Raw genomic sequence first — 118377 nt, 5'->3', positions numbered from 1 at the left:
TTATTTTATTTTTTATACAGCAGGTTCTTATTAGTCATCAATTTTTTAAAAAATTTATTTATTTTTGACTGTGTTGGGTCTTCGTTTCTGTGCGAGGGCTTTCTCTAGTTGTGGCAAGCGGGGGCCGCTCTTTATCGTGGTGCGCGGGCCTCTCACTATCGCGGCCTCTCGTTGCGGAGCACAGGCTCCAGACGCACAGACTCAGTAGTTGTGGCTCACAGGCCTAGTTGCTCTGCGGCATGTGGGATCTTCCCAGACCAGGGCTCGAACCCGTGTCCCCTGCATTATCAGGCAGATTCTCAACCACAGTGCCACCAGGGAAGCCCAGTCATCAATTTTATACACATCAGTGTATACATGTCAATCCCAATCGCCCGATTCATCACACCACCATCCCCACCTGCCGCTGCTTTCCCCCCTTGGTGTCCATATGTTTGTTCTCTACATCTGTGTCTCAATTTCTGCCCTGCAAACCGGTTCATCTGTACCATTTTTCTCCAACCTCACTGATTATTAACTTGCTGTGACTCGTTTGGTGATTCACTCACCCAGCTCATGTTGAAATGTCACAGTTATGCTTCTTTTGCCATAATTTAGATGACCACCTCTTCCCAGCGCTAGCTAGTGCTTGTACATCCCCTTCCCCCAAGAGGACACTAAGACAGGGAACGATCTCTTCCATCACTTGAAATGGTGGATGACATACATGGATAAAAACATACGCTGTGCCGAAAGGGGACTGAAGTAGCTGCACCACCTCCAGTAGTTGAGAAACTTACTCAAAAGTGCATTTAGGATATCTGTGCAATTCCATATAACTTTTGGAACCACCTGCATCATTTCTGATAACTGCTCTCAAAGCATTTACTTGTGTTGTATCACTCAGGACCAACTGCATTCAACATACAGCATATTTATTTCATGTTACAGAAAGCAAGCATTAAATGTAAAAACAAGCTTGCCCAGAACATACATCTTATCAAATCGTTTCTGGTTACAGAATGTGCAGAAAATGTGGCAACATGACTTTACTGCATGTGATCGTTCTCTAAGTCACACCCACATAACCGTTTCCAGTACATATAGAAGCCCTGGTCAGGGGTGAGGGGAAAATTTGTGGTAGTGATTTATGTTTCAGTTGTGCTAATGATGAATAGAAATAAATAGTCTGTGAAACTCCCTACCCTAAGGCCACACACAGCTCTTTAGAGCTGCTTTTACAGCCTTTGAAGCAAATATGAAGCGAGCAACAGGGAAGGGAACAAATGCACAACTGAAACAAAACTGTTTTCAAATACAGATGAGTAAGTGAATAATGGAAGTAGCTGTTGGTTTCATGTAATGTATATTACATAAATTACATATAATCTATATAGTTCTGTTTTCTTTTTACAACAAACATGAATAACTTTTATAATTAAAAAAAGCTCTTCACTGTAGGGGAAACTCACTATTGATTTTTGAAAAGTATGATTTCCCTTTGTTGCTTACGATTAGTTCTGGCTTCTATTTTTGGCCAGATGAGCTCTTTCTGTCTCTAAGAAAACTGGAAGTGTCAGACTCTTAGGTAACGAGATCGTATTTAGGGTGACAGACACAATGATCAAGTCTTCTCTCCTTCCCTCTCCCATCAACAGGCGATAGCAATGAACTAAGGCAACAGGCAAAAGGTAGGCAGCTGCATGGAGGCCAAGGCACCAGAAATTCTTAATTTCAAAGCACCACAAATTGGCTAATCAGTGCCTTGATAATCAACAGCTGACAACATATAAAGTCCTTTGTAGGTTTCAAGATACTGGGCTATTTTGGATAAGAAATATCTTCAAGCCTGTTTTTTTTTCCTTGTAAAATAAAATTATACTGTGAAAAAGGTTTGAAATAGTTCCTTCAAAGAAGGGAACCCTCGCAATTACCTGGTATTATCCACATGATTATCCTGGTGGAAATGCTGTTGAGCAAATAGTCAACTTCTGAGAACGTCCTAAATGGCCTCTCAGCGGCCTGGGTTCTGGCACCCCTCGTGCCACCACAGTCCCAACCTGAGGAGTAGCCTCTGAGCTGGGAGAAAGGTAGCAGCCACCTCAAGGAAGGCTCGTGGAGGGGCAGGTGGCAGCCACACCCAGGTGTCACGGCAGGCAGTGGGGGAGCTCCCTTTAGTTTTAGGAATTTTTTAGTTCAAACTGCTGTTTTTAAGCAAGATAATAAAAATGAAGGCCCTTTCCTCTCCAACTCTTGTAAATAGCTGTTGGATAAGTTCCCTATCGCCACTGTTAGCAGAATTTGCAGAAACCTGGAGGCTTGAAACTACACAAATCTAATACCTTGCTTTCTGGTATGGGTCTCAGTGGGCTAAAATCAAAGCGGCAGCAGGGAAGCTCCAGTGAAGCATCTGTTTCTTTTACCTTTTCTAGCTTCTAGAGGTCTCCCTGCATTTCCTGGCTCGGGCCCGCTTCCATCTTCAAAGCCAGCCGCGGCCGGGCACGTCCTTCTCACACCCAATCACTCTGACACTGACTTTCCTTTCTCCCTCTCTCACTTATAAAACCTTGTGATTACATTGGGCTCACCTGGATAATCCAGGTTAATTTCCTTGTCTTAAAGTCCGTTGATTAGCAACGTTAATACCATCTGCAGCCTTTAATTCCCTCTTGCCACAGGACAGCTTCACAGGTTCCCGGATTAGGATGTGGATATCTTTGGGGGCGCCATTATTCTGCCTATCACAGTTATACAGCAGGTGATTTAGCAAAAAAATTCTGTGTATAAGAAGAGTGTGTGATAAGAGCAGTGATGGGAAGTAACTCTCAGAGGTTACATGACTTGCTGAAACAAAGATTTTGATATTTGGCAGAGCAGAAGGCACGAATAAACTGAAGATAAAGGAATCAGTTCAGAGAGAGAGAAAGCCCATGTGACTGTTTTGTCCTAATGTGGGCTTTTTAACATGTTATAATCAGAGTCACAGTTTTTAGATTTAAGCATTAACAAATGACGCAGAGACTTCTGTTTTGTGTCCAGTTCCTCGGCCTCTCCTGTCTGGGTGCTCCCCACATGAATAAATAATTAAACCCCCTGGTTTCTAGGTTTGCTAAGCTTTGAAATTACTCTTCCGTGAAAATATTTTCCCTCGCTTTTCAGGGAAAGAGGAGAAAAGGTCAGCGCATCGTTTTCTGGTCACCTCTGCTATCACAAAGTGGCAACCGCTGTTGTATTTTTAGCCTGATTTTCTACCTGCAGGAATCAGACACTAGACTCCGGTAAAGGAGTTTTCTTCTTGGGGTGCTGGCTGCAAACGTTTTTTGACGAGACTATTCTTAAGGAGTTGCCCATTTGAAATTAGAAAGAGCAGTAGGTGTAGAAAAGTGTGGGTTACCATACTAAGTGCTAGTTTTGTTATTAAAGTATTTTCTCTGAATTATTAGTGTAGAAGGAGAATAAGACATGAAAGTTTAATGAGTGGATGTGGAAGCAACGACGCCTTTCTTTTCTACTTTTGGTGCCCGTAGATCAGTGGGACACAAGAGAGAACTAGAAGGGGATCTAAGCAGACAGAGAGAAGGGAGGGGCAAAAATAGAAATCTGAATGGAAACCTGGCTTCCAGATTTTTGATAATTATGGACTATCCAGACATGTCTCAGATCACAGGAGCCAGTGCATTGAGCTCATTCATGGGAGATCAATTGTAAGCCCAAGAAAGAAGTTAGAGCAAAAATCAAAAGGGATTTTAACTGTAGAAGAAAGGTCAGGAAACTGAAGCTGGAATAGCCTCTTGGATCTTTATTCTCATGTCTAAATTCAGCTTTTTCTCAATGAAATTTTTTAACACCTCAGATAGAATTTAATTCACCAGTGGAGGTCTGCCTTTCTATACTAGCCTCTGCCTTTCTATACTAGCCACCATCAACCAAGGCATGAATGACGATCTCTGACCTCAGAGGAGCATAGGATCTCATGGGGAGAATGAGACTCATAGAACAGGTAATAGTGTGAAACACCTTTTGAAATTCTTATTCTGGAAACTTTCAAACATACACAATATAGAGAGAATGACATAATCAAGTTCCATGTACGCATCACTTGCTCCAATGATCATCAATATATGGCCGATCTCGTCTTATTCATCCCCCTCCCCACACCATTATCTGCTGGATTATTTAAACACCAATCCTACACATCACTGGTGTGTGGCGTTTAAATTAAGTAATGTAGATAGAGCTAAAGGAGTTCAGAGAAGATGGAGGATGTAGAGAAATGTTTATGGAGAAAGTATGACTTAGTTCTTGAGTGATGAGTTAAGCTGGATAAGCACAGAGGAGGCACGGGGAGAGTGCATTCAGGTAGGAGGGAGTAATGTGAATAGAAGAAGGAACATTTTTTTAAAAAAGGAATGAAGCACAGATGCGTGCTACAATGTGGATGAACCTGGAAAACAATAGGCTAAGTGAAAGAAACCAGACGAAAAAGGTCACATGTTGTATGATTCTATTATATGAAATATCCAGAATAGGCAAATGCATAGAAAGAAAACAGATTGGTGATTGCCAGGGGCTACAGGGAGGTGAGAATGGGGAATAACTGCTTAATGAGTATGGGTTTCATTTTGGCATGGTGAAAAAGTTTGGGACCTAAATAGAGGTGGTGGTTGGAAAACATGGTGAATGTACTAGATGCCACTGAATTGTTCACTTTAAAATGGTTCATATGAGTGGCATGGACATATATACACTACCAAATGTAAAATAGATAGCTAGTGGGAAGCAGCCGCATAGCACAGGGAGATCAGACCGGTGCTTTGTGACCACCTAGAGGGGTGGGATAGGGAGGGTGGGAGGGAGACAAAAGAGGGAGGAGATATGGGGATATATGTATATGTATAACTGATTCACTCTGTTATAAAGCAGAAACTAACACACCATTGTAAAACAATTATACTCCAATAAAAATGTTAAATAAATAAAGTATAAAATATTTACTATAAAAAATGGTTCATGTTATGTTATGTGAATTTCACCCTGATTACAAAAAAAAAAAAAAAGAATAGTAGTGATTAACTCCATGACACCCTTTGTTAGGTGTTGCAGGCACAATGCTAGAAACTGAGGATAAAAGGGCACCAAGCATTATGGCGCTGGCAGTCCAGTTGGAGTTAGCAGCCAGGTGAAGAAACTTGTGCAGGGGCTACGGTAGAAATATGTCAGGGTGCACACTTGAGGGCACGATGAAAGGGGCTGCTCAGTCCCAGCTGGGTAGCACTGTCCAGTACAAATATAATGTGAGCCACGTGTGTAACTTTAAATTTCCTGGCAGCCACATTTTAAAAAACTAAAGAGAAACAGTTGAAATTCTTCTCAGACTATGTTCCATTTAACTCGATATCTCTAAAACATCATTTCAGCATGTAATCAATGTGTAAAATTATTAATGAGATATTTTATTTTATTTTATTTTATTTTGCAGTACGCGGGCTTCTCACTGTTGTGGCCTCTCCCGTTGGGGAGCACAGGCTCCGGACGCGCAGGCTCAGCGGCCATGGCTCACGGGCCCAGCTGCTCCGCGGCATGTGGGATCTTCCCGGACCGGGGCATGAACCCGTGTCCGCTGCATCGACAGGCGGACTCCCAACCACTGCGCCACCAGGGAAGCCCAGATATTTTATATTTTTTTCATGCAAGGTCTTTGAAGTCCAGTGTGTATTTTAGACCAGCACATTGCAAGTGCTCAGTGGCCACATGTGCCAGTGGCTGTTGTGTCACACAGAGCAGCTCCACAGGGACAGGAAGAGCTTCCCCACGGGTTGAGCAGTGGCCTGGAGTTTGTGTTGCTCCAGGCAACCAAGTCAGGGGCTGGGGGCCACAGCTGGAGGGGAGCTATGAGGGTGACATGCTCACCCTACAGCCAGGGCAGAGGGTCAAGCCTGATTTCTACGGAGAGTGTAATAGGGACAATGTTTTAATGCACATCTGGTATTGTTTTCTCTGACCTATTTCCCAGGAGTGGAGACAAAGAAGGGGAAACACAGAGGTCGAGTTCCCATTGCACATAATTGATTTAATGCCCACTCCCTACACCCAACTGTCTGTCTCCAGCATTCTTTTCTTATTTTTTTTTTTCCAAAGGAAAATTTATTTATTTACTGGCTGTCTTGGGTCTTCGTTGCGGTGCGCATGCTTCTCATTGCGGTGGCTTCTCTTGTTGCGAAGCACGGTCTCTAGGCACGCGGGCTCCGTAGTTGTGGCTCATGGGCTCTAGAGCGCAGGCTCAGTAGTTGTGGCGCATGGGCTTAGTTGCTCTGTGGCATGTGGGATCTTCCCGGAATAGGGCTCAAACCCGTGTCCCCTGCATTGGCAGGCGGATTCTTAACCACTGCGCCACCAAGGAAGCCCTCTTTAGCCTTCTTGAATCTGGAACATTCCCTCAGCCTACTTTATCTTTCAAGACATTAATATTTTTGAAGAGTATTGGCCACTGTTTTACAGAATGCCCCTCATTTTAGGGTTGTCTTATGCTTCCTCATGCTTACATTCAGGTTCTGCATTTTGAGTACTGCATAAGTAATACTACTTCCTTTTTATTGCATCACATCTTCTAATAACTTTTGAACACTTTTCTAGTCACTAAATTGAAGAGACTATTACTTAAAAGTAAGTATATACAAACACTTAGCACAGGGCAAGGCATAGAGTAGGCTCTGGACAATTCTTATGGATTGAGGTTTGGAGGCCTTATGCCAATAAGGGAGGGCTATTGCAATTCTCACATGAAATTTATAAAACAAATAGAAGTTTCCTTCACATAAAAAGCAGCAAGCTTCTGATTTAAGTATATATGGGAAAATTCTGAAAATGTTTAGAATGTGATTTCATTGAAGACATACATAACTATAATGAAACAAACCTCAGCTCACACACATAATAACACAATCTCTCTCGTTACAGTAGATCAGTTTTTATAAAGAGGCTACATTCCATCTTGCTCTCTTTATCTTCAGCATTTTCTTAATTTGGTGGGTTTGGACAAAAACTTTCTTGCACATTTATTTATCTTTCTTTTATGAATCATGTGAATTCTAAAGCTTATGTAGTTTTAGAGCTAAATGGTATCTATTCACTAATCCTTTACATGAAATGACTGAAAATGAAACAGGGTTTTTCTCAATACCTTGAACTAAATACGGAAATGCAAAAGAACTCCAGTTCAGTGAAGAGTGTGCCCAGCTGCACACTCTGTTCCAGAGCCGAGACCTGTGAGTGGAGTAGGGTTTAGGGCCCAGCATCACAGCCCTCACCCCCTGCTTCTCCCAGGGACCCAGGAGAAGGGGATACAGTTGGAAGCTGACACCAATTCTCATGGATCCCTTTCTTTTCACCCGTTCGCCACAGAATGCAAATTCTATTACAATTTTTGAGTATGTGTGTGTGTGTGTGTGTGTGTGTGTGTGTGTGTGTGTGTGTGTATTGGGGGTGCCGATAATATTGACAACAGGTCATAAAAAGTGTAATGTTTGACTGAAGCAGAGAGAGCAACTCCATAGCCATATTTGAATTTCTGGGAGAAGTTTGGGTAGACTGTGGTTCATGGCAGGAGTCAATGCTTTAAAGTTTAAATTTTTAAATATGTTTTGTTGTTCTTTTGACCACTTCCTTACCTTCTTCTGGCATTAGGAAACATTGATCTACAAAGTTAAGGCTATGCACTGAAGTGGTCAAGGGAGTTGCCTTTGTGAAACAAAGTGTTTTACTCGCTACATATAAATTTGTAATTTCTACCCCTGCACCTATTTCCCCCAAGTTTTTGTGGGGCAGGACTGTGTGGATTATGTTCATGCCTGGGTCTTAAAGGCAGGGGGGACTGTCAGAATAGGACAAGAGTGTGGGGACAGATCCCACAAAGTCATAGACTGAAAAAAATTTGGGAAACACTGATATTGAGGAAGAAGAGCGGCCAAATCTTCTAAAAGTATATAAAACCCACCACATCATAATACTATCTTTACAGAGCTGGCATTTCGAGATTTCTAGGTTTAAAAATTATATTAGGGCTTCCCTGCTGGCGCAGTGGTTGAGAGTCCGCCTGCCGATGCAGGGGACATGGGTTCGTGCCCCCGTCTGGGAAGATCCCACGTGCCGCCGAGCGGCTGGGCCCGTGAGCCATGGCCGCTGAGCCTGCGCGTCCGGAGCCTGTGCTCCGCAACGGGAGAGGCCACAACGGTGAGAGGCCCGCGTACCGCTAAAAAAAAAAAAAAAAAAAAAAGGTATATTATTTTTCTTGCTATTACTTGTCCTTGTTTGATTGTGTCTTCATTTGCTCATCTGCTGAACTGAGTGTGCAGAGGTTCATAAACAGAATGTGAAACACATGAGTCGGGAGAATCAAAGGGGCCACCTGTTGGGGCAGGCTGCCAGAGCCCGCGGCTCTGAATCACAGGGGCCTGGATCACATGCTGGGCATTGGCTTCACATCTCTCTGGAACCTGTGTGTTCACATCCTGGCCTTTCTTTCCTACACGCAGCAGCATGCTTTGGTTGGAAGCCATTACTATCGTCCTGTTTGATTGCTTGTTTAACCATTGTGAAAGATCACTCCCGTGATCCTGATGGACCAGCCATTATGCATATAAGAGTTTTGACTATAAGAGGGCAGGCTGTGGGATGCTATTCAATTTATGGCCTCCCACCATGTGACTCTGTGCAGCTGAGGGGCCTGACTGTGGACCGTTAAATTTCATTAGAAAAGACCATGCAGAACTTGTAAAAGCTACTCAGTCAATTTTGGTGCTTCTACAGTTTGAAAACCATCTGAAACTATTTGAAAAGTTTATTCTCTTTTAAAATGAGTTATCAATCATAGGGAAGGTTGGAATCAAGCTATTGCTTGGTTCCACTCAGAAAAAAATAGCTCAAATTTTTAGGTTGCCTTTCCAAGTTCAAAAATCGGCCTCATCATTAGTTAATCCTTAGGCAGACGCTATTCTTTGCCTACTCCAAAGCCATGCCCTATTCCTCGTTCTCTGATGCCGTTTGAGTTTTGGGTGGAGATCTCTAGCTCTCAAGGAAGGGGGATCCAGCCCCTGGCCTAAGTGACCACATGATCCACTTCTGGCTAATACCAAGGGGGGAAGTCTGCTGGGATGGGGGTGTCTCAGGGAATATTTTCTTCTCCTATAAGAGAAGGGTATACCAGGTCATTTCTTTGCCCTTGTTGCTGCCAGTTTTCTGTCTTTGAACATGGTCACTTGAAGAAACTCTCTGAGGAGCTATCTCTATTCTCTTGCAACCCTGAGGGGACAGGGCAAGAGACCTTGAGCTGTTGAATCAGTGCCAGCCCTATCTCTGGATTCCTTGTCACGTTAGAGTTAAAAACCCTATCGGTAGGGTATTCTGTTACTTGAAGCCAAAAGTAGTCCTATGTGTTATAAATAGCACTGGTTACCTGCAAGGCCCTGTGCTAAGACATCAGGGAAATAAAAGACCTATTGGATACGACTCCCATCCTCAAGGGGCATGCAATCCAGGTGGCAGACCTTTTCCAGTCAAGGGCCAGAGAGTCAATACTTCAGGCTTTGGGAGTTGTACAGTCTCTGTCACGACTACTCAGCCCTGCAGCTGCGGTGAGAAAGCAGGTGTAGACAAGATGGAAATAAGTGATTTTGGCTGGGTTCCAACAGAACTTTATTTATGGACACTGACATTTCATAGGTTGTTCAAGTGTCACAAAATATTCTTCTTCTGTTTTTTCCTCAACCATCTGAAAATGTAAAAACCTTTTTTAGCACACTGTACCAAACTGTAAGGTAGGCTAGACTTGGCTCATGGGCCATAGATTACTGACCCTTGAGCTGGACGAAGGAAAACCCTAGAAAAAAGACTATCTCTTTGATTTACAGGAAGGACGAATTGAAAGTTTTGTTGTTCCACTTTTGTTTTTAAACAAAAGATAACCTCTCGGCAATTGAGAAGGGCTGACCAAGAGGTGAGGGAGGACTGGAAAACCAAGGTGAATGGAAGAAATGTTCAAGGACTTTCATGCTTTTGAGGTTTAGTTTAAGAAGTTCTCTACTCCGCCAGGTCACTTAGATAGTCACCCACACCTACTTCTATTAATCCCATTGTTTCAGCTTTCGGATACTGGTCTTTAATTGATCTAGAGTTCACTTCGTACGTAGTGGTAGGTGGGGATCCAATTTTATTTTCATCCACGTACTGGTTCTCATCTTCTGAGAACCCCTCTCTTCCCTGGTTTGTTGTAGAGGATGTTTGGGAGCAACTTGGGTGTCTGTCACCTGAGGACCAGGAGAATCAGATGTAAGAATGGGCGCTCTGGGGTACTAGGCAGCAGGGAGAAGAGAAGCCTAGAAGTCCTCACAGCCACATGGACCTTAAGACGGTAGGGGGAACATCACACACAATACATGTGTAACTTAAAGACATATGCATTCACCACTGCCACACCGCCTTTTCACAAAGCCCGAAACAGAGAGTCACCTTAAACATAGAATGCTGGGGTGGGGGAAGACGGGAGTGAGGAGAGTGAACAAGAGAACAGGTAAAATATAAAACAAGGGAACAGACTTATGTGCAGACTAATGAGAACGTGCTTCAAACAGAGGGATAAAGTTAACTCAACTTTCCATCTAAGTTAACATTTTTTTAAAGTTTTTTAAGTTAATGAGGACCTTGAAAAACCAGATCTGTTTCATGTTGTGACCTGGAGTTTCTTGATCATTTCTGCCTTCTGAGTGAAAGCCTGGTGATTTATCCTGCCACAGAAATGAAACTTCCCCCAAGGGGGAGTGGCAGATCACTTGATGAATGAAAAAATGCCAGAGGTTTTGTCAAGTGTGGGCTAGTGTGAGAAAAGAAGGTAGCAGTGCTGCAGGAAGAACATTCTGGCAGGGCTGTGAGGCTAGAGCAGAGAGAGTTAATGGTCATCCACCCAGTATAACAACAATGGCAATGACAATGATTGTTTTCCATATGTTGGACAATAATTTTTTTTTGCGGTACGCAGGCCTCTCACTGTTGTGGCCTCTTCCGCTGCGGAGCACAGGCTCCGGACGCGCAGGCCCAGCGGCCATGGCTCACGGGCCCAGCCACTCCGCGGCACATGGGATCTTCCTGGACTGGGGCACGAACCCGCGTCCCCTGCATTGGCAGGCGGACTCTCAACCACTCCGCCACCAGGGAAGCCCATGTTGGACAATAATTTAAGTGTTTTACATCCTCACAACAACCCGCCAAGGTGAGGAGAGGAGACAATAGGTACTCTAATTGTTCTGATTTTTCAGATGAGGGGACTAAGGCACTGAGAGGTGAAGCAATTTGCCCACGGTCACACAGTAAGTACTAGAACTGAGATTTGAACCCCTGCAGTCTGGTTCTGGACTCTGCCACTGAACCCTCTTGCTGGGCTGAGGGTTTCACTAGGTGTTATCAGTACCTGATGAAGCTATATCACTGGTACCACTTAACTTATGCTCGTGGTATTAGTGGTTTAACTATAAAAGATTTAACCTTTTAAAAATATGGGGGCATTCAGTATTACAGGGGACAATATATAGATTTTTTTGCCTTAAAATCTTCTTTCAGGAATATTTGTTCTGTGGTTTTATTTCTCAATAAATTCATATACCACCAATTATTTTTAAGTAAAAAATACTGAGGGTCATATTCTTTGCTGGTGCCACAATATACTGTGAAGTGTTCTTCCTGGGTTTGGATATTGAGAATGACACAGGTGAGAAGGGGCCGTTTTGATGGAGGTACAACTATGACAAATTAACAGGTTAACTGGACCTCTTAATCTCTAATTGTATTATTCATAACTGAATCAATGGAAAGGATCCTGGCATGTCTTCATTAGTCTCAAAAACAAATGGTTGCATTTTACACTACCAAACAGATAAAAATACTGTCAGTGAGCAGAATAAATGAAGAGGAAAGAAAACGATAGAATAATGTCAGTGAGCTGTAGAAAAGGGAAAGTTAAAGATTTTTGTATTCAGTGCTGTCCAGTGTTAAACTGATCTTTCAGGCCAGTGTTTTGGAGTGTGTTCAAACCACGAAAAAAGAGCAACATTCTTCATTAGCTGGAGATAATAAGAGGCATTTTCAGTGGGATTTAATGCTGGGTAGAGACTGCACCAAGCATGGAAATAACTGAGTCTGAACTCATTGAACTGATTTGTGCTGTTTACTGATGTTCAAAAATAAAAAGACCCCATTGATTCAAGTTTTCTGCCCCCAAATCCTTTCATCAAGTGTGCAAGGAATTGGCATGACACTCAAGGCCACAAAGAGCGACACCATGAAAAAGAGACTCGTAAAGGAAGTGGACTTTTCTGGCAGGAACACGCCATGGCCTGTGAAAGGGAACACTGAATGTCTGTAGGGCCAGGCCAGGGGCCACAGCTGTCAGATGGGGCCTGAGCGGACACATGGCTTCTGCCGAAGGAATCGGGTTTCTGAGAAAGAATTAAGGCTCGGCCGAGGTGCCGGAGGAGAGCTCAGAATGGTGAAAAAGACAGCTGGGGTTGGCACCAGGAGAGCACGCCAGGCCCCCTGAAAGGCAGCAAATAAGGGCCATTGTTCAAGGGCATTCCAGCCCCCAGGGGCTCAACCAGACCTGCTGAGAGGAGGTGGCTGTCCCCCTGTGGGGGCTCACACTGGGCTCCAGGACACACAGAGCTGGAGTTTGCAGGCTTAATCCAACTTTTAAGAGGAGAAGATTATAAAAGTATGCTTTAATAGGGACATCTTTTAGAAATACAGTCCACCCAAAGGGGATACCCTCGTGAGACAAATGAAAGCGACAATTAGGAAACATCAACATAAAGGAGGAAGAGGAGAAACGGGCTTTAAGACAGAATTCTCTCTCTATACACACCCATCTATATGTATTTACATTTTAATATGAAAAATTTCACACATATCTGAGAGCAGAATAGCACAATGATTCCATGTATATCCATCACCTGGATCGAGTAATTACTAACATTTTACCGTGTTTTCTTCATATATTTTTATCTATTTATTTCTTTACCATTATTCTAAAATAAATCCCAGACACTTCCTGCATATTTCTGTATGTATCACTAATAAAAAAATCACCTTTTTTTTTTAAAGTTGGAATTGCTTTCACTGGGGTGAGCACCGCTGACCCGCCGTGGTCAGGTTAGTGTTCTACCCCAGAAGGCAGTTGAAGCCTGGCGCATCCACCCACCAACTCCCTGGGTCAGTGGAACATGCAAAGCCCAGTCAGAAGGTAGAGGCAGCGGTGGAAGCCACCAGGACCTGGGGATGGATAAACAGGAGCGGGTGGCATCGGGCCGGGCTGCCTTGGTCAGCACATACTGTCCAGGCAGCGTCACTGGGCCCAGCACAGGGGTTGAGGCTCTCTGGGAGAGGCAGGCAGGCAGCACCCCAGGGTAAAAAGAACATGTTTTGTAACTCCAAATTGTAACAGTTCTAACTTAAAAATTCCTTAATATCACATCATACTTAGGCGACTGTATTGGTTATCTGTTGCTATGTAACAAAACAAATTTAGTGGCTTAAAATAGCACAAATTCATTATTTCCCAGAACCCATGATATGGAGGACCACCTGCATTATTAATTAAACAATAATTATTAATTAAGACAATAGTAATTATTACTAGAGCAAACACACTTCTTTTGTGACAGGTATTGTTTTAAACACTTTACAAAACTTAACTCATTTAAGTCTTCATAGCAACCTTACTTAGGCAAATGCTATTACTATTCCCATTTTATAGGTGATAAAATTTGAGGCACAGAGATGTTAAGTAACTTTTCCAATGTCACACAGCTAATAAATGATATAGGTATGATATGAACACCAGCAGACTGGGTTCAAGACCCAGACCCAACCCAAGACCCAGAATCTGTGCTTGTACCTCTATATTATGTTGCAGCATTTTATTCCCCTGCCTACTATACACCTCTACTATTATATCTAAAAGATACCTTAAAGCTACCGTGTTCAAAACTGAACTCCTGATTTTGTCCCCCAAACAAACTCTTTCCACAGTGTGATGGGTATTGTGGATTTGCTTGCTCTACATCTACCCCAAGCTCCTTCTAAAATACCTTCCAGGGCTTCCCTGGTGGCGCAGTGGTTAAGAATCTGCCTGCCAATGCAGGGGACATGGGTTCAATCCCTGCTCCGGGAAGATCCCACATACCGCGGAGCAACTAAGCCTGCGCGCCAAAACTACTGAGCCTGTGCTCTACAACTACTGAGCCTGCGCTCTAGAGCTCACGTGCCACAACTACTGAGCCCGTGCTCCACAACAAGAGAAGCCACTGCAGTGAGAAGCCCGCACACAGCAACAAAGACCCAACACAGCCAAAATAAATAAATAAAAATAAAATAAAGTGCCTTCCAATACTGCAGAGGCTGGAAAGCTAAAAACTACATTGCCCAGACTTTCTTGAAGCTAGAGTTCCAGATGTCAGTTAGGTTTCGACAATCAGTTGCAAGACCTGAATTTGGAACTGATTTTATGAGGAGAGGCAGGGCACATGCATCTCTTTATTAATGAGGAGCGCAGCAGAAGTGGTAGAGCTCTGAGGCCTGCAGAAGTCAGGGTGGCTTCCTAGCTTAGCAGAGGCAGCTTGCTGACTCTGGCTTGGTCATGAGACTGAGAGCTGTTCCTAGAAGCTCAGGGTAGAGCCTCTATTGTTACAACATTTTATACTCTGAAATGTCTTTTTCTGCTTCAACTAGAGTGGAATTTTCTGCTAGAGTGTATTCTGCTCTCTGCAGCTGAACCTTGACTGATGATGTAGTCTGCCTTCCCTCAGCAGCAATTCCATTCTTCCTGGATATGTATGTGTGTCAAAGTTATTTAACTGTACACGTTAAATATGCGCAATAATTTATTATTATTTATTACTATTTATTATGCCTCAGTACAGCTATTAAATTAAATGTGAAAATGAAAATATGGTCCATTTGAATTAATTTTTATGTATGATGTGAGGTATGGCTCAAAGTTCATCTTTTGCATGTGAATATCCAATTGTTCCAGCACCGTTTGTTGAAAGACTACCCTTTCTCCGCTGAATTGCCTTCAGATATTCGTCAAAAATCAGTTGTCCACCTCTGCTTAAGGACCTGGTATTAAACAGCCCTGTGAAGCCACCATGGTGCCTCCTAGGGACATTATTGAGGATGCTATTGAAGGCATCACATGTACACTAGAAACTCCTCTGGTCTCAGCACATGGAATGGTTAGCCTTGTCCTGAGCAGCTGTTTGTTTGTGTTCTCTTTTTAGGAAAAAAGTCAGGGTCACTATGGGTTCATCACTCATTGTTGCCTTCACGCTGTGAAGAAGCCTAGAGGCCCCTGTGCCACCACCGCTAGAAAGCGCAGAGCCCGTACTGCAAGCATGTTGGTGACAGCCCTCATTCTTGGCTCCATTTTATCTTTCCTGCTCTCACTTTCCCTTTTTTTTTGCGGTACGTGGGCCTCTCACCGTTGTGGCCTCTCCCGTTGCGGAGCACAGGCTCCGGACTCGCAGGCCCAGCGGCCATGGCTCACGGGCTCAGCCGCTCCGCGGCATGGGGGATCTTCCCGGACCGGGGCACGAACCTGTGTCCCTGCATCGGAAGGCGGACTCTCAACCACTGCGCCAACAGGGAAGCCCACTCACTTTCCTTTTGCCCTAGTTTCCTCATCTACTTGTTTAAAGTTTTATCTTACTGTGAATATTTTTGTAATTCATCTCATATCCTTTCTAGAATAAAGTTATACCTGAATAAATAAATAACAATTGTTAAAATAAATTAAGTCCTACAAGATCAAGCACCTTCTTCCCATAAAATTCTTATAACATAAGAAGATTTTTCCAGGACCTACTCACTTGAGCAGTATCATTCACAGGGGCATTCTGGCACAACAGTGAGTGGGGGCAGTCCCTTGGAGTCATGGGATTTGCTCTGCAAGGGCCCCGAGCCTGGTGTTGAAATGCCTCCAGGCCAGCAAGTCCTGTGACTCTGAGTCAGCTGCCCAGGGCTCCTGGAGAGAAGATCATTACCTCCCTCTTCATCTTTCTCAAAAGTAAAACAAATGCCAAAGAGCTCACTAGCCACTGAGCAGATAAATGACCGGCATCTTCTCTGATGCCCAAATTCAGCACAATTAGTTCAGCAGGTGGGTTCTGCTTTGCTGCACCAGCTACGCAGGAAACAGGGAGCACAGAAAGCCAGCCACTAAGTTAACTCACCTTGCCTGTGGCAGACTATTTGAAATATTGCAGGAAAAAGGATGCGTAAGGGTCAGGTATCACATTATTGAACTCTGATGAAGCACCATAATGTTTCAGTCAGCATGAGAGAGAGAGCAGGGTCTTCTCAACCTCAGTCACCCTTGTACCACCTTCCTGATTTTTGTCATATCTGTGTACTTTTTATTGTAGTTTTTACTTAATATTTATCTTTGGATCTACTAGTGATACTTTAATCTCACCCTAAGCAATAGTACTCATGAATTCAGGAGTTTGATACGCTAGCTACGTTTTTTTCTATCTGTAGAAAAATAATCTACTGTAGCTATAGAAAAGTAATCTATTGTAAAATAAATATTGGAAACCGGTTGAAATTTAAAAATGTGTTCACATACCTCCAAAAGTCATCTCAGGTACCTCCAGAGGTAGACATGCCACACTCTGGGACAAACCAGAGGAAAACAATCCTGGATCTCATAGGACTGCAGAAAAGTGTTGGCTCCAGTGGGACTTGGGGGATCAGAGAATCTGTTCTTTAAAAGAGTCATATGTGGCACTTCCCTGGTGGTCCCGTGGTTAGGAATCCCCTTTCCAATGCAGAGGACGTGGGTTTGATCCCTGGTATGGGAACAAGATCCCACATGCCTCGGGGCAACTAAGCCCGTGTTCCTCAACTACAGAGCCCACGTGCTCTGGAGCCCACGCCATAACTAGAGAGAAGCCCACGCGCCGCAACAAAGAGCCCGCGTGCCACAAGTAAGACCCGACACAGCCAAAATAAATAAATAAATAAATTTTTAAAAAGGAAGGAAATTTAAAAAAAGAGTCATATGTACATATGTGCATTATTATAGACTGAGACATTGAATACCATAAACGTAATTCACGACCCCCCAAATTAATCAAATCAGCAAACATTCGTATATTGACTCACCTTCTTTTTTGTTTGGCCACGCTGCATAGCATGTAGGACTTAGTTCCCCGACCAGGGATCAAACCTGTGCCCCCTACATTAGAAGTGTGGAGTCTTAACCACTGGACTGCCACGGCAGTCCCTTGATTTACCTTCTTAATTAGGTAATGGAAATAGGCCAGCTGGGGTTTCTTCTGCTTCAAGCCTTAGTTATTTTCTTCTTTTCTTTTTTTTTTTTTTAATTTAGTTTCGGCTGCGTTGGGTCTTCGTTGCTGCGCATGGGCTTTCTCTAGTTGCTATGAGCAGGGTTACTCTTCGTTGCGGTACGCAGGCTTCTCATTGTGCTGGCTTCTCTTGTTTCAGAGCACGGGATCTAGGCATGAGGGCATCAGTAGTTGTGGTACGAGGGCTCAGTAGTTGTGGCTCGCAGGCTCTAGAGCACAGGCTCAGGAGTTGTGGTGCACGGGCTTAGTTGCTCCGCAGCACGTGGTATCTTCCCGATCCAGGGCTCGAACCCATGTCCCCTGCATTGGCAGGCGGATTCTTAAGCACTGCGCCACCAGGGAAGCCCGCTTAGTTATTTTCTTACTAGAAATTTTGTTTCAAGTTGAATAACTTTCCTTTTGAGCTCCTCTCTTCTAAATCTTGTGAGTAAATGGGAATTAGGGAGCTATGCAGTGATAAAGTGCTACTTTCACAGGATAAAGAATCACTCATGTATGCAGATCTAGAAAAAAAATTACGCTTTGGAAAACCAAAATAATCACAAGGCAGGGACTATAACTTGCACACCATTCCTGATTCTGTTTTGAAGCTTCTGATAAAACTGAGTCTTTAAAACAAATGTGTTAACTAATGTCAATAGTGCAGCGTTTGTAACACCCTTTAGAAACAATGCTGGCAGTTGTAAGTTCTCTCTATATTTTATGAGTAGTACTTAAAAAAAAAATATTTATTTGGTTGTGCCGGGTCTTTAGTCGTGGCGTGTGAACTGTTAGTTGCGGCATATGGGATCTAGTTCCCTGACCAGGGATTGAACCCGGGCCCCCTGCCTTGGGAGCACGGAGTCTTAGCCACTGGACCACGAGCGAAGCCCCTATGAGTAGTACTGATACTCGTTCATTCAGTTTACTAAGCGCCAGTAAAAGAAAGTTTCATTTACAAAATATCAGCAAATGTGACCCGAGGGAAGACCGTATTCCAAAGGGGGCTGGGATTTTCCCTGGGAGCCCCTGTGGAGTTGCAAATGCTGAGGGAGAGGGGCAGGGATCCCATCAGAAAGGGCTAGGAGAGGGAATATTTTCAGCCTGTGTTTTCACTCTTTGCTGGGCATGGGGGGAGAAGGAGGACAAAGAGGACTTTTGTTGTAAGGGCGGGAGAATGGGGTTGGTGGTGGTTGGTCACGGCACTGAGCATGTACAGGCACAAGAGAAAAAAATGCAAAAACAATTTTCCGCAAGTCAAGGAAGAGAAAGCTTATTTATCAACAATAAAAGGACAGGAAGGGGCTTCCCTGGTAGCGCAGTGGTTGAGGGTCCGCCTGCCGATGCAGGGGACACGGGTGCGTGCCCCGGTCCGGGAAGATCCCACATGCCACGGAGCGGCTGGGCCCGTGAGCCGTGGCCACTGAGCCTGCGCGTCCGGAGCCTGTGCTCCGCAACGGGAGAAGCCACAACAGTGAGAGGCCCGCATATCGCAAAAGAAGAAAAAAAAAAAAAAAAGGACATGAAGTGTAACCAAGTATTAACTGCAGACAGATCTGGATAGTGTTAGAGCTGAGTTCTAGGACTTCTAAACTGAAGCTAGCCCAGAGAGGTTTGTAAAGATATTATTTTTTAAAAAATCAGGCATCAGAAGCAGAAAGAACACATGACATTCTGAGAGATGCGGCATTTAGTTAACCGGAAGTGCTGATTTATAGCTTCAGAGTGATGGGTTGGCAGGATAAGGGCATTGTGGGACAGGCAAGGCCAGTACCACAAAGCAGGGGATCAAGACAAGGGCTAAGACATCAGGCATTGATCTGGGGGTGCTGTCACCTCCTTGAGGATGGAGGTTGGAGGGATGTGGTAGAGGCTCTCTCTGCAGCTTGGGTCATAGCAGCTCTTAGACAATGGCAAAAGAAGGGAAATGGGAAATTTCAAGGCTTTTAACAGTTCCTGCGAACTGTTATGGTGGAAACAGAGGCTACAGGGCAGAACAGATTAGGAGAAAGTTGCCTCCCCCTGCACCCCCAGGTCACCCAGAGAAATGAGAAGGCAACTGAGACTTCCATAGAAATTTGAAGCTTTTTTTTCTTCTAATTTTAGGTTAAACTTCATAGAGCTCCTTTCCTGACAGCTGGACTACATTTAGTGAACTGAAGGCAGTGAAGACAAAGTCTAGACATTGCAGCCTCCAGTGTCCCCTCCCCCCTTCTCTTCCACATAGTGGTCACAGGAACATACAATGTGACATGTTGGTGGTGTGATGGAAAGATCCTCAAAAACACAAAAAGCACAATTCAGCAGTCATGAGCTCTATGAGTTTGGTGAAGAAAGAACTGTGTGAGTATGAGTGTGTATGTAGGTGGGCAAGGCCTAAGAAAGTGCCTCCTGGCATTACTTATGTTAGTAAATTGCTAGAAAAACCCAAATGTCCATTAGCAAAGGAGAGGTTAAATGAATAATGATACATTCATGCAATGGAATACTATGCAGCCATTAAAAAGGAGACCTTTGTATCAGAGTTTGGTCAGGACATCAGAAGAGGCTCTGTGTATTCCATGACTGATCCAGGATGGGCACATAGCCCTGAGCAGAGCCAGAGAGGCTGTGAGAATTTTGCTTGGAATCTTTTTTTCTTCACTGACTTTCAGAGAAGATGTAGAGTCTGGAGCTGTGGCAGGAATGTTGTCAGATGAAAAGGGAGCCTGAAAAGAAGCCTAACTGGTAGTGAGACCTTACCAAGGACAGTTTCAGGCGAATGGCGGGTGGGAGACAAATGGGTTGAAGAGTGAGAGGAGACTGGGCAGAGGAGGGGAGCCATCAAGTGAAGCTAACATTTAAAGACACATGGCTGTTACAGGGAGTAGAGAGCTAGAGTGGTGGCGAGAAGATGAGATGGAGAGCATTTTGCATTTGTTTCTCCACCCTCCAAGCAGGGAGGAGATGCTACAGCATGTGTGACATTTATGGGAGACTCGGTGAAGGGGGAGTGGATAACTGGTGGTGTCAGATAGCATGTGTGAAGGGCTGGACTTGGAGTGCAGAAGAGAATGACCAATGTCTTCTTGGATGGCTTCGAATTCTCTGTGAAGTATGAGGAGGGGTCATTCTTTCAGAGAGAAGGTAGATTAGGCGACAGTGGAGAACGGTTTAGTTGGGAACAGTGTAATCAAGTATTAACTGCAATCAAGTATTAACATTTCGGTACTGGCCGAGCCCCCTGGAGGAACTGTGTGGATTTCTGGGCAGTGTCACCGAGATCGTAGATCGTGACTCACAGCGCAGATGTCTGTAGCACCACTCTGCCCTGCAGGTGTGTTGGTCACAGGAGACAGCCTCTCTGGGTTTCAGGTTGGCCAGGCAAGTACCTGGAGGAAGGGGGTGCAGAAGAGTTGCAGTTACGTATCTTTAAGAGTGATTGACTGATGGGCCATGGGCTCTAAGCTAGATAAGGAAGCATGTGAGGTCAGGAGGTGCCTCAGTCACTTGGGGATAGTTCTCTCTCCCTTAGAGTTTCATTTTCCTCTTCCTTTAGCAGCTTGTTAGAAGCTGCTTGGCCAGTTAGAAGGCTAGGGTTGTTTCTTAAAGCCATCCCTGTCCAATTCTGCCCCCACCAGTGAGCTGCCTAAGGTGGTACTTTCTGCCAATAAATTTTGTTTTTTCCTTTCTGTTTTGATGAGATTCCGCTGTTTGGTCAAGCACAAAAACTGGTCTGCAGGGCAGATGGTATCTTCAGAGCAGTTGGGAGTCCTGTCTCTCTGGGTCTCTGGATTGTTCTTTTTGTTTTTTTGAAGGTAAAAGAAAAGTTTTATTTTTCTTACTGTTAATTGATCTAACAAATATCAGTCTGCTCAAAATAATAATAGCAACAATGTATCTGATTATGTATGCATATGGATGTATTATACATATATATACGAATCTCTGGTTTTGATGAAAAAAAGCACATAAGACCTGAGGCAATGTCCATAGAGGACTGGTCCAGGGGCTCACTGGAAGGGACTTACGGCAACGCTGCTGATCAATCTCCCAGTCTTCATGGCTATTATTGCTGTATATTTTCAATGACAAAAAATTCATCATGTATTATCCTTTGAAATGCGAATAGGTTATGTCTTCTGTTTTCAGCACCTACATGGTGGGGAGGAACGTGGAGAGGGATAAATCAATAAGACTTTTCAAAGAACAACTTAACAAACTCTATTAAAATGAAAAATTTTCAACTCAGCACTTTTGCTTCTTACAAAACACTACCACAATGCCAAGATATATGTTCTAGAATGTCCTAGTGAAGGACTGTTGGCCCATAAATAGGGGCCTGGTTAAGTAAATTAAGCAATGGACACACAGTGGAATACTATATGGACTTTGAAAACAGTGAGGTCAGCCGCTCTCGCCTTTTGAGATGGCTCGCACCCTGTATGTGGAGCATGTTTCTGCTGGGGCCACTCTCACCTTTTGGGACAGACCGCATTCTGCCCATGGAATGTGTATCTCTGCTTTCAGTTTATTATGGCTCACTCTTGAATTCTTTCCTGTGCGAAGGAAAGAATTGGTGGCCCATCCCAGGGACTCACCTGGGACATGACCAACCTCTTGTGTCCAAGTTTCCTGCAATAACTTTACAAAGGAAGAGGAAGAAGGTGGTCTTTTCTCCCTCCCCACTTTTCCTTTGATTATAAAAATGTAGCCCACTTAGTTCTCGGGGCAGAGCTCTCTTGCTTGCCTGCTTCTATCCTTCATAAGCATCCTATATTAATAGATCTACTTATCTAAAAAAACAAAAACCAGTGAGGTAAATCTATATGTACTGACATGGAAGGTTCTTCAAGACGTTCTGTTCAGTGACAAGATGCAAACTAGTATGATAGCATCGATAATGATAATAGCTATCAGAATGTGTACAAGGAATAAAAATGGAAGAAGTGCACACAAAAATGTTAAAGACAATGTTATTGGGAACATGGAGTATAATTTTCATTTTATGTATTTCTATGTGGTCTGAATTCTCTATAGTGAACAAGCATAATTTTAGTGAATAATGGAATTATTGAACATAATTTCTCTCCTAAGCATGTTACATTCATTACTGACCACACAATCACTGGGTGGTGAACATTACCTATTCTACAGATAAGAGGACTAGAAAAGTTAACCTGCCCAAGCTCACATTTAGATCATCTAAAGAGATAATCTTTTCAAACTCTATATCATAAAGTGAATATAGTCTTCCCAGGCTCCGCTTATTTCGCTTTAGAAGCTTACTTCTGGCCCTTTGAGCTATTTCTCCTTCCCATTATGATTTCACTTCCCTCTCAAAACTATTAAAATTCATTTCCTCTGGGAAGTTACCACAGGCTCATGGCTCCTCGTGACTCCATTAACCTTACTCTGTAGCATTTTGATATACTCACTGCAGTGCTTTTGTATATATGTTACCGTTTGAATTTGATTCTATTCTCCTTCATCTTCATCTTTGATGATGAGCTCCTTGATAGACTTGACACTTTGTTTAGAACTTCCCATAATCCTTCAGAGCCTGTTTCCAAACCTCAATAGGTCTTAGGACTGAATCCTTAGTGTAACATTTGCATTTGGTGGGTCCTTAATATTGATGATCAACAATTCCTATAAATCAGGCAAACTTTTTCTTACACAGCACTGTATGTTTTCTCTACTGAATTATGTAAATGTCCCTCAGTTGAATAGCTTCTAAATTAATAGATAATTCCAGTAAAGTCATGTCCTCTTTTGAATTTTTTTTTCTTGGTGTAGGGGAGATGTGAATCATATAGAGTCAATAGAAGGTTTCCAAATGGAAAAGCTTGACAACCATTGTGATAAAAAAATATCAGTGGCAGAGAATTCCTCTATTTCTCCACTTCAATGCTTACAGGAATAAATGCTGTTTACGTTATAAATCACCAAGGAAATAAGACTAGACTTCCAGTTGGTTGATAACATATGGCTGAGAAAAGAGCCTCAAGGTTATCATATTGATTCTAGATTATCTTCCTTGTCTGGTGTAAGTAGAGAGACAAACACATATTCTTACCCAAATAAGTGAATCAAATGTAGTTTCCATTTTGCTCCACAAATATTTGAATGTGTACCTTTAACATTTCATTAGCAGCAAAAATAACATGGTCTACATCCACAGTCAGTTGTTCTTTAGAGTAGTCTTACTCCTTGTACTTCAGTACTTGAATGAATGGAATCTTCAGAGTGGAATATTTAATTCAAGACTTGGAAACAATTTGACAAACTAGTTGATTCATAGTGATCACTTCAGAAACCTAAAAGCTACTCGATAATACAAAATTTAGGGTGGGAAAGAAGGCATTCCTTTTTTTGTTTTTCTAAATTAAACCTTAAAAAATTTGTAAACTTATTTCAAGTACATGGAAAAGTACAGAAAAAATATAATGAATAATTATGTACTCATCACCCACTCTATAAAATTTTACTATTGTCATATTAAGTTTAAATTTTTAAAAAGTCACAGATATAAAGCCCCCTGTATATGCCTCCTAAATCTCATTCTTTTTTTTCCCCACCCTGAACAAGCTCTATTCTGAATTTGGTGCTTATTATTCTCATGCTGTTATTCCTTTACTATGTTTATAAATTCATAAGCAATATATAATATTGTTTTGTACTTTCAGTGGTATATTATACATATCATTCTGCACCTGTGCTTTCTTGGCTGTTTATACATGTAACTCAAGTTGTTGTACAGATGTATCCTATTATACCAAAGTGTATCTGTTATCATGGGCATGGACTTCTGGTTTTTTCCAATGTTTTGCTACTACAAGCAATTCTATTTAAAGTTTTATACATGTCTCCTTTTCCCACATGCAGTAGTTTCTCATATATTCATGTGCATATAATCATCTGGTGAGTCTTGTTAAAATGCAGACTCTGATTTGGTAGGTTTGGGATGGGGCCTGAGATTCTGCACAGTTTCCAGATGGTGTTGATGTTGCTGGTCCTAGGACCACGCTTTGAGGAGCAAGGGCCTTGCAGAGGAGTAAAACTTCTAGGTTGTAGAGGATGATCATCTTCAAAGTTACGATATTGCCAAATGGCTCTCTGGAGTGCTTGCACCAATCCACACTCCTATCAGCAGCTCGCCAGAGTCTCCACAATGTTACATCTTCATTAACACTGTTATTGTAAGACTTTGATTTTTGCCAATTTGATGGGCATGAAGTGGTATTTTGTTATATTAATTTACCTTTGATGAGTATTATTGAAGTCAGACCCCATTGAGTTTCTTCTTCTGCAATAATTTTTTTTTTGTGGTATGCGGGCCTCTCACTGTTGTGGCCTCTCCCGTTGCGGAGCACAGGCTCCGGATGCGCAGGCTCAGCGGCCATGGCTCACGGGCCTAGCCGCTTCGCGGCATGTGGGATATTCCTGGACCGGGGCATGAACCCGTGTCCCCTGCATCGGCAGGCGGACTCTCAACCACTGCGCCATCAGGGAAGCCCTGCAATAATTTTTAACATAAACGAATGTTTTGGGTAAAGAAGATGTCTTCATTCATCTGTTTCATACTTTAAAGCATCCTTGTGCAGCCATGGCCAACATTAAGTCTTGAGACTTTCAGGCTAGAAGAAGGAGGAGCTGCTGAAACAGATGGATGACCTGAAAGTGGAGCTGTCCCAGCTGCATGTCTCCAAAGTGACAGGCAGTGCAGCTTCCAAACTCTATAAGATTCGAGTTGTTTGCAAATCTATTGCCTGTGTTCTCACTGCCATTAACCAGACTCAGAAAGAGAACCTCAGGAAATTCTACAAGGGCAAGAAGTACAAACCCCTGGAACTGCAGCCCAGGAAAATATGTACTATGCACTGCCAGCTCAACAAGCGTGAGGAGAACCTGAAGACCAAGCAGCAGCAATGGAAGTAATGGTTGTGACCACCATCGAAGTACACGGTCAAGACCTGAGCATTGTGGTGTCAATAGAAAACAAACTGGCTAGGAAGAAAAAAAGGAAATACTGAAGGGAGTCCTTCAAGTTAAAGCAGAAGGATGATAAAGAGCAACAAAAACCATACAAAAATATAAAACTCCTTGGTAAAGGTAAACATATAGATAAATTTAGAATTATGTAGTATTGTAATGTAAGTGCATAAATCACTTTTAAATCTGGTACAGATTTAAGAAAACAAAAGCAAGCATAAAAAGTAATTATAAATTTATGTTAATAAATATGCAATGTTACAAGAGATAATTTATGTCTCAATAACATAAAGTGGGTGAGGCAGAACTGTAAAGGAGCAGAGTTTTTATATGTGATTAAAGTTGTTTTCAGTTTAAAACATATTATTATAACTTTAAAATATTTTATGTAATTACAGTGATAACCACAGAGAAATTATAGAATATACACAAAGGGGAATGAGAAGGGAATCAAAATATGTCACTACCAAAAAAATCAGCAAAACGCAAAATAAGGCAGCAGGATGGAGAGAGCGACAAAAAGTTTATAAGATACAGAAAACAAAATGGCAATATAAGTCCTTTCCTGCCTATAATTAATTTATATGTAAATCGATTAAATGTACCAATTAAAAGACACATTGGTTGAATGGATAAAAAACAAGAACCAACTAATGTGCTGTCTACAGAGACATGCTATAGGTCTAAAGACACACATAGGCTAAAAGCGAAAGGATGGAAAAAATATTCCATGCAAACAGGAACCTAAAGAGAGCAGAGGTGGCCATACTTAGATAAAATAGACTTTAATACCAAAACTATCATATGAGATAAAGAAGGACATTGCATGATGATAACAGGGTCAATTCACCAGGAAGATATAACAGTTATAATATACATGCACCTAACATTAGAACTCCCTAATATATGAAGCAAACATTGACAGAACTGAAGGGAGAAAAAGACAGCAACACAATGATAGTAGGATACTTCAATATTCCACTTTCAGTTATGGATAGAACAGCCAAACAGAAGATCAATAAGAAAACAGAGGACTTAACACTATAGAATAACTGAACGAAACATATACAGAACACTTCACCCAACAATAGCAGAATACACATTCTTCTCAAGTGCACATGGACATTCTCCAAGGTAGTCCATATGTTAGGTCACAAAACAAGTCTTAGCAAATTTAAGAAGACTGAAATCATATAAAGTATCTCTGACCACAATGGAATGAAATTAGAAATCCACAGCAGAAGGAAAAAACATAAGTATGTGGAAATTAAACAACATAATCTTAAACAACAAATGGATCAAAGAATAAATCACAAGTGAATTTAGAAAACACTTAGAGACAAATGATAAATACAACATACCAAAACTTACGGGATGCAGCAAAAGCAGTGATAACAGGGAACTTTATAAACACTTGCATTAAAAAGAAGAAAGATCTCAAATCAATAATCTAATTTTATACCTTGAAGAAATAGGAAAAGAACAAACTAAACATAAATTTAGTAGAAGGAAAGAAACAATAAAGATTAAAGGAGAGGTAAATGAAATAAAGAATAGAAAAACAATAGAAAAAATCAATAAATCCAAGAGTTAGTATTATCAATAAAACCAATAAAACCAACTGAATGTTTGTGTCCCCTCACCTAAATTCATATGTTGAAGCCCTGACCACCAAAGTGATGGTATTTGGAGGTGGGGCCTTTGAGAGATAATTAGGTTTAAATTAGGTCATGAGGGTGGGAACCTCATGATGGGACTAGTGCCCTCGTAAGAAGAGGGAGAGAGAAATCTATTTCTTCATGCACATGCATGACAAAAGGCCACCTTAGCACCCAAGAAGAAGGCAGCTATCTGCAAGCTAGGAAAAGGGTTCTCACCGGAACCTGACTATGCTGGCACCCTGACATGGACTTTCAGGCTCCAAAACTGTGAGAAATAAAGATCTGTTTTTTAAGCTATCCATTCTATGATGTTTTATTTTGGCAGCCCAAGCAGACTAAGACATGGTCTTTTAAAAAGATCATCAAAATCGACAAACCCTTATCTAGATTAGCTAAGAAAAAGAGCTAGAAGATTCAAATAACTAAAATTAGAATTGAAAGAGTAGATAGTGGGCTTCCCTGATGGCGCAGTGGTTGGGAGTCCGCCTGCTGATGCAGGGGACGCACGTTCGTGCCCCGGTCCAGGAAGATCCCACATGCCGCGGAGCGGCTGTGCCAGTGAGCCACGGCCGCTGAGCCTGTGCTCTGCAACGGGAGAGGCCACAACAGTGAGAGGCCCGCGTACCGCAAAAAAAAAAAAAAAAAACACTCAACAAACTGGGGAAAGAAGGAAACTACCTCAACATGATAAAAGCCATATACGAAAAGGCCACAACTAACATCATATTCAACCACGAAAGACTGAGTTTTTCCTTTAAGGTCAGAAACAAGGCAAAGTGGAGCGACTAAGCCCGTGTGCCACAATTACTGAGCCTGTGCTTTACAGCCTGCGAACCACAACTACTGAGCTGACGTGCCACAACTACTGAAGTCTGCATGCCTAGAGCCTGTGCTCCGCAACAAGAGAAGCCACCACAATGAGAAGCCTGCGCACTGCAACGAAGAGTAGCCCCCACTCACCGCAACTAGAGAAAGCCCGTGCGCAGCAATGAAGACACAATGCAGCCAAAAATTAAAATTAAATAAATGAATTTTAAGAAAAGCAATTAGGATTAAAAGTGTCCATTAAAAAAAAATAAGAAACAAGGTAAAGATGCCCCCTCTCACCACTTGTATTCAACTTAGTACCGAGTGTCCTAGCCAGAGCAATTAGAAAAGAAAAAGAAATAAAAGGCACCCAATTCCGAAAGGAAGAAGTAAAATGATCTCTGTTCACAGATTCCATGATCGTATATGTAGAAAACCCTAAAGACTTCATGCACACACACAAAAGAACCCTGTTACAATTAATAAGTAATTTCAGCAAAGTAGCAGGATACAAAATCAACATACAAAAATCAGGTGTATTTCTATACACTAATAATGGCTAATGTGAAAAGAAAATTAAGAAAACAATCACATTTACTGTGGCATCAAAATGGATAAAATACATAGGAATAAGCTTAACCAAGGAGGTGAAAGACTTGTACACTGAAAACTATAAAACATTGCTAAAAGAAATCAAAGAAGACACAAATAAATGGAGACATCCTGTGCTTATGGTTTGGGAGACTTAATATTGGTAAAATGTGCATATTACATAAAGCGATGTTAAGATTCAATGCAATTCACATAAAAAACCCAATGTCATTTTTTTGCAGAAGTAGAAAAAAAATCCTAAAACTCATACGAAATTTCAAGGTACCCTGAATAGCCAAAATAATCTTGAAAAAGATCAAAGTTGGAGGCCTCACATTTCTTTATTCCAAAACCAGCTACAGTGCAACACCAACTGAGACAGTCTGGTACTGGCATAAAGGCAGATATACAGACCAATGAAACAGAGACTAGAGCCTAGAAATAAACCCTTGCCTATATAGCCAAATAATTTTTGGCAAAGATGTCAAAACTACAAAATAGGGAAAGATAGTCTTTTCAACAAATGGTACTAGGAAACCTGTATATTTACATGCAAAAGAATGAAGTTGGACACTTACCTTATACCATGGACCAAAATTAAAATAGGTTAAAGACCTAAATGTATAAAACTACTAGGGGAAAACATAGGAGAAAAGCTTCAGGACATTGGATTTGGCAACGATTTCTTGATTGTGATACCAAAAACACAGACAATAGAAGCAAAAATAGACAAGTGGGACTATATCAAACTTCAAAACTTATGTGTGTCAAAGGAAACAATCCACAGAGTGAAAAGGCAATCTGTGGAATGGGTGAAAATATTTGCAAATCATATATATGATAAAGGGTTAACATTCAGAATACATAGAGAATTTCTAAAACTCAACAAGAAAACAAATAACCCTATTAAAAATGGGCAAAGGAGTTCAATAGATAGATAGTGCTCCAAAGAAGATATACAAATGGCCAACAAGCATATGAAAAGATACTCAACAGCACTAATCATAAGAGAAATGCAAATCAAAATCACGAGATATCACCTCACACCTATTAGGAAGGCCACTGTCAAAACAAGGAACTAAGTGTTGGGGTGGATGTGGAGAAACTGAAACCCTGCTGCTGGGAATGTAAAATGGTGTAACTCCTATGAAGGGCAGTGTAAAGGTTTCTCAAAAAACTAAACACGGAGCTGCATATGATCCAGCAAACCCATTTCTGGGTATATATCCAAAAGAATTCAAAGCAGGATCTTTAAGAGATGTTCATTAAAACATTATTTACAGTAGCCAAGAGGTAGAAGCAACCCAAATTCCATTAACAGCTGAATGGATAATCGAAATGTGGTTCATACAATACATACAATGGAATATTATGCAAACTTAAAAAAAGAAGAAAATTCGATCACAGTCTACAAGGATGAGCCTGAAGGACGTTATGCTAAGTGAAATAAGCCAGCATAAAAGGACAATTACTGTACGATTCTACTCATATGAAGTATCTAAAGTAGTCAAATCATAGAAACAGAAAGTAGAAATGTGATTGCCAAGTACTGGAGAAAGGAGGGAGGGAGAATTAATGTTTAGTGGGTAAACAGTTTCAGTTTGGCAAGATGAAATAGTTCCAGAGATCTGTTGTACAACAATGTGAATGTAACTTAATGCCGCTGAACTTGAAAATGTTTAAGATGGTAAATTTAATGTTTTTTTTTAACCACAATGAAAAAACCAAACAAATCTGAGCTATTATTAATTTTAGGCTTTTTCCTCCCATGAATATACACTTTCCCCCCAAACTGGACCACACTGTACATGCTGTTTTATAACAGGTTTTGCCCATTGACTACAGAGTGAAAACTTTCCAAGTTTATTCCCTATTCTTCTAGGTCATTTAGAAAGGCTGTTTAGTACTCCAATATGTGAACCTACCACATTAACCAATTTCCTGTTGTTGGACACTGGATTGAATTATTTTACTCGTATGAACAATACTATGTAGCTAAATCATGTTATGCCTTTTAAATAGTTTTAATATCAGCTTCTCTCTCTCCTTCTAGTCAGCTCTCGGCTGTTACACTTCTCCCCTTCTAATCTGTGATCAGATAATCAACCGAGTTAAATCAGTTTACTTGTAATAAAACCTTATATACAATTCTGTCCCTTGCTCTGAGTCCTAGGTAAAAGGGACAGCTGTTGTAGAAGCTGTGAAGGGAGGCTGTTTGTGCTTATTTTGGGTCTACTTTCAGTTCGACCAGCTCTGCTAGAATCGGTTCTTACCTTACTGAATAAATCCAGATGGTGAAAAAAAAAAAAAAAAATTCCAGATGGTGGCACTTGCTCTTGTGCCTTGCGGTTGCCTTTTCCCTTCCACTCTCTCTCAGGGTCTTGAAACTCAATCTACCTTTATGCCTGGCCACCACCACCTCAGTGTTACCTGCTTCTGATTTTCTGAAGCCCTGCTGCCCCTTAGGGCCTGTCTAGGAGTTCCTGGCCTCCTTGGACTCCTGATACCAGTATGCATGCATACTGCTGACTTCTACTTTGTGGACTTCTTTGCTTCAGTTTCTCACACTTTTAAGGAACTCACAGCACCTATTTGTACTTTTTGACAAGTGCACTATCTGACAACTTTGGATCTCATTTTTTTGTGTGTGTGAGAGCACAGAAAATAGACTTCCAACAATTACAGCTCCCAAATTGCATATTACTAAGTAGCCTAAATGTAGTTGGATAGGCTAGTTTCCCAAACTTGCCTGAAGGATCTCATGGGTCACTTGGTAAAAAAAAACCACATTCCCAGGCCTAGCCCAATGGATATATTATTTAATCAGTACCCCAGGTGATCCTTACAGTCAGGCAGATTTAGAAACACTGGGCCCTTAATCTGCATCCTCAGAGCTTTCAGGACATTGGGAAGTTCAATTGGGACCCAAGGGAGCCTGGTAAGCCTGTAACCAACCTAATGGTAGCACAGGGTTCATTCCATCAGGGTAGGACAACTCTAGGAGTCAACTGTGTTGAAAAAAACATTGGAAAGTCTTTAGAGCTTACGACCAAAGCAGGAACTTAGGGTCTATTTATCACCTCTATACCAAGGATGGTTTCAAACATACACCCCCTTGAGTAGGTTTTATTCTAAATGCTGGGGTTCCACAACTGTTAGTTTGAGTCATACAGTTCTTCAAAACGTGTAACAGAGAACCTGGATCCCATGAGGATTAAACCCTTTGCATATATGCTAAAATCACGTGGAGTGCATATCTTTTAATAGTTTTTATTTTCACTTAAAAAAATGACTTCAATGCCAGATCTGTGTCAGGAAACTGTTCTCGCAGTGCTAGCTGTGTAATTTTTGAGGCTTGAGAAAGGAACACAGAACTCTGACACATATGCTTCAACTCATGACAGGTCTCTGGGTATTTGGATCAACCATATGTAAGATATACAAGATATTACTCCCTCAATCTGAGGACACAGGGAGACCCAAACATGTCTGAGAATTCTAATAGAAACTCTAGAAACAGCTGGTGAATCCTCACCTCTACATAAACTATTTGGGGGAAGCAGGGAGAAGATTACTGAAAATTTTAATTTCCTTGTTGGAAATTTCCAAATTTATTATAATAAACATATTTTATAAAAAAGTGTTTTAAGAAATATACCATAAAGGAATAAGAGCATACCGTAATAATGTAAATGGAGGCGGAAGAAAGCAGCCTAGATTTGTTCAAAAACTTTTTTCCAGTTATAAGTCCCTTCTCTGTTACTTAAAAAAGAAGTCTAGAGAAGATGCATCTTGAATAAAGAGTTATTTGTTAGTTTAAAAAAAATGCTTTTCGGGCTTCCCTGGTGGCACAATGGTTAAGAATCTGCCTGCCAATGCAAGGGACACAGGTTCGAGTCCTGGTCTAGGAGGATCCTGCATGCCGCGGAGCAACTCAGCCCGTGTGCCACAACTACTGAGCCTGAGCTCTAGAGCCCACAAGTCACAACTACTGAGCCCCCATGCCAGAACTACTGAAGCTTGCACGCCTAGATCCCGTGCTCTGCAACAAGAGAAGCCACGGCAATGAGAAGCCCGTGCACCACAACTAAGATCCAACACAGCCAAAAACAAATAAATAAATAAGTAAATAAATTTATATAAAAAAAATGCTTTTCAAAAATGCAGCTAGAAAAACTAGCTTGATCTTAAGTATCATTAAACTTGCCAATAATGTTGCTGTTTATAGTTGAGAAAAGCTTCCTAATCCTTTTTTAATTTTCCTGATTTTCTTTCAATTAGAAAAACAAAGTAATGCATGTACATGGTAAAATATTCAAACAGTTCAAAATGGTATATAAAGTATTTCTCCTAACTCAGACACCAATTCTTTTCCCAGAGGTAATCATTGTTAGCAAGTTTCTTAAATATTCTTCCAGAAATGTTTTATGCAACTACAAAGGATATTTATATACTATTTATTCACAAAAGATCATAATTTCTACTCCTCTTACAATCCATCCACTTGATGGGATAATGTGAGGAAAAAATAGAATTACATAAAAATTAGGCCAAGATAAAAATTAGCCCAGAGTTGTTGAAGAAAACTCAAATGGTCCATGAGAGAGCCAAAACTGAGGAGGAAAAAATATGAGGGGAAAATGCTTCTTAGGTCCTAAAAAGTTTTCACCCTTTAAAAATTGTTATTTCTCTCTTTAAGAGAATCTTCTTTAACATGAAGTTTAAAGTCATGCTACTGATGTTTATTTGGTAAGTAGGCTAAACATTTAAGCATTTTTTCTCTGCTGGTTCTAGAAATTATCTCCTTCCTTTTAAAAAAAATGTTTAAATGTAAAAGTTTAAATGGTAAGAGAGTAAAGTGATGTAGAAAAAGAAAAGTACTTTATTCACTGCACCCTGACAGTTTTTTCAGTTCCATTCATAATTATAGCAAAAAAAAAAAAAAAAAATCCGTTGCTGAGTTTTTGTTGTTTTACTTAAATAGTTACACTCAAGAAAATGCTAAATATAAAAACTCCTATTATTGAAAGTTTATACTTCTTATAAATATATATGTATATATATAATATATATGTATGTGTATATATATATCTGCCCTTTTATATGAACCACTCAAAACAATTTTAAAAGCTGTTCTTTTCTGTATTTAAAATTACTCGTTTAAATATTTAGAAGTTCCACAGGAGGTGGCTTTAATGGAATTTTTCCCAGAGTAAATTTCTTGGATTGAAATTGTTCCTGTTCTTCTGCTGTTAGTTGATCCCTGGGTGTGAATAATACATTATCTGTTGTGGTGCTGCCATTTGAGAATGAGAGAGAGGTGGATATGCTGCTGTTTCCAAAGGTGCCACTGGATGACTTGGAAAAAGCAGTGTGAGACTGTGAGCCTGGACTACCAAAACCAGCTGAAGAACTGCCGCTTCCAAAGGCTGGGGCCTCTGGAGCTCCAACAGGTCCTGCTGCCATAGAAGCTGGAAATCCTGAAAATCCGGATGATCCAAAACCAGAAGCTGCAGGGCTTTTAAATGAAAATGAAGCAGCAGATGTGATTTGGGGTTTCCCAAGTCCAAAAGCTGGAGTAGAAGCAGTGATGGCAGAATTGGCGGAGGGTACAGCTCCAAATGCTGGAGTACTCCCAAACACAGAAGGGCTTCCAGAAGGGGCAGTAGCAAATCCAGCGCTTGGTTTAAAACTAAAATTCTGAGCATTAATGCTGCTGTTGTTATTCACTGGAAAACCTACAAAAACCAGAAAAAGAAAAAAAGAAGCTATTAATCAGAAAATGTAGCTATATTACTACTCCCCACCCGCCCTTTTTTTCTTATTTCTGCCATATTTAGATGATAATTAACTTATTGGAAGGAAGAAGAGAAAAGTGAAAATGAGAAACTAGGATAAACCCACTAAACCCTGTTGTGCTGTCTTTCTGCTACATCGATCTCATTTGCACCATAATTTACACTCAAGGAGGCAGCTCTTGAGAAACCTCAGGGATTAGGGAGTAAACCTTCACTTCACCTGTCCCCTCATCTCACCGGAACTGTCATTTGAGGACAATACTATGCTGTTATATACAGGGACAACAAAGTCCTCAAAGGTGCTGCTACCCTAACTATGTATTCCTATGGAAGTCTTGAAAAACCATTCCTAAAATATACTTCTAAAGCCTGAGCCATAGGGTCTTTCAAAGACCATGCCCATTCTGAATCCCATTTCGCAAATGCTTGATGAGCCAAATTCTTTGAAGCTCTATTATGGAAGGTGGTAAAATTTGCAAGAGTGACTTAAAATGGCACTAAACAAAACTTCAGGCTTTATATTTGAAACCTATAAAATCCTATTTTTTTGAATCAGTGAAGTCCTTCATTACTTTGTCACTTACCTGGTGACCCAAATGTTACTGATGGCCTACTGCCAAATCCAAATGCAGGTGCTGCTTGATTTACTCCACCCTTTATATCAGAGAGCTATTAAAAAAAAGGTAGGCAAGTGAATGATTCTCAAGTACCTTTTCTATACACTTTATAGCCAAATTCAATTTTTTAAATGTGCACTTAAAAACGTCTTCATTTTGTTTAATATAGAAAAATGCCTACAAGTGAATGTTCATAGGAAAACATGGGCCAACCTCAATGAGTTCGAAGTGATTGTGTGGCTGATGAATTATGAATGATTTTAATTTTACTTATGCTTTTAAAACACTTTCTAAATTTCTTCAATGAACACATATTAAAATCAGGAAAATACTTTTTAATTCTAGATTTTAGTTTCTACTGGTTGATCTGCATTTATCAAAAAACCTAGATATTAGGTAAAGGACCTTTAGAGGCTACTCAGTCCACTTACTCAAATGCTTGAACTGAAGTTAATTCGCAATTACATTATTAAAAGCTTACCACTAAAATCTATTAAACATTTCCTTTTCCCTGAAAATATTTTATGCTCTTGCTATTTTCTGCTCTAGAAATGTCTTTCGTCTCTGCTTACTGAAATCTTAATCTCCTTTTCAAGGCACTGTTCACTTAATCCTTGCCTCTAAGAAGTCTTCCCTCATCAACCTAAGTACATAAGATTTCCCTCATTTTAAAACCCTATTGGCATTTTTTCTTTAAAAACAAAATCAACTTTACTGAGGTACAGTTTACATAAAATAAAATGTGTCCATTAAAACAATCTATCTATATTTTGATGAGTTCTGACAAACTTATAACCACCACTACAATCAAGATTTAGAATATTTCCATCACCCATAAAAGTTCCCTTGTGTCCCCTTCCAGTCAACACTCTCCCAAGCTCTGGCCCCAGGGAACCATTCACCTACTTTCTATTACTAGAGATGAGGTTTGTCTTTTCTAGAGTGTCATATAAATGGAATCATATAGTATGTACTTCTTCTTTTTTTCGTCTAGCTTCTCTCCCTCAATCATTAACAGGTATGTGGATAAACAAATTATATCCATATAATAGATTAAAGGAATAAAGAATAAACCACTTGGCAGGGACTTCCCTGGTGGTCCAGTGGTTATGAATCACCTTCCAATGCAGGGGACGTGGGTTTGATCCCTGGTTGGGGAACTAAGATCCCACATGCCGCGAGGCAGCTAACCCTGCACGCCACAACTACTGAGCACGCGGGCAACAACTAGAGAGAAGCCCGCGCCTTGCAATGAAGAGCCTGCACAATGATGAGCCTGGGTGCCGCAGTGGAGGATCCCGCATGCCGCGATGAAGACCCCGCTAACCGCAACTAAGACCCGACACAGCCAAAAATAAAATAAATAAATAAATATAAAAAAAACCCCAATCACTTGGCATGAAGAATTGACACATGGTAAGCCAGTTGTAGGTAGGCTGTCCAAGATTCTCACCTACAGAAGGGCCCCTAGGAAGGTGGCAAAGAACATGGAACTTCCAACCTTGAAGGAAGCTCTGTAGTTCTCTGGACTCAGTTATCCCTTCTACATCAGCAATGGTGATGGCGGGCCATCTCTCATCTAGAGAAAAAATACTTCCGAGGAGTCCTACTGAATTCAAATGGCATTACAACAACTGAAAGGTAGAAGAAATTAGCTACAAGAGTCTAGTCATTTGGGGGGGTGTGAGGAATTGGGACATTGGGGTTGACACATATACACTATTGATACTATGCATAAAATAGACAACTAATGAGAACCTACTGTATAGCACAGAAAACTCTACTTAATGCACTGTGGTGACCTAAATGGTAAGGAAATCCAAAAAACAGGGGATATATGTATATGTACAGCTGATTCATTTTGCTGTACAGTAGAAACTAACATATAACATTGTAAAGCAACTATACTCCAATAAAAATTAATTAAACAAAAATAAAATGCAATGCCCCCCCAAAAAAGACTCTAGTCATTTAGAAGCATATACTTAAGAAAAGAGTAGGGGGACTTCTCTGGTGGTGCAGTGGCTGAGAATCCGCCTGCCAATGCAGGGGACATGGGTTCGACCGCTGGTCCGGGAAGATCCCACATGCCGCAGAGCAACTAAGCCTGTGTGCCACAACTACTAAGCCTGTGCTCTAGAACCCGTGAGCCACAACTACTGAGCCCGCACGCCACAACTACTAAAGCCCACGTGCCTAGAGCCCGTGCTCCACAACAAGAGAAGCCACCGCAATGAGACGTCCGCGCACTGCAACGAAGAGTACCCCCTCTCGCCACAACTAGAGAAAGCCCACGCGCAGCAACAAAGACCCAACACAACCATAAATAAATAAATAAATAAATTAATTAATTAATTAAAAAAAAAAGAAAGGAGTAGGGTGTCGGGACTTTCAAACAGTCATTCACTAACTTTAGACAGCTACTACTCTCATAGCCTTTTTCAGAAAGTACAAAGAAAAACCACCTCGTAGACTGGAAATACCAAATTCTAAATGTAAATATCTTATTTAAAAATAATATTCTTAAGAACTTCTTATGGGGGTAGCAAAATAAACTATTGACAGAGATAATGAATATGCTGCAGTAGGATCATGTATCTTTGGGGACAAGTGGGCATGTATCTCCTAAAGGCATTTCTGTATAAGACAAGGAACATATGGTCCTTCAGTCACAAAAGTATACATTAGTCTAAATATGCATTCATATTTTTCAAAGCAATTTCTTTTTAAACGCTGATAACCTGGCATACTTGAATTTATGTAATATTTTCCAATTTTAAAAACTAGTACCACCAAAGTTAAACATCTTATCCTAAAAATAGTTTTAGAAAAGCATAATTATCTGTGCTTTTCTGACTAAGGAACAGAGAGAAAACAATTCCAGGACCGTGACTCTAAATGATAATACAGTTCTTGAGAATGTGTGTATCACAATTCTTGACAGAGAATTTTAGCTTTGCTTTCCAAATCCAAAGTGAAATTCTGCAAAATAGCAATAGATAAGACGTTTCCCTGTAGAAAATTCTCCAATACTCACCAAAGCTATTGTAGTTGATGTATTTAGACTTTTCAGTTCATTTACCCTGTTCCTCCACTGATTTATTAACTGTTGGATGGAATGTAGCTGGAGAGAAGACAGAAAAATGATGAGTCAATATTGAGTGTTTAAGATAATCTCTCCAATAACTTCATGTTTGTATTTCCAAAGTCACAATAAATTTATAAAACATTTTTACAACCCATAACTTGTAAAATTTGCATTGACCTACCCCTACTTGCTAAAGATACTCCAGCTGTAGACCCCCTTCCCTGTTCTCCAACTCCTTGTATCACCTAGTTAAAATCACAAGTACCTGGCAGTACAGAGACAAACATGTGCACTAGTTGAAACACATGATATTGACTGTAGACAATAGAAAAATACATGATTTATGTCATTTCCTTTAGGCACTGAACTTATTCAAGCCCAGCTTTTCAATTTTTTGATATTTGATATATGAGAATGTTAATCTATATACAACACTGCATTTTATTTAAGTTTGTTTTTCTAGCATTCATTGTGGTGTCTGCACCTAAGACATACTCCATAGATGTTTGCCAAATAATGAAAGGTATGATTTCTGGGACTGATTGCTGGATAACCCGTAATAAAAATAATGACATTCCTAGTTACTACAGTCAAACTATATTATCACCGTTTTAGATAACCAACCAATTTCAAAGAAATTCTAAATTTTAATTTAGAATATAAAAATAGCCTTGTTCTGAAAAAAAATTATAGACCTCATCCACTTTGCCAACACACAAGCAAGCCACTACAGAGAAGACAATAATTAACAGCTAATCGGTTAGGTAGATGAATAGGAAACAAACTTACATAACTCTGTAAGTTACTGCTGGTTAAGAAGTTATGGTATTCAAGTCTCAACTCCTCTGGTGAAATATCTGTAAAACCTGAAGTGAGGAATCAATTGGAACCTTTAAATACCAATACTTTTGATAGTAGAGTAAAATAAGAGGTACTAGACAGGAAAATATGCTAATCTTGATCATTAGAAAAATTTCATAATCATAAGGAAAAAATACAAAGCCTATACTCTATTTAATAAAGTATAAAATTAGAATATAGTTGTTATCTGATCTTTGAAGGGGAAAAATTTTCTAAAGATAAATGGAGTGGAAGGAATAATAAACAAAAGAAACAAGAAAGAGTTGACTACATATACATTCATACTTCTAAAAAAAAATATTCTGTAAGTCAGAAACTACAATAGCAAAACTGAAAGGCAAACAGTAAACTGGGAAAACCATAATTGCAACATATATGACAGGAGAAGAGCTAACATCAATGTATAAATAGCTATTACAAATCAGTAAGAAAAATAAGTTAGTATGGGCAAAGATAATGAACGGGCAATTCACAAAACAATTCAAATAGCCAGTAAATAAATGAAATTAAAAAGTTCACGCAAAAAAAAAAAAGTTCAATTTAAAAATACAACTTAAATAGAGATACAATGCTTTATTTACCAGACTGACAAAAATTAATAATGAATAATTGTTATTAAGGATGTGGTGAAATGGACATTCTCCTAAGTTGCCATTATGGAAATCAAAAAGGTAAACTTTTCTGGGAGGAAAATTGTCAATAAATGTCAAATGCCTTAAAAATGCTCATACCTTTTGATCTTAGAATTTCTAGGATTTAACCTCAGGAAATAATTAAATGTATAAACAAAGGGTGTTACATAAAAATATGTTCATTCTAGTATTTTTAGTAATGGAGACACTGAAAACAAAGCAGAATACAACACTAGGTTATGATTCCTAATTATATATATAAATAAGAAATATGTGTGCGCATGTTTTGAAAGAAATACACTAAAATGTTACAGTTGTTATTTCTGAGATTAGTTGATCTTTATTCACATATTTCTGTATTTTCCAAGTTTTCTATGGCAACAGCTGTAACTTTCATAATTAGGAAAACTTTTTAAGAAAGGGAAAAAAAGTTCAGGATATTTTTCTACAGAGAATTATTTATAACCAGACACCATTAACTCCAAAGACCCTTACCTCAGAATAAAGAAAAGACTAAACATTCAAATCAGAATCCCGGAGCTCTCTAACAACTTGTCTTTACCACCTTTATTAACTGCTCAGGCCACAAAACCTAGAATCACTTTGCATTTCTCTCTTTCCCCATATCTAATTAATAAGCCTCTTGCCAGTACTAGCTCCAAAACAGAACACGAATTTTGACCTATTCTGTCTCCACTGCTAGTAACTCTCGGTCATCAGCAGTTGTCTCCTAACTCATTGCCCTGCCGCTATTTTGCCCCCCAACAGACCATTTCTTTTCATACAACAGTCTAAGTGAGCTTTTTAAAAATTAATTAATTAATTAATTTTAATTATTTTTTGCTGCATTGAGTCTTTGCTGCTTGTGCGCGGGCTTTCTCAAGTTGCAGTGAGCAGGGGTTACTCTTTGCTGCTGTGCGCAGGCTTCTCAGTGCGGTGGCTTCTCTTGTTGCGGAGCACGGGCTCTAGGCACACGGGCTTCATTAGCTGTGGCACGTGGGCTCAGCAGTTGTGGCTCGCGGGCTCTAGACCGCTGGCTCAGTAGTTGTGGCACATGGGCTTAGTTGCTCCGCGGCATGTGGGATCTTCCCGGACCAGGGCTCAAACCTATGTCCCCTGTGTTGGCACGTGGAGTCTTAACCACTGTGCCACCAGGGAAGTCCCTAAGTGAGCTTTTTCTAATCAGATCATATCCCTCCTCCTGCTCAAAGCTCTTTCTGGCTTCCTAGTGCAATTAGGCCCAACATAATCTGGCCCCTGGCTGTCTCTCTCTGGCCTTATGTCATATTACTCTTTCTCTTATTTACTCTCCTCTGGCAAATTTAGGCCTTGCTAGACGAAATACAGGGCAACCTTGTTTCCACAAGGGCCTCTGCACTAGCTATTGTACTGTAAGGAACATTTTCCCCCAAATCTTCCCATAAGTGACATCTTCTCATTCAGGACTCAGCTCCAATACTGCTTCCTAAGAATAGATAACCACTCTCTGTGAAGAAACACTATCCCTCTGGCTACTTTCTCCTCCTTCCATCTGTTACTCATCTGAACCATGAAGACAGAAAATGATTTGAGTGACTATTTCCTCAATTCTTTCAAGGGTGGTACAAATGTAGTATCATTCTAGCTGCACAGGAAAAATTAATTCATTATAATGGATGCCTACAGACAGTGATTCTCCAACTTTCTGGTTTCAGGACCCATCTACATTCTTAAAAATAAATAAGAAAAATAAATAAATAAATAAGGATGGCAGACCTTTTGCTCGCATGGGTTACATAAATCAATATTTACCATATCTGAAATGAAAACTGAAAAATTGTAGAAAATATTAATTCACTTAAAAATAAGACATATATCAACATAAATGAAAAAACTATTTTCCAAAACAAAAAATAAAAATTTAGTGATATAAGTGGCATTGTCTTATGTTTGTAAATCTCTTTAATGTTTGGCTTCATAGAAGACTGTTGGATTATTATATCTGCTTCTGCTGTTCAATCTGCTTCAACCTGTTTCAGTATATTGCCTGGTTCAAGTGTATGAAGAAAAACTGTTCTCACACAGATGTGTAGCTGGAAAAGGATGGCTTTAATGGCCTTTTCAGATAATTGTGGATATCCTTCTTGATACTATACCAAAACTTGACAGACAGTAGTTTCTTAAAGGTTAGCTATAATGTGGACTCAAATCATATTAATGAAATCATATTAATAAACCAAAACTATTAATTGTTTTATCTTGCACTTAGAAAGGATTTTTCAAACATGCATAATTTTGTAACGTCACACATTGGTCATCTGGAAAATATTGGTTCACTGAGTTATCCAGAACCTCCAAATGTTGGCACATGTCATCTTACAATATCAAAAAATTTGTTAATGTTACTTTGTGTGTGCTTCCCATTTTGTCACACAGAATATTTAAAAGGTGTACACTTAAGGGTCAATATTTAATAAACTTAATAATTTTTACCTCTTCATCAAGGACATTCTTTTTTTTTTTTTAAGCCTAAATCCCCTGTCCCAGTCACGGGCCCAGCCACTCCGCGGCATGTGGGATCCTCCCAGACCAGGGCACGAACCCGTGTCCCCTGCATCGGCAGGCAGACTCCCAACCACTGCACTACCAGGGAAGCCCCCATCAAGGACATTCTTAAGTGAAAATGGCGTTAAAATTTTTTTTATTGACTATTATAATCTGCTAGTACAGTTTGTTGCCTGTGCCTCATCAAAGCTTTTGTAAGAACAGTGCAAATGTCAACACAGTGAAAATGGCAATTAATGTCTTAGTATTATTATGAAAATATTTCTAAACTTGTACAGCCCCTAAAAGGATTTTAGCAATAGGGTTGCCAGATTTAAGCAAAAAAAAAGAGGATGCCCAGTTAAATTTGAATATTTGACAAACAACAAATACTTTGATAAAAGTACAAGTATGTCCCGGGAATTCCCTGGTGATCCAGTGGTTAGGACTTGGCGCTTTCACTGCCGTGGGCCCGGGTTCAATCCCTGGTCTGGGAGCTAAGATCCCACAAGCTTAACGGCGCAGCCAAAAAAAAAGTATAAGTATGTTCTAAATACTATATGGGATATTCATATACTAAAAATACCGTTTATCTGAAATTTAAATTTAACTGGATGTCCCATATTTTATCTTACAACCCTGCTTATGGATCTACATTTCACACTGAGAACCACTGCTCTAGGGCATTAGGCATTATGTTCAATTCTGAACTTTTAAAAAAAGGCTTAACACTTATTTTCTTTACAGAAAAATCACTATCTAAAATTATCTTATTTATTTGTATTACTTATTGCCTCCATCCCTCATGAACATAAACTTCATAAGGGATGGATCCTATCTATCTTACTCATTGCTATATCTCTAGCACCTAGAATGAGGCCTGGCACAAAAGAAATTCAATAAGTATTTGTTGAATGTTAAGTAAATAAACAACTAAGGAGTGGTGTGACACAAATGCTCACAGAGAATGAGCAGGTAGAGCAGAGACAGACAGAAATCCCAGAGTTCTGAGAGACTGAAAGGGCTCTCATCTTCTAGGCACTTGCTGTTCAACTTAATAGGGCCCAGGACCACCCAGAGTAGGCTTATAAAACTGTGGTGGTCTAACGCAAGAGGGAGGGGATATGGGGATATATGTATGCATACAGCTGATTCACTTTGTTATGCAGCAGAAACTAACACACCATTGTAAAGCAATTATACTCCAATAAAGATGTCAAAAAAACAAAACAAAACAAAAACAACTGTGGTGGTCTAGCTTTCAGCCCAAAAAGGGCTATGGACAAATGGGAAGGAAAGGAGTATTCTAAAGAAATGCTATCTCTGTAGCCCAGCTAAGGCTCCTTACCTTCAAATATTACCCCCAGGATAGATCTCAACATGCTTTATGAAAAGTAACTATCCTTAGAAAAAAAGATAGGGGAGAAAGAGAACAGAATCAGGCAGCCAAAGCCTTGGCATAACGGGACTCTTCTATTCACTGCAGGCAGCTAAAGGGTTCTGAAGTTGTATCTACAGGAAACCAAGGAAGCAGAGCCTCTTCTTGGGCTTACAGAATTGGAAAGGTGGTGGTTCCTGATTCTACTATTTTTCCCAAGGGATCTATATATCTTGAACTATATCTTCCAACCTCAATCTCTGAATTATGAAGTTCTGCTAGAATACTTGGATACTTTAAACAATGTCCAAACTCTCCTAACTGTAGGAGATTTCTTTATTTGACATAGTCTTGGTTTTAGAAAATAATAGTTGTAAAACACATTTTAAAAACACATAATCTCTAGTTACCTGAAATATTAGGTTTCTTTTTCACTGGTGAATAAACAGAAAACATCCACTGCCCTGATGATTCCCAAACCTCCATATCTTTTACAATTCCTTCCCTGAAAAAAAAAAAGGGCAAAAGATCTTTTTCTACTGATTGTTAAAATTTACCATTTATAATTTTCAATGATTGAAATTTTAAATTGTAGTAAATATATAATTTTAGGTTTTTCCGTTTTATTTTCTGAGGAGTGTTCTTTAAAGCAGAAGCTTATAGAAATATGAGCTACCTTTCATGATTATAAATAATATCAAAGAAGTTCATAATTTTGGTTTTCCAATACACTGAACCATTAACTGATACATTTACTGAGAACTCAACTATCATACCATACATATCTTAAAGAACTGAAATATAATAAAATACACAATACTAAGTTTAATCTTTCTTTGTTCATTATTAACATCAATGATCATTTAACTGGGAAAGAAAGAACCAGTAAGTAATAAAGAACCATAAAATATTTAAGTGGTTAGGACTTCAGAGATCATTTTGTCTAATTCTCACATTTTGCAAAAAGGGAACAGACCCATGTCCATGGTTAACTTGTTGGCAAAGTCATGGATATATCTGGGTCTAAATTAAATATTTTCCCCTTATCCAGAATAGCAGAATTAATCAAATAAGAATAACTGATAATAAAATAATAATAAAATTTAGGATTTTTATGATGACAACATCAAATATAGGAAGGAGGGTTTCTTTTTCCTTTTTTAATTTTTTTAATTTGGTTTTTTACTTTATTTATTTTAATTTATTATATATGGTACATGGTTCAAAATGTTTACAACTAGTCTAATTTAGTTACGGGATGTAAAAGACTAATGAGTATATTTAAGTTCTGTCCTAATTGCTGGGGGCTGACGGAACAGTTATACACAGCCAGGCACTGTTTCGGCACCAATCATAAATTCTACTATGAATATTCTCAATAAATGGTAAGAAATCTACTCCACAATAATGAAGGAAATCAAATGAAATGTTTACATGGGCTTACTGAAGTAAAAGTTTTAGAAAGAAGAATACGAGATGCTATAAGTGACCTCCAAGATCACAAGTTGCTTTAAATCACCTCATACTTTGTAAAGAACTCATAATTTAATATAAGCAGGACTATATTAGAAAGATATTCACAGTACGGTGTTATCAATAGAAAAGTGGAAAAAGCATAATTATCCCCAAGAACTCATTGTATCGATAAAGAAGAATGACATTTTTAAGTGAAATAAAGTCTAGTATGATACCTGCAAAATAGTAGTTATCTCTGATCATGGATGTTTTTTCTGCTTTTTGCTTATTCTGATTTTTTAATAACTTAATAAAGTAATAATAACATTACCTCTTTTTTAAGGAAAGTACTGTAGGTACTTTTGAAAAAAATAAGCAAATGGGAAGGAATTTTTCTGAAGGCTTTCACTTACAGAAGTTTCTTTTCATCTTTCTGCCCATCAGAGCTAGGTGAAGCAAATGGGTTCTGAGACAATCCAAACCCCCTGTTCCTGCTAGCTGACGCTCCAGAATCAAAAGAAGCAAAAGATGGCTTTTCTTGATCTTTGCTGCCCCCCCATGGTGTGGATTTGGAGAAACTGGATGGCTGGATAACACTAGAATATCTCTGGCTGGTGGTATTCCATCCTCGTCTGTTACTACCTGAAATAAACAACAAAATAAACAATTTTACTAGCAACTCATTTTTAGAATCTCTTAAAATTTCATTGTAGTTTGTTTTATTATATGTGCAGACCTTATGTAAAGATTCAACAAGCACTACATTTCCACTCATTTTTTTTTTGCGCTACGCGGGCCTGTCACTGCTGCGGCCTCTCCCGTTGTGGAGCACAGGCTCTGGACGTGCAGGCTCAGCGGCCATGGCTCACGGGCCTAGCCGCTCCGCGGCATATGGGATCTTCCCGGACCGGGGCACGAACCCGTGTCCCCTGCATCGGCAGGCGGATTCTCAACCACTGCGCCACCAGGGAAGCCCTCCACTCATTTTAAATTACAAAACTCTTCACTTTCAATTTATATAGGTAAGTATAGTATCAACAAATCACATAATGGTCTAAGTTAACAAGATTGAGAAGACTGTAAATCCACAGAAAAATAATGATATATTACTAAATTCAGCTGACCTAAGTTTATTAGGTAAACAACTGTTCGATAATGGAGTGGATAGAAGGCATGTACCGAAATCATAAGCTCCTTCATGATAAAAAGATGTGTCTGTATCATTCTTTGCTCCCCAACTGGGCCCTATATATTAGTAAAATCTGAAAAACAGACAATGTATTGAGAAGTGTATTGAATATAAAAGATTAGAGTCTACCTTCTGTCCTTGAATAGATGGGTTAATCTATTTGACTCAGTATTCTCTCTGAGAAAACAACACCAACCCACCTACCTTCCACAGGGAGATTATAGAGGTAATTTACATATGAATAAAGTGTACTGAGTTCCTCTATTATAAGCAGATTTCTAGTATTCTATAATTATCAAAATGAGCCAACATTTTTATCCTCTCTGTCTCTATATTTTACAAAATTTTTTCACTTCTACTGTCTCAATTATTCATCACTTCTTAGTTGGGGTCAAGATAATTCACCTTGTTTCTGACTGAATTAGGAGATATGCCATTAAATATGTATATTAAAAACTCGAGTGATGGGAGATACACTCCTTTATAAAAATTCACCTCCCAATTCTAAAACTGCTTAACGAAACCTAAGAGGAAAGGGGACAGATTGCTAGACCAGATCCCTCAAGTATGGGTTAATGATATTTTATTTTCCTAGAGTTTCAAATCCTTTGCGGGGATGACACAACTGAAGAAATTCATTCCATCTTTTGTATACAGCTTTTGGTCTTCATACTTACTAATTCCATAAGCATTTATCTGTTTCTGGGCATTAAATACACTGTTTACTTGACTAGTTTTATCTCCACTTTTAAAATCCATTAACATTTATCCATTCAACATTTATTCTCTAATTACTGCATTTAGAGTGAGTCTCAACAGAATGTCATATTACGTTTTGTTGTTCCTGGAAATACTCGCACATTTATCAGATCCTGAGTCTTAATTTTTGGTTTGGAATATTTCACTAGACCAATTGTGGGTGATGCAAAAAGATGGCCCCCAAGAAGAGGAATCAGACGTGAAACCACAATGTAACACAAGGTTTAAGGGTCAGATGAATAGCCCTAAAGGAGGAAAGAGAAGGGAGAGGTGGTCAGCATCTTGCGGTAACTTTAAGGACTAAGTTTCAGTCCTAAGGAAACCTAACGATTCATCTGACCTCTAAAACCTTGCATTGTACTATGATTTCATTTCGGACCCCTCCTCTCCTCGAAGACAGTCAATCCTTTTGCATCATCCACAATTGGTTTAGTGAAATATTCCAAAAGCTTCGACAATGACTTAGGCCAGGAAGCAGGTCAACGTAGTCCTGCACCTCCTTCCCTCATAGCCCAGAGTTCTTAACTGAGCATCCCACTCTCGATTTTACCCCAAATTTTATGAGCATGTGCATTTATCTGAGGTTAATGGCTCTGTAGCTTTTATTAGATCTTGAAAGGAGTTTCCCAAAGTTAAGAATCCTGACTTTGACCCCAGTTGCTAGCCTCTCCCTAGAAAAAAAGTTTAGAAAAAATTATATTCAAGGCATCAAGGGGAAAAAGCAAGTACGCAGAAAGGTAGTAAAGTAGTAAAGAAAGGAGGCGTCTGGGTCGACCTATGCCAATTCTGCGAACCACTGCCGCCCAAAGACAAGGTTAAGTTCTGACACGTATTCCTGTTTTTCATTAGTAAACAGGACCAAGCCCATGCCTCCAACCGCTCAACAAAAGCCAACCGAGCTCCTAATAAATGAATAAAAAAGCCGGTGGGCGGGGCGGGCGAGGGGACGACGCGGGCACGTCCGCGTCACCTGACTGGTGCGCCACGGCGCTGTGCCCAACGGCTGGGCCCACGAGGAACGGCCGTTCGTCGCCGGCTCGGCCCCACGCCAGGCCTTCCCCAGCTCGGCTACGGGCGAAGGACGGAGGAGAACGTCACCTGAGAGCTGCTGCTGCCGTCCTTCGCCCGCACCCCCGGCGCCGGGATGTTCGTTCCAGCACCGATCTCCGAAGCGACACCGGCCTTGAAGGAAGAACTGACAAATGGTCATGGCGACTGCATCGCGGACGGAACTGTTTTCAGTCGACACCCTCAGCTAGCAGAGCCCAAAACAGCCGGAGGTCGCGGCTCCGCTACTGTGACGTCATCTTCTCGCGCCTGGGAAAGGCCCTTTATCTCTTGTCCCCTCCCCACTGCGAAGAGAGGCGTGGATTTTACCCAATAGGATTTGAGAAGAGTGGGACCGCCCCCCACGCACTGAGCGTGGCCTGGGAAGGCAGGATGATTGAAAGGTTACGTGGAGAAAGGCGTCGAAGACCGTGGTGCAGCGTCTCGTTCATCAGGGGAGGCTTGAGGTACAAAATGAGAGGAAGGAAAGTTGGTCGGACAAACCCATAACTTCAGCAAGGCCCTGAGAGGAGGATCAGCTGTCGTTTGAGAGGCCAAGTCGTATTTTTCATTTGTAACTGCTGAGAAAGTAAAAATCTGCCCAGCCATTCATCAGGATGGGTAACAGTATAAGATAAAGCCAGTTGTAACGTTTACAGGAAAGTTTCTTTTAAGGACAAACTGCAACTAAAAAGTATCATAACAACCCGCGTCTTTGGATACATTCTTACACGGAGAAACCTTGTTCTTTAAAGTCCATGTAAACGTTGCTATTTGAAATTTTATCAGTAAGAATGAAACATTCCACTTTTGCCTGGAGGATCTAAGACACTTTGACACAGAGAAGCAGCTTCTATTTCTAATCAGGTGCAGAGCTGCAGACAAGGGGTTCCTGAAAAGAATATTACTTATTCTCTTAACTTTGTGGTTTCCAAGGGAACATGATCCTACACCCACTTCTCACTCCAGATGTGATGTTGATGCCTCTTTACACCGCTCTGCTTTGCTTTGAGGCTATCAAAACTGTTTCATTTAGATTTTATCTTAACTCCACCTTTCCCACAAATCCTACATCTACCTTTTCCATTGTGTGGTGAGACACCCTACAGTTCCTCTAGTGTGCAGTCTCCTTGGTTGCAATGCGTCAGTAAATCTGACTTTGTTGGCTTACAGGTTCGTCCCCGGTGGTTTAAGATGACTAGCCATTGTTCTTGCTCATATACTTTGTTTGGATTTTGATGACAGCAGAATCTACAGGAGCACTGGGAATAACTGCTGCAGCCTAGTTTATTATTTTTTTAAATCAGTTTAATTCATTTATTTTGAAAAAAATTTATGGAGGAGTTACATGTATATATAGTACAAAGATCTTTTTCCTGAACCATCTGAGACTATATTGCAGACCTCATGCCCCAACACCCAATTATTTATTGTATTTCCTACAGACAAGGACATTCTACTTAACCACAATATATCACCAAAATCAGGACATTAATATTGCTGCATACTACTATCTAATCCTTAGATTCTATTCATATTTTGCCTAACGTCCGAGTAATGTCCTTTAAAGGACAAGGATGCAGTTCAGAATCATTGTTGCCTTACTCATATTTCTTCAGGCTTCATTCTGGAACATTTTCTCAGTCTCTCCTTGACTTTCATGACCTTGACACAAACATTACAGCTAGTTATTTTGTAGAATTTCCTTAATGCAGACTTATCAGTTTTCTAGTAATTAGATTTAGATTATGCATCTTTGGCATCCATGGTCTTCACGATGTACCTGTCAAGTTGTGCACAATTTCTGTTTGTCACATTGTCATGTTCACTTTGATCACTTCAGGTGTTGTCTGGCAAGCTGCTCCACTGTAAAATTACTCTTTTCCTCTTCGTTAGTAATAAGGATTTTGTAGGGAGAGACTGTGAAAGCATATAAAAACCTCATTCCTCACCAAACTTTTAGTTCACTCATTTATTTATTCCTATCAGTATGACTTATGGTTTCCAATTTTATTCATTGGGTTATAATTTGTTACTATAATTTATTGTGATGCTCAAATCATTTCCAGTTGACACATCCCATGATTCTTTGAGCACTTCACTTCCTGACCTAAAATATGCTCCAGGGTCATCTGACACTTTCCCTGCTTCAGTCCTGGAATCAGCCTGTTCTCCAAGGAGCCCTGAGTCTTTTTTGGTGGCACTCAGAAGCCAAGATCTGAGCTCTAAATTTGCTCATTGCTATTGTGGTATCTTTGTTCCCAAATCCTTTCATGGGCATTGCTAGAGAATACATACTATAGACAGACACATTTACATTAATACATATTCCTATATCTATATGTCTATTAAAAACTATGACTGCACACTGATAACCTCCAATTTCAACCCAAGATCACAGAATTCATTTTTATTTCCCCTTTGTATTTCTTTCATAGTGAGAAACTTGGCTCCCATCATTCTTAACATATCTATTTTGAGCAGTCCCCTTGTAGTAATGAATCTCTCACTGTGTTCACTGACTTTTCATCCATGTAAATGCCAGCATGTGTAAGAACTTTGCTGGCATCAAAGACCTAAAATAATACCAGTTAGGCTGAAGCTTAAACAAGGGTGTGTATGGTGCTCCGTGAAGGTGGAGAGGTGGGCAAAGCCAGAATCCTGACTGAAATCATCTGGATAAAGTGCTGTGTGAGATGATGACAGCCTAGGGCTGAGGCATGTAGAACTCAGTAGTGATAGGGGAGGGGTAGATAGAAATCAGGAGAGTGAGGTCATGGGAAGGAAACGTCTGGTTTCAAGGTGGCAGAGTAAAAATGCCTCTGCCACCCTTTCCTCTTGAAAATATCTCAGAATGAGGGGGAAAACAAGCAAAAACATCATCTTTGATTATACTAGGAGATAACTGTAATTTCAAACCACAATTTATGAAGACTGAATGCACATAGAAGAGTACATAGTAAATTACTTAGAGGAAGAATCACATTCCTGTAAGATGGACAACTGATGTCCCCAGAGAAGCCTGAAAAGCCACAAGAATTAAGAACCACTAGGTACCACAGAACAGTGGACTGTTTGAAAATCTGTATGAGGTTCAGTTAGAAATCCATTAGGTGACTATCCTTACCTGTTGGGAGATAGGTTCTTTTCTTGAAAAAAGGGAACAAGAGAGGCTTTAGGGTCCAGGATGTAAATATAGAGGGTCAAGTTATGGTACTGACAAAAGAGGAACCGAACTCTGCCTGTTGAATGGCGCTTTGCCTGAGCTCCAGAAATCCTGCAGCCAGGCTTATTGTCAGTCTCTTCCCAGCTTGCTCTCCCACACCCAAGGGGCAGGAGTTTGTAAGTTTATATTCTGGAGAATCAAACATCCCAGAAAAAGATCTGTGGATCTCTTACGGATCTCCAACAAAAACAGGCAGCCAGGGGCTTCCCTGGTGGCACAGTGGTTAAGAATCTGCCTGCCAATGCAAGGGACACAGGTTTGAGCCCTGGCCTGGGAAGATCCCACATGCCGCGGAGCAACTAAGCCCGTGCGCCACAACTACTGAGCCTGAGCTCTAGAGCCCGCGAGCCACAACTACTGAGCTCATGTGCCACAACTACTGAAGGCTGCGCGCCTAGAGCCCGTGCTCTGCAACGAGAAGCCACGACAATGAGAAGCCCGTGCACCGCAACGAAGAGTAGTCCCCACTCACCACAACTAGAGACAGCCTGCGCACAGCAACCAAGACCCAACACAGCCATAAATAAATAAATAAATAAATAAATAAATTTATTAAAAAACAGGCAGCCATTTCCTTAACATATGATGAGATTCACTGACAATTCAGCTCATGTTTGTAAACAAAAGTTCACAACTTTTTAATGTCTAATTTTAAATATAAAATGCACAGCCAGGCACCAGATATTTGAGGAAAGACTCCAACAGGAAAGAGCAAAGCAATCTAAAAAGAAGTCAGAGGAAAGAGAAACACACCAAAAATATAAGTAATGTTAAGGAAACTAAAATATCCTCAGACAGGGCAACATGAAACAAGACCAGCATGCTATATAAAAGGACAATCCTAAAAAGAAAATGCTCTTAGAAATTAAACATGGATAGTGGAAACAAATTCAATGGATGGCTGGATGATAAAGTCAGGGAAATCCCCTACAAGAACTGAATAAATTATACTCCAATGAAGATGTTAAAAAAAAAAAAGAACTGAATGAACCAGACCTTGAACCCCATTTTACAGCTTTGTTATCAGAATAGGTTTAAAGCTCTGGAAAGTAAAAAAGCTTTCTAGTTAGTAAGGATGACATTTCAGACAATTTCCCAGTACAGATTTTCTCCTCAAGTAGTTTGAATTACCTTGGGAAGGAGGAAAGTTAGGAAGATGAAAGTAGATTCAAGCTTTTAAAAGTCTTTTGAGGCAACTGTAAGGAGAAAGGGGGTTATTTAAAGGAATGATTTATCAAGTGCTGAATGATGTAACCTGTAAAATATTCTTTCATGTTAACAAATTACGGGGACTTAGTGAGAGCTGTTTTGGTGCCATGTTTGAGTGGATTGAATTTTTGAAGTTGTTGATGTGTGTTAACACTACCACCCTTAAAAAGTTTCTTCAAATATCACCTTCAAATATCTCCTTTACCCTGGCCTCTGCAGCAAATCCAAAATATTTGCCGTTAACAGTGTATGAGGCAAAAGGAAAACAGACTGCTGGTTTTAAAAAATGGCTCTTTTCATGACTCTAAATTTTCCATGACACTATATGTCACATTTTTGAACGCTAGGTCACAATTGTAATTAATGACTGTTTTTGACAGCAACAGTTTTTTTCAAGACATTAAAATTTCATGTTCACACTGTGATTTTCAAAAGTAAAAGCTAAACTGCTATGTCATCAAAGTCATGTCACTGTAAAAAATATAACATTAACAATCACATATCTACTAAAAAGAAAGTAGAGCACTATACAGGATAGGAATTTTGGGTGGGGGAGTAACAGAAAATATACTCGCCAATATATTGTATTTTTACTCATTATCATGATATTGACAATATCATAGACTATTTCCAGGACAGAAAACAGACACTAATTAGAATTACTAAGATTACTAAGGAAAAAAACCACACACACTTCATTATAACCTACATCAAAGCTGTCTACATACTTATCGTAGTGTGCTCTAGTCAGCAGATACAGCCTAAAGAAAAGGGTAGTTATTTAAAATACCTTAAACAGCTGCATATTCCCATATGGGAAATTATTGTATCAAATTAAGTAATATAACCATTATAATATGATAAATGGATATTCTACCCTCAAAAAACATTGCCACATTTTTTTCAACGGAGAGGAAAATTCAAAATTCAACATAAAAATGTTCAGAATGGGCAAATCTAGAGACAGAAAGATTAATGGTTACCTAGGGATGGGGTGTTTGGGAGATGCAACTGGGTTGAATAATGTCTCCTCAAAACTCCAAAATGTGACCTTATTTGGAGACAGTGTCTTTGCAGATGTCATTGGTTAAGATATGGTCACAATGGATTATGAGGAGGGTAAGCTAAATCCAATGACTGTTGTTCTTATAACACCACATGAAGATGCAGAGAGACGAGACACACAGGGAAGAAGGCCCTGTGAAGACTGGGGCAGTGACTGAAGAGATGTAGTTATAAGCCAAGAAACACCAACATTTGCTGGCAGCCATCAGAAGCTACAGGAGAGGCATGGCAAGTTTTCGCCTCAGAGCCTCCAGAAGGACTCAACCCTAACAGCACCTTGATTTAGGATTTCTGGTCTCCCAAACTGTGAAAGAATAAATTTCTGTTGCTTTAAGCAACAAAGTTTATGGTAATTTGTCACAGGAGCCATAAGAAGGTAATGCAGGGAAAATGGGGAGTGACTGCTAATGCGGGTAGGGTTTCTTTTTGCGGTGAAGAAAGTGTTCCAAAATTATGGTGATGGTTGCATAACTCTGTGAATATATTAAAGACCATTGAATAGTACACTTTAAATCAGTGAACTGTATGACGTGTAAATTATATCTTAATAAAGCTGTCATGTACATAAAACCTTACATAAATAGAAATATATCTACCATAATCTTTTTATAATTCCTTTTTCATATAAACATTTTTAGGTTTTAAGCTTATAACCCCCATTATAAAGAAAACAATAAAAATTTAAAGAGAAACACTGTTTCACAAGTTCAAAAAACAACCATTACCTATTTAAAATGAAGAATGAACTTAGCGGTCTACTCGAAGTTTAAAAATATTTAATATTACCAGGTAAAAACATGGATGGTGACAGCTTTACATGGCTCACTCCATACATTTCATAATGTAAAAGGGCAAAACATTACTAGGAAAGAAATGAAGAGTTGGTTTTGTAAAAGATTTACTGACCACATATAAGCAATTAATACAAGATGACAGATATTTAACTCAACTAAAAAACTTTTAGAGACAACTGGGTCAAATATCAATGATGTGCTCTGCTAAGGAAGAGAAATCATGTACCTTTCTAATCTGTAAGAAGTTCAAAATTTATAACTATCAGTGCTATTCTAGTGACCTAGAAATTTGCTATAAGTAGCTTTCTTTTGCTAGGTAATAATTCTTATAATGATTGGATTTTATTTAACAGAGTGAGCACTGAAGAGGTATAATCCTTTTTTAACCCCTGGGAAAAAAAGTGATATAAATTAGTGATGGGTACTAGGCTTGACATTTTGTGTTAAAAAGACGGAATTATTTAATTGGACAGAATATATTTCATGAGGAGTTAGGTACATTTTTAACTCTCAAAATGTGTTTATGAAGTTTTGTGAGATATAAGTGTATGCTTTGACTCACTCTGGCTTGCTTTTAAAATGCAATACATTTGGCACTAAATGGAACAAATGAAGACAAGCAAAATTACGTGAGACTAAGCTGCTCCAACAGAACTGCCTATCTTTGACTTACAATTCATACTATTTCTTAGTTCTTGACTGAACAGAAACAAACAGTCCTAACTACATAGCACTTCTATGATGTATGAAAATAGAATCTAGAGCTAAGATGAGGTTGCTTCTATGGTGAGTCAATCCCCCATTCTGCCATAATCATAGTTACAAATGTGAAGTTCATTTAAGAATTCATACTTTCACCAAGTGCTTATAACTTTACAAGTTTTCTTGCTAGATATGTTCTTGGTTATGTGGCCAGCTGAAATATGGTCTTTGAATGAAGTAAGAAATCCCATATAAAAGAAAATCTATTTTATAGGAATCTTACTTTACTTGAAACTTCCTTGAAAAGAACAAAACACCAAACTAACACTTTGTAACCAAACTCTTGGAACAAAGCACTGGTGGCCATACTTTTGAGTCTCCAGTGAGTCTTGAAGTTCACTCATTTTTCATGTTTCAAGGGTTTCTTCATTTGCTCCACAAGTATCAACAACACAAATTAAACAACTTGTTACTGGAAAAGCTCGGACTTTGGAGTTGGCGATCCATTTGTCTGTTTCAGTGTTATATTCAAGGATGTGTCCTAATCGCCCCACACCCTGAAAACCAGCCAAGACATAAACTACAGAGCCGACTGCTGCACACTTGACTGTTACACCCTTCCATGGCATTGGTGAGACCATCTTCCATTCGTTTAATTTAATATCGTAATATTCCACATTGTCCAGACCACCTTCAAAAGAATAAAACGTGAACAGCTATATGAACAATTCTAAGATCTCTTAAAGTAATAATTCTTTGTATTTTTTCCAAACCTCTCATTATGAAAAACTTCAAACATGCAGAAGAGTTGTAAGAATTTTACAATGAATCCTCACATATCTACCATTTAAATTCCTATTCCTACTTGAACACAACAGAAATTTAACTTAATTTTCCTTTGTCATTTTAGAATCATAAATACTTATATTTATTCTATAAAATTAAAGATGTTCTATCTGCTCTGGAAAAATTAAAAAGTAGACCAGTGAAGTTTCCTTCTGATTAAGTTTGATTATAATCATTCAAATGTCCTTCTTTTTCCTTCTACCATTTATCTGTCAGCAGCTTATGAAAAACAGCAATGGATAGAGACAGAAGAAAGAAATAAAGCTATTTCTTTGTTATACTTAAGTAGTGATTAAAGGTACTGACTAAAATAAGCTTTGTGGAATCTTATCTATAGATTCAGTCCAAATTCTACATTATTAAAAGCAATTATTTAAGATTCTTTAGTACATTATTTAAGAAAATAAAAAGATCAAATTTACTCATTTAAAAAAGTAGTACCGATATTTTCATGCAACGTTTAAAAATGTTTAGGAAACACTGCCATTCAGAGCCTGGATACAAGTCCTAAAAGTTAAAAAGTTATATTAAAGTTCAAATGTTTCTGTCACTCAACAGTTTTGTTCTGTTTTGTTTTTAAATATTTATTTATTTGGCTGTGTCAGGTCTTAGTTGTGGCATGTGGGATCTTTAGTTGTGGTATGTGAACTCTTAGTTGCAGCATGTGGGATCTAGTTCCCAGACCAGGAATCGAACCCGGGCCCCCTGCATTGGGAGCATGGAGTCTTAGCCACTGGACCACCAGGGAAGTCCCCACTCAATAGCTCTTAAGCTAATGTGATACCATTCCCCAGAGGGTATTTGGAAATGTGCTAAAGCCACCTGAGACTGTCACAATGACTGGTGGCTATTACCTACATTCATAGACAGAAATGTTAAATGTATTACAATGTTTCATAAACCGTTAGTTCACAGAAACTATAAAAAGTCTAATGAGATATGTGATCAAGAAACATTTTCATAACTTAAGATAAGGAAATATCAGCAAATTCATTGTGAAAGTTGAAAAAGTGAACTAATTTCACATACCTAAGCCATTCTGACCACCCACAGCAAATATCTTGTCTTTTACAAATACCAGTCCATGATTCTTCCTGGCTTCAATCATTGGACACAGCTCAGTCCATCTGAAAAAACAAAGGAAAGTTTTTAGTATACAGGTTCACAAGAAGTAAAAGGACTCATACAAATTTATAAGAAAGGTTTGTTATCCCAAGTAAGCGCTCATTTACCACTCACATATGTGTACACATGCACACACACACACACACAAATGTGCGCCTGCATGTCTGGAAAGCTAGAAAACAAAAGTTTAACAGTGGTTTTCAGTAATTTATAGGTGGGGTAAATAGGGATTTTATTCCTTTCAACTCCAATAGGATATGGGAAACAGAGGATATCCGGAGACTATTAACATGTCTTTGGAAGACATCCATTTCCTATAGTTCACAATAACTTGTAAAACAGTAACAAACAAAACAGGGAAGATATGTAAGAAAACATAAGGTACTAATATGGTTTTAGTCACATGTGGTTTTAATTAATATTTACATACAGTAAGTAAAACAAATTTATCATGGGCCTCTAGCAATCAGCAAATTAGCATATCTGTTACTATTCACACATACATCTTTAAATATACACTTAGAACTTCAGGCAGCTCCTATCATTCTGTCACGTTTAATAACTTATTAGCATGTTGCTGTGATCACAGGCACTACTATAAAGAAAGAGATTGAGAATATAAATGTGGACACAAGGGTTGAAGGATACTAATTCATAGGTAGCAGCATTAACACACAGACAATTTTGTTGTTTTCTATGAGATTCATCTCTCTTTCTTTTTTTTTTTTTTTTGCGGTACGCGGGCCTCTCACCACCGTGTCCTCTCCCGTTGCAGAGCACAGGCTCCGGACGTGCAGGCTCAGCGGCCATGGCTCACGGGCCCAGCCGCTCCGCGGCATGTGGTATCTTCCTGGACCGGGGCACGAACCCGTGTCCCCTGCATCGGCAGGCGGACTCCCAACCACTGCGCCACCAGGGAAACCCCCGTCTCTTCTTTTGCATGTACTCCCATACAGATAACTAACATCTGTGATTGTGAAGGTGGTACCAGCACACAACTCTTAACAGCTGATATAAATCGAAAGACTCCAAACAAAAACAAAAAAAGGGCAATTTGGCATAAGTGTAATGCTCTAATACGGTTATTATTTATTTATTTATTTTTTGCGTTACGTGGGCCTCTCACTGTTTTGGCCTCTCCCATTGCGGAGCACAGGCTCTGGACGCGCAGGCTCAGCGGCCATGGCTCACCGGCCCAGCAGCTCCGCGGCACGTGGGAACCTCCCAGACCTGGGCACGAACCCGTGTCCCCTGCATCGGCAGGCTGACTCTCAACCACTGCGCCACCAGGGAAGCCCTAATATGGTTATTCATAACTCTTCTTTTAAATAATTTAATACATTTAACTTTTCAAAACATAATTAGAGCATAATGATGAACTCTGAAATATCAACAACTCTTGTTGCCTTATATTTACATACTTTTGGTTTGCTTTAAAAATGGTTTGACAGTCACCACTCTCATTTTCTGAGCATTCAGTTAAAGTAAGTCCTCCTGTTTTTCAGGATGAACACACGTGCTCTTCCAGGTGAAAAGACCGGCATTCAGCTCGAAAGTGGGAGAGCCAGTACTCGACCTCCACAGCCTCTCCACACAGTGAGCTGTCAGTGTGTTAAACAGAGGATCTGACTTGGAAAAATTCAATATACATATGACCCTTTCTTCTCTAAATATGTCTATGATATAAAATAAGAGAATGTTTTATGTATATCTAAGTCTCCTCAAGGTTTAGAATTAAGGAACTTCGTGAAACACTCTTCCTTCCTCCTATAATTCACATGCAGAATATGCACCAGGTCTCTGCTCTCTCCAACCTGAGTTTAGTGTTCAGTAGCTTTCCTCAAAATTCTGTGGAAACTGTGTTGTGTTGTTTCCATAGGTTTCATTTCTTAGCTTCCAATCGAACACATTCTAGTTAAAACACACTTTAAAAATTGTGAAAACTGGGAAGAAACAGTTTTACAAAAAATACGTTGGATGGACACAACATATTAGAAAGGAAATCATAGTAGTATATAACATCTTTCATTATGAGATTTGGATAATTATATTCACACTAGCTTTTCACTTAGGAAAATTTAGAGAATTCAAACTTAATACATAAGCTCAATATATACAAAAGAAATGCTAAGTTGTGTAAGTTTTAAAATATTCCCCAAACTGATTATATTCACCTAGTTTTAAAAAATATTGAAGTTGTAGAATCCCTTTATACTCTTTCTCTGCTACTATAAACAAGAATATATTGATTTACACTGATACTGCCTGAATAAAGATCTCAGAAATTAGAAGCCTGGAGTTCATATGGTATGGGTTCTACTCTAAGATATTTTTTAGAAACGAAACAATAGTTAGGCAGCAGAATGAATGAGATTACAGTTTTCCAACTAGTATGCTGTAATGCTTTTTGAGTATAGGATTTATGGGAGGTAAAGTAGAGACTGATACAGGAGGGAGGACAGTTGGTATATACCCTGCTCCTATGGTTTAGGATAAGAGGGGATGGATAGATAGCTGGATGGATGGATGATGAGATTAGGATAAGGTGTATCCCCAGTGTGCCCTGGCAAGTACAAAGGTACAGTTTAAAAAAACATTGGGAGAGAGAGACTTCTGGGAAGATGGCGGAAGAGTAAGACGTGGAGATCACCTTCCTCCCCACAGATACACCAGAAATACACCTACACGTGGAACAACTCCTACAGAACACCTACTGAACGCTGGCAGAAGACCTCGGACCTCCCAAAAGGCAAGAAACCCCCCACGTACCTGGGTAGGGCAAAAGAAAAAAGAATAAACAGAGACAAAAGGATAGGGACGGGACCTGCACCAGTGGGAGCGAGGCTGGTGCAACGTCACGCGGGCCTCTGCCGCCGCAGGCTGCCCTGCACTCCGTGACCCTCCCTACCCCGGGCCTGAGTGAGCCAGAGCCTCCGAATCAGTGGCTCCTTTAACCCCGTCCTGTCTGAGCAAAGAACAGACGCCCTCCGGCGACCTACACGCACAGGCGGGGCCAAATCCGAAGCTGAGTCCCTGGGAGCTGTGAGAACAAAAAAGAGAAAGGGGAATCTCTCCTAGCAGCCTCGGAAGCAGCGGATTAAAGCTCCACAATCAACTTGATGTACCCTGCAGCTGTGGAATACATGAATAGACAACGAATCATCCCAAAATAAGGAGGTGGACTTTGAGAGCAAGATTTATTATTTTCTCCCCTTTTCCTTTTTTTGTGAGTGTGTATGTGTATGCTTCTGTGTGAGATTTTGTCTGTATAGCTTTGCTTCCACCATTTGTCCAAGGGTTCTATCCGTTTTTTAAAAAAATTTTTTCTTAATAATTACTTTTTATTTTAATAACTTTATTTTATTTTACTTTATCTTCTTTCTTTCCTTCCTTCCCTCCTTTAGACAACGAATCATCCCAAATTGAGGAGGTGGACTTTGAGAGCAAGATTTATGATTGTTTTCCCCTTTTCCTCTTTTTGTGAGTGTGTATGTGTATGCTTCTGTGTGAGATTTTGTCGGTATAGCTTTGCTTCCACCATTTGTTCCAGGGTTCTATCCATCCGTTTTTTTTTCTTATTATTTTTTTATTTTAATAACTTTATTATATTTTATCTTACTTTATTTTATTTTACCTTATCTTTCTTTTTTTCCTTCCTTCCTCCCTCCCTCCCTCCCTCCTTCCTTCCTTCCTCCCCCCCCTCCTCCTTATTCTTATTCTTTCTACTTTTTCGCCCTTTTCTTCTGAGCCGTGTGGATGAAAGGCTCTTGGTGCTCCAGCCAGGAGTTAGTGTTGCGCCTCTGAGGTGGGAGAGCCAACTTCAGGACACTGGTCCACAAGAGACCTCCCAGCTGCACATAATATCAAACAGCGAAAATCTCCCAGAGATCTCCATCTCAACACCAGCACCCAGCTTCACTCAACGACCAGCAAGCTACAGTGCTGGACATCCTATGCCAAACAACTAGCAAGACAGGAACACAACCCCACCCATTAGCAGAGAGGCTGCCCAAAATCATAATAAGTCAACAGACACCCCAAAACACACCACCAGACGTGGACCTGCCCACCAGAAAGACAAGATCCAGCCTCATCCACCACAACACAGGCACTAGTCCCCCTCACCAGGAAGCCTATACAACCCACTGAACCAACCTTAGCCACTGGGGGCAGACACCAAAAACAACAGGAACTACGAACCTGCAGCCTGCAAAAAGGAGACCCCAAACACAGTAAGATAAGCAAAATGAGAAGACAGAAAAACACACAGCAGATGAAGGAGCAAGATAAAAACCCACCAGACCTAACAAATGAAGAGGAAATAGGCAGTCTACCTGAAAAAGAATTCAGAATAATGATAGTAAAGATGATCCAAAATCTTGGAAATAGAATAGACAAAATGCAAGAAACATTTAACAAGGGCCTAGAAGAACTAAAGATGAAACAAACAATGATGAACAACACAATAAATGAAATGAAAAATACTCTAGATGGGATCAATAGCAGAATAATTGAGGCAGAAGAACGGATAAGTGACCTGGAAGATAAAATAGTGGAAATAACTACTGCAGAGCAGAATAAAGAAAAAAGAATGAAAAGAACTGAGGACAGTCTCAGAGGACTCTGGGACAACATTAAACGCACCAACATTCGAATTATAGGGGTTCCAGAAGAAGAAGAGAAAAAGAAAGGGACTGAGAAAATATTTGAAGAGATTATAGTCGAAAACTTCCCTAACATGGGAAAGGAAATAGTTAATCAAGTCTAGGAAGCACAGAGAGTCCCATACAGGATAAATACAAGGAGAAATATGCCAAGACACATATTAATCAAACTGTCAAAAATTAAATACAAAGAAAACATATTAAAAGCAGCAAGGGAAAAACAACAAATAACACACAAGAGAATCCCCATAAGGTTAACAGCTGATCTTTCAGCAGAAACTCTGCAAGCCAGAAGGGAGTGGCAGGACATATTGAAAGTGATGAAGGAGAAAAACCTGAAACCAAGATTACTCTACCCAGCAAGGATCTTGTTCAGATTTGATGGAGAAATTAAAACCTTTACAGACAAGCAAAAGCTGAGAGAGTTCAGCACCACCAAACCAGCTCTACAACAACTGCTAAAGGAACTTCTCTAGGCAAGAAACACCAGAGAAGGAAAAGACCTACAATAACGAACCCAAAACAATTAAGAAAATGGGAATAGGAACATACATATCGATAATTACCTTAAATGTAAATGGACTAAATGCTCCCACCAAAAGACACAGATTGGCTGAATGGATACAAAGACAAGACCCATATATTTGCTGTCTACAAGAGACCCACTTCAGACCTAGAGACACATACAGACTGAAAGTAAGGGGATGGAAAAAGATATTTCATGCAAATGGAAACCAAAAGAAAGCTGGAGTAGCAATTCTCATATCAGACAAAATACACTTTAAAATAAAGACTATTAGAAGAAACAAAGAAGGATACTAAATAATGATCAAGGGATCGATCCAAGAAGAAGATATAACAATTGTAAATATTTATGCACCCAACATAGGAGCACCTCAATACATAAGGCAAATACTAACAGCCATAAAAGGGGAAATCGACAGTAACACATTCATAGTAGGGGACTTTAACACCCCACTTTCACCAATGGACAGATCATCCAAAATGAAAATAAATAAGGAAACACGAGCTTTAAATGATACATTAAACAAGATGGACTTAATTGATATTTATAGGACATTCCATCCAAAGACAACAGAATACACATTTTTCTCTAGTGCTCATGGAACATGAGCTCCAGGATAGATCATATCTTGGGTCACAAATCAAGCCTTCGTAAATTTAAGAAAATTGAAATTGTATCAAGTATCTTTTCCGACCACAACGCTATGAGACTAGATATCAATTACAGGAAAAGATCTGTAAAAAATACAAACACATGGAGGCTAAACAATACACTACTTAATAACGAAGTGATCACTGAAGAAATCAAAGAGGAAATCAAAAAATACCTAGAAACAAATGACAATTAAAATACAACGACCCAAAACCTATGGAATGCAGCAAAAGCAGTTCTAAGAGGGAAGTTTACAGCAATACAATCCTACATTAAGAAATAAGAAGCATCTCAAATAAGCAATGTAACCATACACCTAAAGCAATTAGAGAAAGAAGAACAAAAGAACCCCAAAGTTAGCAGAAGGAAAGAAATCATAAAAATCAGATCAGAAATAAATGAAAATGAAATGAAGGAAACAATAGCAAAGATCAATAAAACTAAAAGCTGGTTCTTTGAGAAGATCAACAAAATTGATAAACCATTAGCCAGACTCATCAAGAAAAAAAGGGAGAAGACTTAAATCAGTAGAATTAGAAATGAAAAAGGAGAAGTAACAACTGACACTGCAGAAATACAAAACATCATGAGAGATTACTACAAGCAACTCTATGCCAATAAAATGGACAACCTGGAAGAAATGGACAAATTCTTAGAAAGGCACAACCTGCCAAGACTGAATCAAGAAGAAACAGAAAATATGAACAGACCAATCACAAGCACTGAAATTGAAACTGTGATTAAAAATCTTCCAACAAACAAAAGCCCAGGACCAGATGGCTTCACAGGCGAATTCTATCACTTAGAGAAGAGCTAACAAGTATCCTTCTCAAACTCTTCCAAAATATAGCAGAGGGAAGAACACTCCCCAACTCATTCTACGAGGCCACCATCACCCTGATACCAAAACCAGACAAGGATGTCACAAAGAAAGAAAACTACAGGCGAATATCACTGATGAACATAGATGCAAAAATCCTCAACAAAATACTAGTAAAGAGAATCCAACAGCACATTAAACAGATCATACACCATGATCAAGTGGGGTTTATTCCAGGAATGCAAGGATTCTTCAATATACGCAAATCAATCAATGTGATACACCATATTAACAAATTGAAGGAGAAAAACCATATGATCATCTCAATAGATGCAGAGAAAGCATTTGACAAAATTCAACACCCATTTATGATAAAAACCCTGCAGAAAGTAGGCATAGAGGGAAGTTTCCTCAACATAATAAAGGCCATATATGACAAACCCACAGCCAACATCGTCCGCAATGGTGAAAAACTGAAAGCATTTCCACTAAGATCAGGAACAAGACAAGGTTGCCCACTCTCACCACTCTTATTCAATATAGTTTTGGAAGTTTTAGCCACAGCAATCAGAGAAGAAAAGGAAATAAAAGGAATCCAAATTGGAAAAGAAGAAGTAAAGCTGTCACTATTTGCAGATAACATGATACTATACATAGAGAATCCTAAAGATGCTACCAGAAAACTAGTAGAGCTAATCAATGAATTTGGTAAAGTAACAGGATACAAAATTAATGCACAGAAATCTCTGGCATTCCTATACACTAAGGATGAAAAATCTGAAAGTGAAATCAAGAAAACACTCCCATTTACCACTGCAACAAAAAGAATAAAATATCTAGGGATAAACCTACCTAAGGAGACAAAAGACCTGTATGCAGAAAATTATAAGACACTGATGAAAGAAATTAAAGATGATACAAATAGATGGAGAGATATACCATGTTCTTGGATTGGAAGAATCAGCATTGTGAAAATGACTCTACTACCCAAAGCAATCTACAGATTCAATGCAATCCCTATCAAACTACCACTGGCATTTCTCACAGAACTAGAACAAAAAACTTCACAATTTGTATGGAAACACAAAAGACCCCAAATAGCCAAAGCAATCTTGAGAACGAAAAACGGAGCTGGAGGAATCAGGCTCCCTGACTTCAGACTATACTGCAAAGCTACAGTAATCAAGACAGTATGGTACTGGCACAAAAACAGAAATATAGATCAATGGAACAGGATAGAAAGCCCAGAGATAAACCCACGGACATATGGTCACCTTATCTTTGATAAAGGAGGCAGGAATGTACAGTGGAGAAAGGACAGCCTCTTCCATAAGTGGTGCTGGGAAAACTGGACAGCGACATGTAAAAGTATGAGATTAGATCACTCCCTAACACCATACACAAAAATAAGCTCAAAATGGAATAAAGACCTAAATGTAAGGCCAGAAACTATCAAACTCTTAGAGGAAAACATAGGTAGGACACTCTATGACATAAATCACAGCAAGGTCCTTTTTGACCCACCTCCTAGAGAAATGGAAATAAAAACAAAAAAAAACAAATGGGACCTAATGAAACTTAAAAGCTTTTGCACAGCAAAGGAAACCATAAACAAGACCAAAAGACACCCCTCAGAATGGGAGAAAATATTTGCAAATGAAGCAACTGACAAAGGATTAATCTCCAAAATTTATAAGCAGCTCATGCAGCTTAATAACAAAAAAACAAACAACCCAATCCAAAAATGGGCAGAAGACCTAAATAGACATTTCTCCAAAGAAGATATACAGACTGCCAACAAACACACGAAAGAATGCTCAACATCATTAATCATTAGAGAAATGCAAATCAAAACTACAATGAGATATCATCTCACACCGGTCAGAATGGCCATCATCAAAAAATCTAGAAACAATAAATGCTGGAAAGGGTGTGGAAAAAAGGGAACCCTCTTGCACTGCTGGTGGGAATGTGAATTGGTACAGCCACTATGGAGAACAGTATGGAGGTTCCTTAAAAAAACTACAACCATATGACCTAGCAATCCCACTACTGGGCATATACCCTGAGAAAACCACAATTCAAAAAGAGTCATGTACCAAAATGTTCATTGCAGCTCTATTTACAATAGCCCGGAGATGGAAACAACCTAAGTGTCCATCATCGGATGAATGGATAAAGAAGATGTGGCACATATATACAATGGAATATTACTCAGCCATAAAAAGAAACAAAATTGAGCTATTTGTAATGAGGTGGATAGACCTAGAGTCTGTCATACAGAGTGAAGTAAGTCAGAAAGAGAGAGACAAATACCGTATGCTAACACATATATATGGAATTTAAGAAAAAAAAAATGTCATGAAGAACCTAGGGGTAAAACAGGAATAAAGACACAGACTTACTAGAGAATGGACTTGAGGATATGGGGAGGGGGAAGGGTAAGCTGTGACAAAGCGAGAGAGAGGCATGGACATATATACACTACCAAACGTAAGGTAGATAGCTAATGGGAAGCAGCCACATAGCACAGGGAGATCAGTTCGGTGCTTTGTGACCGCCTGCAGGGGTGGGATAGGGAGGGTGGGAGGGAGGGAGACGCCAGCGGGAAGAGATATGGAAACATATGTATATATATAACTGATTCATTTTGTTGTGAAGCAGAAACTAACACACCATTGTAAAGCAACTATACTCCAATAATAAAAAAAAAAACATTGGGAAGTATTAAGTTTGATGATCTCAAGAGATTTCCTAGTCTAGACACTTAGCAAAAGATAAGTTTCAAGATAAGCTTCTTTCAATTCTATCCCTAACATGGGTGACTAGTTGAGCAAAAAATGAGAAAAGAACAATTGTAATTGCACTTTTCTTTGGGAAAGGAGTTACTGATTTTGCTTCCTTAAATCCTTCAAAAATAGGTGGGAAGCATAAATAACTACAAATGACAATTATATTTTATAATTAAATCTTTACTCTTAATTTAATAAAAGCAATAGCTGGAGTAGAAGACTTCTATGTTTTGTAGCCTGGAAATACTTCCTAAGTACAAAATTTGAGTATAAGAGTTTTGGTGCGGCTCTTTGGCATAACATTTAAGTTGAACATATTTGCCCAATAACTTGTTCTAGTAAAGGAAGAACAATCCTTTCAAACGAGCAAGTTAATTTTCTTATTGAAGGTCTTTGGATGTTTCTGATTATCAACAAAAGGTCTGACTGGAACATCACCTGTGTTCATTTTCTTGTTAGTTAATTACACTATACTTACCACCCCCCGCTATCAATAACTGGCTCATATCCTTTGGCTGTACTGAATGGGTTCCATCATTAATTACAAGATCAGAAAAACGGGCTAACCGTTTATTTCTTTGTATTTTGCCTTTTAAAAGCAGTTATTTTACTTCCCAGTTGACTTAAGAATATTTTACTTAGGGACTTCCCTGGTGGTCCAGTGGTTAAGCCTCTGTGCTCTCAATGCAGGGGGCCCGGGTTTGATCCCTGGTCAGGGAACTAGATCCCACATGCCGCAACTAAGACATGGCGCAGCCCAATAAATAAATAAATAATTTTTAAAAAAAGAATAATTTTATTTAATAAATATGAATCCAAACATACTTTAGTAAGCACAAACTCAAAAAAGACATTATACCTAGGGGTATGATTCATTAATGCCATGAACCAATACATAATATTTCTAATTAAAGGCAAATTTACTTCTGGTCATAAATTGTTTCCCCCTCTCTACACTTCCCGATCTCTCAAACAAAAATATTTTGAGTTTGATGAATCAGTCATATTTTCTTATTCACAGACATTTATTTATTGCACAAGCAGGAACAGAAAGAGAGGGGCTCCCATGGGGTATAAGGTCAAGCTATTTCTTAAGGTGTAGAGGAAGGGTCAAGGCTATAAACATGCCCCTGACCCTAGCACATTCAAAAATCCTTCTGCTGGGTTCCTTCTGCCTTTTGATATCTTCTTCCATTGAGCTTATAGAATACAATTAATTGTGTAGTAAGAGTTTTAAACTGATACATACGTTTCTGTGGCAGGATCATAAACTTCACAGGAATTCAGTACTCGCCCAGAAACATTGTTCCCTAAACTTCCACCGCAAACATAGATCAGGCCGTTGGCTTCCACCATCCCATGGCTGCAGCGCTGCGTCAGCATGCTGGGCTTTGTGTGCCAGCTTTCAGTTCTTGTATCATAGCACTCAAATAAATACAGAGCCGAGTTTCCTGTAAAAGAAAAGGACCCCATTTGCTTAACTTAGTGTGTATGTGGGCCTGGAGTGAGTTGACTGTAGAGCTGAATCATTAATTACTGGAGGAAAGAATTTAGGGTTGTAGAGTCTTTTCTCTACTCAATCAACAACAACAAAACGTAGAAATAGTTTCAGAAAAAGCTACCCCTGTTTGTATAGACCTTGGAAAATATTCAGAAAAGGATCTGCTGGAGAGACTTATTAATTGGTAATTAAACAAAAAAAAAGAAATTGGTTTGATTTCAAAAGATTTTCAAATTAAATAAGAAACATTATGTATGTCTTCCAGCCCAGTTATGCATGATGGGAATTAACTGAACCTCAAATGTTTATAGAGAGGGGGAAAAACACAGCTGTTTACAGATGGTTAAGTCTATACCTTAAAATATGAAGACTACTATCTGAGAGTATCCTCAGGCTTGTCATTTAATGTTCTACAACAGCCACTGCATCATTAACAAAACTGTTCTTCCTGACTGCTCTCAGCAGTTGTGTGGGTAGGCCCTGAAGTCATGCCGGTCCATTCTTGAATATACACTCAAAGTATCGTTATGTGTTTCTGGTGTACTTTGATTATACATTTTAACGGCAAAACACACCCATCCTGTTTTGCAACTTCTGCACATTTTAGGAGCTCAATAAAGACTTTTAGAAATGATACCATTAAAGATCAAGTGCTTTTTTTCTTTCCCAAGAAAAACGAAGCTAGAACCGTATCAAATTATTGCTCCCTTCCCACTTTTCTGGACTTTTCTAACGCTTAAAAGCAATAACACCCTTGTAAGTCTCTATCAAAACCAAAGCCTATGAAGAGCAAAGTTCAAAGAGTAACAAACAGAAGAAGTAATAGTCATGACTAACAGTAACTTCTTTTTAACTTTTTAAACATTTCAAATTTGGCAGATTCAGTCGGTTGACACTAAAGGGAAATATACAGTATATAGCAGATTAAAAAGAGTTACCATTTAAGTGAAAAACTGACTTAGTAGAGTAAATGCTGAAGAAATGAAGTTATCTACTAATACTTTCCACAAAAAACTATATCTATAAAACACTCAAGTGTTTTAGAAAATCATAATCTTTTATGATTTTCAAGTCACATTTAGAAAATCATAATCTTTCTTGTATTCATTTTGCATCTAGTGGGAGTGGGGGTAGAAACTTAAAACAAATAAGTATGCTGACCAAAAGTAAAACAGTCTTTGGGCTAATATAAAAATCATAAAAGAAAACAAAAAGACAACGTTTAAATTCCATACTTTAGATTTACTTGGTCTTCCTAGTTTTCTTTATAAGCCCATTATTTAGCTAAAGAGATTACTTGAAAAGACGAAAGCATATAAAAGCTAGTCTGCATCTAGAATATTCATTTAGAAAAATTATTCATTTAATAAACGAACACTAGTGGACACTTATAAATTATCTGTCAATGAGAAAGGTTTTTATACCCATACCCACACCCTGTTCTGATCAATAAGCTTAAGATACCACTACCAATCATTACATTAAAAAGTTAAAGAATAGGGAGTTCTCTGGTGGTCCAGTAGTAAATAATCTGCTTTCCAATGCAGTGGACACTGGTTCAACCCCTGATTGGGCAACTAGGCCCACGTGCTTCAGCTAGACAGCCCGAGTGCTGCTAACTACAGAGCCCGCGTGCCATGACTAGAGACAGAAAACCTGCACGTCACAACTAGAGAGAAGCCCACGCGCCGCAACGAAGATCCCGCATGCCACAACGAAGACCCGACGCAGCCAAAAGAAAAAAACAAAGTTAAAGAATAAAGCAAATGAAAAAGATTATTCTTACTTTTTTCTGATACAAAGAAAGCAAAGATAATACAGATTTTAAAAGCCTGAATGTGGGTCTATGAGTAAGCCAAACTCCAAAATCTTTAAAGCAAATAATATTACGTATATAAAATAACTAATCCAGATGGCAACAATGAAACTAAAATCCAGATGACGTCAATGAAACCGTTGTCATGACAAAAAATGGACAGTTAACATAATCTAGGGAGTTGAAGTTCTCGTAAATTAATGACTTAGAAAGAGTACGGTAAACCTTCAGGGAAATGTGCTCTAAAATATGACAGATACGTATTTAAATTTGTCAAAAAGTATCTGAACAAATAATACCAACTCTGTTTAAATATGAAAGCCAAGACCCTCAGCTTTAAAGCACACACAAATACTGAATAAGTCCTTACCAACTTCGGAACCTCCAGATGTATAAATTTTGCCTTCTGCAGCGCAGGCAGCAAGGCTGTCTCGAGGTGTTGGAGGGCCCAGTTTGGAATACCAGCTATCTTTAACGACATTATAGCAGTCCATTCGTTTTATGGGGAAAAGCTGAGAGCCACCCAAAATGTAAACTACATTGTCCCAAAACACGCATGCTGCGTCTCTTCGTTTTTCAAAGGGGCAGCGGATGTCTGTCCAGCTATAATCCTGTAACAGGAAAGGACAGGAAGATTTCAGTAATGGAAAACTATAATAGGAAAGGAGGAAGCAAAGATATAATTGAGAACATACAAAACATAAGAATATGTTAAATTTATCAGAGTACATATAAGAATGTTTGGCTTGAGACTATTATTTAATCTTGCGTGATTTCTTCAGAATGTTGGTTAGTCGTGGCAGAAGGCAAGAGGAAGACAGACGGCTTTGGGTCTTTTCTGGCTCTAAAATAAACTTTAATACATTTGTATGTATCACCAACACCCCGTCTTCTATTCCTTCTGTTATTGAGGATAACAATACAAGAAAATACTAAAATAAGCAGTTTTGTTATTTAAAGAAAGATTTTTTTTTCAAATGTAAATATGCGCATCCCTTCTTTGCCGGATGTATAGGGATATAAAGAATCAGTGGATAATCTGAAGCTTTAACTGCCATTAACCTACTAATGTCTAAAGCCAGAAGGCATTTTGTAGACTTCTGAGAGATATTAATTTTCCGTAAATATTCAGGTGAGCCAGTAATAGTCAGCCAGACTCTTAAAGCTGTGATATTATGAAATACTTGAATAACCTGAGTAGTCTGGAAACAACTTTTTCCTTCTCAATGAGAAGAAATGGGCACCTATCAGTACTTCACAATAAAGGCTGTTCACAGCACCACTGATTCCTATGTTTGATGACATCCAAGGACACCTGTGCCCTTCTTCTATGTAAATATGTGGGGGAATGCTCCCAAAGTTATAGCTTGTTGGATTCTCCCCCTTTTAAAGCAAGGAAGTTACAGTGTTCCTGATGCTTTCTGAAAATGGTTGAAAATAATTAGGGTCAGATAGAAATCCAAACAATTTCCAATCTCATCAATCAAAGCACTGTGATTTATTAATGTGGATTTCCCTTTGGGAAAATTTGATATCTATCATGCTAATGTCCTGTTTTTCAGGCATTCACTGAATTAGATCAAAGCATTGTAGAACGTAAGAAATGGTCTCTTAGGTAAAAGAAGAGTTCCTGATTGAGAATATCTTGACTCCTAGTGATGAGAAACATTCTGCTTTTTAGGTGACCAGAGAAACAGAGCCTTAATCCCTTTCTTATTCTCAAATTAGGGTCTATGAGGCCCCCTGGGTTACTCAGTGGTATTTTTATTGGTAGGCACACAAAACTGCAGGATAAACGTAACATCTTCCTGAAGCTTCAGTTTTACTCAATGGATTTGAAAAACTGAGGAAGAATATTTTAAACATTTGTTTTCTTGGGGAAACTGTGTACCACAGAGTGAAAAAAAGTAAGCGATAAAATATTCTACAGGGAGCAATACCTCAAAAGTAAACAAAATTACTCTTACATATTATGCAAATCTACTCGTAGCTCCTACCTGACCAGGTTCATTAGCAGAGAAATACAATTTCATTAATAAGGTACATTAACTTAGTGAATCTCAAGTCTCGCCACTCTTACACCCAATTTATTTGATATTATTAGAAAGTAATATGCAAATTTCCCCATAATTTCTAAAGACATCCTTAAAAACATTATCTTTCTAAACTCTTCCTTAATTTCAGGATGAGAAAGTTGGCCAGATATTTTTTGAAACGGTCTCTAAGACCTGATACTCTTCAAATTAAAAAGAACTGCCCAGGTAGAAGCTGGAACTGAAAAAACAATATACTACTTCTTTTAGCTAGATGAGCTTAAACACTTAGACACTAAGATTATGAGGTTCCAAAGAATGAAATAATTTCAAAGAGCTTGGTAACAGAATAATTCTAACTTTCCAATACTACTCAAGGGTCTGAGTAGGGAACGGATGATCATAAGTCATATAGGACTTGGTTATACTTCATATTTAAAAATTAAAATGCACTGCTCTCTCGGAACTCTAAGCTCAAGGGAAAATTGATTAGCTTGTGTGTCTGCAGTGTGTGTGTGTGTGTAACACGGGAATAGGCACATGTTTCTATCTACTTGCAATGTGGGCTCTCATTTCTCTAGAAGTCCTCAAGTTTTTAAATCTTTTCTAACTCTCCCAATACTGTCATTGGTCACCATACATGTTAAACACTATGCTTGATAAATACTAGCTATATATAATATTCTGCCTAATAGTTCATCTTCTACACAGGTAAGTGAAATATCTTTCTTTTTACCTGGAATGCAAAGTAGACCTCATTTCAGATAAAATGTAATGCTTTACATTTGGGCTCATTAAATATACCTGTCAGGTGTTAAATGCACCTATGTCTGAGCCTATCTGCCTTCGGTTGTACACAGGGGAGCTTATGGTCTTTTTTTTCTGTGCGTGTATGGGCCAACCTCCCTTGGAAATCTACCCAATTCCCTCAATCTACCCCCCATCCAAAATAAAGTACTGAGAATGTGATTTAACGTTTGCCCTTTGATAACCTGTTATACTACCTAGGAGATGTGTGCAGTTGACGAAGCAAGCAGAGAGGGGATAAAAACAGATGGGAAGTCATGCTTGTCAGCTCAGTGGATATCTTTGCCAGGTCTTATTCTAGTCATGGGACCACTCCCAACCTGGGGCCTGTAGGTGGAGGAAGAATTACTTATGGCTCTCAGCACTCACAGGCTACAAGGCAAGCTAGAAGGGCATGGAGCTTTCATGTTAGCAACAGATGGATGAAGAGCACTAGAGTCACAGTGTATGTGTGTGGGCAGGAAATTGTTACCCTAAAAATATAATTTAATGCAGTTTTTACTGAGTACCTATTCCAGGCAAGGTTATATGCTTAGCTGCTGAGAAGATATGAAAATGAGAAAACCGGAAAGCTTAGAAAAAACACAGGTAGAAGGATTTCTTAAGTTCTGACACATCACCCATGTATGCATCCACACATATATATGCAGACATACCCATGTATAAAGTCCTGTCTTTCCTGGTCCCAGTCAGTCTTTCTTGCCTCTGCTGTGATATATCATATTCTAGACTTTTTTCAAGCTCAAGACTCCTTTTCTTTTTGCAAGCTTCCCTGATTTCCTTTTTCTGAATCCCCACCACACTGAAGTCTGCAGTTGATGACTGAGTATGCCATTACATCTTGTCTTGTGTGACTTTTCAGCTGTAGGACACTGCTACAGGAAGTGAAAGTGAAAGCCCTTCTTGAGTTGAAGGGCTGTAATATTTTTCTCCAAATGCCTTAGGGTAAAAACATCAGCCTGCTATTTTCCTTGAGAGTAAGGATTGATTTAATATAATATTTATTCTGAAAACACATGAATCCTCAAATAATAGAAACACTACAGATGTAAATTTTAACAATAATCAAGACAACCAAAATGCAACTTTTTATTTTTAAGACTTGAGAACTTTATTTTGCATCGTTTTGAGAGAAAATCAAGCAAAGCTAGGGGAGAGAGGAGGTATATGCCAGATGCCACAACATTCCTAGAAGCAGTGTCATGAAAAGTACATCAAAACACTGTGGCTTATAAAAAAGGACAAAATAATGCCATTTACAGCAACATGGACGGACCTAGAGATTGTCATACTGAGTGAAGTGAGACAGAGAAAGACAAATATATGATACCACAAATATATGATATCCACATATAATGTAGAATCTAAAAAAATGGTACAAATGAACTCACTTACAAAACAGAAATAGAGTCACTATTACAAATAAATGATAATATTATATATCCTTATGAGGAATACTCCACAGCCCTTCAAAAGGATGGTATTTTCATTGACATGAAAATACCACCACAATATAAATGCTGAGAGAGTAAAAAAAAAGTTTTCGTAAAATAGCACGTATGGCATGATCCCACATATATAAAGTGAGAACACTGGGGACTTCCCTGGCAGTCCAGTGGTTAAGAGTTCGTGCTTCCAATGCAGAGGGCATGGGTTCAATCCCTGGTCAGGGAGGCTCTGCATGCCATGAGGTGTGGCCAAAACAAAAAATAAATAAAATTTAAAAAATAAAAAATTCTAAATTAAAAACAAAAAAATGAGAGGACTGGAATGATGTTCACCAACTACTGAGGACTGTTTGTTATGCTGGGAGCTCTTTGGCTTTCTCCTTTTTATCTTGCTATGTTTGAATTTTCTACAATGAGCATATATTATTTTTTTTAAACAGAAAAAGTAAATACAAAAACTAGGCAAGTAGTACCAAAAGTATGGCACAAAGAAAACAACTTCTCACATCAGATGCTTATAATAGTACTAAATGTTTTAACATAAATGTGGACTTAAAAGTAATTTAAGTTAAGGCTTTAAAAACTTAAACACCTAAATAGCTATTATACTATGCGGCTGAATTTCAACTACAAGATGGATCAGAAACAGTCTTTGCCTTCCTTCCAAATAGCACACTATTAGGGCATATCTAGTTTTTTAGAAGTGAACATTTGACTGTACTTAATTTCCTAGGCTGTACCCACTTTGAAATGCACTCATTTTCAATGGGATCACACAGATATTTCTGTAAACATATTAACCTCCCAAAGTCCAGAAAGGGATTTAATAATCAGCCATTGGAAGAAAATACTCTTGTAACTTAAGTTCTTCATAAAACATAGCATCACAGCTAGAAAAAAGGCTTCCACAATTGGGGGTGGGTGGGCAGGGCGTGACTGTGCTACTGTAAGCTGCTAGATAAACTCATGAACAGTGAACATATAAACGGGCAGTTCCCAGCTACTGATCACTTAAAACTAGCAAGGAGTGGGAAGTGACGCCAGACACCAGCTCAAAGGGAATTACTAATTAAGAATCACTACTGTTCTATAAAGTCACAACATGTTCTCCCCCCTCCACTCTCAAACTAAAACCATACCACCAAGACACACAACTCAAATCTACTCAGAAATTTAAGTGAGATGAAACTCAGTTCAAAAGTGAAACCTGATATGAATATTATGCTCAATATCAGCTCTTGTCCTTTCAGTAGAAAATACATGAAATAGCAGGGGAGCATCTCTGCGCTAGCACCTTGCCAGATATCTCAATGACAAGATTTGCCTTTAGATGAACTCTGACGTGTAATTTTTTATCTTGGCACAGGAAGGCATATTATACTTTAAATGATTATCTCAAATCTCAAAATGCAGTAACATACCCATTTAATAAAATGTTCTCACCAATGGGACAAACATCAACTCTGTCTCAGATGTGTGGAGTATAGGAGATAATGCACCCAGTCAGGAGGTTTGAAAGAGTTAGGCAGGGTAAAGAAAAAAACAAAATGGAGATGGTAAGCCTTTTTACATTTAAATATGGGAAAATGAGAAAAACTTAAGGATGGCAGGGAGAAAGAGACTCAGTGAATGAAGATCAAAGAGTCAAATGAACATAATTGATATTAACGCAAATCCTAAGATTTAAACCTTCTGTTAATAGACCAGAAAACTGAAGTTCAGAAAGGCTGACTTGACTAAGCTCCTATACCTAGACTTGAAATGCTCTTTCTACAAAACAGCTTCTTTCTTTCAGAAATAAAGAAAGGAAGGAAGGAAAGAAGGAAGGAAAGGAGGGAGGAAGGAAGACAAGGGACCCAAAAAAAGGTCTCACAAAAGAGAAAAGACCAATGACTGAGTCCTTCAGTTCTTCCACCTATATCTAAATTCTTTTTTTTAAAAGCAAAAAGTTAGACTCCATTCAGTTAAATAATACTTTGTATGCATTTTATGAAAACTTTTAATACTCATACTTATCAAACCAAAAAGATATATTTATACTTAGGACTCAATATATTCTTTTCTTTCTCTTTCTTCCTATCTAAACTCTACCAATAAGTGTCCCTCAAGAAAACTTCCATGAAGCTTCCATGGACAAATTCAACCCAGGGGAATCTCTTCTTTTTAGACCACCAAGGCTGTCATTACCTATCCCATACCGGGACTTTTAATTGGCTACATTCAGTGGCAGCTTCACCAACCTCAGCCTCTGTGTTCTCTAATTGTTTCAAGCTTGTATACATCTCATACAATTTGAGTTTGACTCCTTCATAATCCCTGCTGCAGCCTAATCCCCAAATTTCAAATTCTAGATGAACTGTCATACTGGTAATATATGACAAAATATTTGTTCAAACTGCAGTTTATAACCAGCTAACTGCACAATATGCTATGGTACAATCTGCTGTTGTTTATAGCAACTGAGGTTAGCTTTCTCTTATACTGATCACCAATTTTCAAAGAATATCACAAGAAACCTATCTGAACATGATTTAATACTTCTAGGATAAAAGATCTTACTGTGCCTTTGGGTCATCATATGAACAATCACCAAAGGTAGCCAACAGTAATTTTTGAATGACACGGTGTAGTAAATATTTATTTCATTCCCTGTTGGTTTCCCTCAGCCTCTTACCCTCTAGCCCTGCATTTATGTAGCCACTACCCTCCAGCTAATTCCAGGATGACGAGAGTCCTTTAAAGCAACACCACACAGATTTATCATTCCTAGTCTCCTTATCCCTTCCCACCTGTGGCCCTCAGTCAAATACCTACAGCTTTGTTTCTGCCCTCTCTGTCCCTTAAGGGGACTGATCTGTTAATTTATAATAATTATAGCTGGCCGTGGCTTACAGAGAGTCTGAAGTCATCCGTCTCTTGGTGAGTCGTATTTTCACTGGGGTTTTTTGGAAGGCACAGTGACTGAACACAAAAGGAAACTGATCCCTGAAGGTGGGAACTTCAGGTACTGCACCTTTGTAGGGTACAAGGGCTGTGAGGTTGACTTTACAACAAAACTACAAAAGTGTGTTGTGGAGATGCTTGAAAAGAAAACAAAACAGAGGCTCTCAATATTCCTATTTTGGAAGACATTCTAGGAAGACACTCTACTGAGAATTTACCTCAGAATGTGTTCCAATCTCTTCTACTTGCATGTGAGGACCACCTGTCTAACCAAACTGCCTGCAAACAATCAGGTGTGAGAAATACTTATTGTGCATAAGCGGCAAAGAGCACTGATTTTTACCACCGGCGCCTGTTATACTGACCACTAAGGAAGCTTAAGGGATACCCATGTTGACCCACACTTGCATTCCAGCAACGTCAGTCCCTGCAGGACACAGCTATAGGTCCAAACCACCTGGGATTACTGCTGTCCATTTTGGATATTTCCTTCTTACAGGTGCCCCTGATCATTTTAACAGCACTCACTCTTTGACTCCAGCACACTGCTCCTACAACACTCTCTTGCTGGTGACAAACACTACTGATGCACTCTTACAAAAGCTTCATTAATTTTTTAATGTAACACCATTTTCCTATAAGGTTTACACTTCTTTTACACACAGGTCTTTTAAAATCATATGCAACGTATAACTGCCAGTTTCCACCGTGATGACAGTGTAGGACTGTCTCCTTAGTGAAGGCCTGTTTAAGAGGGAAGGTAGCTATGACACTGTGAGAAAAGGCACTGTGATACCTTTAGTAAACAATATTTCCAAGAGGAAAATGTGTTTTGTGTTGAAAGTAACTTCACTTCTTTTGATTTAGGGCCCACCTATATTTAAATCCAGTCCTATAAAACCAACTGACAACATTGCTTATGAAATATTATATAAAGTTATACTGGTTCATTCATCCTCACAAACTTGACTTCCCACATTGGGCCAGACACTAAGCTCAGTGATGAGTCTACTTCAGAGTTTTAAGTAGGAGAAGGTACTAAGAGGGAATTCCCTGGCAGTCCAGTGGTTAGGACTCTGTGCTCTCATTGTCAAGGGCCTGGGTTCAATCCCTGGTCAGGGAACTAAAATCCCACAAGCCCCGGTGGTGAGACCAAAAAAAAGAATAAGAAAAGGTACTCAGGGTAAACCTTTTGAACCTGATGGTTCCATGAAATATGGCACCATGTGGTTTTCTGCCTTTGCAATTTACAGGGTCTAGTCCTCACTCTGCTGGTCTTACTCCTTGTTTGGTTTTGGCAGGGAATATGCAGGATCCCTTTTTCTCTAGAGCATACGCTATTTTTTTTTGGTTGCGTTGGGTCTTTGTTGCTGGCCACAGGCTTTCTCTATTTGCAGCAAGCAGGAGCTACTCTTCACTGTGGTGGCTTCTCTTGTTGCAGAGCACGGGCTCTAGGTGCTCGGGCTTCAGTAGTTGCAGCACATGGGCTTAGTAGTTGTGGTGCACGGGTTTAGCTGCTCCGTGGCATGTGGGATCTTCCTGGACCGGGGATCGAACCTGTACTGGCAGGCAGATTCTCAACCACTGCGCCACCAGGGAAGTCCCATAGTCTCCTATTTCTCCACCATATGAAAGTGGTGAGCCAAGACCCCTACAAAGTTTTAAGCCCTCAAAGCTGATCATTTCACTGACAAGAATAGTCCAAATAATCTGATCAATTAAGTCAACTTTTATTTGGCATCAATATCATAAAATGTTCCCATACTACAATTTGAGAACACCAATTCTAAGAGAACAGAGCACTGGATTCAGAAAAATAACTCTTTTAGTAATCAATAAACACTTGAAAACTTTAAAAACAGGTACAGGTGGAGAAGGGGAGACTCAGCAGGCTTCATGAAAGGACCCTGACAAGAAGACTATCATTTCAATTCAATACAGCAACCCAAGATTTCTTTATCTTTCCTTTATCTACTTATCTACTAGAAAAATTGTTAAGATTTTCTTTCTTATCATTTTTCAGTCAGCAGTTAATACAAATATTTGCCGCCTCTCATGAGCAATATCCAAGGAATATCTAAAGATAATAGTTTATAAGGATGTTGGCTTAATTCTAGATAATTCAATTAAGTAGTACTGCTTAAATTGTCTCTTTGAAGGAGATCAATTCAGTGAAAACAATCATTTTGGGTTGGTATAGGACACACATCGATGGGTTCCGTTTAATGACAGTTAAAACCATTTTAATATCTCTGAAAATATTACGTTCAAGAATTTTAAAACAATTCCTATACAGTACTTATTATTAAGCAGTCTACTTAAATAATGAAATAATGTTCACCTTGGGAGATTCAAGGTAAATAATAGTAACTTATAATGAAGTCAGCCTTCACAATTGTTTTTTTTTTCCACAATTGTTTTAATATTAGAAATAATAAAGACAACCAACTTATATTAAAATATTATAAATAATAGTAAATGGTGAATATTTTCAAGATGAAGTTTTTAGCAGAAAGAAAGGAGAGGTTGGTACTTCTAATAGAAATATTTAATAAATATTGTAATGGGATTCTAATGGTGTCAGCGTTAGGGAATAAAGTAATAACTGATGGAATGAGGATGTTTTTATTGGTAGTTATATCCTCAGTTATTTACATTTTTCCACTGGAAGTCTAAAAACTTGTGACTGAGTATACAAAACAGCACTAGGAACGTGCCATTTATAAGCGCAAAGTAAAACATCAAATGAGAATTCTGAAGTTACAGTCTCATTTCCAGGCTCGTGCAGAATATCCATCTTTTTTTTTTCATCTGTCCAATTTAAAAAGAAAAATTAAGGAAAGTTGTACAACTGCAGACCAAAAACAAAGTGCTAGTTGTCATTCCATATTTGCCTTATTCTAAAAAGAGTACTGTCTCCCAAATGGAATCAGGATTCCCCATGTCCCCCTGTACATCAAAACAGACATCTACTTTAAGATAAAGTATTTTCTATCAAAACATACTTTATTGCTTTTTTAAATGTCAAAATCAACACCAAAGTTAGGCTTCGGGAAACAAGAGGGGTGTAACTATTGTCACCACCTGAAAGCTGTGGTTCATAGATTTAAGCTCCTAGGACTTCAGATTTTCCTTGGGAAAAAATAAAAATTTATTTATAAATTTCCTGCTGTTGACTCAAAAGGATCCTGAAAAATTAAAAAACAGTGAAATTAAATAGCCACTGAAATGTCAGTAGTCTTAAAACTTACCTGGTGTGAAACAGATGTGTAGGTGTATCAACCTGTTAAGCACACTGGCACTGTGCTTATTGAACTATATTGCACAGGCCACGAAACCTCATGGTACCTGCCAGTCACTCAGTCTTCTACTAAGAAAGGAAGCTAGATGTCTTTAGTAAAAAATCAGCCTATATATTGGACATGGAGGAATGGACCAGAGATAGATATATGACCTGAGAGCAGCCCACAGGGACAGTCCAAATATGATGGTATTTAACCAATCTAACCTGATACTCTTTCCTTGGAGGTCTTTTTGATATCTGGCAGCATATATACTCTTATGAGTTATATGACTCACACTGATGACTAACTATTGTAGCAGGGCCAGATGTGGTCTCCTTACTGGACCACATTCACTAAAACTTGGTCTGTAGTTAACACTCTGGGTAATGTGTATTTCTGTTACTATTTACCCAGATCATTACATGGAATTTCAACTGGCAGGGAAAATAAAATAATTTCATAGTCTGACCTCAAGATCTCTAGACTCTAACTCTCTGCTATAATCTCAGCTGCAGGAGCCCTGGTCTATCTCACCTTGCCAAAGGTCTCCTATATTGATGCCTATAATACTGATCAGTTCTGGAAACAGAACTGAACAGAAAATGGAAAGGATCCCGTATGTCTTGGTGGGACAAGTGCTTCACAGGACAGGAGAGAAGTTATCCTAGAGTACAGAGTTGGTCACTTCAGAGTCCCTAGATGTCCACAGGTCTGCAGCAGGGGTTGGCAAACTATGGCCTGCAGGCTAAATCCAACCCAATGACTGTTTCTGTAAATAAAATTTGATTGGAGGGATTTCCCTGGTGGCGCAGTGGTTAAGAATCCACCTGCCAATGCAGGGGACACGGGTTCAAGCCCTGGTCCAGGACGATCCCACATACCGCTAAGCAACTAAGCCCATGCGCCACAACTGAGCCCGTGCTCTAGAGCCCGTGAGCCACAACTACTGAAGCCTGTGCGCCTAGATCCTGTGCTCTGCAACAAGAGAAGCCACCGCAATGAGAAGCCCGTGCACTGCAACGAAGAGGAGCCCCTGCTCGCTGCAACCAGAGAAAGCTCACGCACAGCATCGAAGACCCAACATAGCCAAAAATCAATCAATAAATAAACTAATTAAAAAAAAAACCACCTCATCACACTGTTTAAAAAAAAATCTGATTGGAATACAGCCATGCCCACTTGTTTACGTATTATCTATGGCTGCTTTCCTGCTACAGCATCAGAGCTGAGCAGTTATGGCAGAGAATGTGTAGCCTAAAAGGCTAAAAATATTCTCTGGTCTTGTATAGAAAAAGTTTGCCAAGCCCTGATCTACAGCATGTTGGCATAGCCCCTTGGAAAGGAAGGACAGCTTGCTGCCCCAACCATCTTCTAACATTTTACAGATGACACATATCCTGTGTTTGGGTGTCCTACATTTACACTTTTACTGGGTAAGCTTTCTAAGTGGGACAGGCTATAATCATATGGCTCAGCTGCTCAGGCTATCCTGCGATCCTAGGGCATTGGGATGCTGAATGAGATGCTGCATGTAACTTTAGGCATGTCTCAATATGACCAGAGAGCACACGTGTGGGATTCTGGAGCAAGGCCAACCTACTTTAAGCAGATACCATTTTTTCAGTAAATAGCTCCTGGCTGGCTGCTAGGGTCTGACAGACAGCAAATGTCTGACACCAAGGGACACCATATCATTAACCCAGTTTGAACAGTTTTACCTGACCTACCAACTCACAAATAGCATGCTTTCAACCCATGATCTAGTATTTAAACATAAAACTGGGCATATGGAGGTCCCAAAGGCACAGAATACCCAAATGGGATAATCACAACCCTTACTCAGTAGGCCTTCTCTCTCACCCAGGGTTATGTCTTCATGGAGGTGGTCCCTACAGATCAGCTGACAAAATTGAGAGACCTGAGCTTGGTTCATTTGTGATAGTATTAGCCAAAAGTGGACTGCTTAAGCATCATACTCCCTTCAGGAATGGTACTAAAGGATAATACAGAAGACACATATCCTGATATGGCAGATTTTCAAGCAGTTCCTTTTATTGTCCATTATACCTCTCAGTAGAGAAAGCCTCAGGTCAGTTTTTATCCATTCTCGGATGGTGACTAATGGTTTTCCCAGATGGATACAGACTTAAAACAAGCAAGCACGAAAGACTGCTGACAAGGAGATCTGAGGAAGGATAATGTACAACGCACTCCAGAAAGGAAACAAATTTGGGTCCCACATGAATTCTTACCAGAGTGCCCACAACTGCAGCAGAGTCTCTTAATAATCATGTGGACAGGACTGCATCTATATCTTTCCTCCCCAATCCGATGCTTGCTCAATGGGCTTATGAGTGACTCCAGTGGCAGCGATAGATATGCATGCAGTAACTGCATAAGTCAGTGGCTACAGAAGCTAATGGACTTTCCCTCCCTGAGGCCAATGTGGCTATCCACTACTGGCTAGCACCCACTTTGTTGGCAATATTGACTGATTCTAAGAACTTGATTTGTTATCACACCTTGAGGGAACCAGTTAGTTACCTAATACCAAGCTAACTACACTGGAACGCTTCCATTGTTGAAGGGACAAAGCTCTGTCCTCATTGGAATTGATACTTATTCTGCATGTGGATTGGCCTTTGCTGTCTTTTGCACTCTTGACAACACCATCATATCTGTTTTTATAAATGCCTTGTATATCACCACTACAGTATTACACAGAAAGCCTGCAAGGACACACTTCTCAGAGAAAGAAGTATCAGAAGTATCCTGATGTAAAAAGGATGTTCTGGACTCACCAGGTTATCTATCATCAACAAAAAAAAATGGGCCTATGAGATGTTGAAAGAGACCATTAAGTGCTGAGATTCAACATCAGTTATGGGTACCACCTTGCAAGGTCGGGGTGCTATCTTTTAGGATTATGGTATCTGCTCTGCTTGGGCAATACATGTAGTAACAGCAAAATATGGTATTATCTCCCCCACAGCCAGAAAACACAGTTCTAAGAAACAAGGAGCGCATTTTCTCATGATCTATTTTTTAAAATTGTGTTCCTACGGCTTCCCTGGTGGCACAGTGGTGGAGAGTCCGCCTGCCGATGCAGTTCGTGCCCCGGTCCGGGAGGACCCCACATGCCACAGAGCGGCTGGGCCCGTGAGCCATGGCCACTGAGCCTGTGCGTCTGGATCCTGTGCTCCGCAACGGGAGAGGCCACAACAGTGAGAGGCCCGCATACCGCAAAAAAAAAAAAATTGTGTTCCTAGACCTATGACTCAGGCTCTGCTGTCCAACTGGCATAACACATAATGGAAAACACATTAAAATTGGTAATAATTTCTAGATGGTTGGGGCTTCCCTGGTGATGCAGTGGTTACGAATCCGCCTACTACAAGGGACATGGGTTTGAGCCCTGGTCTGGGAAGATCCCACATGATACGGAGCAACTAAGCCCATGCGCCATAACTACTGAGCCTGAGCTCTAGAGCCCACGAGCTAAAACCACTGAACCCACGTGCCACAACTACTGAGCCTGCGCGCCTCGAGCCCGTGCTCCGCAACAAGAGAAGCCACCGCAATGAGAAGCCCGCGCACCGCAAAGAAGAGTAGCCCCCACTCGCTGCAACTAGAGAAAGCCCGTGTGCAGCAATGAAGACCCAACGCAGCCAAAAATAAATAAAATAAATTTATATTTTTTAGATGATTGGATTAAAGGTAATTTTATCTTTTTTTCTTCATGATGGTCTAGATTCTCCACATTTTCTAGAATGACTGTGTATTATTTTATATTCAAACGTAATTACTAAGGGGAAAAAGAACAACCCACATAGCTCTAGAAGCAGATTTTCAATGAAAATCGCACATAACGAAAGCAAGGAGCTGTAATGAACGCAAGGAGCTCCTAACAAAAGACAGAACTGTTTCCCGTTTTCTTTGATAATGGTTACTATGTAGCACTCCAGAGCAATCATGGAAACATTTGAAATCTGACTAAGCCTCAGTTTCCTTATTTGTAAAATGAAGGTGATAACTATGTATCTTGTAAGGTCTATGAAAGAACACCATAAACTATAACATCTCCTATATGAGTTATTACTACTGGTGGTAGGTGCGTGTCTATGTGCTCAGTGCTTTTAAAAACAAAAACAAGAATAAAAATTAGTTACCTTTGGGTTAAAATATCTACAAGACTGTGGTTGGGAGCCTCCAAATAGCGCTATGCGGTAGTCATGTTTCTTTCTTCTGGGCCTTGTGCCTTCTACCAGTTCTTCTCGATCCTCTGGAGACAGGAGATGATACCTCATTCCACCTGTAGAAAAACATATGGCAACTCTTCAAGAACTTCAGGCACTTTAATACTTTGAAAAGGAAATACCCAAACAAAATAGTGTTTTTATTTCTGGAACTTTTTTTTTTAAATCATCCCTCTATAGCATTTAAGGAAAGAATGAGGGAGAAGAGGCAGGAGAAATATTTAATAATCTGAGTCCTAATCAATTTATTCTCAGCAATCACCATTAATGCTAAGATTGTCCCACCCACTTACTAAATACCAGGGAATTATCTGGCTTTTCAAGCAACAGTTGCCATAATACTAATTACTGAAATTCAGATCTCCCAACCCAGCTGTTCTCAATCTTCACTGTACATTAGAATCACCTAGAAAATCTCAGAAACTATACCTGGGCCCTACCACAGGCCAGTTAAATCAAAATCTCTGGTGGTAGGGCTGAAGCACTGGTATCACCACTTAAATGTGGTTAAAAGATCAGCAGCTTCAGCACCTGGGAGCTTGTTAGAAATACTGAATCCCAGACCTACTGAATCAGAATCCGCATATTTAACAAAATCCTAAGGTAAATCAGATGCACATAAAACTGTGAGAAGTACTTACTGCTTATTCTAAAATGCAGTGAGGATTCAGAACTATTGTGATCTAACATGACCCTTTTCCTTTAAGCAATTCCTTAATTTTGTCAAGTCAGGGGACACTCAACAGTTAAAAACTTTGAAGATGTCATTTCAAATCAGTGTGGGAAAGGTGGATTGTTCAATAAATGATGTTAGACAATGATATGGAGAAAATATTTGTACCGCTACCTCATATTTTACTCTAAAGCAAATTCCAAATCAATAGAATATTTTAAAATGTAAAAAACCTCACAAACGAACTATAGGAAAAATCGGATAGTTAAAAAAAACAGGCCCAGAACGAGGAAGCCTAAGAAAAGACAAATAACACAGAAACTATGAAAAAAAATTCAGAACTACATAAAATTTTAAGTTAAACTACTTCATGGCAAAAAGAAAAAACAAAATCAAAAGACAATGACAAACTAGGAAAGTATTTATAAATCATATAAAAGACCTAAAGATATTCTTAATAATATTAAGACGATTAACTAACAGAAAATTAGATTAATAATCTGAACAAAGTTCACGGAAAAAGAACTAATTACAAATGACTCTCAAACATATGAAGAGATGCTCAACTGCTCTAGTTAGAGAAATACAAATTAAAATCATACTTTCTCACTCATCAGATTGTACAAGATCAAACTATCTGGAACACAGGGTACTGATAAAGGAAGCAGCATGCTCCTACACTGCTGGTGCGGATGTGGATGGGTACAAATTATCTGGAAGGCAATACAGGATGATCTGTGAAAATTACAAATGCATACACCCTTTAGCCAGTAATTCCCCCTTTAGGATTTTAGTAACCTAAAGTTCACTGTCAGGCAAGTGGTTAAAAATTATAGTATATCCACATAATGGAATACTGTATGTGGCTCTTCAGAAACACGAGGAGGGGTAACATGTACACATGAGATGATTTCCAAGAAATAATGTGGAGTGAAAAAAAGCAAGATGGGAAGTTTCCTGGTGGTCCAGTGGTTAGGACTCAGGGCTTCCACTGCCAAGGGCCCAGGTTCCATCCCTGCTTGGGGAACTAAGATCGTACAAGCCATGTGGCGCAGCCAAAAGAGAAAAAAGAAATAAAAAAAGCAAGACATAAAAGAGTACACAGAGTGGGATACCGTTTTAAAAATTTATATCTTTATTCATATATTTTTTATACATAATTTATACAAGTATATGTCAGTAAATTACTGTATATGCACAAACTCAAGACTACCTTTGGAAGGATATACAAGATAATAATGGTTACCTCCAGTGAGACTTACTTTTCACCATATACCCTTTTATACCTTTTTGAATTGTAGATGATGTGCAGCATTACTGATCCAAAAATAAAATAATGTAAGCAATTCTCAATACATGCAGAAAACACTTCTGTTCATGAGGCTGTGTTGGGCCTTTACAAGAGAGATAGAGAGGACACGTTTGGAAAACAGGTTGTGAATGAATGAAAATCAGTATCAATATTTCTAGCATCTCCTTCCACTTCAGAGTATGAGTAGAAGCACTGTGCATTAGAATAGCTGGAACACTCAGCAGCCTGCTCTAGGTCAGGGGTCAGCAAACTTTCTCTGTAAAGGGCCAGACAGCGAATAATTTAGGCTCTGCAGGCCACATATGGTTCCTATTATATATTCATTTGTTTGCTTTTTACAATCCTTTACAATTATAAAAACCACTTTTCCTCATTCCCTCCTCTCCCACTCTAGGTCTAAGACTGTAGTTCTTAAGGTATATAGTTCCCTGACTAGCAGCATCACTTGCAAACGTGTCAGAAATCCAAATTATTGAACACTACGCCTGAACAGATCTTGTGGGGTTTGAGAGCCGCTGCTCTAGTGAGGGTTCCACACAGGGCAGAGGTGTACTGTGAAATCTATGAGCACAATACTCCCAACAAGAGAAGACAGGCAGCAGGGAAGGAGAGAAACAGGAGGGAACTGTTCCAGGCAACAGGCCACTGGGTAAAAGTGGCTGACTGTGGCTAACCAGGTCAACCCTGGAGGAAGCACAAACTGTGGCTCCTTCACTGATGGGCGGTTTCTCTCCCAGGACAGGGCTGGGGACAAACTCTCTGGCACCTTTCCCTGAGAAACGCCTTGCTCCTTAGGCTTTTTCCTTTGGGAGTTATTCCTTTGAGAGTCAGGTACTTTCATTTGCAAATTTTGAGTAAGAACTTAGTCTGACCCTTTGTTATGGTTTTTTTTAAATATAAATTTATTTATTTTTGGCTGTGTTGGGTCTTTGTTGCTGCATGTGGGCTTTCTCTAGTTGTGGTGAGCTGGGGCTACTCTTCGTTGTGGTGCGCGGGCTTCTCATTGCTGCGGAGCACAGGCTCTAGGTGTGCAGGATTCAGTAGTTGTGGCACGTGGGCTCAGTAGTTGTGGCACGCAGGCTCTAGAGCGCAAGCTCAGTAGTTGTGGTGCACAGGCTTAGTCGCTCCGCAGCATGTGGGATCTTCCCAGACCAGGGCTCAAACCCATGTCCCCTGCATTGGCAGGCGAATTCTTAACCACTGCACCACCAGGGAAGCCCCTTTGTTATGGTTTTGACTGTGTTCTTCATTTTGTTTTTATGACTTGTTTCCTTTTCGTTGTAAATTCTTTCAGTTTAGTTTTATTCTACATTCCTATCATCTTCTGTTTTTCTTCTTCTCTCAAAAGGCAGACCCTAAATCAGATGGTAGGAAGGTAACTGATGATCTGAAGAAGGGAGGCCTTCTTTCCTCCACTGAGCTCTACCCAGGCTCCAAAGCCTGGAAGAGTCTCAGCTGCTTGTGCCTAGTCAAGGAATTTTAGAACTCATAGTTCTTTATTAGAACAAGACAAAACAAAAAAGGAAAAGAAAAAGAAAAAAATGTAACAAAAAACAAAGATTCCTGCTCAAGAGCCTAATCCCCACACTTGTTTGGATTTCTTGAATAATCCTGGTATCCTGTTTCTAAATCAATTCAGGATCCACATAAGAACTAAATACTTCACTGACTGGCTAATTTATCTTCAACAGCTTACACCATGTATGAAGAAACAGGTGCAGCTCTCTACCCAATGAAAGCAGAAATATAACAGAGTTTGCAAATAGAGGCATGACAAAAAATCTGATATTAACTTGTGAAATCCAAAAGATGAAAGTCCTAATCTAAAGGCATCTTCTTGGTCCTGATTTTCTTTCACGTCCCTGTACTTCAAGAAACTAGCAGCAACCTATGCTGTAATTCTTAAAACTCCCTACATCTTGGTTATCAAGATACCAGCCTGGGAAGGGTAAGCTGGGACGAAGTGAGAGAGTGGCATGGACTTATATACACTACCAATTGTAAAATAGATAGCTAGGGGGAAGCAGCTGCATAACACAGGGAGATCAGATCGGTGCTTTGTGACCACCTAGAAGGGTGGAATAGGGAGGGTGGGAGGGAGATGCAAGAGGAAGGGGATATGGGGATATATGTATATGTATAGCTCATCCACTTTGTTATAAAGCAGAAACTAACACACCATTGTAAAGCAATTATACTCCAATAAAGATGTTAAAAAAAAAAAAAAAGATACCAGCCTGTGGTTGAAGTAGCTTGGTGAATTCTCCTTTCCCGGTTCTTTGTCTACTACCCCTTAAATGTAGATATTCACAAGGATATATCCTTGCTTCATACCCTCTTCTTTTTCCCCTTGACACCATAACTGTAACCAAAAGGTATTATACCATGCACTGTCTTATGCTTTTGCCACTCATGAAAAATTTTTATATTATTAGATATTCATCTAAAATATTTTTAGTAAATATAGAGCATTCCATTGTATGGATATATTGTAATACTTTTCCAAACTAGGGGACAGTATTGGGTCAACTTACCTAAAACCACAACAATATTAAGTAGTAGCTATGTGATACGTTTGACAGAAATTTTACTTTACTTCCAATTTAATAATTGGGAGTAATTGATAATTATTAAAGTAATTATTAAAGTAAAGTAATTAATAATTATTAATTACTATTTAATAATCAGGGCACTCAAACTTACTGTCACTCTTTTTTTTTTTTTTTTTTTTTTGGTGGTACGCGGGTCTCTCACTGCTGTGGCCTCTCCTGTTGCGGAGCACAGGCTCAGGACGCGCAGGCTCAGCGGCCATGGCCCATGGGCCCAGCCGCTCCACGGCATGTGGGATCTTCCCGGACCGGGGCACGAACCCGGGTCCCCTGCATCGGCAGGTGGATTCCCAACCACTGCGCCACCAGGGAAGCCCACTGCCACCCTTGAGAAGGGTATCTCAGGCAGGAATGAAAGTTGTCATTTCTCTTTTATTTCCTTCCTTAATTTTGTGTCTGAAACCAGCTATACCTTAAATGAAATGTGCAAATGAATGCCAAAAACAACTTAAGGTTTCAAAGTAGGTTTCTAAATACCTTCTAGGAGAGGCTTTCTTGCTCATTACATATTACTTGAAACCTATACTGCTATCCCATGTGTGGATACTGTCCATGTGGTTTTTGGTTTAAGATGAATGGGAACTCAAGAAGAGCCTGGTAGAGTTAGCAGGAGCCTACTTACCTCAGCATATCACAGTCATACACTACACATTTCAGGCCTGTTTAAAGAACAAGCTGAACTTCCACTTACAGCAGTATGACAGTTGAGACTTTCAGAAATAACTTTCTGCTACAAAATTACTACAATGCTGGAAAGAATAAAACATTCTTTTAAGTGCATAGCTAAGATCAGAGGGCCAAAAATGGAGGGCGAACTAAACATCAGAATAGTGAGTGTTAAGAGACCCTGGAGCTACTCTGAGAGCTTTCGATAATACTGGAAACCTAGAAATTGATGTTATTGGCTGCATGAGGGAAATAAGATTAGGTCTTGGATTTGCACAAGTGTTGGAACTGAGAGCTCTATCTAAAGCTGGATCACTTGTATTGGTTATACTTTTAATGAAGATAAGCTAAGAAAACTGTCTAATGGCAAAAAGGAAAAATAGTAATCTGCCTATTTCAATTTCACCTCCAGGCAGAGGTAAAGTCTCCCTCTTTTGAGAATTTATAATGACAGATCATACAGGCTTGAGGTTTGAATTTACCTGTCTACAAGTCTAGAAACCCATAAGTCGAGAAAAATTCAAAGTAGTCCTGGATTGTTGTGGCCCAGGGCACTTGGCAAAAGCAAACACTATTCTCCTCTTAAGGAAAACAGGGAAAACCTGGAGGAATACAAACCACACCTCCCAGTATTTCTGGAGATTAAGGTTGATCAAATATAAGTTCATGGGACTTCCCTGGTGGTACAGTGGCTAAGACTTTGCCCTCCCAATGCAGGGGGCCCGGGTTCGATCCCTGGTCAGGGGATCTAGTTGCACATGCTGCAACTAAAGATCCTGCACGCCGCAAGGAAGGCCCGAAGCAGCCAAATAAATAAATATTTTTTAAAAAATATATATATATATAAAAGCTCACAATCCAAAATTACAAAATACAAAGAATTAAGCCACCAGGAATAAGTCAATGAAAAAACAGCAGCATTTGGTCTTCAAAGACTTCAGATATTGTTATTATCAAACACAGAATATAAAATAACTGTATTTAATGGGACTTCCCTGGTGGTCCAGTGGTCAAGACTCTGAAATTCCACTGCAGGGGGCACAGGTTCGATCCCTTGTCAGGGAACTACAATCCTGCATGCCACACGGTGCAACAAAAAAAAAGAAAAGAAAAGTGCTGAAGGAAAAATTAAGCCTATCTCCAAGAAGATAGAACAAAGAGGCAAAGATGGATAACAAGAGAGACTTAAGATTAGAGACTCAATGCCTAAAGAATCACAATACCAATAATAAAGAACTGAGAAATCTGTGGCTGAAAAGATAGAGAATGCCCAATATGATAACTTAAAAAAAAGAAAAAAAAAAAGAAAAGATGCACACCAAGGTACATTACTGTGAACTTTCAAAACACCAGGGATTAAAAAAAAAGATTTTAAATGCTTACAAGGAAGAATAAATAAACTGGCATCAGTTTTCTCAAAAACAACAATGAAAGCTAGCAAACAATGGAGAATGCTTATGATTCTCAACATAATTCTACACCCGGTTTAACTATCCTTCAACATTTTATGATAAAATAAAGATATGAGATTTGTCAAATCTCCAAATATTTGTTGATCATATATTCTTTCTCAGGAACCTTTTAAGGATATGTTCAATCAAACAGAATTAAGAAAGGTGAAGACCTGGGGTTGAGGAAGATAGTGAATCTAACTTAGGAAAGGAGTGAAAGAACATCCCAGTATGGCAGAGAAGGGAAGTCCCAGGACAAGAACTGTGCCTTAAGCCTAAAGGGCAAACACTCCATCCTGGAATAGGCAGAAGGAAGGCTCTATAAATGTGTTTCCAAAAAATAAAATCAACAGATTGTTTAATTGTACAGACAATTTTATTAAGAGGCATTTTACAGAGGGTTTGGAACTTAGCCTGCAAGTCAAGAAAAATTAAGTAAATGAAAAAAAAAAATGTGGCAAAAAATGTGCTCCACGCGCAACAAACAAACCTTTTTCTTTAAGAAAGAAAATGTGATCACAGTACACTACTTGGCTAAATTATTTTAAAAAGGAAACACAAAAAAACAAAGTGAATGAAAGTTATTGTACACAAAAGGACAGAGCATAAGTAATTTTTAAACTTCTGTCACACATGTTCCTATAAAATAACGGCTGAGGCTAAGTTCCCTCCGGATAGACAGTTGAGGACCCCAATAGATTAATTATCCAGCAGGGCAAAGTCTTGAGTGTTTCTCCCTGGCTACCGAGTCTGATCCATTCTGAAGGGTTTTAAGCCCATGAGAAACTGGCTACACGATAAGTTATAAATGGATATTAAGGCAACTTACTTATCACCATCTTAAGGCATTCAGGATTGTCTTGAATAAGTGGTTCAGCTTGTACTGTTTTACTTAAGAAATTCTTTGATATAAGAGGAAACCTGACTTTAGCAAGGATGTCAACCATAAATGGCTGGCGGTTAGGTTCATCATATTTCAACCACCTGACTGCAGCATCATAAACCTAAGGGGAGAAAAACAGCATAGTAAAGTTCTTAGAAGGCAGCAGCACTTCCAATTACCTATGTTTACTCTCACGTTGAAAGGGGAGAGTCTCATGAAGGCACAACTTCTTATTCCCAATATTTTATTCAGATATTTGCTTTCATCCCCAAACACCATCTGTACTTCAGAACAGTTTACACAATGCTCTAGTGATTCTTCTAGGTAATATGTTTTTTAGAACTAATTACTACTACTTCTAGGTAATATGTTTTAGAACTAATTACTACTACATAATGTAATGACAGGTAGGATGTTGAATCTATAATCGTTTTTAAACAAAATATAGCTTCCTTTTAGGAAGGAGATATGATGTACATTTCCACTGAAAAAAATCTATTGGTCAATGATAGTTTCAATATATGTTCATATGGTACCAGGAGAACAGGTTAATTTCCTCAGAGGCCTTCTACCCCAAGAGGTCATCTATGATTTTATTCCTGAATTATGAATTGACAGACTTATTTACTTTCTGGAAACTTTATGATATAAAAATTCTATATATAAAAAGTAAATTATAGGATATTTACATAAGAATTGCTTTCCAAAATAATATGGTAGCATTCATTTAACTGTACCAAACAAGCCCAAGTTTATTAACATAATTGGATTTATAAATCACTAGTTTAAATACACTGAAAACAAACCCATTATTTCATATACATATACATCTACCACACACATTTGAGTTAGTTACATTAGTTATTTTGGGTTGGTGTTAATAAGCCCTAAGTCTGATATAGTTAATTTTTTATGGGAATTGGTCTGTTTTTTTAAATAAACTATTTATTGGGATATTTTTTGATTTACAGAAAAGTTGCAAAGATAGTGCAGAGTTCCCATACATCCTGCACTCAGTTGTTAAAATAGTACATTAGTATGAAACTCTTATAACTAATGAACCAATACTGATACATTATTTATTAACTAAGGTCCATACTTTAAAAAAAAAAATCCTTTAGTTTTTGTCTCATGTTATTTTTCTGTTCCACAATCCCATAAAAGATACCACATTACATTTAGTGGTTATGTCACCTTAGGCTCTTCTAGACTATGACTGTTTCTCAGATCCTCCTTGTTTTTTGAGGACTTTTTGACAGCTTTGAGTTCTGATCAGGTATTTTATAGACTGTCCCTCAATCTGGGTTTGTCTGATGTTTTTCTCATGATTAGGCTGGGGTTATACTTTTTTTGGGAGGAAGACACAGAGGTAACATGCCATCCTCATTACACGAGAGTACATGATATCACTGATGATATTAACCTGTAGGTAGCGTTCATCAAGTTTGTCAGGTTTCTTCAGTCTAAAATTATTCTTCCCTTTCTATACTATATATGTCAGTCAATTTTGCTCATATAACTGAGTTTTTTCTTTATGCCTACTCAGGTTCTCCGGGTCCAACCTGTCAACTTGCAAACTAATACTCTGGGCCATGAAGACTGGGAGAAAGAATACGGCTCAGTGCAAACCTTTTATCTCTAGAACAAAAGTAACTAAAAGCATGCGATCTTACTGTACCTCTATTAGTTTCCTATTGCTGCTATAACACATTATCACAAACTTATTGACTTAAAATACAGAGAAGGATGGGGAACTGAAAACAGGGTTTAAGTGAATGTCTGCATATCAAAGTGTTACCCCATCTAGTTCCCAACACCTGTACCCAGCTTACACCTCTGACTGTTTATCTGACAGTTCTGGAGGTCAGAGTCCAAAATGGGTCACACACTGGGCAAAAATCAAGGTGTCAGCAGGGCTGCCTGAAGGCCTACGGGAGAAACCATTTCCTTGCTTTCTCTAACATCTAGCAGCCATCTGCATTCCTTGGCTTGCGGCCCTTCCTCCATCTTCAAAGCCAGCAATGGCCAACCAAGTCTAATTCATATCACATCACTCTGACACTGACTCTTCTGTCCCTCTTCCATATTTAAGCACCCCTGTGATTACACTGGACCCACCCAATAACCTCCTCCTCTCATGATCCTTAACCACATCTGCTGAGTCTCAACTGCTATGTAAGGTAACACATTCACAGATTCCAAGGATTAGGGTGTGGACAACTCTGGGGGAGGCATTGTTTTACCCACCCAAGAGCATCTCTACAAGTGGCTGGTCTCTCTAAGAGCCAGCCCCTACAAGCACCCAAAACTTATTTTTCCTATGAAACAGAATTTGGAATTAGTGTAAAGAACACATTCTCTCCTAATATCATTCTTTTCTTTGTCATGTATCCAAAAATGAAGCATAAGAAATCCATAGGGACATTTTTACTAAGAAAAATGTGAGAAGCCAGTTTAGTCACCTGATCCTCTGCCCTCACAGTCAGAGTGTCCTGGTTGAGGAGATGTGTAACTCGCTTGACATCAAGTTGTAGAAATTCGTCAGTTTTATAAACTTCAGTAAAATGCTGATGAATAAAGTCATCTGCGGTTGCTTTCAATTCAGGACAGTCTAGACACTCTGCTAGCACACTTATACCTGAACACAGAAAGAAAACAAATGAATAAAAGATGAATACCTTAAAAAACAAACAAACAAATATACATTAAAGATTAAGTATGACTCTAGGAAAATGAGACAATAAATTTCATAAATCTGGATCCTTTTCTTTTCCATTGATTTGTCTATTGTTATGCCAATATACTCTCTTATGTGTGGCTGAATTTGGTACTTTGTAGGACAGGCCCCCTTCAGTGTTTTTTCAAACTTTTCTTGGCTACTGGTATAACATTTTCTCTTGTAAATAAATTTAAAATAAGCTTATAACATTCTACTTTTTAAAAATCCTGATATGACTTCAATTAGGATTGCTGAATTTTTGGCATTTTACATTAGGGACAGTTGCTTGTTCTGCAACATGGAGGAGTTCCACTTAGGAACATGACATAGATCTCCACTTACATTTTTTAATGATCTTCAATGTAATTAACAGTTTTTTCCATAGAAACCCCATATGTTTTCCATTCAGCTACTTTATTTTCTCTTTAGGAGGGAAGATCCCCCTTAATTGATTATTAATGTTCTGTATCAGGAGTCTGCAAAATACTGTCCATGAGCCAAATCCAGCCCACATCTAGCTGTAGGGTCAGCAGCTAAGAACGTTTTTCATATTTTTGAAGGGTTGTGAAAAAAGGGGAAGTGGGGAGAAAAGGGGGGAGAGGAAGGAGAGGAGAAGCAGCAGAGGGAGAAGTAGGAAGAGGAGCAACAAGGACCACACGTGACACATGGCCCACAAAGCCTAAAATATTTGCTATTTGGCCCTTATAGGAAGTTTGTCAACCTCTGCTAAATAAAACCACTGATTACTGTATATGATCTTGTGGCAGGCCTCCATTCAAAGTCATTAGTTAAATTTATTTTAGTTTATTAGCTTTGGTTTTCCATGTTTCAACTTCAATGCTGTCTTCAGATAGTTTTGACACTTTCATATTTATAACCATAAAGGTTCTCATAACTGATGCCTGCTAGTGAGTTAGACTAGTTGCCATTTTCTAAATGTACTGACCAATGCCATGGCATGCTATGTGCTCAGTCTGCTACACCTGAACATTTATGTTCCCACCAGGGAAATGATATTTTCACCAAGAACCAGTATTTGTTTTTTAACTAACTTTTGGCAGTTGAATTTGTTGTAATTATGCTACTCAATTAAATATCATGCAGATCAATAAAATATGAATGTGAAAAGAAAGTAGTTGCTTCTATGAAAACTAATTCTAAGGTTTACAACAGACTTGAAAACGGCTCAAATTAAGCATGACCAGGACAACGGATAAAATCGGGGAAAACACTGCAAAATTCTAGAGGGATTCTATAATCAGACTGTCTTGCTCAGTTATCAATTCGTTTTAAGGAAACTAAAAATAAAAAATCATAGATAATATATTATTGATGTGACTTAGGTAAGACAGACAATGGATCAGTATTCAAGTCACAGACTTGGTCTTACAGTCACAGATTGGCAGATTGGTATATTTTTATGTTACACTAAAATAACACCTTTACGGCAGATATAATCTTGTTTAACCACTCACTGCGTTAATGAAATTTTAAATTAGCCAACAAACTACTGTTATGATTATGCCTGATAAGGAAACTTTTATTGTTACCTTATTTATTTTTTTTGATTGACTACATTGGTGGAAATCTTCAGCACGAAGCTGAACGGTAGCACGTTTCCATGCAAAGAATATTAGCTTTGGGTTTCAGACACATACAGGTTAACTTAGGTATTTTATTTCTAGTTTAAGAGTTTTTTTTAAACATTAGGAATGGGTACTGAAAACACAAAAGTGCCTTCAGCATCTGTTGCTATGATTTTAAGTATTTTTTTCCTATAGCATGTTAGTATAGTATATTATGTTTGGTTTTTTAATACTGAATCATTCTGTCATTTCTGAAGTAAATCATTACTCGTTTTCCTAAACACACAAAAACTCATTACTGAGGCTATTTTTTATTTTGGAAAATGTTGATACAGTATTTTATGGCTTGTTTCTGCCCAGGTTAATATGTACCTCCCTAACCTCCTCTTAAAATATATTACTAGGTGACCACCTATAGCAGTGGGATAAGGAGGGTGGGAGGAGACGCAGAGGGAGGGGATACGGGGATATATATATATACATAGAGCTGATTCACTTTGTTATACAGCAGAAACTAACACAACATTATAAAGCAATTATACTCCAACAAAGATGTTAAAAATAAATAAATAAAATAAAATATATTACTAGCAAATTTTGTACTGGACAACACCTTTAAGATTAAATGAGGGTAAAAAATGATTAAATGAGGACACTTATAACCATGCTTTTTTTCTTTATTAAAATATACATTAACGGTGTTTTTTGTTTTAAAAAATAGGAATCTCATTTCTTACCAAGACAATTTGAAGCATCAACTTGTTCTTTCAAAAAATCAACACACATTTTCTTCACAGGTTCAATCTGGTACTGGTTTGCTGCATCTAACAAAGACTGAACATTGTTGCTATTCACAGAAATTCTGTAAGTAAGTTAAAGTGAATGTTAGTTTCCTACAATTTATTATTTAAATAATGCTACCATAGAATGTATCCTTCTAGCCCCCAAAATTAAACAAAAAATTAAACTTTACAGCCCTTGAATTAGTACGGCATAGGATCCTCAAACCCCGCCTAGGCCTACCATCCGTGTAGTTTTTCATTCTGAAGACTCTGGAGCACACCAATTTGTTACAACAACGCTTTGTCATGGCAGATCCCGACCTTACTCCTCCACAACAGAAACGATCCTTAACTTACCTAGCGGTATAAGCGAATTCCACAAGTTGTTCAATAATGTCAGGTTCGGCATCTTTGAGTTCCACTTCAAAGGACTTTGATTCAAGCATGTTAGCTAATACAAAGAGAAGAAACATAAATGGCCTGAGTACTACCCTGAGTTTAACTGAAGAACCCGATCATTCTAGGCTGTGTTAAATGTTGGAGAAAAATAACAGGACAGAGACCTCCCTGAAAGAAAATACCTCAGAAAGCCCAACACATTCCTATAATAAATGCAAGTTAATTCTCCATACTTGACATGTGCCTTAAAATAATTTAAGAAATTAGTGAAATAGTGTACTTCTAAAAAAAAAAAAGCCCAAATGAACAGAGAGACATAAAACTGCATTTAATATTTCCCCAACTCCTAAATTAATTTGGTAGCATTCTCTTAAATTGTTATGGGCAAAATGCCTCTGATGTAGCTGGAACAAACCTACAAGAACAATGACAATTATATGTATAGTCAGCTTTCACTAGCAAAGCTCTCATTCTTCCCCAAAACCCTGGCAGGTAGCCAGAGCACTAAAGAGAAAACTTGAGGCAGATATATTATATAACCTGATCAAGCTCACGAGCAGTACTAAGTAGAACCAGGACTTGGACCCAATTCTCAACTCCAAACTAGGGTTCTTTCTAGTATAATGTATTTCATTTTTCTTTAGTTTAACTCGCTAGATAAAATGCCATAAGACTTATCTGCTCCTTTGCCTTTCCACCGGAGGTTAAGAAAAAAACCCAGTATTCAAGCAGAAGCTTTATCTCCATTAATAAAGACTTCAGGCCTTTAGGGCTAACGAAAGGACAGTTTTCCTTTGATCAATCATCACCATGACCACTCTTCAATCTCTTCACTGTTCTGTGGACTTAACTTAAAGTGCTTTTAAAACTGGGAAAAATGGCATATTTTCAATTAGACCCCACCTAATTCTCATAGAAAAATTATTATGTTTTATCTTAAGATACTTACTTGTGAACATTAAGTTAAAAAAATGACTCGCTGCAGCAAGGACAACACGATGAGCAGGTATCTTTCTTTCCTGGACCATAAGGATCACATCACACAATGTTTTCTAATCAAGAGAGAAATAAATAAAATTAAAAGGGGTTCAATGGGCATGGCTTAGCAAAGATATAAAACAGGCACTTGCCAAATGCTTTATCTCTATTTTGTATTTAAATCCAGTCTTTTTCCAGCACAGATTTTGTTTTTAATATAAAACCTATTTAGGAAGGACTTACAGAGTTGCTGTCATGAGTTTGCTGTATCAAAATTTGGCACTTAGCTTCTCAACAGTCAGGAAAAAAAAAAAGATCTTTATAATCAGGAAAAAAGTAGTCTACTAATCTTTGGGGGAAGCCAAATTTTTTTTCTGACACAAATTCTAAGATATTTCTCATGGCGAGATTTTATGGGGACATTAAATGACCTAATGGCAATGTCCTTGATGGTTTTTCACATATAACAATCTGCTTCTTAAAAACTGTCCTTGATAAAATGCAGGTGCACACTGCATTTTGCAAGAAAGTTGCCTTCATAGATCTAACCCGCAACAGAAACAACTCAGAATATACAGAGTGGATGAACCAAATGTCCACTCAGCACTCTCTCCTTAAATAACATCTCTCTAAAATGCACTTCTGATGGGACCCGGATAGCAGCCACTTTTAAATTGTGATTTCTGACCTAGGCCAAAATGTGTCGCTCTAGGTTACTGAAAGAAGGCAGATCTAGATTATACACTTAAAAATGTTGGGAAAATGGGGTATATTAAGGAAAAAATTTAAGATTTACTGGAACCCTTAAAGATGAATTCCAAGGAAAAAGAAATGTCCTTTTTATCAAATAAAATTTCAATTTTTTAATGAAGTTAAAGATAATATACAGCTTGGGCTCAGAAAAAAATTTGTAAAGCACCCTCTTAGGCACTGGGAATATGAGGTAAATAATATTTTCAGAGTAATTTCACTCACAAAACTAAATAATGGCTCAAGAGCTCAGAGGATATGGCATTTTCCAAATTTTAAGTATTTTACTGAAACTACTGATATAGTTTCTGATAGATAAATCACTGCTATTTCCTACTTTATTACTTCATGAATAAAAAACCCAAATAAGACGGTAATGCTTAGAATGAGAAAAGAAATGGGTCCCAATTAATGGGCTAAGGGATGAACATTTCACTCTTACAGCTTACTTAAATATTTTTTTATAAGGCCTGTAGACTATTGCTTAGAAATTATATGCAGATTATAGTTAAAGCTACTGTTACTCCAACAGTGTCTTAAATTTTTATTTCCTTTTATTTGGGGAGGGGGTACAGAACAGGCATAGCTCTCAGGTGATTTTGCTGCACCCAAAAATACCAGGTAGCAAAACCAAGCCAACTATTTGGTTACTATCAAAACAAGCTGATCAAGTTGCTGAAGATAAAGAAAGAGAAGGGGAGGAGGGAGGGAAGGAAGGAAAAAAGGAGGGAGAGGAAGAAAGAATACTGACAGAATAGCAAGCAAATTAGATAGGGGAGGGACCTATGGCTGCTGATGGGAAGTTCCAGAAAATGTAAAGCTAAACTGAAATGTAGCAAAAAACTTTCCAAGGCATACTCAGGAATGGGGAATGTTAGTGTAGTGAATTTACAGGCACTGAAGGAAGTTAGAGAAATCAGAGGGATCTTTGTACAATTTAGTCTTAGTCTAAGATTAATCTCTAGCCAGATAGTAACGTTGTGTGTGGCGAGTAGGAGGAGGTGAAATGGGAGCAATCTTTTATATCCAAATGGTGCATTTATTTGACTGGACTACAATAGATTAATAGGTCCTATTCAACAAGAAATGAGACCGACCTAAAGGCAGAGGTCCCTCCTGCTATCAATCCTCTGGGGAAGAGGTGTATGCAAAGACAGGAAATGGGAAAAGGCAGAGATTCAGGTGATCTGGAGAATGAGAGGTAACAAGTCCTAGGTGAATGGAAGAGAAACAAAACAAACAAAACTACCTTTTGAACAATACATCTTCACTGGATTAAACAAACCAAAAAACCTTGCAATTTCTCTGTTTATGTCCTCCCCAAATTATGTCTTTGTATTTATTATTTTCAGCTTCTGAATCTTTAGTCTCTTATAAACAGCATAGATTTTTGTGTAACTTATCTGAAGTTCTCACCATCTAATAATTATTTTTAGTAGGGTTTAGTTGAATCCCTTCTATTTATTACTGATAACTTATGTTTCATCTTACATATGCCATCTTTTTAAATACTATTTATTATGTTTCCTTGCTGTCTTCATTTTTTTTTTTTTTAAACTGTCGGTTGCTATTTTGGTCACATTTTCTTTGGACTTTTTCCTCCTTTAGGTGTCTCATTTACAGATCTGTCAAGTATTTGCAAACTGAATCCAGCAGGGTATTGTTCTAGGAATGCAAGAAGGGTTCAAGAATGATAATTCTATAAATGTAATTCATCATACTGACAGGTTAAAAGAGAAAATTTTCATGTAGTAGAAGGACTTCAGGGAATTCCCTGGTGGTCCAGTGGTTAGGACTCCCATGCTTCCATTGCAGGGGGCACGGGTTCGATCCCTGGTCGGGGAACTAAGATCCTGCATGCCGTGAGGCTTGGCCAAAAAAAGAAAAAAAGAAAAACTTCAATATATGGGCAAAAGAGTGTTTGATAAAATTAAAAATCCATTTCCTGAGATTCTTTAATAAAGAAAATGATGTGTCTGTATGTTGAAGGTCATTCATCAGAATCAACAGCAAACTAGTGAAGCAGGAGAGACATTCTCATTCAAGTTTGAAATATACACACACACACCCTGTCACATTGTTCTGGAAATTTTAGCCATATCACTAAGGAAATAAAGATAAATCAATTTAACACTTGTAGAACTAATATGAAAAGTTAGTAAGGTGGCTAGACAAATAAGATAAACATGAAAAAGCAATTAGATGTGAGTAATATGCCATTAGAAAAACACACAAATGAGAGAAATAAAAATCCCAGTCATAGCAGCAACAAAATAATTAAATGTTGAGAAATAAATCTAAGAAATGTGAGGGATCCACAATAATGGGCATTTGGCATATGATAAAGATACCATTTCACATATGTGGTGAGAAGGTGGAGCACAGGTAATGTTTAAGGCAGTGAAATTATTGTGTGTGATACTCTAACAGTGGATATATGTCATTATACATCTGTCAAAACCCACAGAATGTACAACACAAAGAGTGAACCAATAATGTAACAATGGCTCATCCATTGTAACAAATGCCCCACACTTAGACAAGATGTTAATAATAGGGGAAACTGGGGCGAGGGGGAGGGGCAAAGGGGGTAAATGAAAACTGCACTTTCTGCTCAATTTTTCTGTTAAACCTAAAACTGCTCTAAAAAAAAAAGTTTAATTTAAAAAATGTGGTGAGAGATTTGATAATTGAAAAAATGGGATAACATATCAATTTGAGAAACAACAGATTTCTCTGTCATGAAGTACTCTCTCTTCCTCTGGGGAAGGTAAGTACTGGGAAGGAAGTTTCAGTCCTTTTCTCCAACTGTCGCTTGTTCTAGAGCGACTACAGGATGAGCAAGAGCATGGCAGAGGTCACTGACCACACACTGCCAGGCCTCCTGGCTCACTCTTCTTCCATTAATCTGCCCCCAAAGTAGAACGTAATTCACTGGGAGGCTTGCCCCTATCTATGGCAGGAGAGGACTGTTCCCATTCCTCAGCGGCTCTGCCTCAGACTGGTAAGTTTTTAGTTAAGGGGAAAAAGAAGAGGAAGCCCATTTTATGCTCAACTCAACGCCATGTTCACTAGTCTGTCATCACCATTAATTTATCTGTCTCCTACGTTTACTGCTCAAATATTTAGAACCAGAAGAAGAAGAGGGCCCCTGAAATCCATATGCATAGACACTCAAACAGAGGCAAACAGAAACTTTGGTGCTACTTTAGTGTTTGCAAGTATTAGACACTTTTGAGGGAAGAGTCCTTTGGTTTGGAAAGACCTCAAAACAGGCAAGCATTTTAGGCATGCATTAGTGGAATAACCTTTTGCTCTCTGTATGTATTTGCCAGACAGGACTGCAAAGGCACTTCAGGTTCCTGAAAGCTCCACAGCATTGCATGAGGTTCTAGCTTTTAACAACATGTGCTGGCGTTAGTAGGAGGCATGCAAGCAGCTGTCCCAAATTCTATTCTTTATTGTATCCCAAGGAGAGGACTGAGGAATGACTAACCTTTGGATTTATGTAGCTTGTCAACAAGGTTCTGCAATCAGTCCCTCCCAGCGTGATTTCAAGTTGACCCTGGGTACAAATCCCTGGGTAGACTGTAGATTCAACTATAGTTGGGTGGTGGATTTAAATCACTGAAAGGATAAACGAAAATGGAACCCTTATTATATAGGGTAAATCATCATGTTGGATTGAGATACTAGAAAAGCCTCAACAAAGCCATAATAAACCCAAAGGTTAAGAGAAAAAAAATTAAAAGGCCTCTTTAGAAATCATCTTTGTTCAGAAAAGCAAGGAAAACAGCACTGGGCTTAAACACATGTATAACCACAATAAGGCAAGTGGGAAAGTTAAAGAAAAACAAAGGAACACACTTAGATTAATAAAGGAAAAGGGGATTTCCTTCCTTAAGGGGAACATATGTATGACAAGCTAGGCCAAACAGCTTTGAAAGGGAAAGGAGATAAACTTTGGTATAACTGTTCTTTAAAAGACGAAATTACAAAACAAAAAAAAGTTATTTTTATTGTTATTTATACAAAAGCAATATGGACCAAAGAGATATAATGAAGGAAGAAAGAATTCAGGAGCAGACTAAATCGTTTCTCTCAGAAAGAAGCTTGGTCCTGGAATTTTTTTATAAGATTTCTTTTAAAGCTAAAGGTAAGAAATCAAACACATAATTAAAGGACTGACCTCAAAAGCCTGGGACAATTATAGTAGGCGATTACAGTAAGTTCGGATTGATTTGAAAAGGGAAAAGGAAGAGCAGCAATAGAGTATTTCATGCATTGTTAAATAATCTGCAAGGTGATCTGGTGGGAAGACAGGCAAGGTATATGCTCTAGTGCAACGTATATGGGAAGTTTGTGGAGATAAGACTAAGGGACAGTAGTAGGACACCTTAAGGGAAGCCAAATAATTCAGACATAGTCCAGACCTAAGTTAGATGCTGGGCTTCCCCATAATTAAAATTACTTTACTGAGGGTGGTAAGGGTTGGCAGTAATCCTGAACACACAGACCTCTTATTTTCCACCATGGCAAAATCTATAGACTTTGAAAGGCACTGGTAGAAGTAGGTTAGCAAAACATCTGGGCCCAAAAAGAAAAGGAAAAGAGGCATTTGATCTAAACAATGTTAGCTCTACAGGATAGGAAAGTATTCAATTTAAAAACAGGTTAATAACTCAGCTGGGGCTGTCTGGAAGGAAGAGACACAAAGACACAGCCCATTTTGACACAAATAGGTAACAGAAAGGAATGTGTCTGCTACCACCAAGTTTCCAAGGCCTGGAAAACAAAAAATGAAGAAAGGCAAGGTTTTGAGGAGCGCACTGTAAAGGGCCACAGGCCTTAGAGGAATCTGTTAAAGGTCACACTCCAGCTGAGACAAATGGAGGGGAATAGAGAAAAGGCTCTTCCAAGAGATAGGATTAATGTATATAAAGAAACTGAATCACTTTGCTGTACACTTGAAACTAACACAACATTGTAAATTAACTATACTTCAATATATTTTAAATATATACATGTATATATAAGGAATTTCACAGGAGGTGAGGCTTCTAATGAGGACACAAAGGGGCAGAACAACCAGGAGGATTAGAACTGTAGAGAATTCAAGGCCACAAACTGTGCTCTGCACAACTGCCTGTTACAAATGTGGATCACTCTCCTCCCAAAAGGGAGGGAAGAGTTTGTCACTAGACAAAACTCAATCATTTCTGCCAGGACCACAGGGTTCAAAAAAGAAAGGAAAATTAATCTTTAAACATGCAGCATGGACAAGGGGAAAAAAGAAACTCTAAGAGACTGAGCAGCTGAGAAATCCCCCTGGCAAATACCTAACACTTTGCACATGAGAAACAATGTATCATATGCCAATGAAACATTATTATGCATATGTGAAATTCCTTCCCTATCCAGTAAACATAGTGTCTCTATTGGCCTCTTGATAAGTGATTCCTCCCAGCTGAGTTTAGCCTTACTTAGGGTCTATCAATTACAGAGAGCTGACACAGACTGGCAAGCTGTCAAAACCAAAAGCCAAGATTTTCTTACTTTGAGAACCCTGTTCCTCCAGAAACGAAGTTTCTATCTGTTTTTGGCTGGGAACAATAAGGTGAGTTAGGACTGTATAATAATGTGTCAACATACGCACTATTTATTGTAGAGAGAGTAGATGTGCTTGTATCTTTTCAGGTTTGTAGGGGTGGGGGTGACACTATGCTAATCTTAAAAGTTCCAGAGACCCTTTGACATACTGAAAACATGTGACGCAAACTACCTTGAAATTGGAGACGTTCAGCTTTGGAGGTGCTAAACTAACAATCTATTCCAATGGAAGACAGCCTACGCTGAAGCTGCTGAAGAAGTTACCCTGACTTGACCCAAACACTTAAGTGAATGCCTTCTGGCTGAGACTGAGGAGTTTAAGAAACCAGGGAGAGCAGACTTTTGCCTTTCAATTGCTTTAATTTTAATTTACAGGGAGATTACAGATGTGGGAATTTAATAATGAGGGTTCATAACAGACAAATTTGGGGGATTTTCTGTTGCTAGTATGGAATTAGATGGAGTGCTGTCATTTGGTTCACTGCAGACAATCCGGAGAGCTATGAATGACATCTTGGCTGAGAAAAATTTAAGATGAGAAATGGAAATGACCTTCCAGTCTAGAGTTAACTTAAGAAGTATCAACCCATTCCAGAGCTTTCTGGAGTAAAAATTTAAATAACCTCTTCAACTGTTCTTCAGAGGCTACAAAAAGGAACAGTACAAAAAGGAACAGTCATTGATAGAGGCTGCCTTGTCAGCCTTTAAGATAGAACAAAGCACTCCCTGTGCCAGTAAGAAAACAGAACAACTAAAAGACAAAGCAAACCTGGGAATTCGAACTCACAGTACTTTGTCCAGCCAACTTTTGTGAGGGGATTTGGTGCCGGAATTCTACCATTCAGCTCTTGAGATTCTCAACTCAGGGAGTTTATGTAAAGATCAATAGCCAACTGAGACATAATAGAACACCCTATTGACAGATGGGCAACTACCTGGCAATCCCCTATATGCAGTGCTTTTCTAGTAAATTAAGTTGGAAGATGAGGCTTTGCTTAAGACCACCCCTGCAAATCCTCTGTTCTCAACACCGCTTAGACACAGAAAGACACACACAGTTTATTCTCTTTTCAGGGAAAAGCCTCAGATCAGTGGTCTTCAAACCTTTTTCTTTAAGCAGCTGAATCCATTTTCAATCCATTTTCATTCTATCTATACAAATTAAGTGGTTTCACTTAATTTGTATAGATAGAATGGGTTCTAGCCAGAACTAGCCTGGCAACCAAGGCATGGAAGAGGCTACCCTCACTAATATGCTTAAGGATTCATTTACAAAAATTTTGTTTCTTATCTCAGCAATTAGTCTTTCTGGAGGTGGGTTCTGCTAGCAGTTTAGAGACTTGGGGACCCAAAAGAAGAATCATTTAATCAAGAGGTATAACAACATTTCCACAGAATTGACAGTTAAGACTGTGACCTGGCCATTTTGGCCTCCTCATGCCACTGGGTAAAAAGTTATTACATTTGGGTAGGCGCCTGATCCTGGCCACCAAGAAAAAAGTTGTTGCTCTTCCTCCATGGGACAGAAGATGACTGGAACTCGGGGACCCCCTTGGATACCTCCTGGTTGTTGGGAGGTATCTATGGGTCTTGAGTTCCTGCATATCTTCCTGGACATGCCAAGAATGCAAGGCTCTACCACTTTTTACCCAGGCCATCATTTCTCAGGGTTTTGTTGGCAGAAAGCGACCATAGGGTGAGATAATGTCTCCCCTCCAGGATAAACAGCAAGCCTGCCTATCATTTGCTATAAAAGTGGCAGATTCCTTATTGTTTATTCCTTAGCTACAACACAAACCCTAACATCCATCTGGGTCCCCATGTCACCCTCATAGTGCTTGTGGGGCAAGGGGAACTGATGCATACATGCTGATGCTGGTGATGCTGTGAACAATCAAGTCCGTTCTCTCTGACCTAGGAGTCTCATGTCTTCTGCCAGCATCCATTAAACAGCAACAGGCTAACTAATCAGCTTTTAAGTAGCATAAAATCAAATCCCAGACCCAACACTAGTACTGCCAACTGCAGTGGTAAATGTTAATGTAAGACTAAAGTAACCCTATACAGGCAAGACCAAAGGTTCAAGATACCCAGGAATAAAAGACCCGGTCACCCCATCAGATAAAGAACCTTAAGGGGTTGGCTAAAGACAAAGAATAGGAATAGCCAGTGAAGGAAGAAGTCACAAACACAACAATGAACAAATAATAAACAATGAATGTGGCTTCTACTTTTATTTTCATCTTTGCTTTTATATTTACCTAAGTTTTAACTAGTTTCCTTTCCCCTCCACGATCATATAAAGAATCTATTATTACATATACCCTTAGGATCTTAAAATGCCTACAGAAGGAATGGATATCACCAAGTGATCCTGGAGTTAGATATGGTAAGTGAAAAAATTTAATTGGTGATATATATATATAATTTTTAAAAAAATTATAGGACAGGGCTTCCCCGGCGGCGCAGTGGTTGAGAGTCTGCCTGCCAATGCAGGGGACACGGGTTCGTGCCCCGGTCCGGGAGGATCCCGCGTGCCACGTAGCGGCTGGGCCCATGAGCCATGGCCGCTGAGCCTGTGTGTCCAGAGCCTGTGCTCCGCAACGGGAGAAGCCACAGCAGTGAGAGGCCCGCGTACCGCAAAAAAAAAAAAAAAAAAAAAAAAGAAAAAAGAAAAAGAAAAAAATATATATAGGACAGAATAAGAGCATGCATGTTTGCATTGGACAACCTAAGGTATAGGTCAGAGTGGATATTTGTGGATTCTGGCAATCTAGCATCCAATTTCCCCTGCCTCCTAGAACCCCGAACTCTCATTTCTGGAAAAAATGTTCATTATGAACTATCCTGGGGAGAGGGCAATTCTCAGAGCCTGCCTCTCATTATGGAACCAGTAAATCAGATAATTCTTCTATTCACTCCTTAGCAGAGCCCTAATCTGGCAAACAATCTAAGGCCAACCAATTAGATACCTACTTCCAGGATTTTGAATCTTGGGTGAATGACAGAAAGATGGGGCGGTGTGTTGTGGGACGACGGGATGTCTTTATGGTGGCACCAACAAGTCGTCGACACTGTTCCTGCATTGTAACCTTGACTCCAGGGTTTCTGCAGCCTAGCTACCAAAGAATCCCTGGGCTTGTCTGCCAGGACTGCTCATCTTCCAGCCTATGGTGAATGGCGTAAGTTCCCGATACCCTTGCAATAAATTACTTTTACTTAAGACAGAATGGTTTCTGTTGCTGGTAACCAAGAATCCCAGCAGATTCACTGTGATAATAACAATACCAACAATATCTGTGTAACACTGAATAATTTATCAAGAGTTTTCACATTCTTTCTCTCATTAGTCCCAACATCAGTAAGGTAGGTTCAGTATGATATTATGATCATTGTGCACATAAGAACATAAAAGGCTGAAGAATCAACCTGCTCAACGTCACACAATTAGTAAGAAGACAGAGCAGAATTCAAAACCAGAAATCTGTTTGAATCCAACGTGCATGTTATTTCCACTATAGCACACTGTTTCCTAAAGCAATGAGTGACTAAAGGCAAAATTGCTAAAAGAAGTTTTACAGAAGACACAAAACCATTTTAAAATAATTTTTCACAGTAATAGCTTAGTGTAATATTAAATTGTGATCCAATTTAATTGCAACTCAAAGAGAAGGTCTAAGGCAGAACTCATTTAATCCTGGCACACCATTTTCCAGTAAGCTAACCTGAAATAAGATGGCAGGTTAAAAATATTCTTTTTTTTTTTAAAAAACATCTTTAAGATGGCATATTCTTAAGAGTGTCTCTCTTAAACGTTAATCAACCACATTTTTTGACAGCTCAACAGAATGTAACTAAATTATATGCTATATTATGTACTAAAAAATTTATCAGTGATTTCACTAATATGAATCTTTGCAGTAGATGCCAACTGGAGTAGCCATCTGACTTACAATTCCTCCTTCTCAGGAAATGGCCTCAATACATGGGCCTTTCAAGATCATGTTTGTGCTACATGGCCCTATTCTGCTTAGGATAATTTATTCACAGGATTAACATTTAACCCAAACTACGTCTATCAGATCCTCTCTCTCCAAGATCTGAAATTCTGAAAGAGAAACAGACTGCAAGTAGTCAGAGCTGAGGTGCAATTAAGGCAGTGTCCTAGAAAAAGGTCAGAGGCTTTTGGGGCTACCCTGGTTCTTGCATCTCCCAAATGTTGACTGTCCTCCTTCTTCTCAGAAGGTAATTTTAATACAATCATGTCTCTCTTAAGATGTGGTTCTGTACTCATTTATTCAACACACATATGGTGTCATGATGACAGTATGCACTAGATACTATAGAGTTTAGCAGAACATTGATACCATCTGGGAAAGCTTGGGCCACAAAGGGGGCAGTTTCCTCTCCATATACTCCCCACTCTGTCCCTGCTTTGTCCTCTAAAATTTGCTTCCCCCCCCCCACCGTTCCATTAAAACCTTACTTGCTAAAACCACCAATTTTCAAATCCACTGGACAATCTCTTTTTTGACCTCCCTAGAGCATTGGATACTCCCGCCTGGCTCTCCTTTGTAACTTAATCTTGGTTTCAATGACATTATTCCCTGCTGTCTTTCTTCCTCCCACACCTTAATCTCCAATGCACTTTTCTGCCTATCCTTTAAAATGTTGATGCTACCCAGATCCTCTGTCCACTCATCCTCTAGGTGTTATCAACCATACATATGATATCAACTATTGTATTAACAAATATTTGAGCACCTATGTAGTAGATGTTGGCAATATAGCTGAACAAGCCAAACACAGTCCCTGCCCTCATGCAGCTTAGAGCCTAGTAGCAAAGACATGTAATAAACTAAATAGTGTTTATTGCCTTTATAGAGCTGATAAATGCATGAAAGAAAGGAATAGAGTGCTGTAAGAGCATATGTAATAGAGGGGCTTGACATAATCTAGGACATTCAGGGAAGAAGTGGCTTTTAAAGTAAGAACTGAGGGACTTCACTGGGGGTTAAGACTTTGCCTTCCAATGCAGAGGGTGCGGGTTCAATCCCTGGTCGGGGAAGCTAAGATCCCACATGCCTCGGGGCCAAAAAAACCCCATAAACATAAAACAGAAGCAGTACTGTAACAAATTCAATAAAGACTTTAAAAATGGTCCACATGAAAAAATCTTAAAAAAGAAAAAAAAGAAAGAACTGAGGCATGAGTAGGAAGGGAAGCGAGTCATAGAACCTTTATGACAGGGCTCTGAAGGCCAAGTTAAGGATAAATATTCATTATAAGTTCATGATAATTAACCTCAAAAAATACTGCTGTCAATCCCTGGTCAGGGAACTAAGATCCCACAAGCTGTGCGGTGTGGCAAAAAACAAAAAGACGACGACGACTTAGATAGTGGGAATCTACTGGCGGTCCAGTGGTTAGGACTCCTACAGGGGGTATGGGTTTGATCCCTGGTTGGTCGGGTAACTAAGATCCCACACACCACGTGGCGCGGCCAAAACAGCAACGAAACAAAACCACACTGCCAGCCATCATACCATTTCTATTCTTCACAAAAACAACTTTCCTCAACCTCCAGCTTCATCTTCTTCCTCCTTCATTTTAGCAGATGATCTCATCTCCTACTTTTCAGAGAAAACAAAAGCCTCTAGATAGGAACTCCTTCATTCTCTTGATTCCAAACACACCCACCTATGTACCTACCACTCCTATGTACTCCTTCCCACTCCTATGGAAGAGGAACCATCCTCCTCCCACAGGAGATTACTCACCTTTACTTTTGGACTTCATCTCAGGAATCATCTATCAATCACCCATTCTGTTTCACGTATATTAAACCTCGCCATTTCAAATGAATTCTTCCTACTAGTTTTTAAACACACATACATCTTCCATTTAAAAAGCCTTTATTTGATTCCCTCACTCCCTTCAGGGCCAAATCTCAAATGAACTGTCTCAATTTTCTCATATCCTACTCACACTAATCTGACTTCCATCGTCTCCCCATCAAAACAACTCTCATCACAGTCAATAAGCCCCTCTTTGTTGCTACATCCTCTGAACATTTCTGGCTCTAATCTTACTCTGACTTCTCTTAGGCTTCAAAATTTGTCATCTCCCTTCTGAAACAATTTCTTCTCCGATTCTCAAAACTCTCATTTTCCTCCTACTCTTCTGGCCATTACTTTTTTGTCTTCTTTACAGGCTCATTCCCTACCCAGCCTTTATCCTAGATTCTTAACTCTCCACAGCTTCAATCAAGTCTATCTTCTATATGCAGATAACTCAAAACTTTATACTTTTAACCCACAACTCTCCAGACCTGTCAACTCATCAGATACCTTAATGTCTCAGGGGCACTGCACACTAAACTATCTAAAACACAAACTATAATCCTTTCCTCAAAGCCTTGATCCATTTCCAGTATCTCCTCTCTCAGAGAACTGTGTCACCATCCATCTAGTTATGCATTTCAGAACCCTGGAGGTCATAAATGACATCTTGTACAGAACCCCTCAGCATCCAATCAACCACCACCATCACAACAACAGCAAAAATAGCCAACATTTATTGAGAGCTTACTCATTGTCAGGTTCTGTTTTAAGTTATCTTAATTTGCTTTTCTAATTTAGTCATCACAACCACATATCGTTACCATCACTAAGTCCTGTTGATCTTACCTCCTAAATCTCTTGAATATATCATCTTTTCTTTATTGATACTGCTGTTGCTGCTATCACCTTAGTCCAAAGGACCATCTCACTGCGCTACTGTAACAACTTCCTGTTTGGTCTGCCAGCATCTACTCTGAGAGCTAATTCATTCACCACAGAGCAGTCAATCATCTTTTTCAAAAGAAAAACGGATACACCTATTCCTCCTCTCATACACATATATATTTGAAAGGGTTTTAGAATAAAAGCAAAACCCCCTAACTTGACTTATGAGGCTATACACGGGCAGATCTTTAGCTACTTCTCCAATTTCACCTTGCACCATCCTCCCCTTATGTTCTGTGCTCCAGTCACACTGGCCTTTTATCAGTCTCTTGTACCTGCCATTTTATGGTAAGTAGGTCTCACACAATGGGTTCTCAACAAGTACTCACCTAAATGGATAAGTTAGAAAGCCAAACTGAAATAGGGGAATAGATAAACAGTGAGCCAAGAGGCAGTGATTCTACCCACCTTTTGGTTTTAACAAGGGGGAGAGGGATATTATTTACAGGGAAATACTGAGACTAAGTTTGTTTGTTGGTTTAAAAGCTAGAGAGGTTAAAACATGCCTAAATGCTGATGGCTAGAATCTAGCAGAGAAGGAGAAGTTAAAGATGCCTATCAAAGAAAGAATAACCAATGGTGTAACTTTTCTGACTACACTAGTACTGAGAAAGTCAAAGCCCAGGTGAAAGTACTGGCTTTAAATGGCTTTATCCATTGTAGCAGAATTTTTTAAAAGTGCCAAAACAGGCTTATAGATTTGGTGGTGGAAAGTTAAAAGTTAGATAGTTCCAGACTAATCACTTCTATTTATTTGTGACGTCAAAAGAGGGATGATGTACTGAAAGTGAGGATACAGAGTAAGGGCTTGGGTTAGAGGAAACCAGTAAAATAAATAGTAAGTAGAACTGCTCACCAGTAGTACTGCCAGCCCAGGTGAAGTTAGGACTCACCTGGCAGAGGACTGCCCAGTAATGGGATATTCTTCAGCTGTGCTTAGAAGCGTTGCACAAAGAAGGTAAACAGTCATCAATGCTTTTTGCCCAAAGGATGTAAAAAAAGGACTGAGGGCCAAGAAAGCTTAGGACATTGAAAAGAGAGTGAAGAGAGAGATATATCTCCTAAACTGGACAGACAAAAAGAGAAAATAGAAGAGAGTTAAGAATAGGAAGGTCTGGATAATGGGAGTTGTCAATGGGAGTTGTTATGAAAATTAAATGAGACAATCATATAAAACACTTTGGAGAATGGCTGGTACAGAATAAGTGCTCGAGAAGTGTTTCTGTTATTGAGGATTTAATGCAGAAGGTTTAGATTATTCACAAGAGACCCTAAAGATTAATGACATGTAGTAATTGACAGTCTTGGAGAGGTGAGTATACAGAAGCTGAGTCATTTTAGTTAGTAAGTGAGCCCAGGTGACTGCCCAGCATCCAATCCTCAAATCAGCTTTGTGGTTCTCTCACTTAACTCTCAATGGGGCTTTAACATAAGCTTTTAAATTCTAATTATGTTTTAATTCATTTAACCTGAGGAAACTGTGAACTGCAGTGGTACTCAGAAAGTTCTCAAAACATCTCTCAATTGTTAAGGGTATTCTGCACTTCATTAACACAAAAGCAACAGCACTGGGTACCTGCAAGAGTGACTGTGACCCTGCCCTGCTTTTTAAAGCCCCTTTCTAGTGTAACATATAATAACATTAATCTAAAAAAAAGTTGGAAAAATGAATGAAAAGGTGCTCAACCAAATTAAATAAGATGCCACTATACGTCCACTAGAATGGCTAATGTTATAAAGACTGACAATACCAAGTGTTAGCAAAGATGTAGAGCAAAAGCCTCTCTCATACAGAGCTGGCCAAAGTATGAACTGGCACAACTTTGGAAACTGTACCACAGGATCTATTAAAGCTGAATGTAGCCTAACCTATGACTCAACAGCTCCACGCTTGGGTATTTCCCAACAAAAATGCAGAAATGCATACATGTACACATCAAAAGTCATGTACAAAATGTACAAAAATATTCAAAGTAGTACTACTTTTAATAGTACATGATAGAATGGATAAATTGTGGTGTATTCATACAATGGGATATTACATACAATGAAGATGGACTAGAGCAACACACAACAATATAGATAAATCTCACAAACAAAATGCTAGCTTTAGTGTCCATAAGTTTGTTCTCTACATCTGTGTCTCTATTTCTGCCCTGCAAACCGGTTCATCTGTACCATTTTTCTAGGTTCCACATATATGCCTTAATATACGATATTTGTTTTTCTCTTTCTGATTTACTTCACTCTATGACAGTTTCTAGACTTGGACATCAAGGCGGGAAAGTGGCGGGGGTGGTGGTGGTGTTGGGATGAATTGGGAGATTGGGATTGACATCTATACAGTAATATGTATAAAATGGATGACTAATAAGAACCTGCTGTATAAAAAAAATAAATAAAATTCAAAAATTCAAAAATAAATGCTAGCTTTAAGAAAGCAAGACACGCAAGTATATACTGTATGATTCCATGTACACAAATTCAAAAACAGGACAAAAAAATCTATGGTAGTAGAAATTAGAATAGTGATTACCGTTGAGGGGGTAGCAATTGAGAAGGGCATTAGGTGGAGACTTTCTGGTGTACTAGCCAAGTTCTTTTACTTGGAGGGGGTGCGTTCGTTTTGCAATAATCCTTTGAGCTGCACATTTATGATTTGGATCCTTTTCGTGAATCCTATACTTCATTGTAAAGTTTACTTAAAAACAAAAGGCTGGAAATGACTGAAAGGATAATGGAGGAAAAGGCTCCACGGGAAGCTGAGGCTGCGGGCTCAGCAGAACCCCCTTTCACCACTACGTATAGAGTGGCTGCAATGCTACAGAGACATGAAATGACCTATATCTTTTTCTAATATCACAAAACTAATTAATGATAGAGCAGGAATTGGGATTCAGGAATTCTAATTTCACAGTGTTCTTAAATTTGTATAGGGATGTTTCTGGGGGCCCTTGTCATCCAGGCACTCATTATCCTGATCCCCAAAGTAATGAGATCATAAGGGAAAGCAAAAATAGTAATAACACAAAAGTATTCACCATAGAAGAACACTTTTAAAACTGGTCCTCACTCAAACATTCCTCCTCTGGCTCAGACCAGCTTCTATTTCTGCCACTTCCCATCAACTGCCCTCGTCAGTCATTCTTGGTGCGCCTCTTCTGTGTTATGTTAAACAGAACAATACATGTATAATGTAAATCAACTGCAAAGTGAAGCTGCCCATTTTACAAAAGATGCAGGATTCCAAGAAGTTGGTAAAAGTGTTACTGGAGAACAGTCTGAATAACAAGCAAAGCCAATGACAAAAGGAGAAACTGGCAGATTAAGGCCAGTTAACCACTGGCAAAGAAATTCCTGATGTCTCACCCAGCATCCATTTTCCCCTTCCTACTCAGTAACAGAAACCTGGTATTGCAGTAACTTTATTTCTGTTTTAACAGTAAATAAGTAGATGCTAATATTGTTTAAAGCTAAGTCTAAGAAATGGATATGAATCAATTTTTAAACCCCAAAAGCTAAACATACAGTCTCAGACAATCCCCTCCTCCTCAACATCTGAGGCTGCAACCCAGTTGCACCCCATCTACGCAGGAAATGAGGCAATGCTTTACAATGCTACAGTCTGTGTATGAAAACACATATTTGGGGGAGTGGGAGGGTTGTTGGAAACAAATGTGGGCACTGGTGAACTGCGATGCAATTACCTTTCAGAGGCAGGCACTAGTTAAATGCACCAGCAATGCAAAGTCAGTGGTGTCCTAAATGTAAGAAAGGTTCACAGAAAAGGAACATGAAGGTATACATGGAAACAGATACATGAAAGTTACGTAAAATATTGAATTCAGGCATTCACAGCTACTTCAACCCAAAGACCAGGCAAGACATAAAGGCACTCCCACAAATATCTACTGCATTCATGCACAATGTCAGGAGCTGATGAACAAAGACAAGATCCCAGCAGAGTTTGCTTAAAGAAACCAAAGTTAATATCTTCATAAAACTCTTAAATTCCTCTACTGTTGTCCATAGACCCATCAGAACTGAAACAGGAGGAAAGGGGGCAGGGCACAACCTTTGAAAGAATGACACAGCCATAGAACATGACAAAAACTGGTTAGAGCCAACTAGGTCCAAAATGGTGGAAAGATCTGACTTCCAGTGCACCTTCGTCCTCATTACACGCTCACTGCGAAGTATTAGCATATGCTAAATGACACACCCACCAGTGCCCTGACTGCTCTGAGGTTAACCATAAAAGGCCAAAAAATGGGTGGTGGCCCAGTTCCTGGAAATCTCCGCCTCTTCCCCCCACCCCCCGAAATAGCTGGAATAATCCTCCCACTCATTAGTCTATGAAATTGCGCAGCCCATAAAAACGAACCACCCCACATTTTGGGGCCTCTTGCCTTCTGAGATGGCCCGCACCCGTCTGTGAAGTGTGTTTCTCCCAAGGCCGTTCTCGCCTTTTGAGACAGACTGCATTCTGTCTGTGGAATGTGTATCTCTATAAATAAATCCACTTCTTACCTATCACCTTGTTTTTCACTGAATTTCTTCTGCCATGAGACAAACTACCTGAGCTTTGGGAACTCCCTGGCGGCCCAGTGGTTAGGACTCTGCGCTTTCACTGCCGAGGGCGCAGGTTCAATCCCTGGTCGGGGAACTAAGATCCCACAAGCCACACTGCGCAGCCAAAAAAAAAAAACCCAAACAAAAAAAGCACCTGAGCTTCATTAAAGTCCTGAGACCAGGTGTGTGATCTCAATTAAAAGACGGTGGGTTCCAGTCCCTGCCTGTAGGTTCCAGTCCCAATCTGGGTTGTGTGGTTTCAGCACCACCCGATGAGCAAACTAGGTTTTGCAGTTACTTATACTCATGTCCCGCTTTTGTCATGAAAAACACGGTCACAAAACAAACATTCCCATAAATCTTCCTGGATGCATGTTTCTAGAAATAAAGCTTCCAGGACGAGAAAATAACCAAGTGACTTTTCTATGCCTACTGGTATAAGATGCTATGGAATTTAAAAACAAACAGATTCTCTAGTCTACATACTCTGGCGTTAAAACCCATTCTTTTCATAACCCACCTTTCGCCGACGTGCTGAAGACTTTCACTAATACGCCACACATCAAAGAACAAAGAACTCCTCTTAACAGAGGCACACGGTGCCCTTAAAAGGCGGCACGATATTTATCCACGACTGTTTCTGCTCTAAATTAACACGTACAGTTGGATTTGTCTTCTACTAGCTCCACCCTGGTAACACAGAAGGGGGGCGGGGATCCTTATTTTAGAGGAGCTGATGTCAGGCCAGCAATGCTTCTCCCTTCCTTGGGGGGCTTCGGTTTGGGCTGTGCCAGTGGGGTTCTTCGCCCGAGATTTCACGACACCTTAAAACGGCTGGCCAATGGAGGGCTCCTCGCCTCACAAAGAGATAACTAGGGCACAGCTGTTATACAACCGATACCCGACGCCGAATGCCGGCCCACGGGGCCCCATAGGAGTCAGGAGCCACAGCATCGGCGGACGACGAGGCACTTTTGCTCGAGAACTGTTTAACGCGACCCTCCACCGACAGCGGCTTCGCTGGCGTGCGAAAATGCAAGGAAGGGCGAGGACAGAGGAAGAAGAGGGTCGCGATCCCCAGGGCGCGGGTTTCAGCCGCGGCTGACAGGGGCCCGAGTCCCGGACCACCTCCCCGACGCCGTCGGTCACTCCCACAGAGGCGGTACCTGTTTCCGCATGTTATTCATGACGCCCATGAAGCCCGCCAACAGTTTAGCTTCCTCTCGAGCAGCAAGTTTCTTCTCGGTCTTCTTCTTGCTGCTCTTCTCCACCCCGGAGGCTGCCATCCTCCGTCAACGCGGTTCACGCCCGGGGCTCGCCGGGCCGGGCGAGGGGTTGCACGCTCCCGGCACGCTGGGGCTTCTCTTTACCAAACACCGAGGCCGGGACCACGGCTGCAGCGCCCTACTCCCGAACAGCGCGGCGCGGCCACTGCGGTAGGACAAGGCCCGGCAGCCACCCGCAGAAGCACGCGGGGAGACGATGCCTGCAACTCGCCTGCGTCTCCTGCTGAAGCAGAGCCCGGAGGAGGAGTCTGCGCACTTCGCTCAAGGGGGCGGGGTCGCTATGAAGGGAGCAGGGGGCGAAGCCTACGCGTCACAGCGGCGCGCCGTTCCGAGCGGCGCTAGGCGAGGGCGCCCTCTTGCGCTTGGCGCCCTGCGTCCTTCCCGCACAGGCTGAGTTTTCATTTCAAGGTGGTTCGAGGATGCACGTGCCGTTCCCTTTGCCCAAGACAGATTTTACACAATTGGATTACGTGGCGAGATTATCTTTTTTGGACAATTGGGTGGCAGAACACATTAAAGGGTCTCCCATTAATGTAAGCTCCGTAGGAGCAGGGTTGGTGTTTTCTTAACTGCTGTATCAGAGACTGGCATATTGCAGGCGCTCAATAAATATTTATGAAATGAGGAAAGACTATCACATACTGAAAGTTAAAGGTTTATTGCATGGAGTACAAGATTTATTTGCTTGGGATTCATAAGGCAAGAACACACAATCCCCATTGATGTCTCCTTGATGTAGAATGCCTGCTTGCTTAGGCTGTTTTACTCCTCAATGTTTGAGACTAAGATCAAGTGTCAGGTTCAGAAATCTTCAATTAGGCTTCCCCCAAGTGTTCTACAGAAACACGGAACTTAGTCACGGAACTCAGGAGCATGCTTTTGGTAACTATAATAATTTATTCTTTCTAGTATATGATAATATACAAGATTATTTGAAATTGTACATTTTACATTTTGAAAACATACATATCCCTTTAATTTGCTACCTAGGTCTAAATAGGAATACATAGAAACGTTTTAAAATAATTGACACTATCAAAGCATTATGCTTTCTCTTGA

At 39.4% G+C, this 118377-nt stretch overlaps 2 protein-coding genes across 6 annotated transcripts; both read right to left on the bottom strand.

The window, feature by feature from the left end:
- Nucleotides 1–32840: 32840 nt before the first annotated feature.
- Nucleotides 32841–53898, bottom strand: NUP42 (nucleoporin 42). 2 transcript variants are annotated; one of them, XM_022588061.3, is made up of 7 exons: nucleotides 47798–53898; nucleotides 45165–45393; nucleotides 43707–43801; nucleotides 38692–38768; nucleotides 37852–37938; nucleotides 34782–34866; nucleotides 32841–34137 (listed from the first exon to the last, which is right to left on the bottom strand). In XM_022588061.3, exons 1-7 carry the CDS (start codon nucleotides 47907–47909, stop codon nucleotides 33560–33562), a joined length of 1263 nt encoding a protein of 420 aa, XP_022443769.2. In that variant the 5' UTR covers nucleotides 47910–53898; the 3' UTR covers nucleotides 32841–33559. The 2 variants fall into 2 exon arrangements, with proteins under 2 accessions (XP_022443769.2, XP_089773861.1); XM_089917735.1 differs by lacking the exon at nucleotides 47798–53898 and adding an exon at nucleotides 46773–46898.
- Nucleotides 53899–54005: 107 nt separating this feature from the next.
- On the bottom strand, nucleotides 54006–117574 carry KLHL7 (kelch like family member 7). 4 transcript variants are annotated; one of them, XM_022588040.2, is made up of 13 exons: nucleotides 117199–117309; nucleotides 116553–116722; nucleotides 102559–102689; nucleotides 98284–98386; nucleotides 97293–97386; nucleotides 96891–97015; nucleotides 94311–94486; nucleotides 91795–91969; nucleotides 84168–84310; nucleotides 69854–70094; nucleotides 67416–67617; nucleotides 56618–56715; nucleotides 54006–55433 (listed from the first exon to the last, which is right to left on the bottom strand). In XM_022588040.2, the coding sequence occupies exons 4-13, from the start codon at nucleotides 98360–98362 to the stop codon at nucleotides 55150–55152; spliced, it is 1617 nt and encodes a 538-aa protein (XP_022443748.1). In that variant the 5' UTR covers nucleotides 98363–98386; nucleotides 102559–102689; nucleotides 116553–116722; nucleotides 117199–117309; the 3' UTR covers nucleotides 54006–55149. The 4 variants fall into 4 exon arrangements, with proteins under 4 accessions (XP_022443748.1, XP_022443739.1, XP_022443758.1 ...); XM_022588031.2 differs by lacking the exon at nucleotides 116553–116722 and having other exon boundaries at nucleotides 117199–117312; XM_022588050.2 differs by lacking the exon at nucleotides 102559–102689.
- Nucleotides 117575–118377: the final 803 nt, after the last annotated feature.

Source organism: Delphinapterus leucas, chromosome 9 (genome assembly GCF_059928025.1).
Source record: "Delphinapterus leucas isolate spDelLeu-1000000601 "Yukka" chromosome 9, BTC_Dleu_Yukka2, whole genome shotgun sequence".
NCBI classification, from domain to species: domain Eukaryota; kingdom Metazoa; phylum Chordata; class Mammalia; order Artiodactyla; family Monodontidae; genus Delphinapterus; species Delphinapterus leucas.
This window is presented reverse-complemented; position numbering and strand designations above follow the sequence as displayed.

Bases quoted from the DNA above. Each gene is read 5' to 3' on its own strand.
- NUP42 (XM_022588061.3), bottom strand. From the start codon at position 47,909: ATGACCATTTGTCAGTTCTTCCTTCAAGGCCGGTGTCGCTTCGGAGAT. The intron at 34,867-37,851 runs GTGAGTATTGGA...TTTTTTTAATAG, and splicing joins CATCAACTACAATAGCTTTG to CTCTCTGATATAAAGGGTGG. The intron at 34,138-34,781 runs GTAAGTGACAAA...TGGTTTTTGTAG, and splicing joins AGTAACATTTGGGTCACCAG to GTTTTCCAGTGAATAACAAC.
- KLHL7 (XM_022588022.2), bottom strand. From the start codon at position 117,318: ATGGCAGCCTCCGGGGTGGAGAAGAGCAGCAAGAAGAAGACCGAGAAG. The intron at 67,618-69,853 runs GTAAGGACTTAT...TTTCTTTTACAG, and splicing joins ATCTGGAGGTTCCGAAGTTG to GAAACTCGGCTCTGTATTTA. The intron at 56,716-67,415 runs GTATGTATCAGT...TTGTTTTTTCAG, and splicing joins TATGATCCTGCCACAGAAAC to ATGGACTGAGCTGTGTCCAA.